Here is a 144179-nt window from a genome sequence, read left to right on the forward strand (position 1 = left end):
ACAAAGCACCGAGCTGATCTCCCTGTGCTATGCAGTTGCTTTCCACTAGCTGCCTATTTTACATTTGGTAGTGACTACAGATTTTTTAATCTCCAAATCTCTCTCTCTGTAGCTCTTACCTCCCTCCTAAATTCCAGATTCATATAAACAACAGCCTACATGATGTCTCCATTTGGATGGAGTTTCAAATATTTCAAAGTTAATGTTGAAAACAGAAGCCTTCTCCCATCTCACTATGTAGCCCCACCAAAAAAGGACAGCTAAGTTTACTGAATACCTGTTACAGGTAGTAACCTAAGTGCTTAACATGTAACAGCTGCTTTAGTCCTCACATCACCACCACCAAGAGACAGTTACTATTATTGTCCCCATTTTACAGAAGAGTAATTGAGAGAGAGGGCATAAGTAACTTGCCCACAATCATACATCTCCTAAGTATCACACCGAGGATTTGAAGTTAGGTAATTTGAGTCCAGAATGTTCCTGTTATACCCTTCAATTTCATCCAACCCAGAGCTCAAAGAAATCTAAAAGTCATCATTTATTTCACCATCACCCACTCCTAATCCCGTGCATTACATTTTCAAACACTATCTGGAATTCATGTATTTCTATCTCCATGGCCACCCACTCTTTTCCAAGCCATCATTTTGCTCGTGCATTCATTAATCTCCTAACTGGTCTCCCTCCTTCCACTCTACCTGGTATTCTCTCATAGCAGTAAGTTTTTTATAGAAAGAATCTGTTGTCAGTGCCTTGTTTAAACCCTTTCATGGGCTGCCATATGCTTGACCTGAGCCCTGCCTTCTCCAGCCTATGCCTGACTTGAGCCTCAGGGGCTCTTGTTCCTCAAACATACCAAGTGCATGTCCCAGCCCACTCCCAGGGTCTTTGCTCTTGCTGTTCTGTTGGATCAAATTCATCTTCCTTTCTCCCAGCTCCCCCTCATTCGGCAGGTCTCAATTCTCATGTCACCTCTTTTCAACAACTCTTTATAAAACAGTCACTCTATTATAGCCCCATTTCCTTCATTGCACTTAACACATCTGAATCTGAGAAAAAAATATAAGTAAATCTAAAGCCGTGGAGAATGTACTAGTCTACCTAGGTTCAAATTCTGGCTTTACCCTGTAACCTCCCTGTGGTCTCTCTCCTCATCTATTAAAAAGGAGTATAATAAGAGTGCTGTGATGAGTAACATCAATGCCTGGCATATACTAAGTACTATTTAAGCATTTGCTGTAATGATTAGGTACACTTGAAGGCAAGGACCTTGCTCCTGATTGTCTCTATATTCCTAGCACTTAGAACACCCAGTTTACCAAAGTTTGTCAAACGAATGACTGTTGTTCCTCTTCATTGTTCCATTCATATTAGTGATAGGATCTACCATTTTCCCAATGTTTTAGTGATGTTTTTCCCTGGGATCACCAATTAATGTGTCTTCATGGTCTATTTTACATGCATTTATTTTATTCTATTCACAGCGACAATTGTCATACCACCTACAAAAAGTACAAAAGCCTAAACCATTTTCCAATACCAGGTCAGAGCCAAGGTGCAAAAGAGGAACTATACAGTAAATTACAAGAAGAGTTCAGGTGTCCCATACGAAGCATGCTGCCTGTCACATGATGCATTTAAAGCTGTAAATATTGCCACAGGAGAATCTCTTGTCTTTGCAGCGGCCACACAGCTCCTGCCGATGAGGCCTCCTTAGATCGATGTGTCTTTTCTTTTGAAGACAGGAACAACGAGACTTTGAACAGGTCTTTTGAAAAGAAGCAACAGTTTGGGGACTAAATGATCAAATTAGTTCTTCAAATGTAGTCTTTAAATGAAAATACTTCTCCCCACCACCCCTATCCCCGATATCTTTCTCCTCCTTTGAATACTATGAGAAGTCCAAGACCAAGCTGTACAAAACCACTCACAGCTCACTAAATGCCATGCATTTTTCAAAATGAATGATCAAAGACGATATTTAAGAGAACATTGATGAGCCAGTCCAGAAGATACAACAGAAAAGGTTTAAAAGTTAGAGTTTTGTAGAGTCTCTTCATTATGCAGGTTTCTACATTTGTAGCCAGGTGGGAGTGAGCAGTGGGTATTAAGTGATTTGATTACCTAGACTGGAACATTTAAAAAATACTAGAGCAGTGATTCTCAACCAGTAGTATTTTACCTACCAGCAGACATTTGGCAATATCTGGAGAGATTTTTGGCTGTCACAACTGGAGGGAGGGGTGTTCTAGAGGAAGCTTAATGTTTTCCTTCCAGTCATGCCTAATCTCTGCTGGAATTTGAAGTATTTTTAACCACTATCCTATTCTGTCTTCTGATAAATAAAAAACACACCCCATGGAGACTGGTATACTACCCTGGTCCACCTTCCCAACCCTGCTAATCTTTGAAAATTTATAATCACTGCTCTATTTTCTGCATATGTCCATAGCCAAAAAGAATAAGTCAAGCTTTACCTTTTATATTGTGAAAATAGGCATTTTTATTTTCCAAATGAGTGTCTCAGATATGATTTATCAAATGTTGTACTGCACTTACATCTTCCACTCTCCCGTTGATGAGTATGCATCCTTAAGAAAATTCTAATAGCAATACTCACATGTTGTTTACTCTAGGTACTGCTCCAAGCACTTTACATAAATTCACTTAATCCTCATATCACCTTTATAAGGAAGAAAAGGCTTAATTCAAAACAAATTTTTTTAGTTAAAAAAAAATCAGGATTTAGTCTAAAGGTAGGTTTCTGGTTTTAGTAATGGTGGATTAGGTGATTTTTTTTTTTTTTTTTTTTTTTTTTTTTTGTGGTACGCGGGCCTCTCACTGTTGTGGCCTCTCCCGTCGCGGAGCACAGGCTCCGGATGCACAGGCTCAGCAGCCATGGCTCACAGGCCCAGCCGCTCTGCGGCATGTGGGATCCTCCCGGACCGGGGCACAAACCCGTGTCCCCTGCATTGGCAGGCGGACTCTCAACCACTGTGCCACCAGGGAAGCCCTGGATTAGGTGGTTTTAACGAAATCTCCTACTTAGGACAACAAGAAAAGCTGAGCAGAAAAGATAATAATTAAAAACAAGAACTACTTGAAGGCACTGGAGAGTTACCAAAGTATCAGAGGAGGAAGCCCAGAAATAGAGATGAGCCTGACATTTGGGACTATTTTCTCTCTAAAGGCAATTCTGTAAGAGGTGAAAGACAACAGGAAGCTGAAAATGAGTTTAACAAGTTGATGAGGCTGAGGGATAATCTTAAATATGTCAAAATAGGAGAGACCTGGTAAACAATGCAGGTTTTGTGCTGGGACCCTGAAGGGCCCTGAAAGGCTACACCCTAAGAATAAGAATAAACCAAAAATTGACCAGCCTTCAACTGCTGAAGCCCAGTTTCAAAACAGCTCAACCCTGATTGGAAAATAGTAATCTGAAATTGCTAGTGTCCCCATCTGCCCAACAGAAGCAAACAAGTCTTCTGTGAAAAACAATACTATCCTAGGCCTCAAATTATTACTATAGGGGCTTCCCTGGTGGCGCAGTGGTTGAGAGTCTGCCTGCCAATGCAGGGGACACGGGTTCGTGCCCCAGTCTGGGAAGATCCCACATGCCGCAGAGCGGCTGGGCCTGTGAGCCATGGCTGCTGAGCCTGCGTGTCTGGAGCCTGTGCCCCGCAATGGGAGAGGCCACAGCAGTGAGAGGCCCGCGTACCGCCAAAAAAAAAAATTATTACTATAATTTTTCATATACAATATATAGCACTCAAAAGTAACCAGGTATATAAGGAGACAGAATGACATACTCGAAAACCAAGGAACGTGAAGAGGATAGCAACAGAACCATAGAGGATTAAATTAATGGAGTTTTATGGTACAGATTTTAAGAAAATGATGCTGAATATGTTCAGAGATGAGACTGATATTTCCAACAGAGAACTGGACGTCACTTAAAAACACATAAAAATTCTAGTACTGAAAAACACAGTAACTGAAATCTATAACTGAATAGGTAGGTTTGACGGCAGATTGGAAAGAGCAGAAGGAAAAATTAGAGAAATGGAAGATAGTTTAGTAGGTGCTATCCAAACTGAAGCAAAGAGAGACAAAAGCATAGGAAATACAGAAAAGAGCATAAAAGAGATAAGGGATATGGTGAAAGGTCTAATATGAGTAATTAGAAGAAAGAGAGAATGGAGGTAGAAGTAATATTTTAAAGATAATGGCTGATAATTTTCCAAGAGTGATAAAAGTCTTCAAGCTACAGATTCAAGAAACACTATGAATTATAAACAGGATAAATACAAAGAAACTACTATTGGCCGTAAATTGTAAAACTGTTGAAAACCAAATCAGAGAGAAATATCTTAAAAGCAAACAGACTTAAGAAGGTGAGAAAAAGTGAGATATATTACTTCAAAGGAGCTGCAATAAGACCAATAGCCAACTTTACAGAAACGATGAAAGTCAGATCCTTAAGGGGCAGAAAGAAACTACTGCCAACCTAAAAATTTTATACTCAGCAAAAATATCCTTTAAAAAAGCTATCTAGACAAAATAAAAGGTGTCACCTTCAGACCTGCATTACAGGAAATATTAAAATGTGTTCTTCAGGTAAAAGGAAAGTGGTCTCAGAAACAAAAAGGACCCGAGAGCAGCAGAAAGGTTAAGTATGTAGCTAAAGCTAAATTAATTATGACTATAACAAATAATGTCTTTTAAAGTTTAAAATTAACATACAACAATAGCAGCAAAGAAGTTTGGATGAAGTGATAAGGAATTAGTGTGACCTAAGGTCACTGCATTGTCAAGAAGAGGTGAGATTGACTTATCAACGTCTACATAAGTTGCTAAAGAATCATGCTGTAAGATGAACATTAAAGAAGAACATTAAAGAATGAATAACTGCCAAGATAATGGGGGGGGGGTTAAAAAAATCAATTCAAGTGAACACAAGAAAAAGGAGTATAATAGTAAGAAAATATATTTAAATCCAAAGTAATTAGAGTAAACAGACTAAATGAGAATGTCAGACTAGAAAATCTAAAGATAAATCATTTATAAACGATTAGACTCGTTTTTTAAGTTATTTATTTCTTAGTAGTAGAAAAAGGGTTTTAAGTAAGTGAAGGATTTAGGTTAAAAAAAATTCTTGATTATGAAAATCAACTATGTCACACTTTTCTGAAAAGCTTCAAAAGATGTCTCCTGCAAGCTGTTTTAGGTAAGAGCTCATCGAATTCTGTGACATCCTAGACCTTGGGGACACCATGGAATCTGATCACAACTCTAATACTATCTGTCCAACCTTGGGCAAGTTATTTCCTTATTGAACTTTAGCTTTCTGGTCTGTATCATGGGAATAACATCTACCTCAAAGGTTAGATTACAGGAGATAATGAAAAGCACTTGGCCTCAAGTTTGGCACATAGTAAAAGCTTAATAAAGGTTACCTGTTAAATTATTACATGCAAACTATACACAGGGTGTTTGAGGAAAAACACACCACATACATAAACACACCACATAAGGCAACTTAAGAGTAAATCTTCCCCTTCCCCCCCCACAAAAAACCTAGAATTAATGCTTTTTCTAAAATATTATAAAAATTCAAACATACAGAAAACCTAACACTCCTGTACAGATATCTAAGCCTATCAAATCCTAACATTTTGCCACAGAAGCTTCATGCTTAAGAATGAAAACATTATAGATACGATGGAAATATTCTATTTGCTTACCTGGCATTGGATTGCTTCTACTCGATAAGGGTTAAAACTCTTTTGGCATTTGCAACAGAGTTGTTTGAAATAAACCTAAAGAGAAATTTGTCTTTTACACAAGTTTATATGTACTCTAGGCTCCCAGATCTTAATTTAAGTAATCCATTCCTTCACCTTGCAGCTTGCTTTTGCCCAACCTCTATGCTGAAGTCTTAAGCTCTTGTAGTGCTATCAGTCACTTTTTCTTATTCTTTGAACCTCATTTTCCTTACCTGTAAAATTGAGACAATACAACTTCCTTTTTCTATAATTCTGACAACTACCCAATAATGTACACAAAGTACCACAGTAAAAGTCTTCAGTGAGAAGTAGCTATTATAACTTTATTCATCGTGCAGGCAGAACCCTTGAACAGCTCCTTTTGTCCTGGTCTATTTGCCCCTACTTTTTCATTTTTTTTCAGTATTTCTCAATTTGAAATTTAAATTACTTATAGTTACCCACCAACACACGTGGTTTCCAGGCTTTGTGCATTTTCTTGTGCACTTTCTCTCCCTTCCTCACTTGATGAACTCCTATTTATAAACCTTTAAAATCCTGCTTGGACATCAAGATGCCTTCCCTCCGACAAGGTTAATTTTCCCCCTCCTGTATCATTTGTGTACCACTTCCATGCCACGGGTGCCAATGCATATATCACCAAATCTGATTTTGTCTGCGTCACTCCTATCAATAAATTTCTCCAGGATGAGTTCTATGTCTTATTCTTTGTTTCCTAGTGTCACCAGTGTTTGAATTAAACCCACTGTTTCTTTTCTGGCAAGAGAAGGAAAGTAATTTTAGTTTAGTTTAAAAATCTATTCGCCTCCAGGGTCTAGTAAATGGCTAGGGTTATTAAAAAAAAAAAAAAAAAAACCCAAGTTTTCATTCAGGTCGTAGCATGCCTCCTTACCCTCTCCCTCTACAGTCCTTAAGCAGGAAAAGCAGTATCTAAAATGCAACAGCACAGTGGCCTCAAACTCAAATGCTTGTAGAGGTGAATGAGAGACACCAGATGTAGACTGTTGTGAAATAAAGGCTACATGCCCAGTGAAAGGAGACAGAAGCTGCTCAAGTCCAGCCTACTGCTCTCAAACTCAGAGTGTTTAATGACCAGTCTGATGGTTCAGGAAAATCTGGAAATGCAAAATGTGGAATCTTTCCCAGCCTAAATATGTTGACAACTAATTCAAATTAAGGCGTGGAGCCTAAATAAGCAAGTCTCTCAAGGTTAACCTTCACAATAAATTATTTCTCTCATTGCCCCACCTTGTGGACAGACAGTGGAAATTTTCTAGAGCTCAGGCCCAAACCTGTTACAATATACCAACTAAAAAATGATTATAGGGCTTCCCTGGTGGCGCAGATCCCACATGCCGCAGAGCGAGCGGCTGGGCCCGCGAGCCATGGCCGCTGAGCCTTGGCGTCCAGAGCCTGTGCTCCGCAACGGGAGAGGCCACAGCAGTGAGAGGCCCGCGTACCAAAAAAAAAAAAAAAATGATTATAGCAAGTCCCAATGTATACAAGAGCAAGAGTTCATTTAAATAACCTGACATTTCGTCCAGTGCAACTACCAAACCAAATATAACACCAGGGTATGGTTCAGGAGCTCAAGCGCTCTTGTAGACAGCCCAATTCAGTTCAATTCAAACATTTACTGAACACCTGTTATGTGCCTGGCATGGAGGCTGCCAAGATGACCAGGACAGCATTCTAGTCATGCTCCGTTAGGAAACATGCTCTTCCTCCATGTAGCACCTGTGCCCGCCCATGCTCTCCCTTGTCCCACTCACTTTTACTTACCTTATTAGTTCCAGAAATGCACCACACATAAGCACTCTCCCATCTCGTCTTACAATCTTTACAGTGAAAATAGCCATATTTTGGTTCTAAAAACTGCAAATAAGGAGGAAAAGTCCTTTACTATCTTGGGGTGGCAGGGAGGGGGTGTGTGGATAAAAAGCCAAATCCTTTTATCCTTGTGGCTTTGTATAAGAAACAACAAGAAGCCTCCTTAATCTCATTCAGAGCTATTCTCAAGGTCACTACGTGAACTCGGCTCTCAAGGATTGATTACTCTGGGACGCTTCTAGCTGCTCTCACGCTTTTCCAATCTATTTCCCCCAAGGCCATTAGCACCACCTGCACAGAACGAAGATCTGATCACAGATTTCACAAACCTGAAACCCTTCTTTGTCTCCTCATTTCCAATAGCTATGGTTCCCAAACTTTGGGTTTTCATAGGCTTAAAGTTGGCACCCCATTTTACCAAAAAATTACACAACACACATACACATAGGACATGTAAAATACATGTTTGCGAGAGAAGATTCTGCTCTCGTTGCGCCAGAAATGGAAAAAAGGAAAGAGAGGGCTGAGGCGAGGGAAGAGAAAGCTCACCTGGAAGTTGGGCTTCCGGAGCGGCTCGCTGGCGTCTCCCTGAGCTTGCTTGCTCTTCCTTTCCCGAGGACTTGAGGCATCTTCCTCCCCCAACTTTTCCTGTTCCCGGAGTTCCTCCCGCTGGTCCTCTTCCGACCTTGGTGTTGGTGGCGGCAGCGGCGGCGGCTGGCTGGCCTCGGGAGGACTCGAAAGCGCCTTCCTCTCCTCGTCTTCCCCATCCTTCTGCAGCCGCACCAGGCCCCTGCGGCCCATCACTGGCGAATAGACTCCCCAGGCTGACAGGGGTGCCTTGTGCCCCGTGCTGCCCCAGGGGGAGCGGCTGTGCAAGGTGCGAGGCCCCAGTGAGCATTGCACGGACTTGTCCACCCGGGGGCTCACCTGCACGCCTACCTCCTTGGTGTCGGCCTTGCACAGACGCAGGCTCACGCTGGGGTTCATCTGGGAGAGAATGGCCTTAAGCTGGGCCCTCTTGTAAGGGTCCACGCAGTAGTCGGAGGCGTTGGAGGGCACCAGCAGCCCCGGCCTGGCCAGGAAAGCGGGGGGACCGTTGTTGTGCCTCCAGTCGGGCTGTTTGTGCTCAGAGAGTCCAGGCTGGCCCAAAGGCAGCGTGTTCCCGTAGCCCGGGTACAAGCTGTAGGGAACACGGACCAAGCGCTCCATCCGGCCGCCGTGCGCCCAGGCGCAGCGCAATATCCTGGGGCAGTGTGTTTGTGTCCTTGTTTTGCCTTCCACCTTCATCCGCCCCCTCTTTCTCCAGATCAAGTTGGTTCAGGTTCTTCCCGAGCTTCTCCATTTATTTCTGATTCTGATGGGTGCTGCTTCCTATTACCCTAATTGGAGGAGGGAAGGCGATCTCCCTACCTACGGAGGTCTAATTGCTACCTCATCCCTAATTGCTTTTTTCTGTCTCTTCAATTCACTGCTCCTGAATCTTTTTTCAAAGCTGTTTTTCATTTACCTTCTTATTCACACACGTTTTAATTAGTAATTCATTATTCCCACAGTGACTTACCATTTTAGAGATCCTGTTTTAAAAGATACTGTACATCCAATACAAGCAGTAAATTATTTGAGCTGCCGCACTACAAGAGTGAGTATTAGGAAGAAAGTATATTACGGCAGAGCTAATGAATGTAAAAAACCTGGTACTAGCAAGGAGCATAAAGTTATGGGCAGAGTGCGGGGGCGGGGGAGGGGGGAGAAAGTGTATATAGTGAAAAAATATATTTCACAGGGTTGTATGACATACCAACAGTTCTCATTAGTCCACTCTAGTGGACCCGCCCCCCCCAAAAAGGTGAAAAGCAGCAAATTGTTCAGATTTAGAGGTTAAATGCAGACAATCACAGGATAGTTAAGTATCTGAAGTTACACAGACTTAACTGAAAACTGGGCCTTATTTATCATGCAACTTACTTAACTAGATGACTCAGATTCCCCATCTGACAATACTAACCAATTTATAGGATTATTGTAAGATTAAACGTGATATTCTTTATAAAGCACAAAGCAGAATAACTCATAGATGTTCATTAAGTGTTAGCTGTTATTGGATAAGGATCTCAGGCCCGTGTTTCTTTGCTATTTAGACCTAGATGATCGTAAGCTTTGGTATCTATCTGTATTGGTAAGGCTTCCTACTACAGCAAAGGATTATGATCAAGCTAAAATGACACCTCAGGTACCAAGTAGAGGCCACTCTTTTTCAAATCCACGGTTGCTTCCACTGTTTACTGCTCAAGAGCCCTCGGAAAGCAGCAAGGCCCATGAGCCCCTCTCACCTCCAGAATCCAGCTGAAGGCTTCCTAGGAACTACAATAAACCTGAATTAAGCCTTGTGCTAGGCATATCACAGACCCTGTGAATAATGAGACTGCTGTCTTCCAGGGCAGTTTGGAGGGGAAGTCAGGCACAAAACAGGTGTTTGGTACCCTAGGAATGCCAGGGATACTACGGAAGCCTGCAGAGGAAAGCGCCTAACACTGCAGGAGGCCTGAGGTGGGTTTCACAATTTTTCAAGCAGGGAAACAGGCTCAGAGGTTTTGAAATCCTGCTGCCTAAGAGCAACACGCGGACTAGAACCGATGTCCTCTGGCTTCAAATCTCAGCCTCTTCCACTCTTTAGGGAGCACTCAGCCGGGAAGGCAGTTATCCACAGCCACGGATCACTCTGGGGTTTTCTAACGTCTGCCCACTTTGGGGGACGCCCGCTCTTAGGACAAAACAGAGACTTTTCACAGACCCCAGGCCGCATTCGAGGGCGACCACCCAAACGTGACAGGGAGCGGAGAGAAGGGGGAGGAGGCGGCAAGTATACATAAGGCGTGGTGCCTCCAAGCAGCGCGGCCTAGTAGTCTGAAGGCTCAGGAGAAGAGAACGTGCACCTCAGCTCCCTCTTTAGCGGCTCGGAACTGACTGTCAGGCAGCCGAACAAGTATTCGCTTTGGCCACAGCTGGAGGAGGCGGCAACCCGGCCCGAGTCTGACTTCCGGGTGGCGCGCGCGCGCTGCGTGCAGCGCCATGGCGTCATCGCGTGACGTATCCCGTGAGCGGGCTTTTGGAGCGGGAGTCTGAAATCCGCTGGGCGGAGGTGGAGCTGTTACGGCTCCGCGTAGTGGGTTCTGTCTGGGGCGGTGGGTCGCGGCGAAACGGAGCCTGCGGGGTCAGATTTCTGATCTGAGTGCCGGCGCACGTTTTGTCAGCCTACTCTGGACAAAAACAGCTGCACCTCTGAAGGCGGTTAGTGTTGGCAGGGGTGGAGACGGGCGGCGGGGAGCGCCTCCGGTGCCCGGGTGGGAGCCGGGCCTCGGGCCCTCACTGGCCCCTACCCGCCCCGCACCGACGGGGAGAAGGGACCCGCTCCACGGGGCTGGAGGGTCGAGCCCCACCCCTTCCCGGGGACTCCATTGCCCAGCTTTGGGCGCCGCTTGTCCTAGACGTCTCAAGCTGAAGTTTCCTTAATTGGAATCACGATGAAGTTACTTTCACGAAATATTGCTATTTTGGAAAATGTCTTAGAGTCTGTGGCCCACTGTATCTGCCTCACTTAGTCCCCGGGTAACTGCTGTGTTAACGAAGATTTACTGATTGGGAATTGTCAAACGGTGTTGATCTAATAGCCCTCGCTAACTGCGCAGCCACTAGCCACACGTGACTAGTTAATTTAATAAAGAGTAAATAATATTAAAAATTCTGTTCTTGAGTCAGACTTGCTACATTTCAAGTGCTGAATGTGGCCAGTGGCTGCTCTATTGGACGGCACAAATATACAATTCTCTCTTCATCGCTGTAAGTTCGATTCTTTTCCCGAGTGGGACCGAGGTAAATAAGCATTGTAACTTTAGGCAGGTTTACCCGCTTCCGCTTTTACCTCAGAGTCACTTAAAAAGGACTGCATCCCTGTGAAGTGTATTTTGGTGTTCTCTTTTGCAGACTCCGTTACCAAACGTTGGAATAATATTGTAGATAAAAATGCCGATTGGATGCAAAGAGAGGCCAACGTTTTTTGAAATTTTTGAGACGCGATGCAACAAAGCAGGTATTGACAGATTTTATATAAATTGATCGTTTACATTGAGAATAATGTTTTCAGAAAAATGTGTAATTATGCATGCTTGCTGAAAAGAATTCAGTACTTCATGTTTTTGTTTACACTATAAACTGTGCTTTATGGAGTCATAAATCAGTTAGGAAAATAATCATTTACAGTTAAACAAATGATAAGTATAGAACCTGTAGTGGATAAAGAGGAGCCTGACCCCGTGATTAGCAGAATTGTTTTTAAAGCAGAGAACTTCTAGCAAATCAGAAGCATTGGTAACGTTATAGCAGAAGTTGTCAAACTTTTTGGTCTCAGTTCTCCTTACACTCCTAAAATGATTGAGGACCAAGAGCCTTTGTTTATGTAGGTTACCACATTAGAAATTAAAACTAAGAATTTAGAAATATTATTTATTTTTTTAAAAAATATTTTTATTTATGTATTTATTTGGCTGTGCCGGGTCTTAGTTGTGGCATGCTAACTCTTAGTTGCAGCATGTGGGATCTAGTTCCCTGACCAGGGATTGAACCCAGGCCCCCTGCATTGGGAGCGTGGAGTCTTAGCCACTGGACCACAAGGGAAGTCCCTAAAAATATTATTAATTTAATTAATAAAAATAAACGCATTGCATATTTTTTAATTTATTTGGCCATACCGCACGGCTTACAGGATCTTAGTTGCCTGATCAGGGATTGAACCCGCTCCCTTGGCAGTGCAAGTGCAGAGTCCTAACCACTGGACCACCAGCAAGTTCCCAAACGCATTGCATATTAACGTGAATAACATGTTTATGAAAAATAACTATTTTACAAGAAAAATGTGAGAAGAGTGACATTATTTTAAAATTTTGCAGTTCTCTTTACTCTCTGGCTCAATAGAAGATAGCTGGATTCTCATACTCATTTCTGCATTTAATCTGTTACAATATGTTGTTTTGGTAGAAGTACATGAAGAAAACCCAACCTCACACAGCAATGTAATTAGAAAAAGAAGTATTTTAATAGTCTTCACTTAACTGTGGGTATTTTTCTTTGGTACTACTCCAAAACTCAAGACAAGTGGTAGTTTCTTAAAAGTTGCAATGTGGAATCCGAAACCATGTAATGAATTTTTCATACTCTTCTTACATTAAATTCAATTAGTCTTTCTTGTACCTTGAATAAATCTTTTATCCATGTTGTAACATCATGCGTGGATTATTGGAAAAATATTAATGATATTCCATATATTGACACCTTGCATTAGACATTAAAAAATCACATTGGGGGGCTTCCCTGGTGATGCAGTGGTTAAGAATCCGCCTGGCAATGCAGGGGACACGGGTTTGAGCCCTGGTCCTGGAAGATCCCACATGCCGCAGAGTAACTAAGCTCGTGTGTCACACTACTGAGCCAGTGAGTCTCAACTACTGAAGCCCATGCACCTAGAGCCCGGACTCCGCAACAAGAGAAGCCCTTGCAACGCAACGAAGAGTAGCCCCCGCTCGCCGCAACTAGAGAAAGCCCACGCGCAGCAACGAAGACCCAACGCAGCCAAAAGATAAATTAATTAAATAAAGTAAATAAAAATCACATTGGTTACCTCACTGATTTCATCAGAAAAGTCTTTTAAGATTGGGAAGACATCAAGCTCACAGAGGCTCATAGAGTTTTTAACAAAATTCTAATTCTCATTTGAAAGCTCACATGTTATCATTGGCAACAAACTATTGTTTTCCCTGCAGTAACAGTCTCACTTCATTCATTTTCGAGAAAATGTCTACCAAATCACCCAACTAAGAATAACTTAGTCGTTCTTTCTTGTGAAAATGGCTTTCCACGAAAAGTGCTAATTCAGCTCACAGTTCATCACGAGTGCTTTTTCTAAACAACTCTTGTGCTTAAATATGCAGAAATGCTTGAATGCTTCCATTTTTGTCACAGAATATTAAAAAGATGTGCTCAAGGGTTAGGCTTTAATAAAACTAACTTTTGCTGCCTAGTTAAGGACACTTTAAGTTAAACTTGCTTTTTTTTTTTTTTGGCCGCACCGCGCGGCATGTGGGATCTTAGTTCCCCGACCAGGGATGGAACCCGTGCCCCCGCATTGGGAGCATGGAGTTTTAACCACTGGACCGCCAGGGAAGTCCCACTTTTTTGTTTTTGTTTTTGTTTTTTTACAAGTGCATGGTGACAAAGAATACAGTGACTCCTAGTACAGTTTGTGGCCACTGCCTTTACTCAGGCAAAGCTGTTATCAGTTTTACCCACCAGTGGTGTAAATGTCAATGTTGGGAAAAAGGCAAATGATGGCTAATATTATTATGAAAATAGTTTTGACCTTATGGACCTCTTGAAATGGTCTTAGTGACCTTCGCCTCAAGTGGTCCACAGACCACACTTTGAGAACCACTACTTTAAGGATAGATCACAGGAGAAATTTTGTCTTTCTCTTTAACAGAGAATCTATTCCATTTGATTTGTGAGTCTGCATGTCTCTTGTACCTATAGATTTATCACAGCCACTTATGTAGTAATGATAATTACTTGAATTGTATCTGTGGAATGCATTCGTACTATGGATGATTTTTGTTTCTGAGTCGTGAATATGAAAGAAAACTTTAGAAGAGCTAAAATAGCTAATAATCTCCTTGTAACTTTTGTAAACTGTTATACCTTACTACAGATTCATAAGAGAACAGATGAATGATCCTGTTTAATTAGTATTCCTTAAAAGTAATGAACAGTCAAAATCTCAAGCAATTATAATCTTTACTGGCTCGTGGATTTTATTGTGTCACTGATTAAAACCCAGATGGGATTTTAATTTTTCTTACAGATTTAGGACCAATAAGCCTTAACTGGTTTGAAGAACTTTCTTCAGAAGCTCCACCCTATAATTCTGAACCTTCGGAAGAATCAGAATATAAAATCAGCAGTTATGAAACAAACCCATTTAAAACACCACAGAGGAAACCTTATCATCAGTTGGCTTCAACGCCAATAATATTCAAAGAGCGAGGTCTAACTCTGCCACGGTACCAATCTCCTTTAAAAGAATTAGATAAATTCAGATGCGATTCCGGTAAGTAATGTGATGTGGTTGACTAGAAAAAACATGAACTAGTAATTCAGACAAACCTGTGTTAAAAATCACAGCGGCTCGGGCCTCCCTGGTGGCGCAGTGGTTGGGAGTCCGCCTGCCGATGCAGGGGATACGGGTTCGTGCCCCGGTCTGGGAGGGTCCCACATGCCACGGAGCGGCTGGGCCCGTGAGCCATGGCCGCTGAGCCTGCGCGTCCGGAGCCTGCGCGTCCGGAGCCTGTGCTCCGCAACAGGGGAGGCCACAACAGTGAGAGGCCCGCGTACCGCAAAAAAAACAAACAAACAAACAAAAAAATCACAGCGGTTCTGTTGTTACCTGTGTCACGTTGGTCAGCTCAACCTCTCTGGCCACACTTCCCCCACCTGAAAAGTGGAAATGTGACAATAATACCTAGGTTTGGATTAAATAAAATAAGGTAGGTCCTTGATAAATGTTTCTTTTCCTCCTTCCTTTGATTAATATACCCTGCCCACTGAGATTTGCTAAATTATGTCATTCCTATACAAAAAAACCTAGGGCTTGTTTGGATGTTAAACTAAACTGTATTTCTGCAGGCCATCACAGAGGACAGAGATTCTTTTTAACAATTGCTATAAATGTCTTTTGATTCGGTAGCACTTTCTCGGGCCTGTGTGCCAGATGTTTGCAGCTTGTCATGTAATAACATTATATATTCATTTAAATATTTATCACCTGCTTGATTTAAGTAACATACTCTTCCTTTCTTTGGAGTATTACTCTCTAGTAAGAGGAATTAACAATACACAGATTAAGGACAGTTTAGGGTTGAATGTGGTACATGCCAAAAGAAAAATACAAAAAGTATAATGAGAGTTAAGAAGAAAGAAAGCATAAATGATATTGAGAGCAATTAGGGAATATTCAATTGAATTAAACCTTGAAGAATAGAAGAGATTCAGAAATTTGAAGATGGAATAGAGTGAGCGTGTTCTAGGCAGAGGGAAAAACATGAGGAAGAATATGTAGTTTGTGAAGTTAATAGCAAGTAATTCAGACTGTTTGGAGTCTTGCGTGTTTAAAAGGGACCAATAAACAGCCTAAGGCTAAAAAAAGCAGATTAGAGGCAGGCATTGAATGCCAGGCTAAAGAAATTGAATTTATTTGATAGGTTGTTGAGCAGAGAAGTCACATGCAAATTTAATCATGCTACTTCCTGCTTCAAACCTTTGATTACCTCCCTTTGCCCTCATGATAAAATCCAGACTCCTTAATATGATTTACAAGGTCCTTTATAATCTGTTCTCTCATTAACTCTTGCCTCATCTTGCCATAATTCCCCTCCCACCCACACTCAATTTACCATTCATTTGTACTGAATTTCTTTCTGAAACCACCATGCTCTGTGGCTCTTTACACACTGTTACCTCTGCCCAGTACTTACTTACTTCTTGTGATTTGTCTAGCTAATTGACACTCATCTTTCAGATCTTGACTTATCTCTCTGCTTCTGGGAAGTATTCCCTCTTACACTCATTTAGCTTCCAGTGAAGGAGACTTACATAAGCAATTGTCCTCTGATTAGTGCTATGAAATAGGAAACTCATTAGAAAATGCACATATAAAAGGGGATGTAGGTAATGAGCAAAGATTTTCTTAAACGTTATTGGATACCTAATGGCATACGTAGTGAGTATTCAGTAAGTATTTGTAGAATAAATGAATATTTATTTTGCTTAGAAAGCCTAAAAATCTGGCAGCAGTCTTTGGAGATGTGTTTTTCAAAACGTGAGGCATGGACCATTAGACTGTCCTGAAGTGCTGATTGAAAAGGAAGATTCCCGGCACTTTTCTCAATCTATTAAATTAGAATCTCTGGGAATGGTGGTCATGAATGTACATTTTAAACTAATTGGGTGATTCTTATAGGAAGAGAAGACTGCAGGCAGGGAGATCAGTTAGGAGACATAGTGGTCCAGGTGATGGGATCAGGTGCCTGAATTAGAGTAATGGTAGTGAAAGTGGATATAGAAGATAGAAACTACAGGACCCTGCAATAGCCTAGATATGGAAAATTCAAAAGAAAGGATCAAATCACAGGTGTAGGGCACGATTAAGAATGGAGTGGTGATATTCGTAGAAATTGTAAGCACTGGGGGAAAAGCAGGTTTGAGAGGGAAAAGGTTTGAAAGGATGAAAAAAAAGTAGATTGAGGTTTGGATTGCAGTTTGAGAAAGTATTGGGATGTGAAGGTGGAGATGTCCTGAGAGATTTGGGGAATACAAGACTGAAACTAAAGAAAGAACACAGGTGGGAGAGAAAGCTATAGGAATCAACTATCTGTTTGGAAAGTGAGGAAGTCATCAGATATGGTGAGAAAATTGATTATGATGAGGCCTAGGACAGAACCTTAAGGAATATGTAACAAATGAAACGTAGAGGAGAACACAGAAAAGGGAATCATCCATTCAACAAATATTCCATGCTTGCTTTTTGCCTGGCAGCTTGCTTGGCATTAAGGATACAAACATGAATAAGATGGCTTTTGACCTCTGGAACTCAGTCATGTAGGGGAGAAAATATATAAATATACTGGTTGGTATATGTTATAATAGGAGCATGTACAAAGTATGATGTTATAGATATAGTCAAGGTAACAGCCATCTGTCTTAGTTGGTCAGGAAAAGCTCTGTAAACCAGTTTATACTGAATCTACTGAATCTTGAAAGACATACCTAGAGTTGGTGGTTTATTGTCTAATTGTAACCTGCTGGGATTGGTCTTTCTATAACCAAGGAAGGATAGGAATGAATTAATAAGGTCACTGTGGACTCACGTCAGAGGAGTTAACTTTTTTAAGGTTGCATAAATAATTCTGTTGACTGTAGTATCTTGAGACCTTTTGCTTTTAAGTTTACTTTAAATTGAGTATTGAAATATAAGGGTAGGACTTAAACTGTTTTTAAACATACTTAGTTCAGTTCTAACATCTAATATATTATTTTTAAATTATCCATTAAATTCCATGAGGCAGTGTGCTATTTCTTCTCAGCAGTCTTTCCTCTTGCATAAGATTCCACGAGTTTATCTTAACCATCATTCGTCTTATTTATGAGATCCTCAAGTTATTTGGAAAATATTTATTGGGGTATGAACTTCATTTTGCCTGGTTCATTTATTTATTTACTTTTCATTTCTTACAGTTTCTGTTCTTTTGCACTTCTTTTTATTGCTGAGCCAATATCAATACTTTATTATTAAAGTCCTGTGTTTACACTAGGGTTCATTCTTTGTACAGTTCTGTGGCTTTTGGCAAACGTGTAATGTCATGTACCCACCATTACAGCATCATACAGAATAGTTTCACTGCCCTGAAAATCCCCTGTGCTCCACCTATTCACCCTTCCTTCCTTCCCCCTAAACCCCTGGCAACCACTGATCTTTTTACTGTCTATAGTTTTGTCTTTTCCAGAATGTCATATAGTTACTGCCTTCACTTAGCAATGTAAGGTTCCTCCATGTCTTTTCATGGCTTGATAGCTCATTTCTTTTTATCACTGAATAATGCTCTTTTATATGGATGTACCAGTTTGTTTATCCATTTACCTATTGAAGGACACCTTGGTTGCTTCCAAGTTTCAGCAATTATGAATAAAGCTGCTATAAACATTCATGTGCAGGATTTTGTGTGGACCTGAGTTTTCAATTCATTTGAGTAAACAACTAGGAGTACAATTGCTGGATCTCATCCTAGAAGTATGTTTAGTTTTGTAAGAAACTGCAAACTGTCTTCCAGAGTGGCCTTACCATTTTGCATTCCCATCCACAGTGAATGAGAGCTTCTCTTGCTCCACATCCTCATCAGCATTTGGTGTTGTCTGTGTTTTAGATTTTAATCTAAATACACCATTCTAACGGGTGTGTAGTGGTATCTCATTGTTTGCCTTCTTTTTTAAGTCCATGTTTTTGTTTGTTCTGATTAGGATCTTTGTTTTAAGAAAGATCCTTAATCTTTCTTAAAATGAAGAAAAGGGAAAAGGTGAAATTTCAAAATAGGTTTAGTTACTTTTCAGTATCTTTAACTAAAAGTCTCTTAGAGAAGGAGATTGGATATCTTGTTGAAGAAGGGTTTGCAATTTACACGTACATTTGGCTTATGTGTATTGCCTGTTTCTTGAGAAAGGAGAATATAACACAATGTTTGAGTAGGCTGCTACAAATAGTTTTCAGCTTGGTCTTTGCTTTGTTTCACTAACACTAATGCAGCTTATTTTCCCCAAAGCTTCTCTAAGTTAGAGATTATAGGAACAATTAAAGCAATTATTTTTATTTTTTTATTATTAATTTTTATTGAGTATAGTTGCTTTACAATGTGTTAGTTTCTTGCTATAAAGCAATTACTTTTAAAAGAATTTTTTAAGAGTAATAATAAGCGCCTCAAGTGCCAAATTTGTGATACAGAAAATAGGAATGTTGAAAAACTATAAATTGGATTTGATAGAGCCACATATAGCTTTAGAAACATTATTGTCTCAGAAAGTAGATGTGTTCAATAAGAACAGACACAAGTATGTGTCACTGTCTACACCCCACTTTTCTTATCATTGCTAATTCATTCAGCCAGTATTTGTGGAGTGTCTACAATGTATCAGGCATTATTGTAGTTTCTAAGGATACAGTGATAAATAAAACAAGTTCTCTACTTCAAGGAGCACACAGTCTAATAGGGGAAACAGGAACAGTGTATGATAAACTACTCTGTGGGGAACACATCAGAGGGGCAGTCAGTCTCACCTTAGGGACCAGTAAAGATTTCTGGAGGAGGAACTTTCAAAATGGAAACCTGGAAGAGAATCTAGGTCAAGAGAAATAAAAAGAGGTAGAAAGAAACAGTTTGTACAAAGGCCTAGAGTGAAAGAGAACATCCTTGCAGAATATGCACGTGGATGGACATGGCTAAAATTAGGTTGTGAAAGAATGTCATCGTAAAAATTAAATCAGATTGTGAAAGGCCTTGTTACTAGGGAGTTTTGTTATGGAGTTTGAACTCAATCTTGAAAACAAGATCTTGAGAGGTTTTCAGCAGAAGAGTTTTGTACTTTGGTAGGTTTTCAGTAAATGTCTTTTCCTTTACTCTCACCTGTCAAGATACCATAGTACTGTGTGTAACTTAATGACAAGTCATGCCACATTTATTTTGTATTCCACTTGTGTACATTTCAAACAGTTTTCCCTACTATACTGTGAACTCCTTGTGGTTAAAGCTCTGTCTTGAATTGTATTACTCAAACTGTCTTGGGCTTGTTGTATGCGTCACATAGTTGTTGAATGGGGACGGACATCCTTTGAGACATCCCTTTTTGAGAGGAGTGAGCAAACTGAGAAACCAGTTCAGACTGAATTCCCCATATATTCTCCTTCCCAATATAGATGAGGCTTTTTGTTTTTAAATACTTCCAGAGAATAAAAATTCACAATCTAGAACATACACATCCTCACTAAATTATTGCACTGTTTCAGGAAAGGACATTGCCAGTGGTAAACATAAAAGTTGTTGCACAATGAAGGCGAAAATGAATCAAGTAAATGATGTTACCAGCCCACCTCCAAATTCTTCTCTTAGTGAAAGGTATGATGAAGTCATTATATTAAAATATTTAAATGAAACGTTTTCCTACATGTAATGTTTGTTATATACAGATGCATCTAATTTTCATGGTAATATTTTGCTGTAGAGCCTGGTAGAGGATCTTCTATTTTAAAATAATTTCCTTTTAGATTGAGTCCTTTAATACAATAATTTTTACATTAGAAACATTTACTTTGTTTTTCTTATAACATTGAATTCACTATTTTCCTGTGTATCCATGGAATTTTTAAGTAACAAAAATATTATTGATGAAAAGCAATGCCTTTGAAATATCCTGTTTAAAATAATTTGTGTACTTTGAATCTTTGGAGAGAATATGATGCTATTATAGAGTCACTTTATATAATTTTTAAATTCAAAATATACAATTCCTAACATCTAAAATTTGTGAGTACTTTATACATTACTTTCAATGGGGATTTTAAACATAAGTTAGTGGTTACTTAATTCTTCATGAGATATTTACTTTTTAAAAAGTAATCTAAAAATATTACAAACTAGTATAATTCTAATAATTGATATGACTGAGAGTCCTTTTTTAAGTAAGATTAGTATTTTGTTTCTTTTTGCTATTTTTGTTCTCTTTTGAAATAATCTGAGGGATTTGTTTGGTTTTGTTTTAGTCCTGTTGTTCTACGATGTACATATGTAACACCACAAAGAGAAAAGTCAGGTATGATTAAAAACAAGGCTCTTTATTTTTCAAATACTCTAAATTTTAATAAAAATAAAGTTTAGTAATTTTGTCCCTTGTTTTATCCCCAGTGATATGTGGAAGTTTATTTCATACACCAAAGCTCATGAAGGTAAATATTCTGCCTAGTTTATTTTTACTATGTAGTAATTGAGAATTTGACAGCAGTGTCATAAGTTTGCCCTGAGATTTACAGGTCTGTACTTGAGATTGATTCACATAGGCATTCAGTAAATGAAAAATTAAAAAAATAAGTGAATGAAAAAATATTCTTTTTTTTTTTTTTTTTTTTTTCTTTTTGCGGTATGTGGGCCTCTCACTGTTGTGGCCTCTCCCGTTGCGGAGCACAGGCTCCGGACGCGCAGGCTCAGCGGCCATGGCTCACGGGCCCAGCCGCTCCGCGGCATATGGGATCCTCCCAGACCGGGGCACGAACCCGTATCCCCTGCATCGGCAGGCGGACTCTTAACCACTGCGCCACCAGGGAGGCCCAAAAAAATATTCTTAATCATCAGTGTATTTCTGTGAAATAAACTATTTTCTTTATTTTCAGGGTCAGACACCAAAACGTATTTCCGAAAGTTTAGGAGCCGAGGTGGATCCTGATATGTCTTGGTCAAGTTCTTTGGCCACACCACCAACACTTAGTTCTACTGTGCTCATAGGTAATACTAGCAAATATGTATTATATAAGATGATGTTGATAAATTATCATCTGTAATGCTTCTGTCCAAAAACAAATATGAAAAGATGATTAGATAGTAATCAGATTAGATAATACTGTTTTTGATAGGTGTGTTGGTAGTTCAGAATAATTTTATTCTGTTTAGTGTAGATTGAAATAAATCTCAAGTGCATTAAATGGTATTTTAGAGGAATCAAATTAATTTGTACACAGACCAGGATTTTTTTTTATTCTAGGAAAAATACATTCCATGTTGATTCCTCTTTAGATGGGCATTTAATTTTCTTCTTTTCTTGCTGAGATGAAATAATATAGGTAAAAGCATGTTGAAAAGTAAGAAATGTTTAACGTATGATATGCCTTTCAACTATATTGTTATCTAAAAAAATACTAAAGTCAGTTCGGGGCTGCGGGCGTCCTCGCTTCCTCCCTCCCGGAGGCGGGCCCGACCCCGCCCCCGCGCCCCGGGTGGCTCCCCGCGGTCCCTCCTACCTCCTACCCTCAGCCTCCCCGGCGCGGCGCACTCCCCGCCGGCCGCAGCTTGACACGCCGCGCGGCCCCCCAGTCTCCCCGGCCGCCTCCCCCAGGCATGGCCCAGGGCTTCGCCTCACTATGGCAGCAGCACGGCACAGCACCCTTGACTTCATGCTCGGCGCCAAAGCTGATGGTGAGACCATTCTGAAAGGCCTCCAGTCCATTTTCCAGGAGCAGGGGATGATGGAGTCGGTGCACACCTGGCAGGAACATGGCTATTTAGCGACCTACATAAACAAAAACGGCAGCTTTGCCAATTTGAGAATTTACCCGCATGGATTGGTGTTGCTGGACCTTCAGAGTTACGACGGTGATGCGCAAGGCAAAGAAGTTGACAGTCTTTTGAACAAAGTAGAAGAAAGAATGAAAGAAATGAGTCAGGACAGTACTGAGCGGGTGAAGCGATTACCACCCATAGTTCGAGGAGGGGCCATTGACAGATACTGGCCCACTGCAGATGGCCGCTTGGTTGAGTACGACATAGATGAAGTGGTGTATGATGAAGACTCACCTTACCAGAACATTAAAATTTTACACTCAAAACAATTTGGAAATATTCTCATCCTCAGTGGGGATGTTAATTTGGCGGAAAGTGATCTGGCGTATACCCGGGCCATCATGGGCAGCGGCAAAGAAGATTACACTGGCAAAGATGTACTGATTCTAGGAGGTGGAGATGGGGGCATATTATGTGAAATAGTCAAACTGAAACCAAAGATGGTCACTATGGTAGAGATTGACCAAATGGTGATTGACGGATGTAAGAAATACATGCGGAAAACATGTGGTGATGTCCTAGACAATCTTAAAGGAGACTGCTATCAGGTTCTAATAGAAGACTGTATTCCTGTACTGAAGAGGTACGCCAAAGAAGGGAGAGAGTTTGATTATGTGATTAATGATTTGACAGCTGTTCCAATCTCCACATCTCCGGAAGAAGATTCCACATGGGAGTTTCTCAGACTGATTCTTGACCTCTCAATGAAAGTATTGAAACAGGATGGGAAATATTTTACACAGGGGAACTGTGTCAATTTGACGGAAGCCCTGTCACTCTATGAAGAACAGCTGGGGCGCCTGTATTGTCCTGTGGAATTCTCGAAGGAGATCGTCTGTGTCCCTTCATACTTGGAATTGTGGGTATTTTACACTGTTTGGAAGAAAGCTAAACCTTGAAAATCAATTTCCCCTAATCATGTGTGCTGCAAATAGCCTTCCTGACCTTCGTATGCTGTACATGACATCGAAAGGAGTCAGGCAATTGATTGTGAATTCCTTCAAGTTTCCTTTTTTTAATTATTTTTTAATTTAAAAATCAAATGGAAAATGTATATTTTGATGAACTGGGGTGTTATTTTTTTGAAAGTCAGCTGAAGGATGATGAGACAGTACAGTGAAGGCTGCTAAATGCACTGAACCTCGAGAATGTGATTTTTGTTTTTGTTTTTGTTTTTCTGTGTGGGCTTTCTTTGTTTCTGTTTTGGTAGTCTTCGAATTTGATTGTTTGGAGGAATGAACATCATTGTTTTCTTCTGGAGGGGAGCTCTTGACGGGAGTTTCATTTCCCCCCAAATTGACCTAGGTATTAAAATTTGGTGCTTATAAGGAAAGACTTTAAAAAATGAATAGCAATGCTTCGATTAAAATTACAAATGAGAAAAAAAAAAAAAAAAAAAAAAAAAAAAAAAATACTAAAGTCTACAAGCTTTTGCTTTTATGTCATGACCTCACAGCTTCATCTGATTTTCCAAGCCTTTGTGGACAGTATTACCTTCAAGTATTACCTTGTGGACACTATTACCTTCAAGTCAGGATCAGCAAACCATAGTTTCTTACCACTTTATCAGTGGTACTAAGGAATTGTGAGCACAGCTTATCCACTGTGTTGATTGACCTTTCTAATTACTATACTTCGATCAATTAATTTTGGTTCAAATGTGTCATTTAATCCAATAGTGCATGTTTCTTTTGATGTCTGACCAAAAAATACATGTTTTACATGAACTTTAATGTATGACATATGATACAGTATAGGTAAATTGAACTTTTTTTTTTACAGTCAGAGATGAAGAAGCATCTGCAACTGTATTTCCTAATGATAGTACTGCTGTAAGTAAATATGACAAATTGATTATGCTGTTTTAATTGCATATAATTTCAGAATGCCTTGAAAAATTATTTATCTTGCATTTTTCATTCTCTAATTTATGATTTATCTAAGCCTTTGAGGAAGTCTCTAAACCTGTTTCCATATGTGATTTTCTTTGACTTACTATGAAACTTTGCTGTCTCTCTGTTTAAGAATAAGTTGAATATACTATATGCATACTGAGAGTTTTTATACTAGTGATTTTAAAACATAACTTTTGCAGATTTCGAAAAGCTATTCTTCTAACCATGATGAAAGTCTGAAGAAAAATATTACGTTTATCCCTTCTGGGCCAGACAGTGAAAACAAAACTCAAACAGAAGCTAAAACTCATGGTAAGTCCTTTTGTTTAATTGAACTACTGTTTTCAACTGACATCATTGAAATATTGCGCCTCTTTTCTTGAAGAGAAAACACATTGCTTCTCCTTTCATGATTACTGAAGGTATTGAGGATAGAAACTAACTTGATTTAGATGAAAATGTTTAAACATCATACTAGGACAATACTATTCAAAGATGCTGTTGTGACACAAAAACAAAAGAAAACCCATAACTCAAAACTCACAGAGATGCAGATTAAGACTTAATGATTAATTAAATGTGAAACCTTATTTTCTAATTAGAAAGTAAGTATGGTTGCAGATATATCTAAAGTTACCTAATCAGGTCATTAGAATATTGCATATTCTTAGTATTTGTGTATATCTGTATAAATGTGTAGGATTGGATATCTGGGTGTGTGTGTATGTATGTATAAAATCAGATTTTATTGCTGGTTGTAGGGCCACAAAATTTGGAACTTCTAGTTTGATAAATCTTAGAATATTAAGTTGTGTATATATAGTAAACTTGAGTTTCAGTTGTGTAGAGCTGGCAAAGAAAGGTTATTAGGGATTGAGTATGAATAAAAGGCTTTGAGTACACTGGAATCAGTCTTGACCAGAAGAACAGGGCAAGGTTGGTGCCTCCCTACCCAAAAAATATCTAGCACTCAGGATAACCCTTTAAATGCTAAATTATGTGTTATTCAGTGTATACTATTTCTATGAAAAAGGTTTGAGAATAGTATAAATTATATGGCTGTGTTATAAAACATTATTAATAATGCTTCTGCTTTATATTTTAACAGGATTGGAGAAAATGTTAGAGGATTCATTTGGTAAAGTAAATAGCTGCAAAGACCATTTTGAAAAGTCAATGCCAAATGTCCTAGAAGATGAAGTATGTGAAACAGTTACAGATATCTCTGAAGATGATAGTTTCCCAGTATGTGTTTCTAAATATAAAACAAGAAATCTACAAAACATAAAAACTGGCAAGACTAGGAAAAATATTTTCAATGAAACAAAAACTGATGAATATGAAGGAGCTAAAATACAAATGACAGAAAATAAACATTCATTTGTACCTGAAATGGAGCCAAATGACAGTGATCCATTAGATTCAAATGTAATAAATCAGAAGCCCCCTGGGAATGGAACTGACAAAATCTCCAGAGAAACTGTACCATCTTCAGCCTCTGAATGGTCTCAGCTAACCCTCGTGGGTCTAAATGGAACCCAGATGGAGAAAACATCCCTACTGCATATTTCTTCTTGTGACCAAAATAATTCAGAAGAAGATGTCATAGGTACAGAGAAAGAACCTACCAACTTCATTACTTCAGAAAATTCTTTGCTGCATATTTCAAGCATATCAAAAACAGTGAAGATATTAAATGAGGAACCAGTGGTAAAAAAGAGAGATGAAGGGCAGTGTCTTGAGTCTCGTGAAGATTCCACTGTTGTGGGAAAGCAAGCACTATCTGATTCTTCTCTAATAGCTGCTCCACGTCAGGGTATCAAGAAGTCTGTATTCAGGATAAGTGAATCACCTGAAAAGACTTTCAGAGCAGATTTCTCAAGTAATATGACTGATGCAAACTTTGAAAAAGAACCAGAAGCCTCTAAAAGTGGATCGGAAGTACAAACTGTTTGCTCACAGAAAGAGGATTCTTTACATACAAGTTCAGTTGATAATGGCAGCTGGCCAGCCACTACCAAACATACTTCTATAGCTTTGAAGAACGCAGGTTTAATATCCAGTTTGAAAAAGAAAACAAAAAAGTTCATTTATGCTATATGTGATGAAACATCTTATCAAGGACTGAAAATGCAGAAAGACCAAGAATCAGAACTAACTAACTCTTCAGTCCAATTTGAAGCAAAGCCTTTGGAAGCACCACATACATTTGCAAACGTTGATTCAGGTACCTCTGTGTGTGTGTGTGTGTGTGTGTGTGTGTGTATAGTGTGTCTAGTTTATGGATGGTGACAAGTTTCTTATTTGAATATGTGAATCTCTTTCTTCAACCTTTTTAAAAAACATACTTCCTACTTTCATTATGTAGTTTTTTCTTCTGTAGTGTTTTGGGTTTATTTTAAATCTGTATTTTATATTCAGTATCAGGCATTGTTGTTTAGGCCTTTGATTACCAATGTTCAGAATCATTTCATTCAAACTTGTTGGATTAATTTGCATAGTATATATATAATCATAACTCTTGAGACAGAGCATGTGATTCATAAACATCAAGAGCTTGGCTACTTAATTCCTGCTTTAATTTTCAGTATTTATTATATGCAAGTTGGACAATTCTGTAAATATGTTGTGCTATTTAATATGTATTTTCTTTAAAGCATGTAAAAAATAGAAAAAAGCTAACTGCCAGCTAAGTTTAATGTAAGGCAGTCATAAAATAGTGACTTTTTTGTTGTTATTACACAGTTTTCTTCAATATTTAGAGATTGCTTAGAGTTATCACTATATCTCTGGGTGTCAGGAGTGTGCACAATGAAACTCATTTTTTATTTGAGCAACAGTTTATTTACCAGTAACTATACTGTATGTTAAAAAGGTGATTTTATCTCCCTGTGTGAAGATTTGAGTGGGTGGTAGTATCTCAGTGAACAATAGGTTTGGTGGAACTGGAGTAGAGAACAGTTTGAGATTTAGGTTAATTTCCAGAGAAAAATGTTTGATATTGTATATATCAGAGATAAAACCAATGAAACAGCTAATATGTAGTAGTGGTTAGTGATTAAATGAAATGAGATTAATAATTTTGACTTGTTAGTAGGAAATTCAGAGGGTCAATAAAATTAACGAAACAGCAGTTTAACCCATTTGCCTGACATTAGGTAATCTTTCAGGACTTTCATGTGAAGAACCTTTTTTCAAAAGTTCATTTTGGGTTTTTTTTTTTTTTTTCAATGTGAAAGACTGAATTAACCAAAGGAAATGGTCAGTTTTCTAATTCCTTTTAGTTGCCTTGCTTTTCTAATTCCTATTACATCAATATTAGCAAAGAATTTTTTCTAATTTTATTTTCCAATAAAATTACTTTGAATTTTACTTATGGCAGCTAGCTGCTTTCTTGAACTACATACTAATTTTAATTGAGTTGATAAATACTATTAAAAAAACCTAGGTCCTATATATCTTTAGTTGGGAAATGTAATAAATTCAAAATAGAGAATATTTAGAATTCTTTTAAACCTGACATTCACTTCTTGCTTTTCATGTAATTCTTGTTTTAGACACTACCTTTTTAACTTAGTGGAAAATATTTAGTGAATGTGATTGATGGAACTGCAATTTCATCTTGTCACTTTGTGTCTTTATGCTTAGGTTTATTGCATTCTTCTGTTAAAAAAAACTGTTTACAGAATGATTCTGAAGAACCAGCTTTGTCTGTAACCAGCTCTTTTGGGACAATTATGAGAAAATGTTCTAATAATGAAAGCAGTTCTAATAATATTAAAACAATATCTCAGGATCTTGATTATAAAAAAGCAAAAATTAATAAGGAAAAACTGCAGTCATTTGTAACCACAGAAACTGGTTATGTGTCATGCTTGCAGGAAAAGCACTGTGAAGATGACCCAAAAAGCCAGAGAGTTTCAGATATAAAGGAAAAAGTATTGCCTGCAGTATTTCACCCTGCATTGCCACATTCAGAGGAATGTAATGATATTCTCTTCCAATCCCAGGAAAGCTTTTTACATGGCCATGATAATACCACCATTTTAACTTCTAGCTCCAAGGATCTTCTGTCAAATCCAGTTGTGATTTCTAGAGGAAAAGAATCATATAATATGTCTGAGAATTGTGAAGCTGGTTTTGAATTAACCAAAAGTATTTCCATGGAAAAGAATCAAGAAACATGTGTTATAAATGAAAATTATAAAAAAGCTGAGCTGTTGTCACCTGAAAAATACATAACAGAAGCATCACATTCTATGAAGGTACAATTCAACCAAAATACAAATCTCACAGTAATCCAAAAAGACCAAGAAGAAACTACTTTAATTTCAAAAATAAATGTCACTCCAAACTCTGAAGAACTTTTCCCAGACAAAGAGAATAATTTTGTCTTTCAAACAACTACTGAAAGGAATATTCCTGTTTTAGGAAACATTAAGGAACTTCATGAGGCAGACCTCAGTTGTTTAAGAGAACCTGTTCCCAAGAACTCTGCCATAGTAGCATGTACAGACATAGATGACGGACAAGCAGCCGAAGTGTCGATTACAAAAGATTTTGGTTCATCAGATGTAGTCCGTGATCTTGCAGAGAAGAATAGAAATAGTGTAAAGCAACCACCAAAAATGACTCTAGGTCAAGATTCAAAGTCAGATGTCTCATTGGATATAGATACGAAATCAAACAGAAATAATGATTGCATGGACAAATGGGCAGGACTCTCAGATTCGATTTCAAGTCACAATTTTGGAAGTGGCTTCAGAACAGCTTCTAATAAAGAAATAAAGCTCTCTGAACACAACATTAAGAAAAGTAAAATGCTCTTCAAAGATATTGAAGAACATTATCCTACTAGCTTAGCCTGTGTTGAAATTGTAAATACCGTATCATTAGAAAATCAAAAGAAAGGAAGCAGACCTCATGAACTTGATTCACAGTCAGTTAATACTGTATCTGGATATGTGCAGAGTAGTGCAATTGTTTCTGATAGTGGAAATAGTCACACAACTCCTCCCGTTTTATCTTTAAAGCAAGACTTTAACTCAAACCATAATTTAACACCTAGCCAAAAGGCAGAAATTACAGAACTTTCTACTATATTGGAAGAATCGGGAAGTCAGTTTGAATTCACGCAGTTTAGAAAACCAAGCCACATGTTACAGAGTAATCCATTTGAAATGCCTGAAAACCAGATAACTGTCTTGAATACCACTTCTGAGGAATGGAAAGATGTTGATCCTCATCTCACAATTAATGCCCCATCTCTCAGTCAGGTAGGTAGCAGCAAGAAATGTAAAGGTATAGTTGGAGGTAAGCAAAAGTTGGCTTGCTTGTCAACAACAAACTGTAACAAAAGTGCTTCTGGTTATTTAACAGATAAAAATGAAGTGGAGTTTAGGGGCTTTTATTCTGCTCGTGGCACAAAACTGAATGTTTCTAGTGAATCATTGCAGAAAGCCATGAAACTGTTCGGTGACATTGAGAATGTTAGTGAGGAAACTCCTGCAGAAGTAGATCCAGGAAGTTTCTCTTCAAGTCAGTGTAACGATTCTGATGTTTCGATGTTTAAGGTAGAAAATTACAGCAATGATAAAAATTTAAGTGAGAAAAATAATGAATGCCAACTAATGCTACAAAATAACATTGAAATGACTACTGGCATTTTTTTCGAAGAATATACTGAAGACTACAGGAGAAATACTGAAAATGAAGATAACAAATGTACTGGTTTTGTTTCTAACTTAGAATCTGATGGCAATGCTTCAAGTAAAAATGATACAGTTTATATTCATAAAGTTGAAAATGGCTTGCCATGTATTGATCAACAAAACATACATCTAAAATTATCTAGCCAGTTTATGAAGGAGGGAAACATTCAAATTAAAGGTTTGTCAGATTTAACTTGTTTGGAAGTTGTGAAAGCTGAAGAAACATTTAATGTTAATATGTCAAATAAAAAAGAGTCAACCACTAACAAGATGAGGCAAAATATAAAAGATTTTGATGTTTTTGATTTGTCCTTTCAGACTGCAAGTGGGAAAAACATCAGAGTCTCTAAAGAGTCTTTAAATAAAGTTGTAAATTTCTTTGATGAAAAATCTGCAGAACTGAATAACTTTTCAGACTCCTCAAATTCTGAATTACTTTCTGGCGTAAATATCAACAAAATAGACATTTCAAGTCATGAGGAAACAGATATGGTCAAAAATAAAATATTGAAAGGAGGCGACCCAGTTGGTATTAAAAATCAAGTACTGACTCTCCAGCAGAGACCTGAATGTGAAATCAAAAAGATCATAGAACCAACCATGTTGGGTTTTCATACAGCTAGTGGGAAAAAAGTAAAAATTGCGAAGGAATCTTTGGACAAAGTGAAAAATCTTTTTGATGAAAAACAAGATAGTAGTGAAATCACTAATTTCAGCCATCAAGGGGCAAAGACGCTAAAGGACAGAGAGTTATGTAAAGAAGGGCTTGAATTAGCATGTGAGACAGTTGAAATAACTGCCCCAAAGCATGAAGAAATGCAGTATTCTCTAGAGGAGAAAAAACTTGTTTCTAAGGAGACATGCATGCCACCCAGGCTTTTAAGTGATCATTTATACAGACAAACTGAAAATCTCAAGATATCAAATAGTATCTCTCTGAAAGTTAAAGTACATGAAAATATAGAAGAAACAAGAAAAAGTCCTATAACTTGTTATACAGATCAGTCCACTTGTTCAGCCGTTGAAAATTCAGCTTTAGCCTTTTACACAGGACATGGTAGAAAAATTTCTGTGAGTCAGGCTTCACTATTTGAAGCCAAAAAATGGATTAGAGAAGGAGAATTGAATAATCAACTAGAAAAAATAAATTCTGCCAAGGTTATATGTTTGAAGGAATATCCTGGAGATTGTGTAGGAAATCCTTCATGTGGAAATAGTTCAAACAGTATCATAACTGAAAATGACAAAAATCTCTCTGAAAAACAAGATTCAACTTCCTTAAGTAACAGCATGTCTAACAGCTATTCATATCATTCTGATTTTTCTCATTCCAATGAGTTATTTAATAAGTCAGAGTATCTCTCAAAAAATAAAGGTCATAATTCTGATATTGAGTCAGTAGTGAGGAATGTCAAAGATAGGAAAAACACTAGTTTTTCTGAAGTAATATCCACTGTAAGAGAAGCAAACATAAACCCACAAGCTGTAGACAAAGATAGTGTTCAGAAACTTGTGACTGACTCTTCACCATGCAAAAATAAAAACACAGCTGCTGAAGTGGCCATATCTGATGCAAATAATTTTGAGACAGAGCAACCTGCACTCAGTAGAGCAAGTGATAAAATAGCCTTTGTTTCTCATGAAACAAGAGTGAGAGAGAGGTTTACAGACAGCTGCAGCAAGGTAACTAAGCAAAACACTGTGAGTGAATCAGGCACTGGCCGAACAAAAACTGTGACAGGTTCTCATAAGGCATTGGGTGATTCAGAGGATATTATTTTTCCTAACTCTCCAGATAGTGAAGAACATAGTATGCATTCACACGAGGTTTTTCCTAACATTCAAAGTGAACACATTTTACAACATGACCAAAGTATATCTGGATTGGAGACAGTTTCTAAAACACCACTTTGTCATATTAATTTGAAAACTTCTGATAAATGTAAATTTAACATGGGAAAATGTCACAAGTCAGTCTCTTCTATAAATGTTTGTGGGATTTTTAGCACAGCAAGTGGAAAATCTGTACAAGTATCAGATGCTGCATTACAAAAGGCAAGACAGGTATTTTCTCAGACAGAAGATAGTGCTAAGCAACTCTTTCCCAAAGTATCATTTAAAAGTAATGAAGAACATTCAAACAAGTTTGCAGTAGAAGAAAATACTGTGATACATACCCCCCCAAATTTACTATCATCTGCTTTCTCTGGATTTAGTACAGCAAGTGGAAAACAGGTTCCAGTTTCTGAGAGTGCCTTTTGCAAAGTTACAGGAATGTTCGAGGAATTTGATTTAATTGGAACTGAATGTAGTCTTCATCATTCACCTCCATCTAGACAAGATGTATCAAAGATACTTCCTCTTTCTTGTATTGATAAGAGAACCTCAGAACACTCTGTAAACTCCAAAATGGGAAAAGCCTATAATAAAGAATTTAAATTATCAAACAACTATAACATTGAAAATGGTTCTTCAGAAAATAATCATGCTATTAAAGCTACTCCATATCTCTCTCAGTTTAAGCAAGACAAACAACAGTTGATGTCAGGAACCAATGTATCACACGTTGAGGACATTCGTCTTTTGGGTAAAGAACAAGCTTTACCTAAAAATATAAAAATAGAAATTGGGAAAACTGAAACTTTTCCTGATCTTCCTATGAAAACAAATACAGACGTTTGTTCTCCTAACTCCAAAGATCCAGAAAACTATTTTGAAACAGAAGCAGTAGAAATTGCCAAAGCCTTTATGGAAGATGATAAGCTGACAGATTCTGAACTTCTAAGCCATGGCAAACACACTCTTTTTACATGCCAAAATACTGAGGAAACGGTTTTGATAAATTCAGGAATTGGAAAAAGAAGAGGAGATGCACTTGTCACAGTTGGTAAGTGTCTGTTATTTCCTGTTGGTTTCCCAATCACTTTTTAAATTAAGTCCTTAATAATTCTGATGTGCTAGGTTGTAGCAATTAGGATATTATACACTGAATATATTTTTTCAGACTTATGTGTAGTTTGGGAGAATGCGATTTCACTTGTGATATCACTGAGTCTGTGTACCAAGAAGTCATTGGCTGAGTCCTGTTTACGTACATATACATAGAGAGGGAGAGAAAGCACAGAGGTTCAGACTCTGGGTCTTAAGAACTTTAAAAGTTAGTTTCTAATTATAGGTGTTGCTTAGCTTGTTTTTTTTTTTTTTTTTTTTTTTCATCCAGGAAGTGTTCTAAAATCAGTTGTTACCATTAGCAAATAGTATTCTGGTCTTAATGCCATTTGGAGTATGTTCTAATTTCTCTTTTAAATGTAGTATGTTTAACAACTTAGTTCAATTATTAGGTTAATTGGATGTTTGGTTTTTTTTTTCTGTTAGTATCTCTGTCTAGGAGTAATCTTAAATAATTGAATCTGTTAATTAGTTACAATTAAATAAAAACTAACTCTCCAACTTTTAAGTGGATGATCTTAAATACCTAGCTCCTGTTTAAAAACTCTAGACTGGTAGAGTAGTTGAGTTATCACAACTTTTCTTGTCCAGTCTTTCACATTACAGAGAAAGACACTGAAGCCAGTCAGTTCATTCTTCCACTTGGTGCATTTTGCCCTTAAGTCATCCTGGTGGATACAGACTTGCTTAATCCAGTCTTATGCAGGTCACATTCTTTACCAAGTTTATGTTATGGGCAAAGTAGTAAGTTTATAATACTTACCTTAAACTGTTGCTGTTCTATAGTGCAAAATTCTGAGGTGCAGATGCTTAAAGATATTCATAATTCTTTCATGGAAAATAATGACTTTATTTATAGGACCCCGTTTTGTTCATGTGTGTACTAAAGTGGGTTGGCCTTATGCCTAGGAATAAAAACAACTCAGACTTCTACTAAATGCTCTCAACAGCATCACTGTTTCATTTCCCTCACTTCTGTTAGGTATCAATATATATAGCTTAATCAGCTTCTGGTTACTTGAATAGTACAGGTTCTTGTCAAGCAATTAAGTCACTTTATAATCTAACACTTGATAAAGCCTTGCATGGACATTTTTATTTATTTAATCCTTCAAGTTCACTTTCTCTAATAAAAGGCAATTCCTAATAACCTGTGGCTTTGTGGTTTATCTCCACCTTGACTCTGTAGGCAACTCAGGTTTCCAATAAAACTTGATTTATACTTTTAAAAAAGCATCAAAGAGCAAAGTATCTGTTAACACATATTATCTCAGGATGACATGGAAATGCATAACAAATTATGGTTTAAGTTTACTCTTAGCCTTTGTAGAGTTTTTAAATAAGAAGTACATATTACTTTTGGTAATACTTGAATGTAATTTTGGTAATTTAAAATCTTTTTTCCTACTCACTGACTCTAATTCAAGGACCTATATAATAAATTCCTTCTTGAGTGTAATGCCAAAAAAAAGTTTATTTGAAGAAATTTTGTTTGTCCTTATTGCCAGTAAACCTAGAGTTACTAAGTGGCAGTTTATTAAAAAAATAGCTTATCTGTGATATCTGGTAACACCTGTTTATCCCTGGACCCTATTAAATAGTGGTATTTAAATGGTCAAAAAATAATAGAAATTAAATTGATGTTGAAAAATTAATTTTCTCTTTCAAAATGGAATTTTCACTAAATTATAATTATTTATTTTTTAGTTAACATATTGTAAGAGTCAGTACTTTAGTTTTAAAAAAATGGACTATAGGCTTTTTTTAAAAAATTGATATTATTTGTTTCAAAAACATGTATGGAAATTTCCTTTTAGGAGAACCCCCAATCAAAAGAAACTTGTTGAATGAATTTGACAGGATAATAGAAAATCAAGAAAAATACTTAAAGGCTTCAAAAAGCACTCCAGATGGTAAAATTTGCTTTTTATCCATATCTTTTTCCCCTCTATAGTTACTATACTTAGTATTCTTTAAGTTATTTTTCTTTGGGTATGTAGGTAATTGGGCACACCTTTACAGTGTGGTTTGTTAAAGCTTATATCTTGCCTTGTTTTGTTATGTGAGCTTTTCCTTCATAATACCTAGTATAATGTGGAGGTTCTCCATAATTGAGAAATGCGAAATGATAACAAAATAATGACTTAAAATAAAAAGCTGTAAGAATTTAGTAAGAACTTAGTAAAATACTTTAAGCTCAGGTTCTAGAATCTAGTTGATTTCATAATATTTACGTGAATCAGTTATGTAATTGAAAAACAGTGACTTTCAAATTATGTTACTTCTTATACATTTATTAGATGGGATTCTTCAGCAAGGAAGAGCTTTCCCTTAACAACTGGGGATGAACTCTATAGTTCCTCCTAAAAAGGCAGGGTAAATATTGAATTCTTTCCCTTTACTTACCAATTTCCAGAGTAAAGAGTAGTTGGTGTAGTAATCACTACTAATGGTAGTAAAGGAATTTTTTTCTTAGTTGAGTAAAACTGATTTCTTAGATTTTTATTTATAATGTATATATAAAGTTTAAAAGAACACATTATAAGTAATGTATTTCTTTACAAAAGAAAACATTCTTTTTGATGCTCAAATCATTTCAAATTTGAAAGTGGAAACCTCTTCAAGTATTTCCTAAGAGTTTTTTTTAATATGCTTTAATTAACTTTTGAACACTTTCTTGCTTTTTATTATCACAAAAAGATTTCCTAGGGAGTCGTAATTCCCTGCCCCAGTTCTAGAATCCTTAGAATCTACAAAGATCCTTCCAGTGGTTAATATTTTTTAAAAAACAAAATTTGAATGCTAACTATGCTCATAGCTGCTGGTGTATTTTTTATTAATGCTGCATTCTTGGTTTCTAATAACATTAACATATTTACTTATTTGCTTTATCTTCCAACCATGGTTCTCAAACTTTTTGATCTCAAGATCTCTTTATACTCTTAAAAATTATTGAGGATCCCAAAGAGCATTTGGTTGTGTGGATTATATCTATTTATATTTACCATATTCAACATTAAAACTGAGAAATTTTAATATTTGTAAATATTAAATATTGTGCATTGGTCATTTTGAAAATATTAGTTCAGAGTTATGCAGCTCTTCCAAACGTTGACACATTTTATTATACAATCTTAAACAATTACTTTTGTTAATGTCACCACTGATCTAATCTGAAAATTTAGTATTGGGAAATTGTCAAGCTAACAGCCAGATACAAGTGTTCCAAAATTGTCATTTTGTTTAAAAGCTTGAATTTTACAATTCAGTTTGTTTGGCAGCAAATACTCTCACTTGTTTTTTTGTAGTGATAAGCTCATTTCATTCATTTTTGAAGAAATATCTGCTGAATACCCAAGTCTGAAAGATTGTGGTTTGTTGGTTATTCTTTCAAGTAAAAATGGAATTCTTTGGGACAAAAATGATTAGTGCAGTTCACATAAAGTACATTTCCTCAAGACAATTATTGCACTAAAGTATGCAGCAGGACATACCAGCAGTGCTAATGTCAACACAATGAGAAAGATACATATAACTTCTCCTCCTCCTTCTTTTCCTTTTTCAACTTCTTCTTCTCCTTCTTCTTATTATTATTATATGATTATTATTATGATAGTTTGACAGCTTGGATCCCCTTTAAGGGTTGTGGGTTCCTCCCACCCAGGGTTCCATGGATCACTCTGAGAATCACTGTCTTACAGTATATGTATAATAGCTTCAAGTTTATAATACCAGTGTTAATAAATACCAGTAATAAAACTACTAAGGGAAATTTAAGAATTCTTTGCAGTTTTTGTCCTAAGAATATATATCATTAAGAATGTGTAGTCAAAGTTCTGTGTTCAAATGCCACTCAAAATAATTATTTTGTTTGTGGTTAACAATTTAATAATTAGGTTAGATTCATTTGTTTCAGTTAGTTTTCAATTTTAGGATTGGCTTTTTCTTTTTTAATTTTATATTTGAATAAATAGAATGTTTTCATAGTTCGTTCATCAAAACTACAGAAAAGTTTACTTGGAGAACCCTTATTTCCATTGCCATCTCCTCTACACTGTTCACCACCTTCCTCACTTCTTGCTCACTATATTGGTAACTATTTTAAATGGTTTTTGGTCTGTCCTTTTAGGGTTTCTTTTTGTGAAAATAAGTAAATATGTGTATATATGTTCTCATTACCTTTCTTTCTTACTCAAAAGGTATCAGTATGCATATGGTTTTGTACCTTCTTTGTTTATTGTTTACTTTAGAATTTATCTGGAGATCATGCCTTAGTGAGTATCAAGAGATCTTCCTCGTTCTTTCTTGTGGTTGTATAGTACTTGATCATGTGGCTGTATCAGTGTATTCTGGTTTATTCAACCAATCCCGTCCCTACTAATGGACTAGTTTTGAAGATTTAAGAAGTACAAGTTACCTGCTGAGAATGAATAATATCTACAGTTTAGCTAGTCAACCTTCATAAAACTAAATTTTATATTTGCATTGGCAATTCACTAACACATTTGAGTTATGATTAACATCAGCTGACTAAATTTATACTGATTTCTTATATATGTTTGCACTGTGAGTTATTTGGTATTCATCATTATCAATTTGTGAATCAAATTTTTGGTGGGTATTAACTAAGCATTCATTATATGCATTGAAAATTTTTAAATGTATAATTTTCTCACATTTTTGTGTAAATATTTACAATAATGTGTTATGAACAGACATAGGAAATAAAATCTCCCATTAGATTTTCATTAATGCATAATATAAAAGATTTCATTAATACATAATGTAAAATAATATTTTTCTAGGCACAATGAAAGATAGAAGATTGTTTATGCATCACGTTTCTTTACAGCCAGTTACCTGTGGACCCTCTTGGTAAGACATTTAATTTTTTTTTTTTTAATTCTACTAATATAGTATAGGAAAAATCTGGGTTTTTTTTTTTTTTTTTTTTTTTTCTTTTTGCGGTATGCGGGCCTCTCACTGTTGTGGCCTCTCCCGTTGCGGAGCACAGGCTCCGGACGCGCAGGCCCAGCGGCCATGGCTCACGGGCCCAGCCGCTCCGCGGCATGTGGGATCCTCCCAGACCGGGGCACGAACCCGTATCCCCTGCATCGGCAGGCGGACTCTTAACCACTGCGCCACCAGGGAGGCCCTGGGTTTTTTAAATAAATATTTCTAGAAATGCTGGCTCTAACATACAGTACAGACATTAACACTTCCCCTTTTTCAAAGCCTGCATCAGGATTAAATAATTCTGTACTTTGGTAGTACTTTATAATGCTGTGCATATTATCTCATTTTTAATAACTTTGTAAAGTAGAAAAACAGATTTTATTGCAATTTTGTGGATAAGGTACTGAGGTTGAGAGAGATTAAGGAAATTACTCAAAACCAATTAATAAAGGTGGCATATATTATATCTCAATTATATTAGTGGAACTGAAAGAAAAATTAAAGGTGGAATATGTTGAAAATATGCTTTTATCTCTCCTCCCTCTCAAAACCCTATTAGTTACTAAGAATTTTTTTTAATGTATAAATCTGTAAGTACAGTGTTGTTTCAGAAGAAACAACAAAATTTTAGAAGCTAAAAATCATGAATGATTTAGAAAGACATAGAAAGCTAAAACCTGACATTAGAGCAAGCAGAGAAGCTACTCAGTTTCCCCTAAAGAACCTGAGAAAGACTCAAATTGGCAGCAACATGTACTTCTGAAGGTGAGGTAGAAAATAGGAAGATTAGTTGAAAATCTGTTTAAGAGACATCTACATCCCCTCCCCCACTGCAGGCAGGCAATTATCCCTCTTCTGTCAAAAGACCAGAAGGTCATTCTCTGGAGAAGATGAATTGGAGGGGTTCTGCATTGGGGATGGGGTTGGGGGAAGATTCTGAAAAGAGAGAGAAAGTAAAAATCTGGATGTCGAGTAGCGAGACTCCCTAGCCTCCTTTCCACACTTGGCTCCCAAATGCTGACAGCCAGGCCTCTAGGCGGAAGACTAGACGATTGTTTCTGTGGGTAACAGGAATAGAAAAGACTGAAAATACTGACAGTTGTGGTTACTTAAGTTAAACTGCATACCAGATCACCGGACAGTGAAGCCAACAACTGACAAGCCCACCAGCACACAGCTTCCAGTCAGCTCTTCAGTGCTTCACACTTAAATGAGAATAGATAATCAAGGATCACTAGACATTGGAAGAAAGCCTCTGGGAAAGATAGTATCCAAAGTACAAAAACCAAAGGACAGAAAAGGAACTTAGAGGAAATAGACCATGTAACAAGAAGAAAACTTCAAAAAAATACTAATATTTTCAGGAAAGAGAACATATTGCATCCGTAAAATAAAAACAAGTTGCTATAAGAGGAGCTCTTGGAAATTAAAAATATGATGGCACAAATAAATTAACTCAGTAGAATAGAAGATAAAAGTTATGAAAACTCCCAGAATATAGTGCAAAAAAGAAGAGGAGATGAAAAAGGAATGAAAGATAATTTTAAGAGTCAGTCCTGTGGCTCTAATATCTGAAGATTTGGACTTTGAGAAAGAAGTAACAGAGGAGAAATACAAGTTTTCAAAGAAATAATTTAAGATATTTTATCAGTACTGAAGGACATGAGTTTCCTTGACTAAAAGGACCCTCTGAGGGGCCTCCCTGGTGGCGCAAGTGGTTGAGAGTCCGCCTGCCGATGCAGGGGATACGGGTTCGTGCCCCGGTCTGGGAGGATCCCATATGCCGCGGAGCGGCTGGGCCCGTGAGCCATGGCCGCTGAGCCTGCGCGTCCGGAGCCTGCGCGTCCGGAGCCTGTGCTCCGCAACGGGGGAGGCCACAACAGTGAGAGGCCCGCATACCGCAAAAAAAAAAAAAAAAAGGACCCTCTGAGCAAGCACATGAGTAAAAATGACCTGTACTAAAGTATATCCTTGTGAAATTTTAGAAAATCAGGTTTCAAATGAAGTTTCCAGAGTCCTAATGATATGAGTCCTCTCATCATTAACAGTGGAAGCTAGAAGGTTATAGATTACAGAGCAATGCCTTTAAAATTCTGAAAGAAAATGATTTGCAACCTAGAATTCTACCACTGACCAAAATATCAAATAAGTGTGAGGATAAACATTTTTCAGATGTGAAGTATCAAAAGGTTTGTCTCCCACACACTTTTCTCAGGGAGCTAACTGAAGTCCATAAATCAGAAGGAGGAAGATATAGGATTTAAGAAACAGGAATTCAACATAGGAGAAAGGTAAAGGGAATCATCAGGATTATACAGAAGGGGGAGATCCTGGAATTACAGCTGTGTGGCTAAACCTAGACAGGTACCCAGACCATTTTGGTAGAATAAAGCCCTGGGAGAGTTTGCCTACCAGAAAAAGATTAAAGCAGGACCTGAAGTATTTTAATGTATTAAGAAACTTCTTGGTAAAGATGGTGAATTGAGCATACTCACCTAGTTTAATTGCCTCTCAAATTTTTACCAAAACAACCGTGAAGGAATTCTCACACACACACACACACACACACACACACACACACACACACACACACACGTACGTCCCCTCGCCAAAGACAGGGAGAATGGGAGAGGAGAGACCACAGTGACTACATTGTTCAAAGCATACATACAGGAGAAAACTGATTTGAAAGTGGTAGTGGGGAGAGGAGAGAACCAACCATTTTACACTAAAGAAGCCTCAGAAGCTCAGGAACTGGTGAATCTTCAGAATTGGGTGGTGAGCGACTTCCCTGGTGGCACAGTGGTTAAGAACCCGCCTGCCAGTGCAGGGGACATGGGTTTGAGCCCTGGTCTGGGAAGATCCCACATGGCGTGGAACAGCTATGCCCATGTGCCACAACTACCGAGCCTGCACTCTAGAGCCCGCAAGCCACAACTACTGAAGCCTGTGCGCCTAGAGCCCATGCTCCGCAACAATAGAAGTCACTACAATGAGAAGCCTGTGCACCACAATGAAGAGTAGCCCCTGCTCGCCACAACTAGAGAAAGCCCTCTCACAGCAACGAAGACCCAACACAGCCAAAAATAAATAAAGAAAAAAAAGAAAGAAAAAAGAATTGGGTGGTGAAGAAGGACCCAAGATAAGGGTATATAGGTTGAAAATCTATTTAAGATGCAGTCAAATCCCCTCCTTCACTCCATGAAGCTGGGCACTACCTCTTATGCACTCTAACAAAAGACTAGAGGTTAACCGTCCAGGGAGGGTACAATACAGGGTTTCTTTACTGAACACACTAGGCACAGTGGAAGGCAGGAGTAATATACTGAAGGCAAGGGGATCAGGTTAATGTGTGCACACTGAATGTTGGGGGGCTCTCCTCCCCAGGTCTTCTTCCCCCACTCAGCTTCCAGAATGCTGGTAGCTAAGTTTTCACTATTGGAAGCTTCCAGTTAATCTACAGTGTTGCTTACAATCAGTAATGGTGTACCAAAGGCTTCCAAACAGCTCTGTGATCCCTGATGCTTAAATATGAACAGACAACCAAAGATTACTGAACATCACAAAAACCAAAAATGAAATAACCAAAAATCAAACTAAGGAAAATAACTTAGAAGAAACACTATTCAAGGAGCAGAATGAAAAGAGAATTATATGTATAAAGCTGAGAGTTTGGGGCTTCCCTGCTGGCGCAGTGGTTGAGAATCAGCCTGCCAGTACAGGGGACACGGGTTTGAGCCTTGGTCTGGGGGGATCCCACATGCCGCGGAGCAACTGGGTCCGTGAGCCACAACTACTGAGGCTGCGCGTCTGGAGCCTGTGCTCCACAATGGGAGGGGCCGTGATAGTGAGAGGCCCGCGTGCCGCGATGAGGAGTGGCCTCTGCTCGCTGCAACTGGAGAAAGCCCTCACACAGAAACAAGACCCAACACAGCCAAAAATAAATAAATTAATTTAAAAAAAAAACAAAACAGAGTTTGGGTGTGAATGAATGATAGGTACATAGAAAAGTAGCAGAGTTTAAAAAAATAATAACCCAATGGAAAGCAAAAGTTGTAAAGATAGGAAGTACAATGAGAATGTACTACATATTAATACCACATATACTTTTTACTAATATAACACATTCAGCTGTAAAAAGTATTTAGTCATAATATAAATGTGAAATATTAACAGAATCGAATACATAACTTGGGAAGATGAGGAAAGGAGAGAGAGTGTTTGGTAAAGTGGAAGTGGTCTTGTGGGAGCTAAATCTTCATTCTCCATGTTGGCTTTTCAATAGAAAAAAGCCCAGAAGAAGCAGTTACTGAGGTGTCACTTATAGATAATGGATGTGAATATCACAGAAGCATCTCAAATTGTAGACAGCAGTTGTAAAATCTTTTCTAATGGTAAATTTTTAAGCCCAAAGATATGGTTTAAATTGCATTAATGTTATCTTTTCAAAAATAACTACTTGTGGCATTGTTGAAAAAGTCATCGAACTGTATTCTGGAATATATTTTTCAATAGGCTACTAATATACATGTTTTGAATGTAGAAATCCAGGTAATTTTTTAAATTTTCATTTTCAAAAACAGGTTGTAATATTAAAAATAAAGGAAATGCTTACTTACCTACATATTACCTTAATTTTCTCATATGATGGGAAAATAGTTTTATGCATTTAACAAACAGGTATTAAGCACCTTTTCGAAGTATCTAGTTTATACTGTGTTGATAGATGAAAAGGTATGTAAGTCCAAGTCAGATTGCTTGTCTTGGAGCCAGGCATGAAAAGAATTATTGTGCTATAAATACTAAAATGAATATAATAAAGTGATGTGAGAGCATAGAAAAATTGGCAGCTTTATTATGTGACAAAAGCTTAATAGGAAAAGTACTTTAGATGGAATGTAAAGAATGCTGGTTAAAGAGGGCATTCCAAATCTGGAAACAGTAAGAAGTTGTGTGACTTTCATCATGGGATTTGGCAGGCTGGGGGTGGGGTGAGGACTGGGAGGAAACACAAAGAAATGGAGAGAGTGGGACCAAAAAGGAAGCCTCCTGTATGTCATTACTTTTTTTTTTTTTTTTTTTTTTTTTGCGGTACGCGGGCCTCTCACTGTTGTGGCCTCACCCGTTGCGGAGCACAGGCTCCGGACGCGCAGGCTCAGCGGCCATGGCTCTCGGGCCCAGCCGCTCCGCGGCATGTGGGATCTTCCCAGACCAGGGCACGAACCCCTGTCCCCTGCATCGGCAGGCGGACTCTCAACTGCTGCGCCACCAGGGAAGCCCCTGTATGTCATTTCTGACAAGTCGAAACCTGGATAGGTGATAGTTTGTCTTTGGAAGTTTGAGACGCGATGTAACCAGATTTGTGTTTTAGAAACAGACTAGAGAGAAAATGTTGCAAGGAGATTAGTAAGGAAGTAAAGGCCTTAGTTTAGTTAGTACATGTGGTAGAGAGCAGAGAGTGAGTGGAAGACAAATTCAAGATTTGGCCAAAGAGTCATTAACTGAGAGTGGCAAAATATCTCCATGTGGATTCAAATAGAAGTCTTGATCATAACTTGCAAAGCAAACGCCTCATTTTTACAATATTCTTCATATTTAAAAACATTGGAGTGAAAAATCAGTGAAAATAAGTTTTGGAGTACACAGGTTTATTCATTCCTGTGCACTTGATCTCATCTAGGTCTATTCAAGGAAACCAGTCCAGCCATTTTTAGGTGGTAAAGTCAAAGGCTGGGAGTCAGTGTGTGAGAGATAGTTACAGACTTGGAGAGTGTGGTATTGTTTTGGAGGGCAACCATGATGAAATGCAGAATGGTTACGAGAATAGGATTGCCATGTAGCAATTGAGGGTCTACGAAAAAAAATACATATTCCAAAACATTTATATATATGTACATTTACTGGTAAATAATCAAGCTTAAATATTTTCTCCCCATTGTAGCACAAGTACGGAAAGGCGAGAAATGCAGAATCCAAATTTCACTGCATCTGGTCAAGAATTTCTATCTAAATCTCATTTTTCTGAACACCTGACTTTGGAAAAGTCTTCAAGCAGTTTATCAGTTTCAGGGCAGCCACTTTGTAAGGTTCCTGCCCCAAGAAATGAAAAAAGGAGACACTCGATAACTACAGGCAAACCAATGAAAATCTTTGTCCCACCTTTTAAAACTAAATCGCATGTTCACGGAGATGAACAGTGTGTTAACAGGAATACTAATTTCGAGGAAAACAAACAAAAACAAAAAAACATAGACGAACATGGCTCTGGTGATCGTGAAAATAATGTTAATGACAGTGAAATTCATCAAACAACAACTATGCTTTTCACAAAGGGTGAAGAAGAACCTTTAGGTATTGTGTGAAAATTTGTGTTGACGTATTTTTGCCTTTCAGATATATATTTCTTATATTAAATAACACCTTGAGGATTTTTCCCCCTTTTATGATGATTACTAATTTCAAAACCTTTTGTATTGCTTTAGATTTTTCTGTCCAAAGATTAAGTTTAAATTACTCTAATGTTTTCTTTCAAAGGTAGCTAATTGTAGACATTCTTCTTATAAAAAAAAAGCTATTAGACATGCAGTCTAGGACAGCTATTATTGGATTATGATTTTTATCAGGCTACTAATTTTCTTCCAAATTCGAAATAAAAATAATCTATTTCTGTTCTTTTAGAAACGTTTATCAAGTAGAAACTTTTTTTCATTCCTTAAGATTTAAAGTTAGAGCAAATTGATATATATCATTTTATAAAACAAGGGTTGTGCTTTTAAATTTTATATTCAATTTTACTTTTTGTTAATTATTTATTCTTTAATAGATTTAATTACAAATCTTCAGACTGCCAGATATATACAGGATATGCGAATTAAAAAGAAACAAAGGCAACGTATTTTTCCACAGCCAGGCAGTCTGTATCTTGCAAAAACATCCACTATGCCTAGAATCTCTCTGAAAGTAGCAGTAGAAGGCCGAGTCCCCACTGCATGTTCTCATAAACAGGTATGCTTTTGTCTATAATGCTAATTAATAGCTTTTATAGCAATGTGTAACTTTATTTCATTAACTGGCATCTTCAAATTGTTTAAAGAAAACAAATTGATGCAGAAATGCATGAGTAAAATCATCTTGCTTCCTAATCAGCCTGCAGTGGCAGCCTCCTTCTCCTCTGCTGCCTTATCCTACTAAAGTGATCAGTGCTTCAAAATTACAATTTCTCTTTCGCCTTCAAAATGTATTCATTTTATTACTATAAGTTCTATCAGCTGGGTGTTAAAGTAGTCTCATTGAATTTAAAGTGTGAATGACTCATAACCCTGAACCTGCTAAGATCCATTTACATTTTTAAAAGGATTCTTATTAAGCCAGTAGTACTATCTAGTTGGAATTTGGGGCAATGGAGAGGTGAGAGTCTGGGCCTCTTCAAGAGTTTTTTAACTTAAGAGGTTTTCTTAAACATTAAATTACTTTTTTATCCCCACAATGACTTCCTATGGCAGATGTAGCAGGAGGCATGTACACAAGGGGAATGGGAAAGGTGCAGCAGACTCTTGAATGTATAGGTCATTAATATTATGTAAAAATTTTTTAGCTTCTAGTAAGTAAGTTACATATTTTTATAGTGAATATTTTCATATTTAAATGAAAAACTTTGGGTAGATTCAGTTTGGGTGTGTTATAATTTTTTTTTCTGTGAAACATTCTTTTGTTTGATGTTTCTTACTCATTATCAATTTTTTCTATCATTTATTTTGTGCAGCTATATAGGTACGGTGTTTCTAAACATTGTGTAAAAATTAACAGCAAAAATGCAGAGTCTTTTCAGTTTCACACTCAGGATTATTTTGGTAAGGAAAGTTTATGGGCTGGAAAGGGAATACAGTTGGCTGATGGTGGATGGCTCATACCCTCCAATGATGGAAAGGCTGGAAAAGAAGAATTTTATAGGTACTCTCTGCAAAAAGAAATTTTGTATTAACTAACTTTTATATGTTCCATCATCTCTCTCTTCCTCACAAGTCCCTTTTTATCTTTCCTTATCTCTCCTGAACTTAAAAATTTGGCTAGAAATCAAAAGTTTATACATTGAATCATTTTAAGTACATGTGGTTCACTTGATATTCTGTTGAAATCTTTTGAAAAGTGAATTTTGGTTTGTCTTAGGATTTAGTGAATTGGTTTTTCTTAAATTAGGACATTATTCTTATAGCTTTTACAAAATAAAGACTGATAAGAAAAGTTAAGTGTGAGTTGGCCTTATCATAAACCCACACACATGTGTGTATACTTGTGTGGATATTCTCTTTCACTGTGTATTTCAGTAAATATAAAATATAAAAAATAAACAGAAACACTTAAAATATCAGTAACACCAAGTGACTAGAAAACTCCAGTGCCCTAAAAAATCAACAGTTTAGGAACTATATATCCTCTTAGGATTCTAGTGTTTATAAAAACATAATTTTAAATGTTTGCTTTCAGGGAAGTATTACCTCATGCCAATGACAAGAGATAGGAAACCTTTCTCCTGTGCCCTTATTTTTGAGATCTCGGTATATCTTTCTAAAGTTTATAGTTTTGAGAAAAGTGGTAAAATATTTTTTCCTTAAATTTTTGTTATGTTTTTGGAGTATTTTTGAATGTTATTTACATCTTGGTACTTGTCCCACATAACAAATATCAGCTGTTGATTCTAGTTGGAAAAGTAACAGCTGTATCACTTAATTGTATAAGGTAGACTGCATAGTGTAGAGGTTGAGTGATTACTCTGTAATCAGGTGGGCATGGTTCAAACTGCGTGTTGAGGCTCAAGCTGTGTTTTTGATCATTCAACAAATATTTATTGAGCACCTACTATGTGTCCGATACTATCTTGGGTACTAGGGATAGCAAAACAAAAAAATATCTGCCCTAATAAATCATATATTCTAGTTTGGGACAGGGAAAGAAAATTTTAAAAGGGAATAAGTAAATGGTATAGTATATTAAAAAGTGATAAATACTTTGAAGATAAAGCTGGAAAAAGGGGTTAAAAGAGAGTTAGGTGAGGAGAGGTACAATTTTTAAAATAGAGTAAGAAGGCAATGTGTAAGGGTACTGATGCTGGTGGTTGGTAGATGGGAGGGTGGAAGTTTGTGGAAGTTCTCTTTTAATTACTTCTGTTTATGTAGTGCTGAGAGTGAGAATAGGAAAGGAGGAGGAGTTGTAGATTTGAGCAGAAAGGGCTCAAGTTGTAGATTTGAGCAGATATCAAGAAGAGAACCAGAACTAGAGAAGGAAGTTCTTAGGTGATTTCTAAAAACAATCTCTTTAATAAGAAATAAATAATCTAAAATATAATTATTTTACAGTAAGGATCTCATTTTCCAGTTGAAATAATTGTATTGACTAACATGTTAAGTGAAATTTTTATTAGCATATTTTGATACGTGTCATTTTCTAAAATTATAATATTTATTATGTTAACTCATAAAAACTTATTAAATGATCTTGTACAATTTAGTTTTTGTGCAAAGAATAGTCGGGGTTATTGACTTCAATATCATCTTACCTGGTTTTTATTATTTCTTCTACCTTTATTTGTTCAGAGCTCTGTGTGACACCCCAGGTGTGGATCCAAAACTTATTTCTAGAGTTTGGGTCTATAATCATTATAGATGGATTATATGGAAACTGGCAGCTATGGAATTTGCCTTTCCTAAAGAATTTGCTAATAGATGCCTAAGCCCAGAAAGGGTACTTCTTCAACTCAAATACAGGCAAGTTTAAAGCGCTATATTATGTAATCATATATTGTATGGGTCAGACTTCTGTGCTGTCTGTGACTTGCACATCAGAGCCAGTTGTTGGTGACAGCTGCCATCCCACACTGCTGTTCAGTTGTATAGCGCAGTTCTCGTCACCCTCCAGCCCCCACTTAAGAGCAATCACACATTCATACACCCTATGCTTCCCTCTTCTCCCACCCTCTCCTTAACCTCTTGGCACATGAGAAGAATATGAATTACTAATTTGATCCGCTCTTCAGGGATTGCTAGTAAAGCATTTTTGCATTTTGGGGGTTTTAATATTTAATTCGTATTTTAGCAGTATAAAACTTAATATATTACCAGCTACCAAATTTTAAATTCTCTTCAGTCTCAGTATTCAATAAAGGTATTTAATTTTTATTCTCAATTATTTGGTGACTTTTTTTACAATGAAGTTCTAGACCCACAATTTCTAAAATAATTCTTTTTTTTTTCCTTTTAGGTATGATATGGAAATTGATAGAAGCAGAAGATCAGCTATAAAGAAGATAATGGAAAGGGATGACACAGCTGCAAAAACGCTTGTTCTCTGTGTTTCTGAAATAATTTCATTAAGCACAAATATATCTGAAACTTCTAGCAGTAAAACTAATAGTATGGATACCACCAAAGTGGCCGTTGTCGAACTTACAGATGGATGGTATGCTATTAAGGCCCAGGTGGATCCTCCCCTCTTGGCTCTCTTAAAGAACAGTAGACTAACTGTGGGTCAGAAGATCATAATTCACGGAGCAGAGCTGGTGGGCTCCCCTGATGCCTGTGCGCCTCTTGAAGCCCCAGAATCTCTTATGTTAAAGGTAAATTAAAAATCAGTCACTGATTCAGTTAAATTCTAGAGAGAGTTTACATTTAAATTTTTAAATTTACTTATGCCTATTAAGGATGCTTCGTTTCTTGAAAATGTACTGATACTGTTATTAGTTTAAGTGGCATATTTCTCAGATAGTTAAATATTTGTGTTTTTGGAAAGCCAGAGATATTTACTGAGCTAAAATAATGCAGTTGCAGTTAAAGAGCAGGAGTAAATTTGCACCGGATGTTTCATTTTGGTACCTATAGCCCTCACGTTGTTCTCATAGTATTGCTCTGCTTCCACGGTGATTACTTGGCCAAATCTCTGTCCCAGTATGATTAGAACATTAGACTTCAGTGATTCTTGGATATAGAAGACTAAAGTACACCTTTCATCTGTATGTAGATTTAAACCTAGATAACAGGACTTTGTCATGTTGAATAGTCTGTAATATTGCTATCAGAAATGACTGCTAATGTTGCACATTCAGATTCACTTTTGGGGTAACCTTGTAAAGAATTTACTTCTGTTGTATTCTGGATCACTGTGATTCAGGAAAGCATTTTAATAAATCAATCATTTTTAAGTTAAAGAGATAATTTGTCATTAACTTGGGTTGCTTTTAGTCAAGCTGAAACAGGCTTTTGTTTTATGTTGCTTGGAATATCAAAGTTGCACTGGCTTTCAATTTTTGTTTTGTTTTTATCAAATCAGTATATGTGCATAATTTCAAAACTCAAGTAAAATAAGGTATATAGCACCCCCTCCACAAAAGCAGTCACTGATGCAACCCTGCCTAACCCCCCTTCATGCTCCCCAAAGGCAGCCACTTCCAATCCCTTTGGCTGTTTCTTTTGCTGATACTGTTAGGTCTTCTTTTCACCTTCAGTTTAGACATTAACTGTTAGCTTCCTGCTATGAAAGATGAGGAGTGAAGTCAGTATTCAATGTTTATATTATAATGACTATGAAAAATATTTTTTGCAACTCAGCATACAGTGCACCATGATTACATTTCCTTTCTTTACAACTTACTGCTTTCCCTGGAGTTATTAACTGTCTTGTCTTTTTTGTTTTTCTTAATTTTCTTTATCCTTATTACCAACTCATTCCCACACAGGAGCCATATAAAAATTGTCTAGGTTAAAATACCTTTATCAGTTCCATTTCTTTTTCTTGGAGATTCCTTGGATCTCTCCATGTTCCTGCTCAGTTCTGAAGTGGTTATCTTCTATGTATGCTGCACAGTTATTCTTGAAATTATTTTCACCTCTTTCTATGTTAGAAGCCCTATACTCTGGATTCCATACCTTTCTAGATGTATTCCCTAGCTTTAAGGGCACACAACCACCAGAGGCTTCTTGAGAAAGGAAACATGCTGTTTTTTTCTTATATTTTTACAAGGTTGGCTGAATATAGAATTTGAGGTTGAAATATTATAATTCCTTCAGAATTTTGAAGACATTTCCTCTATTACCTTCTTGCTTCTGGTATAGTTTCTGTTAAGTTCAGTGCTGGTCTTATTCCCAGTCCTTTACTATGTGATCTGTTCTTAAGACGTTTTTAAGATTGTCTCCCTCATTCTGAAATTTCACAATGAGGTGATTTGGTGTCAGCCGTAAAAGAAGGAAAATTATTATAAAATCTGAAATAGAATTGAATATAGGTATATATTTAACTTATAAATCGATTTATTAATTTGTCCAGATTTCTGCTAACAGCACTCGGCCTGCTTGCTGGTATGCCAAACTCGGATTCTTTTCCAATCCTAGACCTTTTCCTCTTCCCTTGTCATCACTTTTCAGCGATGGAGGAAATGTTGGTTGTATTGATATAATTATTCAAAGAGCATACCCTATACAGGTATGATGTATTCTTGAAACTTACTCTGTATTTCTTTCTTTAGAGACAATTAATTTGAATGATTGCTCCCTACCCTGTATTTCTGTTTGACACATTATTACAGTGGATGGAGAAGACATCATCTGGATTATACATATTTCGCAATGAAAGAGAAGAAGAAAAGGAAGCAACAAAATATGCAGAAGCCCAACAAAAGAAACTGGAAGTCCTATTCACTAAAATTCAAGCAGAATTTGAAGAGCATGAAGGTAAAATGAGTTGTACTTACAAGATCTTTTTTTCAGAGTTTTAGAGGCTTCTAACTGGGTGAATTGTCTTTATATTGAGTAATAGATTTTTTTTTCTAATTCTGAATTTGAATTTTTTCTGATTTGAAAAAATAGATATTACATAGGTAAAAAGATAAGCATTGAATTGGCCCCAAAACATCTTTATTCAACATAGTGAGCTTTTTTAGATCCTCACAAATTGTCTTAGGCAATTAAACATTACATACCTACAGCACTTTTCAGAAGTCTTAATTAAACTGGCCCATAAGCTTTAGTACTAAAGTATTTGTAGCATCGATTTTTGGTATTAGAGGAAAAAAAGCAACAAGGGAAAGAGCTATCAAATTATTCTCCTCAAGCCGTTTGTCATTCTCTTTCCTCTGTGTCCTTATCTACATTATAGAACTTGCATCTTTGCTGTTGTAGTTGTTGATCTTTATGTTTTTATACCTGGAACTAGAGCTTATTTTCCCTGTGGCATCAATTTGAATAATAAAAATCATAAGTGTTTTATGCTTAAAGGACCTGAAATTTTACTTTTTTTATCTACCTTTTTTTATTGCAGAAAATTTTATGTTCTGCATTTCTTCATGATTTTTTTTAATTTAATTTTATTTTTTATACAGCAGGTCCTTATTAGTCATCAGTTTTATACACATCAGTGTATACATGTCAATCCCAATCTCCCGATTCATCACACCACCACCACCACCCCATCGCTTTCCCCCCTTGGTGTCCATACGTTTGTTCTCTACATCTGTGTCTCAATTTCTACCCTGCAAACCGGTTCATCTGTACCATTTTTCTAGGTTCCACATATATGCGTTAATATACGATATTTGTTTTTCTCTTTCTGACTTGCTTCACTCTGTATGAAAGTCTCTAGATCCATCCACGTCTCTACAAATGACCCAATTTCGTTCCTTTTTATGGCTGAGTAATATTCCATTGTATATATGTGCCACATCTTCTTTATCCATTCATCTGTCGATGGGCATTTAGGTTGCTTCCATGACCTGGCTATTGTAAATAGTACTGCAGTGAACATTGGGGTGCATGTGTCTTTTTGAATTATGGTTTTCTCTGGGTATATGCCCAGTAATGGGATTGCTGGGTTGCATGGTAGTTCTATTTTTAGTTTTTTAAGGAACCTCCATACTGTTCTCCATAGTGGCTATATGAGTTTACATTCCCACCAACAGTGCAAGAGGGTTCCCTTTTCTCCACACCCTCTCCAGCATTTGTTGTTTGTAGATATTCTGATGATGCCCATTCTAACTGGTGTGAGGTGATACCTCATTGTGGTTTTTGATCTGCATTTCTCTAATAATTAGTGATGTTGAGCAGCTTTTCATGTGCTTCTTGGCCATCTGTATGTCTTCTTTGGAGAAATGTCTATTTAGGTCTTCTGCCCAGTTTTTGATTGGGTTGTTTATTTTTTTAATATTGAGCTGCATGAGCTGTTTATATATTTTGGAGATTAATCCTTTGTCCATTGATTTGTTTGCAAATATTTTCTCCCATTCTGAGGGTTGTCTTTTCGTCTTGATTGTAGTTTCCTTTGTTTTGCAAAAGGTTTTAAGTTTCATTAGGTCCCATTTGTTTCTATTTCCATTACTCTAGGAGGTGGATCTCATGATTTTCTTTATTGTTTAACTTCATGTTCTAAATAAATCTGCAGGAAAATGGGACTCAATATTTGATTTGCTTAAAATTATCACTAGCTCTTAATTAAGTGAATCATGAAATCATTTACTTACATGAAATCACTTTCATGTAAATCATGTAAATTTCATGTAAATTATGAAATTTACAAATTGCTCTAATGAAGTAAACTCGTTGTATGAGAACTTATTAAACCATGAATACACTAGTTTCAAATTTTCCTGGAGAACTTTTAGCAGATAAGGGGTTTATTTTTAACCTTCCTTCTTTGGGTGTTTTTTTTGTTGAGTTCTCTAGTTTTCAGTGTTCTTAAATTTATAGTTTAGCTAATTAGTGTTGCTTTTTTCCTAGAAAATATAACAGAACGATGTATACCATCACGTGCACTAACAAGACAGCAAGTCCGTGCTCTGCAAGATGGTGCAGAACTTTATGAAGCTGTGAAGGATTCACCAGACCCAAGTTACCTTGAGGTGAGAGAGTAAGCTGGCCTACAGTGAGGCTAATCTTCATCCTTCAAGGTGGAAAGCTATAGTCACTCATCTGGCCATTACAGGAAGCACTGTGTTGAAATGCTGTGTTTCTTCAAGGGATGTGTACCTCAGTGATGGGGTCCTCAGTGATGTACCAAACCAGGGTGCTACATTTCTACTTCTGTACCAAATAGAGGAGGAGAGGGTTAAATAATTTATATATTAAATATGGTTTAAAATGCAGGCAAAACTTGCTTATTTTTAAGGTAAAACAAGTACCTTCAGAGCACTGTCTCAGTTTCCATGTTCTCAGCTCTTTCTCAGATCCTACCTAGAGTTTATTTCATAATCCTCTACCTTAAGGATACTTAGGTGGAAAACTTCCAGAAGCACGAAATTGTGTTACAAATAGCATAGGCTTTAGATCATGGCTCAACCATTGATTAGCTAAGCAAACTGGATATAAAAGAGCTATCAAATGGGCACAAAAGATGTTGTTTTAGGATCAAATTGGATAATGTATGTAAAGTGTACTGTTACAAAATTCTGTGTAAATGTTACTATTAGAATATCATTTCTTACATTAAGGTAGGCTACTCCCTAAATTTTTAGACACCTGGGTATCTAATTAATGCAAATTCTAGGATTAGTTTGCTAAATAGGGAGGAGAGGGGAAATTTTAGGAAAACAGTTTATTGATTAATCTCATTTATTTAATGACAATAAATGTTGTATATAACCTTAACTTTCTTAAATAATGGGACCTCAAAATAAACAATACTCTACTCGGAGAGTGAGCAGTGCTATTCTGAACAGAATTCCCTTATATTCCCAAATGTTACAACTCACATTCTCCCTGTGGGACGTGAGTCTGATTTTCAAGCCTGTGAGTATACTTGCTACAGTCTGTAAGGCTTTATTATGCTCTCCTGAGAAATTATTTGCCTCTATGTCTTTATGTTTGTTGAAGCTTATGAAGATAGTTTAAATTTCATCCATAAAATTTAACAAAATATTATTCTGGTTTCCTTCTATAAAATTTACTTATAAGGAGAAAGGGGGCAGAATGAGAGTTGGAGGACTAAGTTCCAGACCTGGCTCTGCCCCTGTGTAGCTGGACAGGTGATTTCTCTCTCAGACCTCCTCTCTGCCGTCTGCCAGGGGAAAGCCTGAGAGTAGCTTATCTCTAAGGTTCTAAGTTTATGTGATTCTATGAGAGTCACTGAAAGGTATCATTATCATTCTCAGAGGGAAAAATTGCCATCAATTTCTAAAATACCCTGTTAAGAGGACTTGTTTTCAGTGACAATGTTTAGTATTGTGGGACTTCTGAAATCACATATTGTTTTTTTAATTCATGTTTAACCTAAACACTGCCTTTTTAGGAAGACCTTTGTAGGGCACAGGGATTTCATAATCTCCCTTCTCAGTATAGATTAGGGTATTAACATGGGTAAGTCAGCAGCAGTCTAGTAGGTTATATGTCAGGATTTCTATTTCTTTTATTTTTGGTTGATTTTTTTTTTTTTTAATACTGGGTGAGGTTCCCAGGAGGTTCAAACACCAATTTGCTAAATGATTGGGAGAGAAATGTAGAGGCAGAGATAAGTGCTTGTAGTACATATTTGTTTAAAATTGGATCTACTCTTCCAGAGAGTTAATGAAATTATACTACAGGGGGATAAGAATGAATCCCCTTGAGCCAACCCCTGCCTATATGCCTCTGTAAATTATTTATTCTGTCTGTACCTCAGTTTCATCATCTACCACATGGAAACAGGAATAGTACCTACCTCATAGGATTATTGTAGTGATTAAATGAATTAATACATTACCCACACAGATGTATTTCTCAAATATAATAGGCATTCAGATGTTAACCATTTATAATGTCAGTGTTGATGATTATGATTATTAGAGTATAAGTAAGGGTTGTTTCGGCCCTAGGTAAATTTTTCTTATTTATTTATTCATTCATTCATTCATTCATTTATGGCTGCGTTGGGTTTTCGTTGCGGTGCGTGGGCTTCTTATTGCGGAGCGTGGGCTCTAGGCATGAGGGCTTCAGGAATTGTGGCACACAGGCTCAGTAGTTGTGGCTCATGGGTTCTAGAGCACAGGCTCAGTAGTTGTGGTGCACGGGCTTAGCTGCTCTGCGGCATGTGGGATCTTCCCGGACCAGGGATCAAACCCGTGTCCCCTGCCTTGGCAGGCTGATTCTTAACCACTGTGCCACCAGGGAAGCCCCGCCCTAGGTAAACTTGTCACAAAGATTAGTAAACTGTTTGTCACTTGAAAATATTTGTTATGTGATAAGCTGAGTACATTAATCTCAATTTTTATATTGTCACATCCTTAAAGTGAACTAAATTCTGTTGTATTTTGACCCCCATTTAAAGAGATTCATTTGCAATAGATGAGGTGGTTTGTTTCTGTTTTGTTTGCTTTTTATTCCAAAATCATCTGCCTCAATGTACTAAATGGCCACAGGGCTATTTTAGTGAAGAGCAGTTAAGAGCCTTGAATAATCACAGACAGACGTTAAATGATAAGAAGCAAGCCCAGATCCATGTGGAACTCAGGAAGGCTATGGAGTCTGCTGAGCAAGGGGAACAGATTTTACCAAGAGACGTTACACCTGTGTGGAAGCTGCGTATCATGAGCTGTAAGAGAAAGGAAAAAGATTCAGGTCAGTATGTAAAGTTTTTGTTTTTATCAATTTTAAGTTTAAAAAATTATTATTAATAAAACTATTTCAAATGGTAGGTAAAATGTTAAGAGGAGCAAAAATGGGCTACCAGTACCCACAAAAGATAATATAACCCTTAGATCTTTATTGTCCTCAGTATTTATTTTTAAACAAGACTCAATGATTATAATTTCTTATATTGTGTCTTTTTCCTCTTTCTCTAGTTGTGTTGAGTATCTGGCGTCCATCATCAGATTTATATTCTCTCTTAACAGAGGGAAAGAGATACAGAATCTATCATCTTGCAGCATCAAAATCTAAAAGTAAATCCGAAAGAGCTAACATACAGTTAACAGCAACAAAAAAAACGCAGTATCAACAACTACCGGTATAAACTTTTCATCATGATTTTTCAATTTTGATAGATGTATATTTGTTTATTGAATCTACATATACTGATTTTTTTTTTCTTGTAGGCTTCAGATGAACTACTATTACAAGTTTATCAGCCAAGGGAGCCGCTTCACTTCAACAAATTATTGGATCCAGACTTCCAGCCACCTTGTTCTGAGGTGGACCTAATAGGATTTGTAGTTTCTGTTGTGAAAAAAATAGGTAATACACAGTGTATTTAATGGTAGCTTTTTATTGATGCTTTTGAAAAACATTATATTTTAAAATTTGTCTTCCTTATGACTCATTGGAGCTACTAATAGGCAAGTTTGGTAACTAGTGATTTGAAAGTAGGCTTTTTAAACCTCGATTCTTAATGAAAAGCAAATCTACAATATTACAAGGAAACAACTTACATCCCATTCTGTGCTACTTAATTTTAAAGAAATTGCTAGAAAATGTTTTTCATATTAGTGATTACTAGACAAATAATCATAATCTTCTGCAGTTCACTGAGCTATCAAGCCTTCACCTCCTACTTCAGTCTTTACCACTCTCCAACATCTTAGCCAAGTTCATTTATATTTTATTCCTTCAGTATGACATTGCTCATTCCTCCTTCCATACCTTGTTCCATAGATTTTATCTGAAAGCAAGTGTAAAGGCCCAACTATGTCTCAACTTAAGCACAAAAGCCTTCCATGTATTGATTATTTTGTGCCAGGCCCCCTCAGCACTTGATTTCACCACTCTCACCTCCCAGAACGCTGTCCCTCATCCCCCTTCAGCTGTGTTGACACCTTCCTAGATATTCTTTTTTTTTTTTTGGGGGGCTGTGTTGGGTTTTCGTTGCTGTGCACGGGCTTTCTCTAGTTGCGGTGAGTGGGGGCCACTCTTCGTTGCGGTGCACCGGCTTGTTATTGCGGTGGCTTCTCTTGTTGCAGAGCACGGGCTCTAGGCATGCTGGCTTCAGTAGTTGTGGCTCACGGGCTCTAGAGCACAGGCTCAGTAGTTGTGGCACACAGGCTTAGTTGCTCCACGGCATGTGGGATCTTCCCGGACCAGGGCTCGAACCCGTGTCCCCTGCATTGGCATACGAATTCTTAACCACTGCACTTCCTTGCTATTCTTGAGCCCACTTTCATCACAGAGCCTTTCCACTCACTGCTGCCTCTCCCAGAAACCCTTTTCCCCAGGCGGCCACATAGCTGGCCCCCTTGGCTCCTTAAAGTCTCTGGTCAAATGCAACCTCGTAAGCAGCCTTTCCCTGAGCACCCTTTGTAAAAGAGATGTACTTTCTCTGCTCCCAGCCTAGCACTTTTACCCCTTTACTCTGCTTTATTTTTCTCCATAGCACCCACTAGCACTAACAATACATATTTATGGGTTTTTTTGTCTCCCTCTTCTGGAATGTTAGCTCTCTAAGGGCAGACACTTTGCTACTGCTGTATCCTCAGCTCTTAAAACAGTGTCTGGTTCAGGGTAGGGTCTCAGGTCAGTGGATTTCTTATTTATCAACTGCCCTGTCACAGTTTCTCCCTTCCTCAGTTCTTTGGCTAAGGTTTATTGTCAATGTTTTCTTCAAGAAGGTTTAAAATGTGCCATATTCCATGAGTTCCTTATATGTTTGAAATGTGAACCTGTTGCTCTAATTCTGAGACTGTATTTTGGCAGGCATAATAATATGGGTTCTTGCTTCTTTCTTCCCTCAGAACTTTGTAGAAATTGCTCTTTTGACATTGAACAGTCTGGGACTGGCCTAATTTTTCCCCCATTTAGGTGATTGTCTTTATGTCTAGATGTCTGAAGAATAAGTTTTTAAGTCCAAAAGTTAAGCTGTATCTTAGTATAAGCAGTCTGTATACAGTTCTCCTGGAACACAGATGCCCTTTTAATCAGCAGATTCAGTGCTTTCTTTGTATCAGAGAAATTCTGTTAACATCTTTGAATAAATCTGCTATTTCATTTATTGGGATTTCTACTTCAAGGACAGCAGTTAGTCTTATGTTGGATTATGCTTCATTCACCATGATTATATCCAGCCTTTATGTCAGTAATTTTACTTTCTGCAATATATTGATATGTTTTATTCCTTGCTATTTGTAATGCATGCATTTGTCCCATTATGATAGTATACTGGTGTCCTCAGTTTATTTCTCTGGTCTTGCAGTCTCCTTTTTATCTTGCTGGGCTATTTTTCATCCCATATTCATACGCAAGCTTTTATTTTATTGAGTATATGTTCCTATTAAGTTCAACAGCATGAATCAATTTTGAGGACTTCAGAAATTTTCTTCTGTTCTTCTAGTTTTTACTTTATGGGATGTGCTCTTTGTCTTTTGCTATGCTCTTTTCCTCTTTTTCTTTAACTTGTTTTTGTTTAGTTGTGTTTTAGTGCTTTGTGGGGTGTTCTTTGACTGTAGTATGTTAATATGCTACATGGTTTTTGTAGCATTTTATTTCATCTTGGTCATGCTTGGGTGACTCCACTTGTTATATTATTGTTATAGAGGGTGGGTAACTTTTATTCAAATCATCAGTATTTATTGAACGCCTTATGTGCCAGGCACTGTTCTAAATGTTAGGTACATAGCAATGAACAAAACAGACAAGTATCCCTGCCCTCACGGAGCTTACATTATGGTCGAGGAGGGAGATCACAAACAAAATAAGTAACACATATAGTTTTCTTAGTATGGCTAAGGAAAAAAACTAAGTCGGGAGTGACAGGTAGGATCGGGGGAAGGGGAGAAGAGTGTAGCTTTAGATAGGGAAGTGAGGAAAGACCTCACTGCAAAGTTGACATGTGAATGAGAATTGAAGGACTAGAGGAGAGAGGCATGTGGACATCTGGGGGAGGAACATTCCAGGCAGGAGGAATGGCAATTACAAAGCTCATGTTACAGGAGGATCCTCCCTGGTTCCTTTAAGTATTGGTAGAGGCCAGGGAGTGAGCAGTAACAGCTGGGAGGAGGGAGTGAAGGACCAGGTAATGGCGTGGTCCTTGCATGTACTCTAACTTTTTCTCTGAAGGTTTTCAAGTAGAGGCGTTGACAACCCCTGACGAGGTTTTCACAGGATCACTCAGGCTGCTATACTGAGAATAGACTGTAGGGGGCGTGAGACTCCAAACAGGGAAATCAGCTGGAGGCTATTGTAGAAATATAGGCAATTGAGAATAGTTTGGAGCAAACAAAAGCAATGGAAGTGTCCAGAAATTGTCAGACTGTGGTTGTATTTTGAAGGTAGAGGGACAGTGTGGATGAAGAGAGGACTCAAGGAGTGAGGGCCGAGGTTTTGGTCTGGACAGATGGAGTTGCCATTTCCTGAGGGGGGTGACCATGAGAAAAATAGGTGTGCAGGGAAGGTCAGGAGCTCAGTTTTGGACAGTTAAGTTTTAGTTGCTTAATCTACTTAGAGATTTCTACTTGACAGCTGGATATAGTTCTAAGGGAATGGACTGGGCTGAAGATATAAGTTGGGAAGTCATCAACATACAGGTGATGATTAAAGTCATGAGACTGGATGAGGTGGCTGTGTGTGGGAGTAGATAGAGAAGAGAGCCAGGGCCTGAGTCAGGCCCGTCAGAAGGTATTTGATAGCAAAGAGAGTGAGGTGAGGCTAAGAAGGGAGGGGTCGGAGATGGTGTCCAAAGAGGCAATGTGCAAAGCTCTCTGGAGACTGAGACCAGGGAGTGCAGGATGAACTCGGAGCCTGGGCTTCTTGTGGAGACAGACATGCGATTAGTTCTCATGGTCCCACAGCAGACTGTGGTGTTGAGATGAGGTGTATGGGAGAAAGAAACTTGCCAGCATCACATTGCAGCTCTTGACTTTTTTTCTCTGCTGTACTCAAGACCAATTTTCCCCTTAGTTACTGTATGAGGGCTGCGTATTTCAGTTCCTATCCGCTATATATTCCATATCCCTGGAAGATATTATCTCTGTTCTAGATCATTTTCCCTAGCTCAGTGAGTAACCTCACCTATTAATTTGCTGAACCATAAACTGGGTGGCTTAAACAACATACTGTCTCACAGTTCTGAAGGCTTGAAGTCCAAGATATTGGCAGGTTTGGTTCATTCTGAAGGCTGTGAGAGAGAATCTGTCCAATGCCTCACTTATAGCTTCTGATGGTTTGCTGGCAGTCTTTGGCCTTCCTCGGCTTGTAGATGAATCACCCCAGTCTCTGCCTTCATCTTCACATGGCACTCTCCCTGTGTGCATGTCTGTGTCCAAATTTCCCCTTTTTATAAGGATATTGGATTAGGATGTACTGAAATGACCTCAGCTTGATTTTTGTCAGCAAATACTATGTTTGCAAATAAGGTCACATTCTCAGGTTAGAACTTCAACATCTTTTACAGGACACAATTCAACCCGTAACACAACTGTTATCCTGTCAGTCAATCCTGATCACCTGTTTTACACCATAGCCATTTTCATTATTTCTGATCAGAAGGGGAAAAAGTAAGGATACCCATTCTATTTGCTTTTCTTCAGATTTAAGGATAACAGAATTCTTAAAATGTGTGTCATTTCACCAAGATGGGGAAGGAGGCTAGAAGCTGAGCCCTCCTGTGCTTGGTTCTATCCACAATCTTGTTTCTTTCCTTCATCACCAACTTTAAAATTTTATATCAGGATATTCCTTATTTGTATGTTTTTTGGTGGACATTTTCTTTTTTTATTTATTTTGATGTCAAGTATGAGAGAAAGAAATTTCTATCAGAAAGTTTCAAAGTGCCACCTTAAGCCTGAAATACCAGTTCTCCAATACCCAAATCTAATCATGCTGTTTCCTAGCTTAAAATCTTTGGTGGCTCCCTGGCCCTTAGAAAATGAAACCAAAACTCCTTCAGATGCCTGAAAAAACCTTCAACCTCCTGCCTTAAACCACCACCCACATACCTCAGTTAAACTGTACAGTTTCACATTCTTGACCCACTAAAGCATTTAACATTCCTACCTTTAAAAATTAATTCACTTTGTTTAGAATGGCCTTTTCCTTCCCATCTTGATGAATTTCCCCTATTCATTATTCAGCTTAAATGTAGCCTGCTTCCCCACGGCCTCTGTAACAGAATGTGTTGTCATATTGCATTGAAATTTTAGCACCATAAGCAACAGGTGGTTTTGGAAATCCTGAGCTTTCTCTAAATTTAGTTATTTTGATTTGTTTTTACCATTAGCATACCAAAATTAATGGCCATATTTTTAGAGGTTCCTTGTATTTTTAAATTTATCTAACACATATATAAATGAAGTTCGATTTTTTGTTTTCTACTTTTTGGATTTTGTTTTTCCCATTTTAGGTCTTGCTCCTTTGGTCTATTTGTCAGATGAATGCCATAATTTATTGGCAATAAAGTTTTGGATAGATCTTAATGAAGACATTATTAAACCTCACATGTTAATTGCTGCAAGCAACCTCCAGTGGCGACCAGAGTCCAAATCAGGAATTCCTACTTTATTTGCTGGAGATTTTTCCATGTTTTCTGCCAGTCCAAAGGAGGGCCATTTTCGAGAAACGTTCCACAAAATGAAAAATACTATTGAGGTAAAATTAGCTTTGAGCATTATCATGCATGTTGGCATTTTCCTATTTCAAGTCAAATGTCAAGGAAGTGGAAGCTTTTATGAAAATTGGATAGTTGACGTATAATGTAAGTTGAGATTTCATCATACGTCTATTGTTCATGAACCTGAGGAGATGCCGAGTGACAGCTATCAGGGAGAAAAGAATGATTTGAAAAGAACTGAATTAGGAAGAGGTGCAGGTTCAATCCCTGGTCGGGGAACTTAAGGTCCTGCATGCCGCGTGGCATGGCCAGAAAAAAAATTTTGTTTAATCTACATTTTAAACTCTATATCTAATATTTTATACAGGTTATACCTGTTTTTGATTTGAAGTAATACCAAATAGGAGAACAAAGTTTATTGAGTGCTTACTGTGTGTCTGGCCTTGTTCTAAGCCTGTCTCATTTAATTCTCCCACCAACGCTATGAAGTAGGGCAGTGGTCCCCAACGTTTTTGGCACCAAGGACCGGTTTCGTGGAAGATAATGTTTCCACGGACGGGGGCGGGGGAGGAGGGGGCGGGGCGCCCGTGTGTGGTTCAGGTGGTAATGCGAGCGATGGGGAGCAGCAGATCGCTGGCTCACCTGCCACTCACCACCTGCTGTGTGGCCCGGTCCCTAACAGGCCGCAGACCAATACCAGTCCGTGGCGGGGCGGGGGGGGGGGGGGGTTGGGGACCCCTGAAGTAGGGAACTGTTTTCCCATTTCATTGATGAGAAACAGAAGTTAAGTCACACAGCCAAACTGGTAGAACCAGGATTCATACTTAAGCCATCTGAATGCAGAGCCCAAACTATTAACTACTATGCAATGCTGCCTCCCAGTAAAATTTTGTATTTTATAAATTGCTTTTAAAAAATCTACAGAAGATAAGCCTCTTCTTTCTGTAGTTTAATATTTGAAACGTGTATCAGTCAAAATTCATATAAATAAAATTATATTTTAGAAGCATTAGAGTAGCTAGCTACATAAAGAAAGTTTGTATGTTTTATCTAGACTTGATGCACATCGTGAAGAATAACACCCTGATTTATCTGGTTTCTAAACTGGGGGTTACATTCATCATTTAGCCCCCATGCAGAGTACCTATTGCTTACATCCCAGATTTTCTCTGACACCATTCAAGGGCAGTTCAGAGATGACTGAGTGTCATTTATGTATCATTTTAAAGTTTAACAAAATACTCTTAGAAATTAGGTTAAACCATAACCAAATTGCTGGTATTTGACCATTTGTGGCTTCTGAAACAACAGTTTCATGTGGTATAACCAAATGTTATTTTAGTTAATTCTTGGAACAGACATGAAGCGGTTCTCATTTTACTCCTAACCTAAGTACTCTGTGAGATGTTAGATGATTTACGGCTGTTAGGTAGTAAATAAAACTGAGACTTGAGTCCCAAATCCAGTATCATACGATAACTTGCTGATTAAACCAGATGGTTGGGAAGCTCTCTTACATTTCTTTATTTCCCTGACACACACACACACCCCTCTCCTTCTCTCCCTCTAACAACTGACAGTTGCTATCAAATTTGGGTTGTCTCATCCTTTTTTTCTGGTCTGCATTTTTTACTTCTGATTTTAAAGGTAACCATTTACCTTTTCTGAAAACATGAATGTATAGGGTTGCATTTTACAAAACAGCTCTTCCAATTTGTTTTCTTAGAATATCGATATATTTTGCAATGATGCAGAAAACAAGCTTATTCGTATACTTAATACAAATAATCCCAAGTGGTCCACCCCGACTAAAGACTATACTTCAGCACCACACACTGCTCAAACAGTCCTTGGTACAGGAAATAAGTTTCTGGTAAGTTAATCTAAATTTAAGGAATTTTATAAATATTATATAGAGAGGCAACAACATATTCTGATGTATACCTAGTAAACATGATAAAATGTAATTAAACTTAATTAGAAAGTGTCATTAATTGTTAAGTGCCTCCTGTAGGTATAGGTTATCTGGAAATTTTATCTTGTTTATTGAAGCCAGAGTGTAACACTCTTTGGGGCAAATTTTATAAACAGGTGCTTTGATTTTTAGCATTCCAAGTACATTTGATTGAAGAAACTTTTTTTGCCTGTGTCTTTTTGCTTGGAGGACTATTCTATATAATTAGGGTTGTTTCTAAGTTCAATTTGATTTAACTCTTTAAATCACAATAAAAGCAAATCAAGCTAAAGTCTGTAATACTGGCTAAGGACTAATTCTTTAGCTAACACTTGCTAAGTTATGTATATTAACTCATTTAATCCTCACAACAACCCTCTGAGATAAAAATTATCTCCATTTTACGGATGAGGAAACTATGACATGCGGGAGAGGTTAAGCATGTGCCTCCAGTCACAAAACTAGAAAAGTAGGAACACAGGCAGTCTGTATTCTTAAAATGGTTTTTAAATGCTTATCTTTGTTTAACTTGTTAACAACAAAAAGGAAAAGATTAAAGCATAAGTTATGTCCCCTACCTCCTGTTTTGCTTTTAATATTCATCTTTCTTTTCATGTCATTTTTATATCCTCTTATGCAAAAATATTTCCTTCTGGAATAATAATAATATGAATGCCTCTTGAAATCGTAGCCACTAGGAGAATGAAAGTGTGTGGCATTTGTGTTTAAATATTTTTTAATGAAAAGCTAATTTGATTTTGTTTTATATATTGGGACATAATTATATAGGCTACTTAATTTTTTTTATTAGATGTCTTCTCCCAGTAGTGAGATGAATTATCAAAGTCCGTCATCACTTTGTAAGCTAAAAGGGAAGTCTGTCTCCACACCTGCAGCAGCCCAAATGACTTCAAAGTCTTGTTGCAAAGGGGAGAAAGAGACTGATGACCCAAAAAACTGCAAAAAGAGAAGAGCATTGGATTTCTTGAGCAGATTGCCTGTACCTCCACCTGTTAGTCCCATTTGTACATTTGTTTCTCCAGCTGCACAGAAGGCGTTTCAGCCACCACGGAGTTGTGGCACCAAATATGAAACACCTATGAAGAAAAAAGAATTGAATTCTCCTCAGATGACTCCACTTAAAAAATTTAATGACATCTCTGTTTTGGAAGGTGATTCAATAGCTGATGAAGAACTTGCCCTGATAAATACCCAAGCCCTTTTGTCTGGTTCAGCAGGAGAAAATCAACTTACATCTATCAGTGAGTCCACTAGGACTGCTCCCACTAGTCCAAAAGATTATCTCAGACTGAAAAGGCCTTACACTGCATCTGTGATCAAAGAACAAGGGAATTCCCCAGCCGGGACTGAAGAACAGAAGACTAATATGCAGGACACAAGTACAATGAAAAATATATCCAAGAGACTGCAAAGGCGACAAAAACCAAAATGATGATAAATTAGGTATTGATAGAACCTTTCCAGTTTGTAAAACATATACAATTTCGAACTCTACATCAGAATTTGCACAATGAGAAAAAGGAAAAAGTTCAAAGTTTATTTCTGTGCTTGTATATCACAGCAATGCTCTTTGCCTGCTTCTATACTGGTATACTGTTATTTCAATTATATATCTTAAAACTGTGACTGTATATTAACTAATCAAGAAAAATATCTCCTTTAAATCTTTATGACTAGATTTGGTCACTATAAGTATTATTTTACAAACGAAGTAAACATACCTGTTTCTTTTAGATTGTGTCCTTATAATTAGAAGAAACTAGGTTTCTAAAGTGCAGTTCTTTTGACTCATATAATTCCTCTTAGTTTAGTTCCTATTTTAGGTTTGTTTTTAAGAGGTAACCCACTATGAACCAGTTTTCCTTAATGCACATGTTGGTTCTAATACAGTTTTATCCTGATCAAAAAAGTCGGGATGAGTAAGATATTATAGTGGTGTTTTCTTTTGACCAATTCTTTATCCTTAAGTCAGCGTAACTACAAGAAAAATAGAACCCTCAACGTACTTCCCTTTTATGATTCCAATGTGATCTGTAAAATTAAATTATTTATTAAAAGTTCAAATACTTTAAATCAGAAGCAGATTTCATAGTGTTAATTTGTTTTTGTTTCTGTTTTTTAACAAAATGATCGTCTGGACTGCAGCTTAAGAGAAAATCTTTTAAATTGGCACTGATTCTCCTTGCTTTATTTTTAGCCCTATTACAGAATTCAGCAGGTAGTCCCTTTTAAACCTAGTTTTCTCTAACCACCAGAGCAGAAGAGAACCGTTCAATTCATTTGTTCCTTCAAGTTTCATACAGAAAAAAGAGAAAGCAGTTCCAACTAGAAGCTAATAGCATGGAGAATCAGGTCTTTTAATATGTCTTAAGTTTATATACAATATGTTTTTAAATCTTATAATAAACACATTTTAAAGCCAAGAATAAATCCTTTTAAAAAGCCATTTCCTGGGCCTCCCTGGTGGCGCAAGTGGTTGAGAGTCCGCCTGCCGATGCAGGGGATACGGGTTCGTGCCCCGGTCTGGGAGGATCCCATATGCCGCGGAGCGGCTGGGCCCGTGAGCCATGGCCGCTGAGCCTGCGCGTCCGGAGCCTGCGCGTCCGGAGCCTGCGCGTCCGGAGCCTGTGCTCCGCAACGGGGGAGGCCACAACAGTGAGAGGCCCGCATACCGCAAAAAAAAAAAAAAAAAAAAAAAAAGCCATTTCCTTTCTTCTGTAACTGTGACCGATGATTTTTCTCACTTCTGAAAATCATTAACATAATAATCTATTCTACTATTCTTTCTAACTTAAGTGTTCTTCCAGTCTTATTAATGTGATTTTCGTTCATAAAACAGTTTGATCTTCACATCCTAATCATTTTCCCAGTGATCCATTCTAGAACAGGGAATAAAACTTGAGTCTCAGGTGAAAAGAAAGAATTAAGGAATTTAGCCTTTTTTCTTTTTTTTTTTTTTTTTTTTGATTCTTGGAAAAATTTAAGCTATAACCTCCTTCATTCTTCATTACCATTTTAGACTACCCATTATGGAGACATCTAATGCATACACTCCTTTTCATAAATTGTAAATAATATAGCCAAGCTATATAAGCAAAATGTGAAGCTTGAGTATATGTGGATATTATCCCCCCAAAAGTGACAATTTAATGATTACAAAGTCAACAATGTATACTGCGTGATAAGGGGTAAGTGGTGAAAGCAACTTGTGTTGCTTATTCAACAATCAATGAATCACTTAATGAGAGCCTGTTGTGTATATATAGCACTATGCCAGCTCTCTGAGTGATGCAAATGTTAATACACAAAACAAGTCAGTGTTGAATGTTCAAAAAAGTATATAAATCAGAAGCCATGGGCGTTGAAAGAAAAAAATAGATCACTTCTGGGTGGGATAAATACAGTTGGCGGCATTTAATCAATGATTTTTATGTTTGAATCAGGCAAATATACCAGGAAACTATTCTTCTGAGCTCTTTAAAAGCTCTGGATCTATAACCTGGGACGACTACTCCAAAGCAGCCCAGCTCAGGTGAACCAGAAACCCTAAGCAGAGAGAAGTAAAACAGGAGGGCTTGAAATCTGATCCTTTAGACTGCTCCTACGGAATCAAGGAAAGGAATTCCCATCTGGGCTCTCTGACACTTCTCGCCTCTGCTTTCCTAAATGAGTCAAGCCATCCAGATTGACCTAGTTCTGCAGCGACCACATTGACTAGGATACCCAGGACCACCTGGGCCTGGAAAACAGGGGTATTGTTATGTGGATTATCATTATTATCAGAAGATTATTATGTGTTGATCTTGGATACACAGAATTTAGCCAAAACTATACCTTAGATCCATTCAGATTTACTAAATTTTAGTTTTGTTGACCAAACTTTGCTACTCAAAGGAGACACCAATTTTTAAAATGTTAATGAAGAAAAGATTAGTCACATTGCTGATAGTCATCAACATGTTCACTAGATTTCAATGTACTAGAAATGGAATATGAAAGTAATATAGTCTTTCTAATGTGTAGAGATCAAATAATAATAAGTAAAATATAAGGTTGCTTTTGTCTTTACCTTTATGTCTCCTATTCATTAAAGACTGGTAAATAAGGTTATAATATAGAAAAATTCGTTCTCAATATGGTAAAATTCTGTGGAATTTCTGTAATTAAGTTTTTTATATTCTTAAACCAAAAAAAATTAGATTCAACAACAAATCCATATAAAGCAATACCATATATAATTTTTAATAACTGTAAAAGCACCATTATATAGAACACTTAATACTTCACAAAACATTAGAAAGAAGCTGTTGGCCAACAAGAAATAAAGGATACATCCTACATGGTCTTATCTGTGGTCTCACACCAAATTAATCTGATTCCAACCTTTTAAGATTTAATTTGGATTCATAAATTCACTATAAGAGTTGTGGTAGAACTTCATCTTAATACCACATAAAACACTGAGATTGCTCCTCTTAAGGCGAGCATGACTTTTCTGTAACTCCATATAATCTACAGCCTAGGATGCTTCATTCCTTGTACTCCCAAAACTTTGGAGCTGCCAACCGATTAGACATGTTTATAGGCATAATTTTAAAAACTGCTTAATTATTCCTTTTAAAAATGAGTGTTTTATAAAGGCAGGCTTGTTTTATTTACACTGTTAGCTCAACAGCCAAAAGTTATTCAGGTTTAACCCTGTTCAATAAAGTGGTAGTTAAAACACAAGATATGACTTTAAATAATGATACTGATTTTCCTAAGCAGCTTGTATAGCTATTAAGAAAGATTTTAACAGACACTTCTAACAATGATACATTGCTAAAATAAAGGAATAATTTCCCAAGGTGTCTGCTTTGAAGGACAATATTCCCTTAGGTGTGTACTTTCTGGCATATTCATTTTAAAGGAAAATCAATATCATCATTATAGCCACACATCTCACATTTTTGGATACATGGATGATCAAAGTAGCAATGGCACTGAAATTCTTCCTGCCTCCTACTTCTCCCTCACCTTTCCAACTTTCCTGATGGAGATGAATTTCCTGAAAAAATAGATTACTTCAGAGAAAGTGGTTCTGAAGCTTTATATTATAAACACTTTAGTTCATTAATGAGCCTATGTGGCTGATTATGTTCTTGAGTATGTTCTCAGGTTTCAGTTTTAAAGTAATTCTTTAGAGAAAGGGACTTTGTTTAATCAAATCAGCAGAATTCTCAGCATCAGACCATGCATATAGGATCACTTTAACAAATGCTTGTTGAAGAGGAATGTAATGACTTCTGCTCAAAAACTTTCAGGTTTGACTATTTACACTGGAATTAGAGCTCTGACTACAACTGAACGAAGAATAAATACCAAAAATTGAAGTAAAAACTGATTTAGGAAAATTTTGAATGCCTGTAAGAGAGACCTCTAATACCCATGGTGACAACCACCCCTTCTGTTAAAGGAGTTCTCATTAGTGAAGCCGCCATGAGCCCTCCGGTTTGGGAACTCTGCGTAGGTGTTCCAGTACCCTGCACCGTCGGAAGGAGATGCATTGTTCCTGTCCTGGTTTCTGTTCGCTCTGCTTGGTTTTTCGGCATGCAGCACACTGTAAAAGGTAACATCATGTTCATACCGTTCTTTCATTCGGTGTATTTTCTCTCTTGGGACTCCATGAATGTTTCTTCTGCGTGGAGGAAAAAAAAAATGCAACTGGTTAGTTAAGGCAGCATATCAAAATGATAAAAATTCTTGTATTTTCCAAGTCCTATATTATTACATAGATAAGCACTCCCTATTCTCAGGATGGAACTCTGACAAAAGCAGAACATCGTGTTAAGCAGTTATCTTTCAGGCTCAACTCCTGTTTTTCATGCTGCCCTGCACATTCCCAAACTACCCTGAGGCTAGCAAAGAGCTAAAGCTTCAAAAATGCTTTGTTTCTGGAAATCTCAATTCTGTGCTTCAAAACATAAAAAAGCACCGTGAGATCTTTTTATTATGTATTTGCCAATTTGTCATGCATATATCTATAATCAATTAAGTCAGTCCTAGATACTTCTAGATCCTTATAAAAACAATATTCTTCCATTCTAGTGGGCATGAGAATCAATTGGGGATGTAGTTTGAAATGTAACTACCAGAGATTCCATCTATGGAATGGGGTCCATGAACTAGGACTTTAACAACCGCTCAGGTAATTCTGATGGGGGTGGTCCACAGATCCCTTTGGAAACACTATCTGCTTATAACCATAAGATGAACTAGACTTATTCCTAAAAAGTAAATTCTGATCTCACTGGTTACTTTAAATCATTGACGTTATCAAGTAGCACAGATAGTGAATATCAGAACCCATGCATTCAGTCAACAAGTTAGTATTATTTGGACATTTACTGCTTTACAAACTAGAAGCAGCATCTAGACCATAAATGAACCACAGACTGTTCAACATCTAAAGATCTTTGTTTAGCCTAAATGCAAAAACATCACTCACAAGTGCAATCCCATGCAGAGGAAAGTGCTTTTAAATGTTCATTAATGAAGCATTTTAGCAGAATGTTAAATGTGTCCTTTTCAAGGACCAAGTCCAAGCCAAGATTTAGCATTTAGCATTATATTAGAAAACTGACCCCAAACTAAAGTCTTTCACATTAATAATTCCAAAGTTATCAATTTCCAAGAATTACCATTTCTGGCCTGAAAACTACCATGTCCATTTCCAGCCTGAAAAGATTCTTTTGTTCGGTCTGAAATACCTGAAAATAGCAGGATACACAATGAGGAACTAGAAAAACAAAGAAGTACCTTGCTAACTCTTGAACGTTGAATTTCCAGCGAGTGTCAGGTTCTCGGAATATAACTTCATAGTTATTTTCAAGTGCCTGATTTTTCAAAAGTACATAAAACATTGAAGACATGGTATGTATGTTGGGGAATGTTTATGCTGCCATTTAACAGTTACTACAAATCTTTTCTAAAATTCCTTTTGTTTAACCAGTAATCCAATGCCTTAGTTTATGTTAACAAATACAGTTGGTATATTTCCATACTTAGCCACTCTCATATTACTCTCGTAATATAATCATATTACAGTTCCCAATGATAAATTGTGAATAATTCTATTTACCATGATGGAAAATTACAAAGGTTCTTTGTTTTGAACATTTAAAAAATAGATAGCTGAACTAGTTTTAAATGCCCTGTCCACAGGAATGAGGAATGAACTCCAATGGCTTCTCAAAGTCCCTTATGTGACTATCATAGACTCACTGCTGTCAAATGCCTTGGCCTATTCCTCATACCTTGGTTTAGAAAGTGAGAGTGCCACAGGCACAGAGCTTGGGAAACAAAAGTGGTTTCCACATCCTTTACATATTCTTCCCTCCAAAAGTAGCTCTCCTTGCTATGCAATATAGTTTGGCTCAATTCACTGTGCCCCATTTCCTTGAGCTTAGAAAATTATTACCATTTCCATTAGATACATCAAACATTGTTTACATTCATAAATTGACCACTACTTTTTTTTTATCTCAAACTGAACTTTCTATTATCATTATTTTTTTATTGTGTTATAAAATACAAAATGAAAAGAACTGGGCTTCCCTGGTGGCGCAGTGGTTGAGAGTCCGCCTGCCGATGCAGGGGACACGGGTTCGTGCCCCGATCCCGGAAGATCCCACATGCCGCGGAGCGGCTGGGCCCACGAGCCATGGCCGCGGAGCCTGTGTGTCCGGAGCCTGTGCTCCGCAACGGGAGAGGCCACAGCAGTGAGAGGCCCGCGTACAGAAAAAAAAAAAAAAAAAAAAAAAAAAAAAGAAAAGAACTAAGTAAGCAGCTTTTCTCTGCATTCTTTAGATGGACACTTCTAATTTGGGAAGGATATCAGATATCATAGGCAGAAAATATTTAATTTCTGGGTCTTACTAATAGCTGTGCATGTCTGGAAAAGATTATGCATGTCTAGAAATTAGAAAATAAAAAGTAAAATGACTTCCCTTAAGCCACTCTCAGTTAACCCGACTCTTGGTTCTGAGTTGTGCCTTAATTAACGTGACTCTTCATGTCCCTATTCATTTCTCTCCCAAGTGGATGCTCGATCCGTGAACTGAAGTAACCACAAAGTTGATGCTAATTTTTCCTACATTCACCAAAGTCCCACAGTCTGGGCCTAAATAAAACTGATGAAAGTACAGTTAGAGAAAAGCATACCTGTATGTAAGCTACTTTGCCCGAAATGTAAAAAGAGGCTTAGGGCCTCCCTGGTGGCGCAAGTGGTTGAGAGTCCGCCTGCCGATGCAGGGGATACGGGTTCGTGCCCCGGTCTGGGAGGATCCCATATGCCGCGGAGCGGCTGGGCCCGTGAGCCATGGCCGCTGAGCCTGCGCGTCCGGAGCCTGCGCGTCCGGAGCCTGTGCTCCGCAACGGGGGAGGCCACAACAGTGAGAGGCCCGCATACCGCAAAAAAAAAAAAAAAAAAAAAAAAAGGAGGCTTAAAGATAGACTGCCATGAGTTATAGAGATATTCACTCTACAATTAGCCAAGTAGGGAGAATACTCAGCTGTCTTCATCCTCCCCCTGTATGTTTCTGGATCTTTTCTGTTTTCTACACTCAGTAAGGAATGAAAACTTATTAGCACAAAAGATGAAATATGTCTTAAAACAGATCAGACATATTTCAAAAATAAAGAAAAATGTGCATATTGCTTTATTCATCCGTTGTTCTGACAGTAGACAGCTGAGTTGTTACCTTTATATGTGTATTTATATTTGTAGTCTAATATCTTAATAGGGTTACAGTGTTAATCTGTTTTTAAACATTGCCCTAGAACTTCCATGCAGTAGCACCACATAGTACTGAAGTCCCCAGTGTGGCGAAGACAGAAGTGTGCTATGAACATCATCTACAACTCCGCTGGTGGCATCATCTAGTCCAACATTTCTTGGCAGGTTTCAGCGGATGCTCCTATGTATGCCTTCCCTTAGGAAAACAATCAAGACAGAAATGCTGTCAAGAATTCAGACCAAGGACTATTTTAAAAATGTACCCTGAGGTGGTATTAGCATCTCAGTAAATTTCAGCCATTGAACAGCAGAGAAACACTAAAACCTCTTTACCTGCTCCCTGAGAGAACAACTATTAATGAATATGAGATCGTGGAAGATCAGAAAAAGAAGAAAGAACAAATGTTTCAACTTTCTCACAAAATGTCCATAACTGAAAATTCACAATGATACTTCTTCCTACCATGACTGCATAGGGCTTCATTTCCCAGGCGTGGAGGTTGGTATTATCAATAATAATGGGGGATATGCCATTCCTCATTGCTTTTCTTGCTGCAACACAATGTTATATAACAGTGAACAACAAGCAACAATCAGAGAAGGGTGAGTGTACTCCATATTTTGTTATTTTTATTACAGGATGTGCTCCTTATACAACTTTAATACCACCTATTTCAGAACCCACTATCAATAATTTTCTTTTTCCTGGAATCTAGGGAGGTTACACTCTGGCATTCTGTTTGGGGGAAAAAATGGCAGAACTTTAGATTAAGCTCCTTCCATAAAACTTTTTCATTTTGCAGTAACTACAATTTATGTGCACAATAGGATTTACCAGGGGTGTGAAAAGGAATTTGTCACCTCTTTTCTGGTTCCATTCATGAGCTTCCTCCAGGAAGTCAGGATTGAATTCATAGGCACCATCTTCCCTGAAGAAAAAATCATCCGTGCTGAAAATCAGGGCCCTGGGAAAGTCGTGTTGCAATTGTCTGGAAAGTGGGGAAATAAGAGATTATTTTATGACCATGCATTTTCATAATATAAATCATTTCCTTCCATCTCCAACATTTAGCAGTTTATGAGACCACCAGGTTTGAGTTGTTGAATCTCAAAAACATGAGATGCTTATTCTCTCTAGAAGGTATCATCACTCTTTCGCAGGGGGAAGGAGAAGGCTGATGGGACTGTGGGTGGTGCCCAGCTCCTGAAGTGCTAGGAAGTGCTGGTCACCACCACTGACTTTTGCAGCAACCAGGAGTGACTCCAGATGAACCTCTGGAGGCTATGCTGCGGGTGTGACAAGAGTCATTCCTTGTGGGCACAGCCCTTACTGCCATTCCTCTATGATGCACCACTGCCCACACCCTCATGCTGCAGCCCCTTCCTGCATCCCCTCAACTGTCCTGGGTCCCCTCGCCTTGGAGATCTGTTCTCCATAAGGACCCACCTGAGATATTGGTTCTTGCTGAGGTATGAAATGTAGATTGAAGTGATGTGATGTGTGTGCTACCTCTATTAGGGAACATTTTAGCAGTCACCTAAACCGACTTTTAAAGCCACAGCAGGAGAAGAGGCAGATTCCAACATGCCCCATGCCTTCCTAAACCTCTGTCACTCTCTCTAAACATGAAAATATCGCAGAAAAAAGAAAAACCATCATGGAGTTTCCCCTTTAAAGCAAAACAAAAACAAAAAAAACATATTAAGTTCTGCACAAAAAAAAACTTCACAGAGAAGATGTTCCCACTTGAAATCCTTATTCAGACTTTTCTGGGGAGAAGATGGCTATTATGCTAGATAGGTAACTGGGTAAATCTCTGAGCCTCTTTTCCTCATCTGTAAAAACTGTGGATAACGTCACCTATCTCGCTAAATGAGGATGATGGCTTAATAACTTGGGGAAGCTCCTCGCGCAGCACCTGACACAATTAACGTATGTTTATTTCTCTTCTCCCTGCAGCACTCACCAGCATAATTCTAACATCAAACAAATTCACCAGGCAAATAGAGTACATAACAAAATGGCCATGCTCAGAATAAAAAGATATTTAAAAGTTGGAGGAAAAAAATGTTGGAGGGTGACAAGGGCAGGAAATGTAAAGAGAAAACAACTATTCAACTGTTTGTTCGTCTCCATCAAGAATTCTCTTTAATCAGGAAAGAACGCAAGGCACTGAAACCACAGATAACGAAGCACTTAGGTTGAAAACTTGGGTTCAATTCTTGACTCTTCCACTACTCAGTCATGTGATCTCTCTCTCTAAGCTTCTGTTTTCCTGACTGAAAACTTGTATAATAATCACTACCTATTAAACAGAGCTTCTAGTAAGGCTCAAATGAGATTAGGTATGGGAAAACATTTTCCAAGAGGTAAGGCACTTTACAAATGTAAGGTATGTTATTTTATTAATAATAAAAACAAATGAAGTCAAATTTTCCAACTAAGACTGTTTACATGCCATCATAGTAAAGTACATTGGAGTGTGTACATAATGGGAGAGGTGGTGAAGAAAATGTGGCCATTTTAAATCTACCACAGATACAGAAACTGACATGAAAGAAAAGTATAAATATCTGATGAAACAAATTCGCATAGTTTCCTTGTAAATGTCTTTTTGATTTTAAAGACACTCAAACTGAAAAGCCCAAATCATAGATCCAAACTTTAACCTCCAATGAGAACAATTATTATAAAGACACCTTAGAAGAAAATCTAAGGGCAACACTAACTGCATTTTCAGGTATGTGTATTTTATATTTGTAAATGCTTTACAGTTTTTAAATTATTTTCATCAATATTATCTAGTCTAAATCATGAAAGCTTCATTCAGAGTTTAAATAATATTGCATAACTTATTTTCCTTATCTTTTGTGTACTACGTTAAGCAACTCTGGATATTAGTTCCAGGACTTTTTTTTTGATATCCCTTCTAAATGTGGTTTGTTCTCCTACTAAGTCTGCCACTTATAGGTTTTGTTTTGCCATTTTCAGAGTTGAGTTTTTCTTTTCATAGACATAGCCTTATCTACTCATGTTTTCCACTGTAGCCTACATGGTCCTCCTAACAAACAGGAAGGCAAAAATATGAGTATTTTTCACCTTTACAACTCTGATGGGATGTGTGGGCAGGGGAGGAAGAAAAAGCGGTCTTTGTGATCTTACTGATCATTCCTTCGAAAACTTGCTTTATCTTCACCTGAATGTTAAATTAGCACTGGCAGTCATGGTACATCTCGAATATGCAAGACAATAAAAGCTCTCCTAGCTAAATGAAAAACTGATTAAATAGACAAGCTTGAGAGTCTCAAACTTAAGTGGAAGCAATAAATACCATTCCATCAGCTTCAGAAGTGATGAGGATAATGCCCCAGCTCTAGCTTGCTTTATGGTGGTCAGGAGCCTCATGCATTAGGGAAATTGAGAGAATGAAAATAAAAGGGAAAAAAATAGAAAGACAATTACATCCACATAGTTTTCACCTCCACAGCTCCCCCCAAATTCACTTGAAAGCACTACTATGAGAGAAACTCAAGGCTGTAATCTTGATTTCACAACTTACATCATTCTTTTATTTAATAATAGAGAACCATGGGAATATATTTAGATATCTATTAGTTACTCCCCACTTGCTGACAGAAGTCCAACATTAGTATTTAATTTTGAGTTGTACCCCTAACTTTTTATTATGAAAGTTTTCCAACATGCAAAAGTAGGCAGAATAATATAATCATTCCCCACGTACCCATCGTCCAGCTTTAACAATTATCATCATATGGCCAGTTTTGTTCCATCTGCTTCATACTTCATTTCAGCAAATACCGCATCAGCGTTCAGATTTCCCTGATTTTCTCATAAACATATTACCATAATTGGTTTGTGTGAATCAAGAGCTAAACAAGATCCATACACTGTACTGGGCTGCCATGTCCCTTGTCTCACTTATTCCATACTTGCCCTCTCCTTTTTATTGCCACCTGAACTTCCCCCCCCAACCTTTTATATGTAGAAAAGGTTCAAACCTATAGAAATGAGTTGAAGGAATAATACTATGAACACTCCTTACCCTTCACCTACAGTTATTAACATTTTGCCTCATTTATTTTACATCTGTCGCATATGTATTTTTGATGTACCATTTGAAAGTAAGTTGCAGACATCATGATACTTTGTTCCTAAATGCTTTGTCAAGTATCTTCTATGAGTAAGAACATTCTCCTACATAATTATATCACATCTTAAAAATAACATTAATTTACATTATTATAATTATAAATTATAACGAATATTATATATACAATAAATAAATTATAAGTGTATTAATTTACATTGTAATTTTATATTATAGCTATTTATAATAGCTAATGTTAATAGATTTTTTTAATTTAAAATTTCCTTCATGGTGCCAATAATATCTTTCATAGGTTCAAGTACTGCATTTGGTTATTATATCTCTTTGGTGTCTTTTAATCTAAACTGTCCTCATGCCTTCTTTGGTTTTCCCTTTTTGAAGAGTCTAGTCGGTTGGCTTGAGACTGCCCCACATTCTGGGTTTGCATGATTGTTTCCTCATAATTAGATCCAGGTTAAACATTTTTAGAAGGAACGTACAGAGGTGATGTTTGTGTACTTCTGATTGCACATAATGACCGTTTGTACCATCGTGCTAAGTTTGACCACTTGGCTAAAAGGTGCTGTCAGCTAGATCTCTCCACTGTAAAGGTGCATTGCTTCCCTTGTAATACTATGTAATGCTGGTGGGCGGGGGGTGTGAAACACGAGACTCCACGTAACATCCTGTTCCCCAACAACCTTTCCCTCAACGATCTTTACATTCATTGCCGATCACTGCCAAATCAGTTATTACACTGGGAATTGCAAATACTGATTATCCCATGTAATTTCTTCTGTATTTACTAGGTGGCATTGTCTAGTAAGGAAGAGCTCTCTTTCCCTGTCCCCTTTTAATAATGCTTACCATCATTATTCTTTATGATGAGCAAATGGCCCCAAATCTGACCAGCAGGTGCCCCTTCAAGCTGGCTCCTGAGTCTTCGTCTACACCAACCTTAAAAATACTAGTTTTCCTTTCTTATTAGCAAAGTAACACATATTCAAGGCAAAATATTTTGAAAGAGAAAACTGCAGAATAGGAGAGGTTCCTATATTCCCCCACTTAAAAATAATTATTAATATTTTGATCCTTTCTCCGGGGACAGAATTTTTTTCTTTTTCTCTCATCTGATATTTTGTTACATAAAAACAGAAACATAATGTAGAGAATACCAACTTACTTTCACCAAACTTATTTCCACAGCAATTATTTCCTACCTCATGAAATATGACTCTGTGCCATTATTTTTAATGATTATGACATAGTTATTCATATGGATGTACCATAATTTACTTAACCAATGCTCTGTGGGGTTAGGTATTTAGTTTGGCCCCAATTTCTTTGATTACCAGCAAGTTTAAATACTTTTTCTTATGCATGCTGGTCATTTAGAGATATTCTTTTGTGAACTGCATTTTCATGTCCTAATAAAACCTCCTTACTGGGAGGTTTATGGCTTTCTTTTTGAATATGTAAAATTCTTAAGTACATCAATTTCTTTTTAATTTTGTTTATAATGAACTCTAACATACAAGTCTCAGTTATTAGAAGTTTTCTTAGTCACATGTATCCATCTTTTATTTTCTACTTTCTGTCTTTGATAATACATTTACAAGTCTTTCCCAACCCAAGACTATGTGAATATTCATCCATTCTATTATTCTATTCTATTTTATTATATTCTATTATAATACTTTTCTATTATATTTTACTCCCCAGTCCATCTAAAATTTTAGTTTAGTATGTGGCAGTGGTTAAGACAGAATGGAAATGGACCCCTATCTTAAACCACTCACAAAAACTTGAAATGGAGTAAAGACTTAAACATAAGACCTGAACCATAAAACTCCTAGAAGAAAGCATAGGGGAAAATCTCCTTGACATTGGTCTTGGCAATGATTTTTTGGATATTACACCAAAAAGCAAAAGCAATAAAAGCAAAAATTAATAAGACTACATCAAACTGAAAAGCTTCTACACAGCAAAAGAAACAATCAACAAAATAAAAAGGCAATCTACCAAACGGAAGAAAATATTTCCAAATCATATCTGATAAGGGATTAATATCCAAAATATATAAATAACTCATATAACTCATTAGCAAAAACCAAAGAATCCAATTAAAAAATGGGCAGAGGATCTGAATAGACATTTTTCCAAAGAAGACATACAAATGGCAAACAGGTACATAAAAAGGTGCTCAACATCATTAACCATCAGGGAAATGCAAATCAAAACCACAATGAGATACCAGCTCACACCTGTTAGAATGGCTATCGTCAGGAAGACAAGAGATTAAAAGTGTTGATGAGGACGTGGAGAAAAGGAACACCTTGTGCACAGCTGGAAGGAATGTAAATTAGTGCAGCCACTGTGGAAAACAGAATGGAGGTTTCTCAAAAAATTAAAAATAGAACTACCATAAAATCCAGTAATCCCACTTTTAGTTATATACCCAAAGGAAATGAAAACAGGATCTTGAAGTTATCTGCACTCCCATGTTCACTGAACCATTATTCACAATAGCCAAGATATGAAAGCAACCTAAGTGTCTGTCAATGGACAAATGGATAAATGTGGTAAGTATATACAATGGTATATTCTGCCAGAGAAAGAAGGAAATCCTGCCATTTGTGACAACATGGATGAACCTTAACGGCATCATGTTGTGAAATAAATCAGAGAAAGACAAATACTGTATGATCTCACTTATATGTGGAATCTAAAAAAGTTGAACTCATAGAAAGAGTATAGTGGTGGTTACCAGGGGCTGAAGGTGTGGGAAATGGGGAAATGTTGGTCAAAGAGTACAAACTTCCAATTATCAGATGAATAAATTTTGGGGATCTAATGCACAGCATGGTGGTTATAGTTAATACTGTTATTATACACTTGAAAGTAGCTAAGAGAGTAGATCTTAAATATTCTCATCACAAAGGAATGGTAATTATGTGGCACAATGGAGGCATTGGCTAACAACAGTGGTAACCATTTTTTAAATTAATTTATTCATTTATTTTTGGCTGTGTTGGGTCTTCGTTGCTGTGCACAGGCTTTCTCTAGTTGCTGCGAACAGGAGCTACTCTTCATTGCAGTGCACAGGCTTCTCACTGCGGTGGCTTCTCTTGTTGCGGAGCACTGGCTCTAGGTGCGCGGGCTTCCGTAGTTGTCCCTCGCGGGCTCTAGAGTGCAGGCTCAGTAGTTGCGGTGCACGGGCTTAGTTGCTCTGCGGCACGTGGGATCTTCCCAGACCAGGGCCGAACCCGTGTCCCCTGTATTGGCAGGCGGATTCTTAACCACTGCGCCACCAGGTAAGTCCAGTGGTAACCATTTTTCAATATAGAAATGTATCAAATCAACATATTGTACACCTTAAACTTACACAATGTGTTAATTACACCTCAATAAAGCTGGCGGAAAAAAAAAAGACCAGTGAGTGGTACAGCTGGATTAAAACCCAGGCTTCTGGCCTCAGAGCTATACACTAAACCACTGTGATCGAGTGCTATAAAATAAACAAACCACATTTATCCTTTTCTCTAGTGACACTGAGGTTGTTTGCAATTTCCTCTATCATGAACAACTTTTCGTGAACATCACTGTGCCAATCTCCTTGTGCATATGTAGAATGTCTCCTGAGGGTATATACTCCAAGTGGGATAGCTTTGGAATCCTTTTTGTTTGTTTTTTGAAAGAACAGAGCAGAGCAGATGTTATTTAAAATTTCCTTCTTTCCTTCAGAAAAAAAATTTTCTCTCTGATAGAATATATGTTCCATGAAGGCAGGGATTTTTGTTTCTTTTGTTCACTGCTCTATTCGAAGCATCTAGAAGAATGTCAGGTACATGAGAGATAATAAATATTTGGTGGGCTTCCCTGGTGGCACAGTGGTTGAGAGTCTGCCTGCCGATGCAAGGGAAACGGGTTCCTGCCCTGCTCCAGGAAGATCCCACATGCCGCGGAGCGGCTGGGCCCGTGAGCCGTGGCCGCTGAGCCTGTGCATCCGGAGCCTGTGCTCTGCGATGGGAGAGGCCACAGCAGTGAGAGGCCCGCGTACCGCAATCAATCAATCCATCAATCCATCAATCAATCAATAAATACTTGGTAGCTGTATGAATGGTTCTTGAATGTTAGGCTCTGTTGTCTTCATTATGTAAACTTTGTATAGGGTCCCAAACTGTGTGAGGAGAACTTCTATTTACTCATCTTTACATGTTGAGAATTTTACCCAAACCTCAGATTTACCCCCAAAGAGGACTGGGAGAGAGAATTCTTAGATTCCAGTACTTCCTCTAGATGTTACTGGAATTCTCCTCAAGAACTTTAAGCTGGGAGGCAGGAAACAGATTCAGTGACCCAACAACCTGAGGAGAATGGGGAGGAAGACATGGCTGTAAACATGTCGGGCCAGTCTCCCCCGAAGCCCGGTGTAGCCTGCCCTTCTCGGTGCTGCCAACCACCATGCCAAGGCTGAGCCCCGCCCTTGGAGAGATGGAGCTCAACCATCACCAGCACCATGGATACCGCCAAGCCACAGTGGCTAAGGGGACTCCAGTGAAGAGTTCCCAGGCTGTCCTACTGCTCACTCTTGCCCTCACTCCTCACACCTCCAAAGTAGGGCATGTTTATGAGATCCAAAACCAGACTAACAGCCCTCATGTGCCAGTGTGGCTCCACTGCAGTTTCTAGGAGAAATTCCTTTCAGTATCTTGAATGTGAACAACACCCTTCCAGAGAATCCAGAAATGCCACAGGCTATGTTTTATGTTTTCAACTCAGCCATGCTCTGAAGAGGAGAAGGAATCAGAAGCACACCCACCTCAGCACTAACTTGTTTTTAGCTGTGTTTTCCCAGAATGTCATAAAGCAGATACAGACAACAGAACAGTGGCCAGACAGGAAAACTGTCACTTTGGGTTCTTTTTTGACTGCTGTTTAAATGGGAAAACAGCTGTATCTTTGATACTTTTTTTTTTTTTTTTTTTTTTGCGGTATGCGGGCCTCTCACTGTTGTGGCCTCCCCCGTTGCGGAGCACAGGCTCCGGACGCGCAGGCTCCGGACGCGCAGGCTCAGCGGCCATGGCTCACGGGCCCAGCCGCTCCGCGGCATATGGGATCCTCCCAGACCGGGGCACGAACCCGTATCCCCTGCATCGGCAGGCGGACTCTCAACCACTTGCGCCACCAGGGAGGCCCCTTTGATACTTATTTTTAAATCCCTCTTTAGGATAACTATTGGGTGAAGGAGATGGCACATGAAACATTTTCACATGTAAAACATAAGAATGGGTTTCTTATGAACGGAATTAAAGGGAAGTTTTTTTTTCTTTTTCTTTATTTTCCCCCCTCTTGTCTATTCTCAACAGCTCATGCATTCTTTTACATTTCTCTTTATGTGAATCATCTCCTTTTTGGTTTTGTTGTTTACTCAAGACCCATGCTGATTCTGAGCTACCAACTCTTAGGAAGTTTCTGGCATTAACACATCCATCAAATATTTAGGCCTACTATGTGCCAGGCCTTCTTTTAGGGACTGAACAGAATAAAGCTCCTGATCTCATGGAGCTTGCATCACATGAAGCTTACCTTCTCATAAAAGAAATAGATAATAAACAAGTATGTATATGCCAAGTGGTGCTAAGTTCAAGAAAGAAAAGAAAGTCAAAGTAAGGGGCAAAGAAGGTTGGAGAGGTGCTACTATCCAGAGGGCCTTTCTGGATGGCAGAGAAGGCCCCTTTCAGACCCTTTTCTTCATCATAACCTTAAAAAGTATGGGTAAAGAACACTGAAATATCCTAGTTACACAATACTTCAACAGGACTCCTTAATCGCCAAAAGTGGATATAGGTGTTTTTGTCCATGAACATTGCTGGTAAGGTAAGACCACTTTGTGCATTATGAAATCCTGAATCTCAGAATCAAATGCATGATTCTCTGATCCTAACGTCCTCATCTGTAACATAAAAACACTCCATGTTAGGATTATTGTAAAGATTCAGTAAGCTAGCATATATAGTGCCTGCACAGCCAATACTCAGTAAATGTGGGCTTTCTTTTCTGTCTCCATTACTGCCGTACCCTTTCCCAGGCTCTTACCTTGATCAAAACAGATAGCCTTCTCCCCAAGCCATGCCTGCAATGCGACGGAGAGCGTTATGAAGGAACAATCAGATGTGAGACTAGTTTTCCTGTTATCGTACTATTTCCTCCATCTCATAGAGCCTAGCTATCTTTAGGTAACTTGGAATGATAATAATTTCATATTGGGTTCCTCTAGAGTCCGAATGGGCCTAGAACGGTTGCCATTATATAGAGAAGAGTTCGTCAAAATGCCAAGAAGGAACCAGGGCACTAAGTTGGGTTATGTTATAAATATCCTGTCATGTGAGCGAATGAGGAAGAAACAAGAGATAACCCTGGGAGGTCAGTGTTGGCTATCTCTCCCCAACACATCATAGTCAGGATAAATATGAATACTTATTTAGAAATCCAAATCTCATCTCTTCCCATGGCCCTCAATGGTACCACATTAATAAAGAAAATTGGGGCTTCCCTGGTGGCGCACTGGTTGAGAATCCACCTGCTAATGCAGGGGACACGGGTTTGAGCCCTGGTCCAGGAAGATCCCACATGCCGCAGAGCAACTAAGCCCATGCGCCACAACTACTGAGCCTGCGCTCTAGAGCCTGCCAGCCACAACTACTGAGCCTGTGTGCCACAACTACTGAAGCCCCTGTGTCTAGAGCCCGTGCTCCGCAACAACAGAAGCCACCGCAATGAGAAACCCACGCACTGCAATGAAGAGTAGCCCCAGCTCACCCCAACTAGAGAAAGCCCACGTGCAGCAACGGAGACTCAAAACACAGCCGAAAATAAATAAATAAATAAATAAAATTAATTCCTTGGTAATTTTTTTTTTATATTAGAAGAAACATATCACCAATACTGACAAATAATAACATGTGGCTTCCTTACCCAGACAGTTGAAATCCAGGTAAACAAAGCCCACTTAATAGGGCCTTTACCTGTTTTATTCATGAACAGTAGATCGAAACCAACCTCATTATACTTTTACCACCTTACTCCCACTAGCCTCTTCCTTTGGTGCAGAAGAAAAAGCTCTGATTAGAAATAAGGAGAATTCATTGCTATGAACTTGATCAACATATACAACTTCTTGAACTAATGTCATTTGCAGCAATATGGATACAACTAGAGATTATCATACTAAGCAAAGTAAGTCAGAAAGAGAAAGACCAATACCAAGTGATACCACTTATATGTGGAATCTAAAATTCGATACAAATCAACATATCTACAAAACAAAACCAGACTCACAGATATAGAGAACAGACTTGTGGTTGCCAAGGGGGAGGCAAAAGGTAGGGGAGGGAAGGAATGGGAGTTTAGGATTAGCAGAGGCAAACTATTAGATATAGGATGGATAAACAAAAAGGTCATACTGTATAGCACAGGCAACCATATTCAATATTCTGTGACAAACCATAATGGAAAAGAATATGAAAAAAATATATATATGTGTGTGTATATATATGTATAACTGAGTCACTTTGCTGCACAGAAATTACACATTGTAAATCAACTATACTTCAATAAAATTTTTTAAAAGTATATAACTTCTCAGAGTTTAGTGTCTTGAGATTGGACTAGATGAACTCTGTGGGAACTTCCTGTTCATTTCCTGAGATTTTCCTATGAAAACATTCTTCCCCTTTCATTTCTTCCTCTATTCCTACTGCTTCTCTAATCATAACCACATCTGCGACACTATATTGCCCAATTCAGCAGGGTCTTCTTCCACTACCCCGACCGCTCCAGGACTATGGTGGTGGGGATTCTCCTGTGTTACCTTTCTAGTAAGTGATTGTGCACACATACTGCAGAGTGTGTTCTTACTCTCTGTGAACATAGGAAGCACATATAGTACTCATTCATCCCAGCCTCCAAAGAGAGGCACTGCAAGGATTCTCAGCGATGGGGAGAAGAGATTCAGGACCCACCTTAGGAAAATTACTAAAAATATAAAAAGTAGCTTCTCTAAGTAGACCTAAGTGGTTAAAACTCTGAGATGTCACCTGCCTGATACTCTATTTTCATACACACAGACTTGGAATACTGCCAACTTCCTGTTTTGACCTTGCTTTTTTTTTTTTTTTTTTTTGCGGTACGCAGGCCTCTCACTGTTGTGCCCTCTTCCGTTGCGGAGCACAGGCTCCAGACGCGCAGGCCCAGTGGCCATGGCCCACAGGCCCAGCCGCTCCGCGGTATGTGGGATCCTCCCGGACCGGGGCACGAACCCATGTCCCCTGCATCGGCAGGCGGACTCTCAACCACTGAGCCACCAGGGAAGCCCCTTGACCTTGCTTTTATTTATGAGATCCCTAGCCTCATAATTAAAAACACCATGGTCCAGGCCTGCTGGCTTAGAGCACTGTGGAGTGAGTACACTTTGGGGTCTAATTACTCACTACTTAGTTAACTAATCCCCTATTCTCACTGTTTCCCGTATTTTTTTTATAATTGTGTTTGTTTGTAAAGTATACATTTGTCCCCATCTCTGTCCCATCATTGCATCACATCAGGAAAGCATCCTTTCACCTCCTTGGAAAGCTCTAATGCCAAGAAATAATGAAAAGGTATTTCTTTTGATGGAAAATTCCATGTCGTCCAGAGATAAGGATGAGGAGAAAAGACAGCTGTCAGTGAACATCCTTTGAACCTACGGAATCCATGTTACAAACCATTTTTGATGGTGCCAAAACAAACTAGCACACTGCAAAGGACATATGTCCTAGAGTGTGATTCCCAGACTTTGCTTTGATTGATACGTAAAGATTCAAAAAAATTCCGGGGACTGACTTAAGGTTGACAACTTTTAATTTTTCAAATAACGTCATTAAGAAAAAGAAAAGACTATACTATTGCCGTTTCATTTCATTTCATTTCAAAAGGACAATTTAGTGGTATATGCATGCAAGGGAATGCTATTCAGCCACGAAGTAATGAGGTTCTGACATATGCTACAACATGGATGAAGCCTGAAAACATTAAGCTAAGTGAAATAAGCCAGACACGAAAGGACAAATACTGTATGATTCCACTTACATGAGGTATCTAGAGTAGGCAAATACATGGTGACAGAAAGTAGATCAGAGGTTACCAGGGGCTGAGGGGAGGGCGGGAGGATGAGGAGTTATTGCTTAATGGGTACAGAGTTTCTGTTTGTGGTGATAAAATTTTTTTTAAAAAGATAGTGGTGGGCTTCCCTGGTGGCGCAGTGGTTGAGGGTCCGCCTGCCGGTGCAGGGGACATGGGTTCGTGCCCCGGTCTGGGAGGATCCCACATGCCGCAGAGCAGCTGGGTCCATACCGCAAAAAAAAAAAAAAAGATAGTGGTGATGGTTGCACATCATGTAATTAATACCAATTAACTGGACACTTAAAAGCAGTTAAAATGTCCACACATGCACAGAAGAAAGCACAGAGGTAAAGAGACGTCCACAGATGTTTTCACTGAAGTCGGAGGATAGAACAAGTGCAGATCCAAGTGAGTTTATCAGTTCAGCTGTGGAAAAAGAAACAGTTCTGGATCACGTGCTGAGAGTGAAAGGGTTTTAGGATTGGAATCCTGTTTCTTCTCTCAACCCTGTACTCCTTTATCCAGATTTTAACATTCTCCATGACCTGGCCCTGGGTTTACCTAACCAACACACTCACTAATATAAACAACCCACTGCAGTAAAACCACGCTCCTCATGAGCCTAGAACATCCAGCTCTTTCCCATGTCCATCTCCTTATTCATGATGGTAATCCTCTTCCTTTGTTCAGTCACATCCTCCTGGTCTTCAAGGCCAGGTCAAGAACCATCTCCACAGGGAGGAGACTAGCTCTTCCCTAATTATCCCATCTTCCTAACCATGCTCAGTGACTCCCCTGGCCTTGAACACCACCAGCAAAGAGCAGGCTATTCCCCATGAGACTTTACTTACCCACAGCAGTGTACTGGTTATTGTCCTCCATTTGTTGGTCTTGTGTAGGCTCCTCTTAATATTATTTTGTATATACCTTACTAAGCAAGTGCTAACAGTCTTATAAGTACTCAGTAAATACTACTATTGTTGACTAGTGAAAAATTAACAGTAGTTGGTATTTATATGGCCCACACATTCGTCGGTGCTTTCACATTCATAATCATATCCTTGTTGACCACAGTACCTTAAATCCTCACAATAAACTTACTAATGGAATATTAGCTTCATTTTAATGAAGAAGAACCTGAAGTGTTCAAATTAAATGACCTATGCTAATTAATAAAAATTAATAAAATATTAAATAATTAATTAATAGCACCAAATAATTAAAATCAGTCTCCTTACAGATTAAAAAAGCTTCCTAGTACATCCAATCGAGAATAAACCTAGGAAAGCCTTTTTATATAGAAAATGACATATTTACTTGGTTATTTAATAAATGCTTCATCACACAACCTAGGTCTATCGAGCCAAGTTACTGAATAAAACTATTTGCAGCTAAGTTAAAAAGTTATTTTCACCTTTAAAAAGTTAACAAGTAATATGTATTTGTTGTGGAAAAAAATAAGAAAATAACTCAGGGGCAAACGTCTATATTCCATCCCACTGCCTAAAAATCAACAACTATTGTAACCTAGCAGGACCCCATGGGGGCATTCTCTGGACAGGCCTTCCCCCATATCCTCTGCTTTGGCTTCTCTCTGAAGTATCTAGATAACAGTATTTGACTCACATTTCCTGAGTTGTCTTGCAGATGTAAAAAAATCCCCTCTCAGACAAATGGAAGACGTTAACTACTTGATGACCATAAACACACAGCTCCAGGTGGAGCCTAAGGACTGATAATGTTAATCCCTGTGATACCACCCTGCTACCTCACCATCAGCCAATCAGAGAACCGTGCACAAGCTGGTCACATACCCTGAGACCCGCCCCCTCCACCTGGCTTTTGAAAATGCAAAGGGCTTCCCTGGTGGCGCAGTGGTTGGGAGTCTGCCTGCCGATGCAGCGGACGCGGGTTCATGCCCCGGTCCGGGAGGATCCCACATGCCGCGGAGCGGCTGGGCCCGTGAGCCATGGCCTCTGGGCCTGCGCGTCCGGAGCCTGTGCTCCGCAACGGGAGAGGCCACAACAATGAGAGGGCCACACACTGAAAAAAAAAAAAAAAAAAGTGCATTGCCCAAGCCCTTCTGGAAGCTCAGGACTTCTTAGGGCATGAGCCACCTCTTCTCCTTGCATGGCCTTCCAATAAACCTTCCTCTGTTCCAAACTCCGACGTTTCAGTTTGTTTGGCCTCACTGTGCGTCCAGCACACTAACTTGCGTTAACACTATGAACAATATCTTTTTACACATTTCTTTGAAGAGAAAATGGGATTTTTGTGCATTTATTTGCAGTCAAATGTACATCTATGTTCTCACTAATGACTCATGACTTATAAGCCAATCCTCTATTTTTGTACACTTAAGTTGGCTCACATTTTTTTCTTTTTCATATTTTTTTCTATCACATCAAAAACTCTGCTGAACATCCCTCTATCCTCATGCACTTGTCCAGTTATTGTCTTAGGATGAATTCCTGGAAGCAGGACTTACAGGTCAATGGTAAGAACCTATTTTTGAAATGCTTTTTAAATGAAATAGAGGTGATGAAACACATATAAGGGCCAGGCTAAATTTTTAGTACTCTGATGTACTTAAAAATTTTAAACCAGATACAACTCCAGCTGCTGTTTTTAAACCTGTCCAAAGAATTTAAATAGATGGTTTCCACATTCCAGTCCCTGCAAACTATGAAAACATATAGGTGAAAAGCATAGAAATCTAACATTGATTTGGAAGACCAGACATATCCTAATTTCAAAAACATTTTTAATTCTTTAATCAAATGAGAAACAAAAGTTAAGCAGGAAAAAGCTGAACCCGCATTTGTAAAAACGCTCTCCAAGTTTTAAAGAAAAAAGTTTTATTTTTCTGATCCAAGAAATACATGTCCATTATAGAAAATTTGGAAAATACATAGAATAATGAAAATATGAATTTCCCAGAATCCAACAATACATAAGATAGACTTACAGTTTTACTATTTTCTTACACATGTATTTTTTAACAATTTGCCATTCTCCTTCTCTCCCCAAACTGACCCCCCAACAAAAAAGTGGGGCAGGCAGGTCCTTGAGGGACATGGCCTGTCACATCCACTACCCTTGCATCCTCCCTGCAGACCTCTCTCCTCGCTGAGCTGTGGACTGTATCCTTGCCTACTTTCCTGACTTCCATGTAAATGCACAACACACCACAGAGCAGGGCCAAAGTCCTGTGCTCTCAGAACTGCCAATGCCCAGCCTATCAAGAGAACTCACAATGTCGACTCCCAGCTGCCTCCTTCACTTCAGAGCCAGACTTCTCCCTAAGAACACCTTGAAGATGATCTCTGCTGATCAACATCTTCGGCAGTAACTAATGTCTCTTAAAATTTATACAGCACTTTAAAGTTTAACAAGTTCTCTCATACACATTTAATCCCCACAAGAGTCCTCTGAAGTAGACAGAGCAGATAGCCCTATTTAAAAGGGAAGGAAGCTGAGGTGCAGAGGAGTTGAGGTCATAGCTAGTCAGTGGCAGAGCCTGGACCTTCCTGGCAGTCCAGTGGTTAAGACTCCGCACTTCCAGTGCAGGGGGTGCGGGTTCAATCCCTGGTCGGGGAACTAAGATCCCACAAGCCGTGGGGCACAGGCAAAGAAAAAAAAAAAAAAAAAAAGGAAGTCATAAACTGACTCAAAGGTCAGAGCTCCTTACCTAGCCATTATTAACAAAACATTTTTAAGTCTGACAACTAGAAATTAAGAGCTAGAAAGATCTTCAGTAAATCATCTAATTCCTTCTCAGTATTCACATGTAAAGGAAAGTAAAAAGAAAAGGCAGGTGATTGCCCAAAGTCACCAACTATTTTGTGAAGAAGAGGATCTAAAGGCACAATCTTCAGACTCCCAGGGCAGTGCTCATGCCAGTCGTCCCTAGAGAGATGTTCTTTAATAAGTTGGTCTCTCATCCGATGTCTTCCGCTTAGCCAAATGTCAACCAGGAATTAAAATCCTAAAAGTGTAAGAATGTTAGAGCCAGAAGGGACCTTAAAGACTACCCAGGCCAATCCACTCGCTTTAGAGATGAGGAAAGTGAGGTCCAAAGCTCACGGCTTCTGCTGTTCAATTCTGTGCACCTTCCACTCACCCTATTACTTCCCTTCTTTAGTTATAAACAAAATCTGGCCAAAGATGTTTACTGCCTTCTCGGACAGTGTGTGATAGGCCACAGATCAGCAAAGCCACAGTAAAACTGATCGGGATTTGATTTCAGAAGATACCTTGTTGGTAACAGATGTACCCACCATGACTGTATCATAAAATAACCAAGTTCTGCTGGGTTCTAGGCAGGCTCCCTCATTCTCTACCCAGCCAGAGAGAAGGCCTATTGAAATGTTCGTGTTTCTTAGAAAAGGGTACCAATGGCCCTTTGGAAGTCGCCCATCTCTTGAATCTGTGAAAATGTAGCAATATTGTTTTGCTAAAGGCTTCTACTCCACAAATCAACCAGGAATCCTAACTAAAACTGGCAGCACAACACCAGGGCTGGCACAGTTCCCTGACCCTAAAGGACCCAGACCCTCCTCCCAAGGTCTTTGTGTACCATTCAAATCCGCTTCTCAATGTGTGCTACGACCTTGATTCTTCTTCATTGGTTCCACAGTTCTATGGCCAGTCCCATGGTTCTACAGCTAGCCTTACCTCTCTGGTGAGATGGAAAGCTCTTTGAGGGCAAGGGACCACTTCCAATGAACACATACTACTACTAGACACTGTGCTTTGCAGGGTAAGATACGGCCCCTACCTTCAAGAAACTTACAGAAGGATAAACAAAACCATGTGCAAAACCAAGCGCAGCCACAGAGGTGTAAACAGGAAGCGGTGGAGCCCAGAGGGCGAGAACTAATAAGCCTGAGTCGTAAAGGGCTGGTGGAATCAGTAGGGGAGAGGGCGGTAGAGGGCAAGCCGAGCAGGCAAACCAGGCACGCGGGGCAGCGCCAGCAAAGGCAAGGAGAGAAACAGTTCAGCGCTGCAGGAACATCAGGCGCAGGACAGAGTGGAGGGAGCTGAGGCTGGAGCAGAGGGCCTAGCAACGTGGCCCCAGCAACGAGGCCGTGCAATTCGCTCTGACCCGGTACGGGGGCCGCTGGCGCACCTAGCGAGTAAACCAATTTGGGCTCCCGTTGCGAAGCTGTGTCAATGACGGCCTCCAGCGGCCGCGCAACCCCCTCCCCGCACCTGTGCGCCTTCGCAGCCGCCAAAGCACACGCAGGGCTGCCTCCCTCCGCCAGATTTTCTACGCGGCCGCGCGCCCGGGTCCCAGCCCCTGCCCCTGGGCCCCTGCCCCTGGGCCCCCGCTTCTCCGCTCAGGTTTAAAACGCCTGTTGCCGCACCGTGGCGGGTGCCTGCGTGCCAGCGGGAGGCCCGGCGATTTCCTCTGCAGTCGCCATCGGGCTTTCCTGAAGAAGACTGTCCGCGGGCCCCCGACCCCGCGCTGCGAGGCTGGGGGCGAAGGCTACCCGCCCGGCTGGCGCAGGGGCCGCGCGGGGGCCGGTGCCATCTGGGGCTCGCGCCAGGCGCAGTGCCGACAGCCGTCCTCCTGCGAGGGTACAGCATGGAAACCAACGGGACGGGGCACCCGCGTCTCGAGCCTGCGGCCCGGCTTCCCCCCGGCAGGCTCGGGCCGGGGCCGGGCAGGGGGCTCGCTCGGCCGGGTCCGCGCGCGGCGCCCGGACGCGTCATTACCTTGCCAGCGTAGTTTTCCCCGAGCCCGGGAGGCCTCGCAGGAGGTAGAGGTGTTTCCGAAAGCTGTGGCGGCGCGGAGGTGTCCCACGCGTGGGCGGCGGGGCGGGCGGCCGAGGTGGCTGCTGCTGCTGCCGGAGGCTCAGCCTCCCAAAGGATTCAAGAAAACTCTCCTCCATGGGGTGGGGGCTGGCTGCGAGAACACTGCTTTCCCCTTCCTGAAGTCACGGTCTTGGCCAAAGCTGTTGTTTTTGTGGCTCTCCGGCCATGTGATAGATGGAGGGGCGGGCGCTCGGAGCCCAGCCCCTCCTTCCCACACGCCCGAACTGCGCTGCGTGGGAGGGGTCGTCCCTACCTGGAAAGCTGGGGACGCTGGGAGACTGACAGCCGGGAAAACCTGGGCAACGCGACCCCCGCCCCCCTCCCCCACTGCCTCCCCGTCCCCCCCCCCCACTTCCCGGTGCCCTTCACCCTGGGGGGAGAGGCCCACCGGGTGGGACACTGGACACTTCCCCGGGCCGCCCGCGTGGAAGGCAGGCCTTCTGCAAAAGCCCTCCCTCACCCCACCGCCCACTGGCCTAGACCTTGAAAGTGAAATAATTTTAGTTGACGATAAGAGACCGTGAACAGCATTTTGAACAGTAACAGTAAAGACCATTGTCTCCCCCAACTTGTGAGCACCAATATCTGGCTGGTGTCCCAACGGCTAACACCACTCTCCCAGAGCCTGTATCTTTTCCTTTTTTTTAATCCTTCTTTATCAGCCTGCCAAAAATATTCTTAGAAAGCTTTGTTGCCTCTACATAACTTTAGAAATCTCTTCTTCTTCAAAAAAAAAGCACCTCTTAAAACTCAGATTGATTTATGAACAGTAGTATAAACTAGGCCTCCTGAGAAGGACGGGCTACTGCCCAGGTTCATGCCCTGTTGCCACAGGAAACGGATGGCCTCTCTAGGAGGAGGAGCAGGGAAAGGAGCAGTCTACTGAAACAACAGAAAAGCATCCAGAATTAAGTTCTAAGTTCCAGGAACTGGTGAGCGCCAGTTGGTTGATCACCACAGTACTCTCCATGTTTCACACTCAGGAGTGTGAAAGAGAGATCCTATTTTCTGAACTAAAATTCAAGATGCATGGACTGAAAGAGACAATATTAAAAATTAACACCATCCTGGAACAATCCGGGATATATGGTGGCTTTGGCTGTAATAACCATTGTAAAGTAAATACATTTTGTTTCTGGCAGCTAAGGTATGAAAATTTTGAAAAGGAATTGTGAAGAAAAGCAATTTCCTCCTAAAACAAAACCCAGAGATTGCACAATAAGCTTCGGTGGAAGGAACTATCCAAGTGGGGGGGGGGGGCTCTGACAATTTCACCTTCCTCTTGGGGTTCTGTGGAGTGGGGAGGGGAGGGAGATGAGCTACTCTCTTGAAAAACACCTTCCCAGCATTGGAGGAAGGATTCTTAGCACTTCTGAGAAACAGAAATTTCAAAAGCTTCTCTAAATATTAGGGGAAAACCATAAGGAATGGAGAATATACATGAATCATAAAAATAGTGATGCTTATAATGTATGTATCCTATCATACTTCCATGTATCTACAATACTTCTTACAAGACCGTTTTTACCCAACCTCAAAACTACCTTTTTCATTCTAGACTTGCACTCTCTAACATAGGAGCCAATAACCACATGTGGCTATTGAGCACTTGAAATACTGGTCCAAACAACAGCCGGTCCAAACTGAGATTAAAATACACTGAATTTCAAAGCTTCAGTATGAAAAAAAGAATGTAAAATATCTCAATAATTTTTATATTGATTATGTGTTGAAGTGATAACATGCTGTGTATTGGGCTAATATATTATTAAAACTAATTTCATATTTCTTTTTGCTTTTTTAACTTGGCTAGTAGAGAAGTCTAAATTACATATGTGGCTGACATATTTCTGTTGGACAGTGCTGCATGAGATTTCTGTCCATTTCTATTTCCTTCTATAGAGGGTGTCCCAGGCAGCATGGGAGAGGGCAGCAGGAAGACACAAAGCTTTGGGGCTAGAAGTTTTGGCACACTGAGTCTGCAGGGCCTGTGGCAGCTGAAGCAACGAAGTAGATGCTGGAAAATGTGAATGTGCTATTAGAAGAGAGGTCTGAGCTGGAGACAGAGCTTTGGAAATCCTTCCCCTGTGAGAAGAAGATAGAGAAAAGAGCAGACGGCTGAAGAGGGGGCTCGGGGACAGCATTTAAGGACAGTCTTTGAAGTGGATCTATTGAAGGAGAGTACGAGAGACAGAACTGTAAGACAGTGTGTGGAGCCCCAGGGAGAGTTCAAGGAGGAGAAAATGGTTGGCAGTATCTGAAGGTGACCCCAGACACTTCTCCTTCCTCTTAGCTCCCAGATTTAACTAGTCAACAAGCTCTGTTTTCCCCAATTTATTCCTCAGAACCACACTGTTTAAAGCTATCTGTTTGTGTATCTGTTTCCTCCCACTAGACTGTAAGTTCAAAGGCAAGGACAGTGTTGCCCTTGTCACCCCAAGAGCTAACACAGCGTCTGACATTCAGAGATGCTCAATAGTTGTATATGGACTCGAACTGCTTTCTCAGTAGATGAGTCTGAGCTTGGGATTTACTAAAGATTAAGACTGAAAAAAGATAGTGATAACGTCAGCTAAGGACTAATGTAAACAGTCAGTGACCTTATTGGCAGATCTGAGAACCACCCTGCTCCCAGATAGTATCTACGTTCAGATCCTTACTGGCCCTATCTAGGTGGCAGCCTCCAGAGAGGAAGGCTACCCCCGAGTCAGAGGATCCCTGTGACAACACTCCTTCATGCCCTCAGTTCACCCAACCAGCTTTTCAGCTCCAAGGTTCTGTTCCATTTCTCTAGAAGGTAATGACCAGCACAATCTCACGTTGCTGCACTACAAACCATTACCATGATAGACATAAAGAAATAATCTTAGGAGTAATTTCTGGCAAATGAAGAAACATTCAAATGTTTCTCTAATTATTACTATTTAACAAGATGTGGAAAAATAAGAGGGTGCACAGGAAGAGCCAATGAAAACTAGGAATTTAACTCTCGAACCTACAGTTCCAAATACCCCACGATTTGGAATGCTTAATTGTAAGTCAGCCCTGGGTTCCTCCCCTGCAGATGCCAAGATGGCAGAAGTCTGAAACCAAGATGAAGTTTCCAAAGCAGCCTAACCAAAGACCCTGTAACATAGTAGAACCATTTAAAATATATAGGTAGTAGCTTCCCAATTTTCTCTAATCCTATGTCCTTTCTTCGCCTACCAAAAGCTTTTATCTGATTTTTTACTCAAAAAAAATGCCTTATGATACATACTTATTCACCTTGTTACATAACTGACATGAATTGAAAGGACAGGAAAGCATCCCTCTGTGCCTGCTTAGCTGTTTCTATGGTGGACCCCTCATTGCTACAGCACCTCCAGCTCTCACCTTCCACCACAGTCTGCACTATTTGGCCATTCAGAGGTAGTGCCTCTCTACTTAAAACTGCTCCCTCCTGGCTCTTCCCTTATCCTTCCCCTAGAAGCTCAATGGAGGATGCAGGAAGCTGGAAGAGGTTAGGGGAAGGGGGACAAGGGGAGAGCAGTCGTGCAGAGTATGTCTGCTTGGCTGAATTGACAGGGGAAATGCTCAGGACTCTGGTGGCCTAGGATAAGTCTGCTAATGCAGAAATGTCCTCTGGATAAGACTGATTTTGCTCATTCTAACCTCACACTGCCTCTGCCTCCTATATTCCTTCCCTCTCTCTATTTGGCATCACACTCCTCCCCAAAGGCAATGACCATAATTCTATTTCCACAGCACCTAGTATTTGCCACTGTGTACAGGGACACTTGAGGAGTATAAGTTTTGAAGAGGAAGGATGAGAGGTGGGGAAAGTAGCCCCAACCCATTTTTCTAAAGCTCCATTCTGGAAATTAGGGCAAGGTAATAAAGGCAGGAGCTGGAGAAAGCTGGGGGCATCCTGGAACCTAAGTAGAAGCTTAGGTGGGTAGTTAGCTGGTATGCATCAATACAGTACAAAGGAGTCTCAGAACTGGTCACCACCCCTGCCATGCTCATTGTTAAATATTTATGATATTACCCTTACTTACAGCCATGGTGGTGTGGACTCTAATGTATTCATTAGAAATCCATAATTGTTGCTGTCGAAGTCTCCTAAGAAAGCAAACATTTGCCAGATGCTAGAGTCTCCTCTGCTTCAACCCTAATCCTGATCAGCTCTTCCCTGAAATCATCCCATCCCAGGCCAAAGGTAAGTCCAGTTTCACAACGGCTCTAGGAGCCTGCACAGAGAGCAAGACCTTAGGGAGTTCAACCAAACACTGAAGACCTTGGTCTGTCTGGAAGAGACTGACAGTCTAGTAGAAAGATAAACTGAAACTGTACAAAATGAACATAGGAAAAACATTGAGCTAAAATTAAATAAAGTGCTCAGTTCCTGATTAAGCAGACAGAACTCAAATACTTAACTTCCACTCCCTCACTGAAACCCCACGAAAATGTAAAGGTTTTTTGGCGGGGTGGGTAATCATTATTATTTTCTAGTATAAACTTAAAAAAAAGAGAGAAGATCACAGCAACAAAATTTCAAAAACTGGAAAGCAAAAGGCCCAGTGTTAATTAATTTGGAAAAAAATTAAAAAATAAAATTTGAATTACAGAAAGCCAAGAAACAATACCATTTACTCTGCATAACCCCTAAAAATTCAGGAATTGGAAGATTTAGGGCTGGACGTGGGGCTCTAAACAGGAAGGTCAGTTGAAAGTCTGTTTAAGAAACAAATGTCCACACAGTCAGGCAGCTGCCCACCCCCTACAGAAGCCTGGAGGTTTATTCTTTGGAGAAGATAAAACAGGATGAGGAGGAGTAAGAGGCAAGATACGGCAGGCAACACTCCCTTTCTGAAAACAGAGAGATTACATAAATGCCTACATGTTGAATAATGAGAAATCACCCCTTAATTTATATTTTTCAAATACGAATTTTTGTATTTGAAGTTTGTTAAGTACAATTAAACTAAAATAATAGTAATAATAAAAATAATTATTATTGTAGTATAGTGCAAGTCCCACAATCCCTAACCAAAATCCTTGAGGTCAGATATGTTTCAGAATTTAGGAAGTTCTAAGTGGGGTCTAGGGCACCGCTGGTAATTTAACACATTAATATTTCTGCAGTAAAATGTCTGAAGAGTCACACTAAGTGGGATAAATAAGGAGTAAAATTAACCTGTCTGTTTGGGTCAAGTCTTGCTGCCAACTTAGTTTTCATGCCAAACATTTAAGAAACAAAACAAAATAAAAACAACTTTTGGTTTTCAGAGGTTTTTGGATTTCAGAATTCTAGAAATGGAATCATGGACCCATACTTGGATATAGGGCCTATCCTTCTATTCTGATGCAATTTTAAAAATAAGCTACTCAAGTTTTCTGTGCCTTATTTTCTTCATGAAATGAAGTAGGGCAAATATCTTCAAAATTAGATAATAAAAAGTTCAAGTTGTTACCTCTTTCGTTGAGTTTTTTATTAGTAATCAGGAAACTGATTAAGAATAGTTGAACAGATTATTCAAACCAATTTCGGTAGCCACTGAGTGTATCACTCTAAATTATCCTTCAGTTTGCCACTTAGCACTCTTTCTTGATGATGAGGATCTTCAACAGTACCAGGAAGATGGAGACTTCAACTACAAACAAACACAAGCCCAGACAAGTCCAGACAAAATGGTGACATGAATGGAGTTTGCTGTCAGTTTCCCAAACTCTTGACCTATTTATGCCACCCCCTCACATCGAGAACTTCACATTGTCCCCACAGCCCCGCACCCTGCCTAGTCCTGCCTCATTCAAAAGCCTGTCCTCCTGATTATGCCCAACTTCCTGTCTCTAAATCAAAATCTAGTCTATGTCCCATTCCCTGATGACACAGCTATTTACATTATAAAGTTAATAATAAATACACTTAATTCATGCAAATGTGTTAACAAGTTTATTGAGTTGATATGTTGCTCTCCTAGATCAGTGGTCCCCAAACCAGGGACCAGTTTCGTGGAAGACAATTTTTACACGGATGGTGGTGGGGTGGGGGGCGATATATGATGGTTCAGGTGGTAATGTGAGTGATGGGGAGTGCAGAAGAAGCTTCACTCACTCGTCCGCCACTCACCTCCTGCTGTGTGGCCCAGTTTCTAACAGGCCTCGGACCTGAACCGGTCCAAGGCCCAGGGGTTGGGGACCCCTGTCCTAGATAACACAATTTCTATTCTGCCAGGGGCATTTCAAAGACAAAGGTGTAACCAACTAAGGTACTTAGGGGAAGGGAATTAACCCTAACTAAGAGCCTATTATTTTTCAGGCACTATGCTAAGAACTTTGCACAAGTTATTCCATTTAATCCTCATTTATTATCCCCATGACAGGTTGGTATTATAAATGTAATTTTTTTACAGGTGAAGAAATTGAGGCTCTGAGAGGGTAATTTGTTTAAGGTCACATAGCCAGTCAGCAGTAGCTTCAAGATGCGAACCCATCCTCTTTCCAGCACTCTGCCCTATGTCCTTAAAGAAGTGAGGCAATATAAACACCCTGGCCACCAGCAGGAAGAGGATTGTGAAATAGGCAGGGACTTGAGGCCCCCCAGAGCCAACCACATTCTCCTGCTATTTCCTTCTTTCTAAATTTCTGGTTACCCCTTGATGCCCACTGATCATTATGCCAGACACAAATCTAAGAGGCCCATTCTCATGACAATTATAAAAAACCTGTACATGGCTACAGCACTCATAAAATTCCCCAACGAGAGGACAAATAATTAGGGATGACTGCTCTGTGAGGTTCACAGAGGGCAGTTCGTTTAGCATGAATGTAGAAGATGAACATAAAAATCAAAAAAGTATGGTCCTGGGCCTCCCTGGTGGCGCAGTGGTTGAGAGTCCGCCTGACGATGCAGGGGATACAGGTTCGTGCCCCGGTCTGGGAGGATCCCATATGCCGCGGAGCGGCTGGGCCCGTGAGCCATGGCCGCTGGGCCTGCGCATCCTGAGCCTGTGCTCCGCAACGGGAGAGACCACAACAGTGAGAGGCCCGCATACCGCAAAAAGAAAAAAAAAAAAAAAAAAAAGTATGGTCCATAAAGTGTCCTTGACACAAAATTAGCAGATAGAAAACACTCTGGACTTAGCTACTGCCAAATATACCCATGCTTGTTGCATGCTGCTTATACTGGTGTCACACTGAGGGGAAGCCTCACATAAACTCCATGAGGCCAGGAATGTTTTCACTGCTATATCCTCAGTGTGTAGAACAATGTCTGAACTGAGGCAACTCAATAAACATTTGTTGAACAAATGAATGAATTTCTTCACCTCCTTTCTCTGGAATTCCTCATAGCCTCTTATCTCTTCCCCTCCTATATTTATCCCACATTTTCCAAATCTCTAAACTCTTCTCCCAGATCTTTAGTCCTTCCCCTTCTTCTTTCAGCAGAACCATGTTTAAAACAAACAAAAACATTTTTACTGGGTATATGTGTATTTCTAGTTAGCTGAGAAATGGAAACAATGAAAAGAGAAAACATATGGTAAATGCAGAGTACCTTCAATTCTTATCAAGTGCAGACAGATACATACTGAAATTGTAGCAGCTGTGTTTATTTCATAATTTAGGCATTTGAAAAAAAGTGCCATGTGTTTATTTTAATGTCACTTGATGTCAAGTTTAAAACATGAGTTTGTCTACATGTTTTACCTCTTTTCCTAGAGAATCTTTTAATATTTAAATATAACCTATATCCCTAATCCCCAGCCATCATCACATATCAATCTGGGTGGAGGTGAGGGGTGAGGGGGTGGAAATCCCTCATAAACTGTGTGTTGACAGAATGCTCTAAAATATATTCTAACTAATAAAGTTGGAAAATAAATTTGGCAGCAACAATCTAAGCTTTGTTGTATTTCATAAAAAGATCTACATTTAAAGGAAATAAAAACATCACATGTGCAGTAGCACACAGAGTTGCTATGGTAACAGACTACATTTTTTATATTTACTCTTCAACTGTAGTACATATGAGCTATTACAACCAAATAATGTCAACATCCATTTCCTCCTGATCATATAGAGGTCTCTGGAATAAGTTGTACTTACAGTTCAAGGAATCCTCATTTTTTTAACCAATCTTCTTCTGCCTTTTCTAGAAATCATAATTAAAATACATATAATAATGATTAATATTTGCCATTGGGATTAGGTTTGCACCATCATTTAACTCACACAGGGACACTCCCCAAATGAGAAAAAACATAATAAACATAAATGTCAGTTTAAACATTTAAAGTGTTGCTCTGTGTGTGTGTGTGTGTGTGTGTGTGTGTGTGTGTGTGTGTGTGTGTGTGTTTAGGTAGGGAAAACGTCTCCATGGGAATGAGGAGAAATATGTAGAAAAATGTATTTGGTTTTACTACCTGAGCACACAAACAAATCTACTTTTCCCACAGCTGTGTTTATATGAACAGTTAAGAAATACCTACTATCCTGAACTATATAATTCTATGTTTCACTAAACCTTGATTTTACTATTTATTTCAAAATGTACCTCTGGCATTGCCTTTAGGCACATTTAAGTCACTGTCAACTAATGTAAACAGAATACCAGCCACCCTCTCCTCATTACATTACACAGAGTACTGGCTTTTCCAGAGTTTCTGTTACCTTTCTAACCTTCCCAACCAGTCCTCCTCCAGCTACCTGGAAAATTAACAGCCTGTCAGAACCATCATGGACCACCAGAACATACCAATAATGAGGTGCTTCCAAGTCAAGTAAATATGAATCTAATTTGTAGCTGTTACTTTATTATAACAAGATAAGATTGAGGGCTGGACAGGAGAAAAAGATGTAAAGAAGAATAAATGACTCTCCTAAAACGGGGACCTCAGTCACCCACAGTTGGCCCTTATACCAGCCTACACTACAACAAAGGGAATTAAATGCAACTTTCTCTTTGGGACTAACTGAAAGAAACATGCATAGATTATCCACCCATCCACATACATTCTTTCTCTAATTTAATACAATGGATGTAGCTCTTCATGTTACATTTGATGGAACAGGTTTTCTTTTGTTTTTTTTAAGAAACTAGTTAGAGGGCATTATGCTAAGTGAAATAAGTCAGACAGAGAAAGACAAACATTATATGATATTGCATATGTGAAATCTAAAAAATGTAACAAACTAGTGAATAAAACAAAAAAGAAGCAGACTCAGATATAGGGAACAAACTAGTGATTATGGGAGGTGGGGGCAATATAGGGGTGGGTAAGTGGAAGGTACAAACTATTGGGTATAAGCCAGGCTTAAGAATGTATTGTACAACACAGGGAATATAGCCAATATTTTGTAATAACTGTAAATGGAAAGTAACCTTTAAAAATTGTATTAAAAATTTAAAAATCAGTAAAAAAAAGAAACCAGTTAGAGAAGGTGCTTTGAAAGCCATAAAAATATACCTCTACTGACGTCTTCCACTGCAAACAGATCATCTTCAGTGTCTTCCTGTCAAGAGGAACCACACAGTCGTCGGGCAACAAAGATTCTGTGGAAAAAAAAAAAAAGAACAAATTTCATCTCTAATGTCACACATATTTTTACCCTAAATATGAAGATATGCAAACATGATATCTAAACCACCATTATGAAAAAAGCCTGGTTTTGAAGATATTTCAGTGATAGCTAAAGCAGGACTTAGTCTGTCTCAGATCTCTATTAGTAAACACTATCCAGACTCAATAAAAATGCTTATGTATATATGTAAAGTGATATGTATCATAGTTCATATTCTCATGTAAGTACAAATATATACACATCAGTAGCTTCAAGTGGTACTGTCACAGGGCATAAAATTTAGGTAGACATCCTTTCCTGTGACATGTATAAAACACTGCAAGTACAGCAAGTTTAGTTTTCTTGCAAATTGCTCCTTCCACATAAGAGTGTCTGGGGGAAAAAATCCTTACAATTATGATGCTCATAAGAAAGTCCAAACATTGATTTATACCTATCAGCCATACCAAACCATAGAAAATATTTTTCCTATACTCGCATATCCCTAGTAACGTGGGTAGTTTGGTTTCTTCAGGCCTATGTATGACTCTACTATATAATCCCACTGTGTCTGCAGAGCTCCTAATACTAGAATTCATTTGAGTTCCCTATTTTATTTACAAGGTCATAGATACACCAGAGCTTTGCATGTCCAACCTAGGTAAACGAATTAGTTTACAGCCTCCACTTCCAGTTTTCTCCTTTCCTTTCTTTAAGCATACACCATTTCCAAATGTAAAATTCTTTCCCTCTGTTTTTAAGTCCTATTTGTATAAGCACTGCTTATAATTCACTTCCATTTGGAGCCATCCCAGACAAAACCATAACCCCATATTCTCTTCAACAATCCCTTTAGCACAGCTAACCTCACTCATAAAATATTCATAAGCTTCTCATTTATATTTTCTATGTGCAATAATTTTGTTTTGTGTTAGTCTTGTCGCCCCATTTAGAAGGTAAGCTACTTGATGAATGAGGTCTATTTCCTCTAAAAAGCTTTCCAAAGCTTAATTAATGGATGCTGGATCATTATTGTTGATTACGATAGTATTGTACATTCAAGGGAGGAGGTTTAGAATCTTTTCCCACTAGTGCCTTCATGCTTTCTGGTGCCAATCTAAGGCAGTGATTGTTAATATTTTGGGGTCATGGACGTCCCTGAGAAGCTGCTAAAATCTATGGACTTTCTCCCAGAAAAATGGCACAAAATGCCACAAAGAATTTTGCATATGACTTCAGAATATGGACTTTGGACTAATATTCCCGACTTAAAATGACTTCCATTATCTTTTTAAATTCTCCAAAGCAAGTGCAGTTTAATTTTTAAAATTGGTATGTTTCTTTGGTGCATCTAGGAGGATAGAAAATTGCAGCAAACAGTTACGATGTGATTATTCACAAAGTTGGGAAAAATGATAAACATGATGCCAGAACAGGTTGATAGTTGTGACTCCTCTGACTCTGAGACTTAGCTAATCTTGGCTGTGAGCTGAGTGGACCAAATTTGTCCAGAACAGCAGAAGTTTAGGAGCAAAGTAAAAAACATTGGAAATCAAGCTGTTAGAGAACCCTAGGCTCCCTGGTAAGTACAGAAGAAAAAGAATAACAGGAAGATACAGGATGCAGGGATTGGAGCTTTACTTCTTGGCTCTTACAGCTTCTGTCCCCAAGGAAGGGGACACATGCAATTGTATGAAATCATTAACATGTGCAATTGACTTACAGATAAGGAAAAGTTGGGATATGTGCCTCATTTCCTCTTTAAGATATTTAGCATCTTGCATAGGCATACTATTTAGCAGAAATTTACTTAGAATTTTACTTGCAATATTAAAAAATCATATTTTCACTTTTTTTAATTCACAGGTAGATTTTTCACTTCCAAAAACAACAACCTTAAGAGCCCAAAGAACTTTTCAAGTCAACCAGTCAGACTCCTTCCTAACCTTCTTTTCAGTACCCTTCTCAGACAGTTCTTAAAAATTAAATTCAACTGATTTCAGATATTTTTTTCATCACTTAATCTTCATTGTCCCCCTTTTACTATTCTCATATCTATGAGCTATAATGTGAATGAGAAAGGAAAGGGCCATGCGCCAAACAAGGGAAATGTAGAAAGCAGAAAGATTTTTCTTAAAGAAAGAAGTCCATCTCTATTTGTTACATAATCACTGTTTGCCTGTCTCATTCTTCATTCTTCCCACTGTCTGTTGAAACTAAGAGTCCAAGTATTCAACATGCTCAAAGACATTTCAGACGACTGGCTGTGGAGGTGGGGTGGGGGTGGGGCATGACTCCACTGAGCACCATTTGCTACGTGTCCTCCACTTCCACCGCTGAAAAGTATCGCAACATCAATTAACTGCATGAAATCAATAACATGAAGTAGAAACAGCGCAAAAATTACTCACATATATTAAATTGGACTTTTTATTTGTAGCAAATAAACTCAATTTACCCACTGGAACTCCAGGAGATCCAAAAAGCTTTACTAGTTGAAAGGCAAACTCTTGTGATAATGGTAGCTCAAGGGAATCAAAGTAGTCAGTGCTTGTTAAATCTTGGTTATCCTCTGTTTGTGAGAACTGTAATGGTTTAGGTTCTTCCCATGTCTCTAGCTTTTCACCAAAACTTTCATTTAAAAAGTGAAGATCAGAATTGACCCTAAAAGAGTACAAAGTATCAGGTGGGCTGCTTAAAATTTCTGAAGAAGTGAACCTTACATCATTTAGTTTACCATCTACTCTCCTCTGAGAGTTGAAAGTCAAAAATGGTTTCTTGCTTGTAAAAGATATCTTCCAAAAGCTAGATGTATATTGTAGCATAAGAGAAGGAATGGGGCTTTTGTAAAAATACACAGAGTGCCTTAGTCTATTAAATAGCAGGTAATGAGAATAAAATTGTCCACCAACATTTAGAAGAGAATCTTTGACAATGTCAAAGTAAAACCATGATGGATGATGATTGAAGGTCATAATGTTTTGCTTATCCTCTTCTTCATTATTTATTTCTGAAATTACATCTTTTTTTTCTTCCAAAATAATTTTTATTCCATGGCTTTCTGTTAACAATTCACATTTCCCAATTTCTTTTACATTGATAAGACTCTGTCCCAGTAAGTTAAAGTTTGGTGCCAAACTGAAAATCCTTTTCTGCCTCCTTTTTTTATTCTTTGTTGAGTGTAAGGCATTCTTTAGGCTATCCAGCTTAAGGAAGTGGCTTCCAAAGATATTTGTCTCTGTTTCTATGATAGAATCTATATTCTCAGTTGGAGGTGACAAATCATCATTTTCTATCGATAGCTTCTCTTCTATCAATGTTTCAGGACTGTTTCCTGGTCCTGATGCTCCTTCAGAAGGAGAGATCAATTTAATCAATTGTCCCCTGTTGTCAGGATGAGCCAGTTTTTGCCATCTATCTCTCTTTGGTCTCTGTTCACATATAAACTTATTAGGTCCCTCAGGCCAGCTACCAAAATAGGGTTGTCTATCAGAGCCCAACTGTAATTCTTCATCAGAGAAATCATTTGAGAAAAAAGCCCAATAACTGTTTTTAGATGTATTTACTCCTTGTTCCTTTCTTAAAACTTTATCTGAAGTTCTGGATCCATATTGATGGTACAGACTTGTTTCATTCAGGAGACTCTTATCTACCATCTCTTTCTTCTGCATAAATGAGCACGGGGTTTCAACAAATCGGTCTTGGATGTGAAATGCCATGACGTCCCTACTTTCAATATGCTTTTCTACCTTTGTGCCAGGGCAGTCATCACTTGCTACATAGGGGAGATTTTGAGTCACTGTTGAATAAGAAACAGAGCTTTCATTTGGCATCAATGACAAATTTAGAAACAAGTCATCATCTTCCTTGGGGAGGAAATTCTTTGGTGTATTGTCCAAGTCAACTACCGACATAACATGTGGCAAACTGTTTTCAGAATTTATGTTTTCCTGTCTCTCATCTTTATGGACATTCACAAAATCTCCTACTTCATTTCTCAGACCACCAGTTAAGGAACACTCTGATCCTCTTTTGGTCTCTTCTAAGTCTTCCTCTTCACTCTGAGATGGGTCCTGATCTTCTGGTGTAAGATAACTTAAGGTTTCAAATGAGTTTTCCTCCATAATTTTATTATGACTGTTCTGCTTTTTTTTCCTTTTTCTGTTTCTCTTCTTGGCTTTGCTGAACCTGTGCCCAGTTTTCTTCAAATCTCCTTCTCTGAAATATAAAAGAATTAAGAAATTCATAATTTAATTACCTATATAACATTATAAACTAAAACATTATACTCAACGTGCAGATATACAAATCATTAGTACAAGAGATTCTAAAGTGTGTGCCCACTTTGTACTATATTTTAAAAATCACCTGTGAAAGAGATATACTTTAATCCTCTAAATGATTGGGTTGACCAAAAAGTTTGTTTTCAGGTTTTCCATAACATAGAAAAACCCAAACAAACTTTTTGGCCAACCCAATAAAATAGCTAGATTTTCTCTAGAAAAATAATTACGTCTAGATTTTCTCTAGACGTAAAAACTTTGGCAATTAAGTTGCTCCATCACACTGTAAAGAACAGTTGATAATGAGCAGCCAAGTTCAGTATTGGGATGATATGCTTCCAACTGCCTAGTGAGCAGTGGTTCTAAACCAGAGGCTCCACCACTACTTTGTGGGGTGTGTGGAAATGTGTGAAGGCATTTCTGGTGGTCTCAATGACTGGAAATGTGTTACTGGCACTTGGTACTGAGGCCAGGGGTGTTAACCATCCTGCAATGCCAGGGACAATTCCACAGTGAAAAGTTATCCCACCCAAACGAGCAATAATGCTCTCATCAAGCACACTAAAAGTTCACGGTGCCCCCTTAATTGAAGGCAATCTTTGATCCTGAGAGAAAAAGGAGGATTTAGGAAATTTTCTAATTTAGGATATAAAGGTTTAGTTATCTTCTCTTCCACAATGTACAGATGGAAACATAGTAAAATGTAGTAGAGGAAGGACAATAGATACAGCTGAGGAAAAAAATCCAGGGTAGAGGAATAGAAAAATAAACACTTAAACAAACAAACAAACACCGAAGCAGAAAGAGATAACGAGGAAAAGAGAAGTTGGTCAATTGGCTGGGTGTTGGACAAAAGAACTTATTAAAAACTGCCCCAGCCTCTGGCCTGGTTTATTCCATCCCATGCTGCTGGGCAATTTTCAATAGTCAGGACCCCTGAATACCTTGTTCTTTGTCAACTAATTGCTGCTGCCCTTGTTTATATATTCCTGGATGTTGGTTTAGAAAGAACATTAAGGTTGTAAATCAACTACACTTCAATTAAAAATTAAATTAAAAAAAATTTTTAAAAAGAAGTGTTTATAGCTCCTTATGCCACCAGGAATTATAAGGTTCACAATGCTACTTTGAATATTGGCTTTAAAAAAAAACTATTTAGTGCACACTCACTATATGTTAAGATTATTTAATTGCTTTACATGTACTAACTTACCTAATCTTCACAATAACCATATGTGGTAAGGCAAATGCTAGTTTTACCCCCAACTCAAAAAGGCAACTGAAACAAAGAGAAGCTGAAGAATCTTCCCAACTACAGCCACAATATAAAGCAGCATGGAGGTTCTTCAAAAAATTAAAAATAGAACCACCATATGACCTCGCAATTGCACTTCTGGGGATATATGCAAAGGAAATAAAAACACTAACTCAAAAAGGTATCTGTACCCCATGTTCACAGAAGCATTATTTGCAATAGCCAAAACGTGGAAACAAGTGCCCATCAATGGATGAATGGATAAAGAAGTTGTGGTATATATATACAATGGACTATTATTCAGCCATATAAAATGAGGAAATTCTACCATTTGTGAAAACATGGATGAAACTTTAAGGCATTATGGTAAGTGAAATCAGTCAGACAGAGAAAGCCAAATACTGTATGATCTCACTTATATTTGGCATCTAGAACAAAATGAACAAAAAAACTCATAGAAAAAGAGATTATATTTGTGGTTACCAGAGGCAGGGGTCAGGGTAAGGGGGAATTGGAAGAATGTGGTCAAAAAGTACAAACTTACAGTTATTAGATAAATAAGTATTAGGGATTTAATGAATAACACAATGACTATAGTTAACACTGCTGTATGATATTTAGGAAAGTTGTTAAGAGAGTAGATCCTAGGAGTTCTTACCACTGGAGAAAATTTTTTTTCTTTTATTTTTATTGTATCTCTATGAATTGATGGATGTTAACTAAACCTATTGTGGTAATCATTTCACAATGTATGTAAATGAAACCACCATAGTGTATAGCTTAAATTTACACAGTGATATATGTCGATTATTTCTCAATAAAACTGGAAAAAAAAAAAAAGAAGAATTTGCCCAGGGTCACATGGCTACTGGCAGGATTCAGACCAAGGCTGACTGGCTTTAGATTCTATACTCTTTTAACCATTATACAAAATTGACTCTCAACTAAAAAGGAGAATTTTACACTTCCCTTCTTTTCCTCCTCTCATCTTCAAATTCTCACATGTGCACAAACACAGAGATGTTTATGCTGGCAAGAGTTGAGTCCTTTTGAGGGAAGCAGCTCTTGGGCCCTGACTCCTACTATCACTACCCTAATAGTGTCTTGAGACTTTTTTCTTTTTCTCTCTCTCTCTCTCTGTACGAAAGCAAACAAGGAACACCACCAGAAAGTGCGAGAAGGTAGTGTGGAGCAGGACTCATCTCCCTAATTGAACTTTACATCAAGGTTTTATAAGAGCAATGGGAAGACCAGGGTAGATAGCCTATTAACTTAGGCCGATGGACACAAGGGGCTGGCTCCTCCTGGAGTTAACTCATTTGTCAAGGGGTAGAGGTAGTGAAGAGTGATCACATTCTGGATATATTTTGAAGGAAAGACAAGCAGGAATTGAAAACAAATGGGTTAGAGTATGAGAAAAAGATAATAATCAAGCATGAGTGCAAAGATTTTGGCCTGAACAATCGGAGGGATGAAGTAGCCATTTGCTGATACACAGAAGCCTGTACAAGGTAGGGGTTTGGAGAGAGCGCTGCTAAATCAATTGCCTCAAAGTTCAGCTCAGAGTCTTAACCAGTAAATTAATCTGTCCCTATAGCAGAATTTAGAAAGTAGAAAAGATGACGGCTTCTCTAATACTCCTCAAGGGTTCCTATGTTTTTTAAATGGATTAAAATCTGATAGCTACTTTGAGAAAGGACCTGACAATGATGAAAACTCATGATGCCTGCAGAGAATTTCACATGGATCATGAAAGAATGAGGTGGCTTAAAAAATAAACTATTAGAATCTAGGAGATCACGCAATTTATTAAGGCAGTTTGCTAAAAGAGTTAATCAAAGAAGTCTTAAGGCTTGGAATTTCAATTAAAAATACAATACAATGCCAAGAAGTATGAAAATCCAAAGACTAACTTTATAAGGAAGTGTGTCAGAGACTTTTTCTAGTTCTGCACCATGGAAGCTCTATATAGTGACCACACTTGTTCTAGTACTTGGAACAGGACTTCTGGAAAGAAAAAACAAAGCAATAACAGGGACTTGTGAAGCACCTGGGAGATAAGAGAAGTGATGGTGGTGATAACTTCTGTGAGAATGTATACATTGGATGTGCCTAATCAGTAGATGTGTTTATGTATTTATAAAGTGTGAAAGGCTCATCAAACCTATGTCTCACTCATGCTGATTCACTTAGGGATGAATGGCACCACTGAAAGAGAAGAAGCATCACTAAATATGTTAGTCATGGAGAAGAAATCAGAAGAGATGGACGCATGGGCTGTAGCTTTAGAAAAGAAAGGAAGAAATAAGGAAAGAACGAATGGTAACATATCTCTGATTAATAAGATTTTGCTTTTTAGATAATGATTTAGAATCCAAGCTCCTGGGTTCAGATGGAGTGTACTTTTTAAGAATTAGAAAGATAGTGTTTGCTAAGAGAGAAGCTAACCTGACCAAGTGAATTGTGACCTGAAGACAAAGGTGAGAGAACATCCAGATAAAGCCAAAATTGACTGCTATGGAGAAAAAAAAAATATATATATATATATATATATATATATATATATATATAGTTATTGCTTAATGTTCTTCATCAGGAAAATAATTAAGGGAGCCAGAAACGTTATTTCTTACTGCAGAGGCCTATACACTAATTCATGAAGCATGGGCAATACATGAAGTAAAACTCAATTAAAATACACAGATTATAAAAGAGAGGTCTCACAGCTTTACGGAATGACTGTGGTTGAAATAATCCAGGCCTAGGTCCTCTTGGTTCAGTAATAAGCTAGTAGTGGGATCTTGGGCAAATCAGGTCTCCCTTCTGAAATGGAGATAACGTTACCTTCGTGCAGAGTTGTAAAGATTAATATAGATGCCCTTAAATGACCTCTACCTAACCGATGACAAGTTCTTTCCATTGCCTCTGTAGAACAGAATAACTAATGCCAATGACAAATACTTGCAGCTAGATGGCTGTTCTCTAGTACAACCACACTTTCTGCTCCCATTATTTAGGGCTGCATATTTACAAGCAGTCAGGTGACTTTACTCCCAAGTCTGTTTATACTTATCATAATGGTACTATAATTATATAGTTTCATTAAACATTATGTCAATCAGTAGAATATGAGTACAAGAAAGAAAGTTTCTATAAAAATTAAATTGAAGTAAGTGACTCAATAAAGATAAAGTACTAAAAGATTGTTATCAAATTAGGTTTAGTCAGGATAACCATAAGGTTTACTTAAAAGTCATAAAAACCTATAAGAATTCTTTGGGTTCTCCCTCCAATTTTCATCAACAGAAACTAGAAATTCCTTAAACCTACACAGTATGGTCAATTAATCTACGACAGAAGAGGCAAGGATATACAATGGAGAAAAACAACAGTCTCTTCTATAAGTGGTGCTGGGAAAACTAGACAGCCACATGTAGAAGAATGAAATTAGAACACTCTCTAACACCACATACAAAAATAAATTGCAAATGGATTAAAGACCGAAATGTAAGACTGGAAACCATAAAATTCCTAAAGGAAAACATAGGCAGAACACTCTTTGACATAAATTGTAGCAATATGTTTTTGGATCTGTCTCCTAAAGCAAAAAGAAACAAATGGGACCTAATTAAACTTAAAAGCTTTTGCTCAGCAAAGGAAACTGTCGACAAAGCCAAAAGATAACCTACTGAATAGGAGAAAATATTTGCAAATGATATGACTGATAAGGGGTTAATATCCAACTTATATAAGCAGCTCGTACAACTCAATATCAAGAAAAAAAAAAAAAACCCAAACAACTCGATTTAAAAATGGGCAGAAGGGCTTCCCTGATGGCACAGTGGTTGACAGTCTGCCTGCAAAGGCAGGGGACACGGGTTTGAGCCCTGGTCTGGGGGGACCCCATATGCCATGGAGCGACTGGGCCCGTGAGCCACAACTAATGAGCCTGCGCATCTGGAGCCTGTGCTCCGCAACAAGAGGGGCCGCGATGGTGGGGGCCCGCGCACCGCGATGAGGGGTGGCCCCCGCTTGCCGCAACTAGAGAAAGCCCTCGCACAGAAATGAAGACCCAACACAGCAAAAATAAATAAATTAATTAATAAACTCCTACCCCCAACATCTAAAAAATAAAAAATAAAAAATAAAAATAAAAATGGGCAGAAGAGGGCTTCCTTGGTGGCGCAGTGGTTGAGAGTTCGCCTGCCGATGCAGGGGACGCGGGTTCGTGCCCCGGTCTGGGAGGATCCCACATGCCGCGGAGCGGCTGGGCCCGTGAGCCATGGCCGCTGAGCCTGTGCGTCTGGAGCCTGTGCTCCGCAACGGGAGAGGCCACAACAGTGCGAGGCCCGCGTACCACAAAAACAAACAAACAAAAAAATTGGGCAGAAGAACTGAATAGACATTTTTTCAAAGAGAACATGCAGATGGCCAGCAGGCACCTGAAAAGATGCTCAACATTGCTAATCATCAGGGAAATACAAATCAAAACCACAATGATGTATCACCTCATACCTGTCAGAATGGCTACCATCAAAAAGAACACAAATAACCAACGTTGGAAAGGATGTGGAAAAAAGGGAACTCCGGTACACTGTTGGTGGGAATGCAAATCGGTGCAGCCACCATGGAAAACAGCATGGAGGCTTCTCAAAAAACTAAAACTAGAACTACCACATTATCCAGCAATTCCACTCCTGGGTATATATCCAAAAAAAATAAAAACTCTAATTTGAAAAGATATATGCACCCCAATGTTTGTGGCAGCATTATTTACAATTGCCAAGATATGGAAGCAATCTAAATGTCCATCAACAGATGAATGGATAAAAAAAATGTGCCAGATACACACACACACACAATGGAATACCACTCAGCCATAAAAAAATGAAATTTTGCCATTTATAGCAACATGGATGGATTTGGAGGGTATTATGCTAAGTGAAATAAGTCAGACAGAGGAAGACAAACACTGTATGATATCACTTATATGTGGAATCTAAAAAATAAAACAAACTAGTGAATATAACAAAAAGAAGCAGACTCAAGATATAGAGAGCCAACTAAAGGTTACCAGTAGGGAGAGGGAAGGGAGAGTGGCAATATAGGAGTAGGGGATTAAGAGGTACAAACTATTGTGTACAAGATAAGCTACAAGCATATATTGTAAAAAAAGAAAAAGAAACTAGAAATTCTTGAAAATGCATTACAGGTGTGATTTATACATGAAAAAGGATAAACTCTATGAAACAGAATCATACATAAAGATTGGTGAATGAATGTATATATAAGTGTGCATTTTAAGTATGTATAAAATGTTTAAAATATTTGTCATTTCTTAATGATTCCTCACTTTCATCAACTTTTTCCAATGAACTAACCTGCCGCCTGCCCCAATCATGTGATAAAAGTTTATTGTAACTAAAGCACCTAGCACAATGCCTGGTACATGGTGGATGTTTCATAAATGTAACTGTTATTTTTCCTACATGTTAACAACAAAAATAACCTCATATGTATATCACTGAGACTCCCAGGATGCAATTCAAGATTAGAATGTGGCAATGGCTAGTATGACTTATACAAAAAGAGCAGTTGAATAAAAGAGCTGGAAAATTCTCAAAACATGATTTACTTAATATAATTGCAAATGATTAGAAGTGGAGAAATACTTTCTTTTAAAATCGGTCATATAGAGACAAACTGACAAAGCCACCATCTTTATCAGAGATTAAAACACTTTTCTCAGTAATTGATAAAATGAGCTGATCCAAAAAAAGAAAAAGAAAAAAAGAACAAGGATAGCGATGTTATAAAGAGCACAATTAATAGATATAATGAACAAATATGGAATACTACACCCAAAAACTGGAGAAAATACATTCTTTTGAAGCCCATATGGAATATTTACAGAAATTAACTAGGTTATGAGGCTAGCCTCCACATATTTCCAAGAATTACTAATGTACACACCATATTCTCTGACCATATCTTAAAATAACACACACAACTTTTAGTTAACTAGGAACAGATGGGAACTTCTTTAATTAATACTAGTCACTATGAAGACAGAGAGCCAACAAGGACCTACTATATAGCACAGGGAACTCTACTCAATATTCTATGATAACCTATATGAGAAAAGACTCTAAAAAGGAATGAATATATGTATATGTATACCTAAATCACTTTACTGAAACTAACACAACATTGTAAATCAACTATACTCCAATAAAAATTAAAAATAAAATAAAATAGATAACTAGGGGCTTCCCTGGTGGCACAGTGGTTAAGAATCCACCTGCCAATGCAGAGGACACGGGTTCGAGCCCTAGTCCAGGAAGATCCCACATGCCGCGGAGTAACTAAGCCCGTGTGCCACAACTACTGAGCCTGTGCTCTAGAATCCGCAAGCCACAACTACTGAGCCCAAGTGCCACAACTACTGAAGCCCACACACCTAGAGCCCGTGCTCCACAATGAGAGAAGCTGCCGCAATGAGAAGCCTGCGTACCTCAGCAAAGAGTAGCTCCCGCTCTCCACAACTAGAGAAAAAAGCCCGTGTGCAGCAACAAAGACCCAACGCAGCCAAAAATTTAAAAATTTTAAAAAGAAAAACAGAAAAAGATAACTAACAAGGACCTACTGTATAGCACATGGAACTCTGCTCACTGTTCTGTAATAATCTAAATGGGAAAAGAATTTGGAAAAGAATAGATACATGTATATGTATAATTGAATCACTTCGCTGTACACCTGAAACTAACACAATACTGTTAATCAACTATGCTCCAATATAAAATAAAAATTAAAAATACTAGTCATTATGATCCTATTGCAAACATCATTTCTGATGGAGAAATACAAGGATGCCTATTATTACCATTTCCATTCAACATTATATGAGAGATCCTAGGCAAAATAGTTAAACAAGTAAAATAATGAAGAGATTTACGGATTTAAAGAAACAAAACTTTTATCCTTGGAGATGACATAATCGTCTACACATAATTGCATAAACAACTTTAAAAATCCATAGCTAGGGCTTTCCTGGTGGTGCAGTGGTTGAGAATCTGCCTGCCGGTCCAGGGGACATGGGTTCAAGCCCTGCGCCAGGAGGAGCCCACATGCCGTGGAGCAGCTGGGCCCGTGCGCCACAACTGCTGAGCCTGTGCTCTGGAGCCTGCGAGCCACGGCTGCTGAGGCCCGCAAGCCACAACTGCTGAAGCCAGCGTGCCTGGGGTCCGTGCTTCGCAATGGGAGAGGCCACCGCAGTGAGAGGTCTGCGCACCACAGCAGAGAGTGGCCCCCGCTTGCTACAGGTAGAGAGGGCCTGTGTGCAGCAACGAAGATCCAATGCAGCCGAAAACAAACAAATAAATAAATAAATAAATAAATCTATCCAACTGTTTAAAATAAATAAATAAATAAAAATCCATAGCTAAATTTATACCATTAATAAGAAATTTTTCAAGGTTGCAGGATACAAAATTAATATTAAAAAGTCAAATGCATGAGCGATGCCAGCAAAAATGATGGAGTAACAAATTCCAAGATCCTATCCTTCCACAAAAGCACTAAATAAACTGGCAAGGACTGTCAGAATCAAATTTATTGGAAATCTGGAAACTAATCAAGGATTTATAGCAATCAGGAAAAAGCTGAATCAAAGAAAAAAAGTAGCTGAGTCTCAGTAAGAGAGCTTTGTGTATGTTTTTTTATTTATTCTGGTCCCATCTACTGCCCTCCAGATCAGCAGAGATTCTGAAGACAACAGTTGGCATTCGCAACACAGGTCTCTAGTACCAGAAAAAGTAGAGCTGACCTTATTCTCAAAGAATTGTGGTTGTTTGTATTGACTTGTTTGGTGGCACCCTCAGCTCAAAGGACTTGCCTTTACTTTGGCTAACTCGGAACTCTCTTAGGAATGAGGTGGCTTCCCAGGAAGCAACTACTGAACACTGCTGAAGACAAATGCACTAGTTGCTGCCACCAGGGGCAAGGAATAACAGTTGGTATAAACAAGAGATAAGCCAAAAAGCTTGAGAGGAAAGTCTGGGAAGTGAGACACTTTAGGGAATAAGGGTTTTTAAAAGTTCTCAGAAATTCCTGGGAAATTGGAAGGTTATGTTCATGACCAGGGCTGGGTATATGCTCAGAAAAGACCTGAAAAGGCCCTAATCTCTCACCTCTGGCTGACCTCAGATTCTGTGAAAGCAGGAAGTGAAGACTAAGGCAGAGTTGTTAATGGTCTTAGTCTGGAAGGTGTGCCCAACATACACAGAGTCTATCAACAAAGATGGAGGGTTTTTCAACCTTGTTAAATCATCATCTGACCACTAAGCTTTCCCTGAAAGATATCAAGCCTTATTATAAAGTTTTAATTATTAAAACAGTATGAAAGTGAATCAGGAACAGAGAAATGGACAAAGAGAACAGAAAAGAGATTAAGATTGAGGTAACTCATGTTCCCAGATATAAGACTTTCACAGCAAAAGTCATTACAACAATGTGGTATTAGAAGATGGATAAATAAATTTAAAAAATGGAATGAAATAGTTTCCAGAAATAGACCCATGTATATATAGAAATTTGATTGATGAAGAGAAGAAAATGCAGATAAGTGGAGAAAAGACTAATAAATGGTGCTATTACAATAAGTTACCCATAAAAAATATTGAAATTGAGTTAATATATCACAGTATATGAAAATAAAACTCAAAAAGGATTAGAGAATTACACATTTAAAAAAAACCTATTGATAAAAATTTTAGAAGAAAACATTAAAAATATGTTTTATTCCCATCCTTAGGAAAGGATTTCTCAAATAAGGTTTTTTAAAGACATTAATGGAAAAGACCAGTACATTTTTTTACATTAAAATTAAGAACTTTTGTATATCAAAAGACACCAAAATAGGAGTGGATTCTGAGAAGCTGGCAGAGTAGGAAGCAACAGGAATCTGCCTCCCCACTAGATAACTACTGCACTGGCAGTATCAGTCTGATATAAATGAATATTTTGGAACTTTAGAGTCTACTGAAAGCTTGAAATTTCCAGGGTGAAACCTTGGAGAGTAAACTGTGATTAATTTCAGTCAATATCGGCTCTTAGTTCAGTACCAGCTGCCCACACGCACCTTCCCCAGCCCCATGGCAAGCAGCTGTGTATGTGTTCCAGAAGCAGCTTGCATACTATTTGCTGAAGCCAAGGTGAACAAAAAGGATCTTGTCCTCCAAATACAGGGGATTTGTGCCCTGATCACTAATTGTTGATTCTAAGCACAGAAGTGCAGACAAAGAAGAGGGTGGCCATTGTTGCTGCATGTGTCCCAATTGCTGCAAGCCACTTTCCCGCTGGCTGAAGTGACTTCCAGGAGAGTTAAAGGGCTGCCACCCTCTTTTCCCCCTCCCTCATTTTCTTTCTCTCCTTTTTTTTTTTTTTTTTTCTTTTTTGGGAGCCAGACATTAAAGACTAGCACATTCAAAAGCAACTGCATACAGGGAAATTAGAAAGTGACCACACATGTCCAGGGAAAAGTGAAGGCTCAGAAAAGACCTCAGAAGACCTTAAATTTACACCTTAGACTGATCTGAGACTAAAACAATAAAAAGTAAACACAAAAAGAAAGACAAAACAATAACAAAAACCAGCAAACCCTAGTGAAAGGGGAAAAAAATCTGATTTCCAGAGTTACCACATTATTAGATTCAAATGTACAGTTTTCAAAAAAAACTCAGAAGGCATACAAAGAAACAGGAAGGTATGGTCAATTCAAAGGAAAAGAAAAATGAACAGAAATCGTCCCTAAAAAAGAACTGATGGGGCTTCCCTGGTGGTGCAGTGGTTGAGAGTCTGCCTGCCGATGCAGGGGACACGGGTTCATGCCCCGGTCTGGGAAGATCCCACATGCCGCAGAGCGGCTGGGCCCATGAGCCGTGGCCGCTGAGCCTGCGCATCTGGAGCTTGTGCTCTGCAACGGGAGAGGCCACAGCAGTGAGAGGCCCGCGTACCGCGAAAAAAAAAAAAAAAAGAACTAATGGCAGATCTACTAGACAGTCTGAAAACAACTGTTTTAGAGATGCTCAAAGAATTAAAGTAAGATGTGGAAAATGCCAAGAAAATAATGTATGAACAAAGTGGAAATATCAATAAAGAGATAGAAAACCTAAAAGAAACAAAAAAATTACGAAGCTTAAAAGTAAGTTAACTGGAAGGAAAAATTCACTATAGGGATTCAAAGGTAGATTTCAGTAGGCAGATAAAAGCCAGCAAACATGAAGATAGGGCAGTATAAGTTATCAAGTCTGAAAACAGAAAGAAAAAAGACTGAAGAAAAGTAAGCAGAACCTAAGGGATTTGTGGGGAACCATCAACCAGATCAACATGCATATTGTGGGGTCCCATAAGAAGAGAAAGAAAGGGGCAGAGAGAATATTTGAATAATGGCAGAAAACTTCCCAAATTTGATGAAAGACATAAATATAAACATCTGAGAAGTTCAATGAACTCCAAGCAAGATGAACTCAAAGAGACCCACACAAAGACACATTACAGTCAAACTTTCAAAAGCCAAAAAAAACAAAGAAAGAATCCGGAAGCAATCTATTGTACGTGAAGCAACTTGTCATGTACAAGGAATCCTCAATAAGATAAGCAAATTTCTCATCAGAAATTTAACAGGCCAGAAGGCAGTGGGTTGATATATTCAAAGTGCTAAAAGAAAAAAAAAAAACTATCAACCAAGAATCCTATATTAGGTAAAACTATCCTTCAGACATTAGGGAGAAATTAAGACATTACCAGATAAACAAAAGCAGGGTATGTTACCACTATACCTTCCCTGTGAGAAATACTCAAGGGAGTACAGTGAGGTGAAATGAAAGGATACTGGACAATAACTTGAGGCTATACGAAGAAATAAGGATCTCAATAAAGGTACCAATAAATATGTGGGAGGGACTTCCCTGGTGGCACAGTGGTTAAGAATCCACCTGCCAGGGCTTCCCTGGTGGCGCAGTGGTTGAGAGTCTGCCTGCTGATGCAGGGGACGTGGGTTTGTGCCCCGGTCTGGGAAGATCCCACATGCCGCAGAGCGGCTGGGCCCATGAGCCACGGCCGCTAAGCCTGTGCATCCGGAGCCTGTGCTCCACAACAGGAGAGGCCACAACAGTGAGAGGCCCGCATACCGCAAAAAAAAAAAAAAAAAAAAGAATCCGCCTGCCAGTGCAGGGGACACAGGTTCGAACCCTGGTTCGGGAAGATCCCACATGCTGTGGAGCAACTAAGCCCATGTGCCACAACTACTGAGCCTGCGCTCTAGAGCCCGTGAGCCACAACTACTGAGCCCACGCATCACAACTACTGAAGCCCGTGCGCCTAGAGCCTGTGCTCCCCAACAAGAGAAGCCACCGCAAGGAGAAGTCCATGCACCACAACAAAGAGTAGCCCACACTCGCTGCAACTAGAGAAAGCCTGCGTGCAGCAACGAAGACCCAATGCAGCCAAAATTTAATTAATTAATTTTTAAAAATCTAAATAAATACGTGATTATAAAAGCTAGTACAACTGTAATAATAGTGTGTAACTTTTTGTTTTCTACATAATTTAAGAGAGAAATACATTAAAAAAACAATATTCGGGGCTTCCCTGGTGGCACAGTGGTTGAGAGTCCACCTGCCGACGCAGGGGACATCGGTTCGTGCCCCGGTCCGGGAAGATCCCACATGCCGCAGAGCGGCTGGGCCTGTGAGCCACGCAGCCGCTGAGCCTGCGCATCTGGGCTCAGCAGCCGCTGAGCCTGCGCGTCTGGAGCCTGTGCTCCGCAACGGGAGAGGCCACAACAGTGAGAGACCCGCATATCGCAAAAAAAAACAACCCAAAAAAACCATTATTTGTTTGCAAGCTAGTGTTACTGTAAATGTTGTTTGTAACTCTAAATTTTGTTTTCTACATAAGAAACTAATGCATTTAAAAGAATTATGTTTGCTTTCAGGAACACAATGTGTAAAGATATAATTCTGTGACACCAACATCCAGAAGGCGTGGGAACAGAGATATAAAGGAACAGAGTTCTTGTATGTTACTGAAGTTAAACTGGTGTAATTTCAAACTGAAGTGTTAAAACTTTTGAGGTGAAATGTAATCTACATGATAACCTCAAAGAAAATAGCTATAGAATATACACAAAAGGAAATGAGAAAGGAACTTAAACATTTCCCTACAAATAATCAACTAAACACAAAAGGAGACAGTAATACAGAAAATGAGAGACAAAAGCAATAAGGCATATAGAAAACAAATAGCAAACTACGGAAGTAAGTCCTTATCAATAATTACTTTAAATGCAGGGAATTCCCTAGTGGTCCAGTGGGTAAGGATCTGCACTCCCAATGCAGGAGGCCTGGGTTTGATCCCTGGTCAGGGAACTGTATCCTGCATGCATGCCGCAACAAAGAGTCCTCATGCCTCAACTAAGAGTTCACACGCTGCAACTAAGAAGCCCGCATGCCACAACTTAAGCCTGCATGTGCAACTAAGAAGTCTGCATGCCACAACGAAGATCCCACGTGCCACAACTAAGACCCAGTGCAGCCAAAGTAACTAAATATTTTTTTTAAAAATGACCCACATCAAAAAAAAATCTTAAAAAAAGAAAAAGTAAATGGATTAAACTCTTCAATCAAAAGACTGATATTGTCAGAATGGGAAAGACATATGACCTAACTATACTGTCTACAAGTGACTTTAGCTTCACTTTAGCTTCAAAGACAGAAATAGATTGAAAATGAAAAGACAGAACAAGATATTCCATGCACATAGTAACCAAAATAAAGTAGGGTTACCTATACTAATATCAGACAAAATAGATGTTAAATCAAAAAAAGTTACAAGAGAAAAAAGGACATTATATATTAATAAAAGGTTCAATGTAGCAGTAAGACATAACAATTATATAAACATGCACCTAATATCAGACCATCAAAGTATATGAAACAAAACCTGAATTGAAGAAATGAACAGAGAAATAGTTCTATAATTCTTGGAGACTTCATTACCCCACTCTCAGTAATTGATAGAATAACCTCACAGAGGATAAGTAAGGAAACAGGGGGCTTAAACAACACAGTAAGACAACCAGATCTAACAGACATATACAGAATATTGTTCCCAACAGTAAGAGCACACACCTTCTTCTCAAGCACATATGGGACACTTTCCACAACAGACTAGAAATTAAGACACAAATTAATACAAATTTGTGTTAGGCTACAAGCTAAGTATCAAAAGATTTAAGATGATAGATGTCAGGACTTCCCTGGTGATGCAGTGGTTAAGAATCCACCTGCCAATGCAGGAGACTTGGGTTCGAGCCCTGGTCCGGGAAGATCCCACATGCCAGAACTACTGAAGCCCATGTGCCTAGAGCCTGTGCTCCCAAACAAGAGAAGCCACCACAATGAGAAGCCTGCGCACCACAACAAAGAGTAGCCTCCCACTCACTGCAACTATAGAAAGCCCATGCACAGCAATGGAGACCCAACACAGCCCAAAATAAATAAGCAAATAAATACATTTATAAAATAAATAAATAAAAATTAACAAAAAATGATAGATATCATACAAAGTGTCTTCTTCCACCACACAGGAAGAAATTAGAAATCAATAAAAGAAGTAAAAATGGTAAATTCACATATTTGTGAAAATTAAATAACACACCCTTCAACAACTGATGGATCAAAAAAGAAATCACAAGGGAAATTAGAAAATACTTAAGATGAACAAAACCAAAAACACAACATACCAAAACGTATGGGACACAGTGAAAGTAGTACGAAGGGGAAAATTTAAAGCTATAAAAGCTTACGCTAAAAAAACAGAAAGATTTCAAATCAACAACTTAACTTTACAACTTTAGGAGTTATTAGAAAAAGGACAAACTAAACTCAAAGCTAGTAGGAAGAAGGAAATAATAAAGATTAGAGCAGAGATAAACTAGAGAATAGAAAAACAGAGAAAATTAATGAAATCAAAAGTTCTTTAAACAAGATTGATAAATGTGGACTAAGATTAAAAAGAGAGAAGACTCGGGCCTCCCTGGTGGCGCAAGTGGTTGAGAGTCCGCCTGCCGATGCAGGGGATACGGGTTCGTGCCCCGGTCTGGGAGGATCCCATATGCCGCGGAGCGGCTGGGCCCGAGAGCCATGGCCGCTGAGCCTGCGCGTCCGGAGCCTGTGCTCCGCAACGGGGGAGGCCACAACAGTGAGAGGCCCGCATACCGCAAAAAAAAAAAAAAAAAAAAAAAGAGAGAAGACTCAAATTACTAAAATCAGAAATGAAAATGGGGACATTACCACCAATTCTACAGAAATAAAAATGATTATAAGGGAGTACTAGAAAAAAAATGTATGCCAATAGATTGGATAACCTAGATGCAATGGAAAAATTCCTAGAAACACAAATCCTACCAAGACTGGATCACAAATAAATAGAAAATCTGAATAGACCTATAACTAAAACGGAGATTGAATCAGTAATGAAAAATCTCTTGACCAAGAAAAGCCCTACACCTAATGGCTTCACTGGTGAATTTTATCAAAAATTTAAACAAGAACTAATACCAATGCTTCTCAAAGTTTCCCAAAAAACTGAAGAGGAGGGAACACTTTGTAACTCATCTATGAAGCCAGCATTATGCTGACAACAAAGTCAGACAAAGACACAATAAAAGAAAATTGTTCTCTTATGAGCGTTGAAGCAAAAATCCTCAACCAAACTCAGTAACATATTAAGAGAATTATACAACATGAGTAAGTGGTATCTATTCCTGGAATGCAAAGATGGCTCAACATACAAAAATTGATCAATGTAATACATCATAATAACAAAATGAAGGGGAAAAATCCACATGATCATCTCAATTGATGCAGAAAAAGCACTTAACAAAACTTAACATTCCTTCATGATAAAAACACTCAACAAACTAGGACTAGAAGGAAACTACCTCAACATAATAAACAACATATATGAAAAACTCACTACGAATGTCAGACAATGTTGAAAGACTGAAAGTGTTTTCTCTAAGATCAGGAACAAGATAAGTATAATCACTTTCACCACTTCTATTTAATATAGTACTGGAAGTTCTGGCTGGAGCAATTAGGCAAGAAAAAAAAAATAAAAGCATCTAAACTGGAAAGGAAGTAAAATTATTTGTTTGCAGATGATATAATCTTATATGTAGATATCCTAAAGATTCCACAAAGAATTTCTAGAACTAATAAATGAATTCAAAGTAGCAGGATAAAAGTCAATACAGAAAAATCAGTTACATTTCTATACACTAACAATGAAATCTGAAAAGGAAATTAGAAAAACAATTCAATTTATTGATATAATAGCATTAAAAATAATAAAGTACGTAGGAATTAACCAAGGAAGTGAAAGACTTATACAATGAAAACTACAAGACATTGCTGGGGGACTTCCCTGGAGGTCCAGTGGTTAAGACTGTGCCTTCCAAAGCAGGGGCTGCGGGTGTGATCCCCCTTCAGAGAGCTAAGATCCCACATGCCTCGTGGCCAAAAAAACAAAGCATAAAACAGAAACAATACTGTAACAAATTCAATAAAGACTTTAAAAATGGTCCACATCAAAAAAAGAATTTTAAGAAACACAAAACTATAAGACATTGCTGAAAAAAATAAAGAAGACATAAATAAATGGAAATTCATCCAATGTTTTTGGATTGGAAGAATTAATATTGTTCAGATGTCAATACTACCCAAAGTGATCTTGTTTCACTATAATCCCTCTCTAAATCTCAATGACTTCTTTGAAGAAATAGAAAACTCCATCCAAAAATTCATATGGAATTTCTAGGGACCCTTAATAACCAAATAATTTTGAAAAAAGAACAAAGATGGAGGACCCACATTTCCTGATTTCAAAACTTATTACAAAACCACAGTACTCAAAACAGTGTCGCACTGGCATAAAGAGAGATATATAGACCAACAGAATAAAATAGAGAGCCCAGAAATAAACCTTCACATATATGGTCAAATGATTTTTGACAATGGTGTCAAGACGATTCATGGAGGAAGGAAAGTCTTTTCAACAAATAGTGCTGAGAACACTAGATATCCACGTGCAAAAGAATGAAGCTGGACCCTTACCGAAAACCATATACAAAAATTAACTCAACTAATTGACCTAATGTAACTCAATTAACCTAAGTGTAAGATCTAAAATTATAAAACTCTCAGAAGAAAACATAGGGCAAAAGCTTCACAACATTGGGATTGGCAATGATTTCTTGGATGTGACACCAAAAGCACAGGCAGCAACAAAAATAGACAAATTGGACTTCATGAAAATGAAAACATTTTTTGCATCAAAAGACAGTATTAACTTAGTAAAAAGGCAATTAACAGAACAGAAAATATTTGCAAATCATATAACTGATAAAAGATTAATATTCAGAATATATAGAGAATTCCTAAAGCTCAACAACAAAGAAACAAAAAAACAACTTGATTTAAAGAAAGAGCAAAGGCACTATTTAAAATATCCAAGACATGGAAGCAACCAAAATGTCCATCAACAGATGAATGAATAAAGAAGATGTGGTGTGTGTGTGTGTGTGTGTGTGTGTGTGTGTGTGTGTATACACACAATGGAATATTAGTCATAAAAGACAGTGAAATAATGCCATTTGGAGCAATATGGATGGACCTAGAGATTATCATTATTGAGTGAAGTCAGTCAGAGAAAGACATCATATGATATCACTTATAAGTGGAATCTAAAAATATCATACAAATGAACTTATTTACAAGACAGAAATTGACTCACAGACATAGAAAACAAACTTATGGTTACCAAACAGAAAGGGGGGGGGGATAAATTAGGAATTTGGGATTAACAGATACAACCACTGTATACAAAATAGATAAACAACAAGAACCTACTGTATAACACAGGGAACTATATTAAATATCTTTTAATACCCTATAATGGAAAAGAATCTGAAAAAGCGTACTTATATATGTATGTATGTATAGCTGAATCACTTTGCTGTACACCTGAAACTAACACAATTTTGTAAATCAACTATACTTCAATTTTTAAAACAATGAGCAAAGGACCTGAATAGACATTTCTCTGAAGAAGATATACAAATGGCCAATAACTACATGAAAAGATGCCCAATATCACTAATCATTAGGGAAATACAAATCAAAATTACAAGATACCACCTCACAACACATTGGGATGGTTATCAAAACAAACACAGAAAACAACAAGTGCTGGTGATCTGCTGAGGCTGTGGAAAAATTGGCCCCTTGTATACTGCTGGTGGGAATGTAAAATGGTACAATCTCTATGGAAGACAGTTACTCAAAAAAATAAAAACTGAGTTACCATATGATCCAGCTATTCCACTTTTGGGCATAGACCCAAAAGGATCGAAAGCAGGGACTTGAAGAAATATTTGTATATAAATATCTTTACAAGGAGTAGAACCCAACTGCTAATCAATATTTTAAATAGAATCCAAATACATGTAAAAGTAGAGGAAGCCATTCTGATTGAAGAGTGTGGCCAAAGTTCCACTTAGCCAGACTCCTACTACCTGCCTGAAGCAGCAAATACATTTTTCCTCCAGCCTTATTGAGGTATGATTGACAAACCCGAAAGCCTTATGTGGAATAATTTGAAGCCCACTGCTTGATGATGTCATCTCTCTCTCACTTTATAAAGAGGTCTCAGACTTATTCACATTCTGACCCAAATCACTTTCACTGACCCATTTTGCACTCTCTCTACACCCCAAACTTATGCCAATATTCATTTACAGGTATTCAAGACTTCAGAGGATCTGTAAACTCCCTCAAACTGAAATAAAGTGTGAATATGTACATGTAATTCTTATAGGAAGAGGGACTACTGGCTTTCATTGGATTCTGAAAGTGAACAATTACCCAAAAAGGGTTGAGCCCATTTCTGGCTCATCATACCCTGGCTTTAATTCATACCAAAAATCTTATACTCAGGGCCAATTTTACTGTTTTTTTCTTTTGCTTTCCTCCTTGACCATTATTCAAATTCTTCTGTAAATACCACACTCAGTCTAGCACAGTCTCTGGAACTTTATATCTCAATGCGGATGGTGTCCTATTACAGCCTTGGAAGCTAGACCCAAGTGTGGCCCATGCTGTCTTTGTTTTGTGTAATAAGCTTTAAAGTATACCACAGTTCAAAACTTAAATGTGTGTATGTGTATATATTTTACATCTTCATGGCTCTGTTGCCTGTATCTTTCAGGGAAAAGGGCATATGGGGGCCTTCAACTATATTTGGCTGGCCTGTGAATGAACACTGTTGGCTTACTCTTACCTTTTTGTATATCTTAAATATTCCTTTAAAATATCAATAAAAGTCACACAAAACTTAACCAAACAGTACCTTTCAATGTCCTAGAATATAGCCAATGCCTAATTCATGACGGGTGATCAGTAGTTATTTATTGAATAAGTAGAACCTTACTCATAGTGGGTTTAGCTGTTATATCAGGTTGTTGTTATAGTTAGACGACAAAAAATGCATTGATCTTCAGTATAGCTGAATGTATACAATCAGTTGTGTTATAGTGGGGCTTTACATACCTATTGTGATTAAAAGTAATTAAATATATTGCCTATTGTTAGACTCCTTACTTTAGTCATATTTCATATAGTTTTCCTATCAGTAGGTAGGAAAGAAAAAGATTGCTTCTACCCTGAATCCTAAAAACAAAAGTAGAAATGATAAAACTAAATATAGTTTATATAAGTTTTCATTTATTTAGTCTGTCATTATAAGAGTGGTTAATGTTTCATTTTGTTGTGGATACAAAATTTAAATTTCTTACACTAATTTCATGTTACAATATTATCTTTTGTGTCAAATTTTGGTATTTGGTCCTATATACTACTAGTTCATTTTTCAAACATTTCTTCAGACTTTCATGTTTGTATCAGTGTACTCTATATTCAATTACTTTTTCAACTTCCATAAATTTTCTTCTCATTATTTTACTAATGTGATAAACTTAAACATAGATGTCTGAAGCACTAGCCATTATCTGAGGTTAATTAGCTCACATATAGCCCAGCGCTAATGTTTAGTAGCAAGACCAAGTTTCAAGTTGTGAAACAGCCTCCTTACGCATGGCCAGAGACTATATTTCAGAACCCAGCATTTTCACAAATGTGTACACCTGAAGATAAGTCCTGTAAGAGAATATAATGGGCAAAGCAAATCCATCAAGGCTACCAGGCAGAGCAAATCCATCAAGTCAAGTTCACATGCTACTGATAGGGAGAAAGAAGTGTCAACTTGTTTTTGAAAGAACAAAGTCAGATGGCATTTGATGACTAGACTGTTTCTCTTCAGCTTACTTTAACCAGATAATCTATATTCTTTTTTTTTTTTTTTTTTTTTTTTTTTTTTTTTTTTTGCGGTATGCGGGCCTCTCACTGCTGTGGCCTCCCCCATTGCGGAGCACAGGCTCCGGACGCGCAGGCTCCGGACGCGCAGGCTCAGCGGCCATGGCTCACGGGCCCAGCCGCTCCGCGGCATATGGGATCCTCCCAGACCGGGGCACGAACCCGCATCCCCTGCATCGGCAGGCGGACTCTCAACCACTTGCGCCACCAGGGAGGCCCAATCTATATTCTTATTAAAATTTTACTAAAGCTTTGTTCCTTGCTGAGCACTACTTAGCAAGACTACTTAGTGCATAAAAATACAATTGATTCTTGTAGGCTGCCCATCACTAAATTTCAGACACATCTTGGCATCCAGGCTGACAACTTGGTGAAAGACAGGAACATGCCAGGTGGCCTTTACTTATACTTACCTATATGGGGCTGGAGCAGGAATAGGTAATGGTATTGCCTGAATACTTTTTAAAACTTAGTTTCTAAAATAATAATCTAGTAATTTTATGCCACAGTTTTTCTTATTAACATTTCTCATCATTTATATAATACATTTACAAGATAGGATTGTTACTACCAGGCGTTGTGTAAATTCTAGTCTAAGTAAAATCAGTCTGAAGTACTATAAATTGCATTTGATTTCATATATATTACTTAAAAACATCTAGATAAAGGCTTTTCATCCTTAGTAAAGCCATTTTCTCCTTAAAAATGTTTTTTTTGATGATTATGATCTAGGATAGTAATTATTAAAAAATAGCTAGAAAACCTAATATTACCTTATTCTTAAGTACATGAAATACTATTAGAGTATGTTGGATCATTTCTACTTAGATAACCTCGTAACTAAATTATTGCCATAATATAAGGACAGCCTTTAACTATAAAATTAAAAGCATAAGAAACAGAATATATAACAATTATAAAAAATACTTAAAATGCAGGGAATTTTCAAGTTACAAAATGACTGACTGTCTTCTAAATGGCTGTAAGATTTTTGACTTTAAAGCAAAATGACCTATTGATTCAATGCAATAAAATGACATTATTTTATTCACAGGTTAACCACTAAAACATTTAATTGAAAATATATGGCTTGGGACTTCCCTGGTGGGTCCAATGGTTAAGACTCCATGCTTCTACTATAGGGGGCGCAGGTTCGATCCCTGGTTGGGGAACTAAGATCCCACATCCAGCATGCCACAGTGCGGCCAAAAAAAAAATTAAATTATATTTTAAAAAGAAAATATATGGCTTGCTTTCTTTACTTTCTTTGTTCCTACTTTTATACTGTTTTTATTTTGCTTGTTTGCTTTTTTTTTTTTTTTTTTTTGCTGTACGCGGGCCTCTCACTGCTGTGGCCTCTCCCGTTGCGGAGCACAGGCTCCGGACACACAGGCTCCGCGGCCATGGCTCGCGGGCCCAGCCGCTCCGCGGCATGTGGGATCTTCCGGGATCGGGGCACGAACCCGTGTCCCCTGCATCGGCAGGCGGACTCTCAACCACTGCGCCACCAGGGAAGCCCTGCTTGTTTGCTTTTGAAAGTGGTAAACACAATTATTATTCTTGTCAAGTAAGATTAAGGTCATTTTTTTTTCATCCACAAAAGAAAAGATGAAGAAAAGTTCTCAAAGTAAAGGAACAACTGCTGGAAAGGAAAGCAAACTAGATTTTAAAAGATGTTCAGGGCCTCCCTGGTGGCGCAAGTGGTTGAGAGTCCGCCTGCCGATGCAGGGGATACGGGTTCGTGCCCCGGTCTGGGAGGATCCCATATGCCGCGGAGCGGCTGGGCCCGTGAGCCATGGCCGCTGAGCCTGCGCGTCCGGAGCCTGCGCGTCCGGAGCCTGTGCTCCGCAACGGGGGAGGCCACAACAGTGAGAGGCCCGCATACCGCAAAAAATAAATAAATAAATAAATAAAAGATGTTCAGAACTTCTCACAAAGAAAAGACCAGGCTCAAATGGCTTCAATGGGCTTCTTTAAATATTCTATCAACTACATAAGGAAGGAAAAACACCAATTCTTCACAAACTCTTCAAAAAAACAGAAGAAGAAAGAACACAACCCAACTCATTCTATAAGGCTGGCACCACTCTGATGCCGAAAGTAAATGAAGACTTCACAAGATAAGAAAACTACCGACCAATACCACTTATGGATATAGATGCAAAAAACTAAAAACAAAACAAAACATAAACAAACTGAATTCAGCAACATATAAAAAGGATTATACATCATGACCAAGTGGGATGTATCCCAGGAATGTAAGGTTTGTTTAACATCCAAAAATCAACTAGTGTAATACACCATATCAATAGAATAAAGTACAAAGACCACAGGATCATCTCAATTGATACAGATAAAGCATTAGACAAAATTCAACATTCTTTTATAACAGAAACACTTAACAAACAGGAACAGAAGGAAACATCCTGAACTTGATATTGGATATCTATGAAAAACCACAGCTAACACCATACTTACTGGTGAAAGACTGAATGTTTCACCCTAAAATCAGAAAAAAGACAGGATGTCTGTTCTCACCATACCTATTTAACATAGTACTAGAGGGCTTCCCTGGTGGCGCAGTGGTTGAGAGTCCGCCTGCCCATGCAGGGGACATGGGTTTGTACCCCGGTCCAGGAAGATCCCACATGCTGCGAAGCAGCTGGGCCTGTGAGCCATGGCCGCTGAGCTTGTGCGTCCGGAGCCTGTGCTCCACAACAGGAGAGGCCACAACAGTGAGAGGCCCGCGTACCACAAAACAAACAAACAAACAAACAAAAAACATAGTACTAGAAGCAAGAGCCAGCACAATCTGGCAAGAAAATGAAATAAAGAGGATACAGATCAGAAAGAAAGAAGTAAAACTATCTCTATTTGCAGATATGATTGTATATATAGAAAATCCTAAGGAATTTAAGGAAAATCCTAAAAAACTAATAAACTACCTCAGCAATGTTTCAAGGTACGAGGTCAATATACAAAAATCGATTTATTTCTATACATTAGCAGTGTACACTCTGAAAATTAACAAAATTCCACTTACAATATCATCAAAAAGAATTAAATATTTAGGAATAAATTTAACAAAAGCAGCACAAGACTTGTACTCTGAAGACTACAAAACACTATTGAAATAAATTAAAGAAGACTAAATAAATGGAAATACATCCTATGTTCATGGATCAGAAAATACAGTATTGTTAAGATGGCAATACTCCCCAAACTGATCTACAGATTCAGTGCAGTCCCTGTCAAAGTCTCACCGGCCTTTTTTGCAGAAATTGGAAAATTGATCCTAAAATTAATATAGAAATTCCAGGGACCCAGGATAGCCTTAACAATCTTGAAAAAGAACAAAACCGGAGGACTCATACGCCCTAATTTCAAAACCTGCTATAAAGCTATAGCAATCAAGGCTGTGTAGTGTTGGCATAAAGATAAACACAGAGGTCAATGGAACAGAATTGAGGGTTCAGAAATAAACCCTTATATCTATGGCCAATTTATTTTTGATAAGTAATTCAATGAGGAAAGAGGAGTCTTTTCAACAAATGGTGGACAATTGGATATCCATACGCAAAAGAATCAAGTTGCACCTTACCTCACACCATAAACAAAAATTAACTCAAAATAAATCAAAGACCTAAATATAAGAGCTAAAACCATAAAAATTCTATTAGAAAATATAGGTGTAAATCTTCATTATCTTGAACTAAGCAGTGAATTTTTAGAGAACACCAAAATCACAAGCAACCAAATAGAAAAATAGATAAACTGAACTTAATTAAAAAGTTTTGTGCTTCAAATGATATCAAGAAAGTGAAAAAAGACAATCCACAGAATGGGAGAAAATATTTGCAAATTATATATCTGATAAGAAATTTGTACCCAGAATACATAAATAACTCTTACAACTCAATAATATAAAGACAAATCTAAATTTTAAAACGGGCACAGGATCAGAATAGACCTTTCTCCAAAGAAGATATGAAAATGACCAATAAGCACATGAAAAGATGCTCAATCTCATTAGACATCAAGGAAATGCAAAATCAAAACCACAGTGAAATACCATTTTACCAGTAGGAGGCTTATAATACAAAAAAGGGACAATAACAGGTATGGGTAATAACGTGGAGAAATTGGAACTCAAGAAAATGTCTAAATTATGTACCCCATCTGCAGTGACAAAAATATGTTTTAAGGACTTCCCTGGTGGCGCAGTAGTTAAGCATCCACCTGCCAATGCAGGGGACACAGGTTCGAGCCCTGGTCTGGGAAGATCCCACATAACCACGGAGCAACTAACCCCATGTGCCACAACTACTGAAGCCTGTGCGCCTAGAGCCCATGCTCTGCAACAAAGAGAAGCTACCGCAGTGAGAAGCCCACGCACCACAACAAAGAGTAGCCTCCGCTCGCCGCAACTAGAGAAAGCCTGCGCGCAGCAACAAAGACCCAACGCAGCCAAAAATAAATAAATTTACTAAAAAAAATTTGAATATAAACCTTTTTTATATCCAATCAGTAATTATAGTTACAACTAAAGTTAATGTAAGTCATTATTTTAATTAAAAATTTTAAAGTAAAAGATAAAATATTCAGATAATAAATCTGAGTTAATACAGTAGGAAATGTCATTCAGGAAAATAAGATTGAGGTTTTAAAAATGCTCACAACATATTGAAGTGAAAAAACAAACAAACCTGAAACAGAAAACAGCAATAATGGCTCATATTTCCTATACACTTGCTATGGGGGCAGATATTTGTTAAGTCATATATATATAAAATCTCATTTAATCCTTCCTAAAAACAACTTATGATCTGTTAAATCGTCCCCATTTAACAGATAAAGAAACTGAGGCTTAGAAACTTGCCCAGTTCTCATAATTAAAAATATGTGAAGTTAGACTTAAACTCAAGTCTCTCGGATTCCAAAGCTTATGTTTTCAACCATTATGCTATACAGCTATCAAAATTATAAATCTCAGAATAATAGAGGTCTGATATATTTGTATATTTACATGTTTTAAAATATGCACATATATAGACTTAAACACACAGGAATATGCAAAATCTTAATGGTGGTGAACTATGGGGGTTGATTCCTTTGTGATTTTCTGTGTGTCCAGAATTTCCTACACTGAAGGCGTACTATTTTTGTAATAGAAAAATAAATAAAGGCTTTCTTCACTAAACAAATTAGGCAAAACAAAGAAAAAATACATATAAATGTGTTTTCTCAACATTTAAGCTTCACTCTAGAATAATAAATCCACTTATGGATTTATTGAACATTAGCTTTGATTAATGAACATAAACTTAACCCTCCCACACACACAAAAAAGCCTGTGTGCAAATTCAGTTCTAGCTAGTAAGACTCAGCAATTATTGTTAACACCCACTTACTAAAAAAAGCTTTTGTATTATTTGGTGACTTCTCTACATTTTCAACAGTCATGAACAAGAATAATTCCAATTCAAACTACAGTATAGCGTATTGCATTAATTTTCCTATTTCTATCATGTGAGCTCTCAAGATTGTACTTTGAGATAATAATGCTTTAAATTTATTACTGCCAATAATAACTGCAAGTTTTCAAAATTAAAATCTAGTTTATTCTTAAGCATATTGATTTCATTATGCCCACCCTTAGTCAAATTTTTAAAAAATGTATAAAGAGATAAAGCAGCATATATTTTAAGATATATTAGATAAAAATCACCCTTTTCCTGAAAGTTAACTTCCCCAAGGGAAGTAGTTCATTTCCAAATCTTCTAACACCTTTTCAAGTAAATTCTCATTACTGCAAAGAGATTGCTTCCAATACAGAAAAGCCTTTTTATTTTCCCTTGACAAGATCACACTGCTGCGTGCATAAAATCCATGATTAAAAAGGCAAATGAGTTCAATATTCTAACACATTAACTCCAATTCTACCAATTACATTTCTTCTATTACAAGTCTAATTTAATTGCCAAGATTTGGAAAATTCTAATTCTTTTTAAAAAATACTTGCAGTTCATTTTCACTGCTAAGAAACAATAATTTACACTAACATCATTACTTCACAAATACCCACTATTCACTAAGAAAAATATTTGGCTAAATATAATTTATTTTGTTATGTGGTCATATAATAAACACTAAAATACTTTGGCTTGGATTTTATGTTGTTACAAAATTTTCTTAATAGCTGTTTAAACCAAAATTAGGAAAACTAAGGCACTCGCTCAGATGGCACTTCTCAAGTAAGGCCTATCCTGCCCCATGTATTTAAAATTGCAACCATGGGGCTTCCCTGGTGGCGCGGTGGTCCGCCTGCCGATGCGGGAAACGCAGGTTCGTGCCCCGGTCCGGGAGGATCCCACATGCCGCGGAGCGGCTGGGCCCGTGGGCCATGGCTGCTGGGCCTGCGCGTCCAGAGCCTGTGCTCCGCAACGAGAGAGGCCACAGCAGTGAGGGGTCCGCGTACCGCAAAAAACAACAAACAAACAAAAATTGCAACCATGCCTCCCACTGCACCCCCAACACATGCACCCTTACCCTGGGCCAGGCACTATTTATTCTCTTTCTCTCCTTAGCACTTATCACCAGCTAACATACCATATGACTGACTTGTCTTTGACTTCTTGTGAAGTTTTGTCCATTTTGCTCCCAGCTGCTCCCCCAGTACCTAGAACAGTGCCTGTGACTTAGAGGTGCTGTTGAGTGAATAATTTTACCACTAGGTTAACGGTGGAAGCTGTTGCTTTTCTCTGAGTCACATATTGGTGACTTACACAATTTGTGGGAAATGCAATGTTTAGTTTTGTAACTAGAGTAAATCCTCATTTTTCACCCTGCTTAGAGCAGGAAAACACTTTCTCCAGTAGCCTCAACTGAGACATATTAATGCTTCCATGGTTGAAGAGAAGCCTATGTCCCTAAGACAGTAGCTCAGAACCTGAAAATACAAAACAAGCCCAGGAAGAGAGAATTCATAGGTCTGGAATTTTGCAGGGAAAAGGGTCAGGGTGCTGCTTTTTCTTTTTGATATTCTTTGAGTCTCAAATGACTCTTCTTACTCAGTTATTAATCATAAATCATATCAACATTCTACCTCATTGTGCTTACTATACCTGCTTTACATGTATTACCTTATTTAATCTTCATAACAACCCTATGAGACAGATACTATTAACCACCCCAATTTACAGATAGAGACACTGAGATTTAAGTATTTTCCCCAAACATCTGGTGGGTGGCAGAGGTCTCTGGCATTTAAAGTTTGCATTCTTAAACACTATGCAATACTGCTCCCCCCACTCATCATGACAAATTACATAGTCATGAATTACAAGAATTCATAGATCCCAACATCACTATTATTACCTGACTAATCCTGCTCATGTTATCCTAAGCACAGACCAAATACAAAAAGGGGAGACAATTTCTGTGGATATGGAATAAGTTCTAGTAATTTGAAATTATTAACAATTTCTCTTGATTGACTTGTCATGTCAAAGTAATTTCAGGCTACAAAGCAGCTAAGCCAATAATCAACAGGGAAAAAGTAAAACTAACAAACAAAATCCCCAGAAGTTAACAACAATGACGACAAAAAAAACTGCATAAAGTGTCATTAACCTACTAGAAGTTCTTCCTAATTGAAATGGTCATTCATTATGGAATTTGCATATATGGAAAAAAGAAATATTATTTTGTAAAAGAAGTCTTTTCACATATCCCCCCAAAAGGCCTACCTCTGACAGATTTGAAAAGCAATGAATTAAATACTAAAACAAAATGACTTTCTGAAAACTACAGGAGAAGAGAAATGTATTATGAAGCGAGTTTAATTTTACTTCTTGTCCTAAGCCTGAAATGAGATTTGTGATAGCAAGGCACAATCTCATATGTACATTACGCCTACTGCCTTAGGATTTAGCACTTTCAAAAGATGTTACTTTAAACTCCCAAAACACAAAGATAAACTTTCAAAAATTATTTTTCCTACATGTATTCTATAATTGTTTAAGCTCAACACGTCTGTTTTCTTATCAGAAATTAATATGATTAAAGTAAGAATTCATTAGTATACTATGCTCAAAAAGGAAGCTAACACCCTTTCAAATCACAAACTTAGGGGGCTTCCCTGGTGGTGCAGTGGTTAAGAATCTGCCTGCCAATGCAGGGGACACGGGTTCGAGCCCTGGTCCGGGAAGATCCCACATGCTGCGGAGCAACTAAGCCCACGTGCCACAACTACTGACCCTGTGCTCTAGAGCCCACGAGCCACAACTACTGAAGCCCATGCGCCTAGAGCTCGTGCTCTGCAACAAGAGAAGCCACCGCAATGAGAAGCCCGCAGGCACCGGAACGAACTGTAGCCCCTGCTTGCCGAAACTAGGGAAAGCCCTAGCACAGCACCGAAGACCCAATGCAGGCAAAAATAAATAAATAAAATTTTTTTAAAGAATCACAAACTTACACCTACTTAGTAAATCCCATTAGTAGCAGGCACTATTAAGAGAGCCCTGATCTGCTACAACTTTCCAAGTTAACATGCTTAACACATTTAAAAGTCACAGCTGATGGGAAAGTTTCCATCCTAACTGGGTACATTTCTTTATCATTTGGAATATGCACCACTTAGGTAATTAAAAACTAAATAAAAAATATTTTAAAGGAAAAAAAAAAGCTGAATAGGCTCTAGAGATCTGCTGTACAGCATCATGCCTATAGATAATACTGTATAGTACACTTGAAAATCTGTTAAGAGGGTAGATCTCCTGTTAAATGTTCTTACCACAATAAAATACTTTAAAAAATAAAAAAGACACAGCTGTTGTTTGAAAACGAATACAGTAACTACATTTAAAAATCTTTTCAAACATGAAATTAATAAAAAAGTATCATGCCCTCTAAGAATTAAAACCTTTCCAAAACTGGCTGGTCTCATAAGCACAAATTTAAAATTTCATACATTTAAAATTGTGGATTTATTTTTAAGTCCATCATTTATGCAAATAGAAAGCACTGACAGAAAGCAACAAAATGTGTGCATTTTCATAGCCCTAATTTTCTAGCAAAAACCATACACAACTTAGTCATTTGACAGACATCAATAATTCCATTCACTGGAAAATGGTTGATGCCCCTAGACGTTTTTAACAAACTTCTGCCTTCCACATGTTGTCACTGTAAATAAGTTACCATTACTATACTGATCTATAGTTACACCTTAAACGACTTCAAATGTGTAGGAGCAGGCTTCCCTCGTGGCGCAGTGGTTGAGAGTCCGCCTGCCAATGCAGGGGACACGGGTTCGTGCCCCGGTCCGGGAAGATCCCACATGCCGCGGAGCGGCTGGGCCCGTGAGCCATGGCCACTGAGCCTGCGTGTCCGGAGCCTGTGCTCCGCAACGGGAGGGGCCACAACAGTGAGAGGCCCGCATACCGCAAAAAAAAAAAAAAAAAAATGTGTGGGAGCTACTCTTTTGAAGTACCCCACGTAGTAAAGCTTTTCAAGTTCTTTTACCTCACTTTACAGTGTTTCTGTATCCTCAAATGTCTTCAGGCTATCAGATCTATATTACTCTCTCTAGGAATGCCCCAACTTTACTACCACCTGCTACTGCTAAAATATCTGTGGTAGGGAAACAATTAAAATAGTCTCATTTGGGTTTTGTACCCCCCCAAAAATGTAAATTGCCTCAGAAAGAGAACTTTTGAAAGGTACTGCATAAGGACTTGGTGTGTGTAGAGAGCATGTGACATCTACGTTAGCAAACCAGGAAACCCTTTCTTAAATCTTTTGAGATTTTAGCCATGTTCCAACGTTCATGAAGAAATGACTACTGAATGAGTGAACTGTTCCTGTATCCGTGTTTGGAGTGGAAAAGCATCTGGCACAAAATCTGGAACACAGTAGAGCCTCAATTAATGTAAGTATGTATCATGTATACGTACGTGTGCATGTGTGTGTTTCAGACACAAAAGGGGCCTGAAGGATGCGTACAAAGCTGTCTAAGTAGATTACAAAGGGCATTAGGAATAAAAAGGACTGTGCCTGTTGTTTCACCTCCTGTATGAATTTTTTTAGGTCAGGCTTGAATTATGTAATGTATAATTTATATCCAAGTTTGTATATCCAAAAAAACAGTGCAAGCACAACAGATCATTTCCACACTGTGTACTTTGGATGACTGTCCTCATTGCATACCTGTCAGTCACATGTGACTGAGTTCTATCTTACTGAACAGCTCAGAAGCAGCTCCTACCTGTGAAAGCTGTACAGCATACTAACCACTGCTTTTTCCTCCTTCATGTCAATAGCTCAGTAGCATGGTTTCAAATCATGCTTCAGAGTACACCAATAAATCTTTTACTTTCCTGCTTGCAGTTGTCCCTTTTGTTTCATGACATACTCTCTCTTAAGAAGACCCTGGCACATATGGTGCCAGTGGAGTTGCAGACTGTACAACCTTTGTGATTGGCTGGCTGCATTCCTGTACCTCACCAGTGACTTTATTTTTTCCATTTAGTATTATGTTCCAAAGGAGAAACTGTCTAAAAAGTTGAATCTGTAGTGGGTTCAAGTCTATGGCCATTAAGGTCAGACAATGCCACTCTTCTGTAGACTTCTGGATTTTTTTTAAAGAGATGATTGACTTCCAGGCAGCATACAGCTTGACTTCTTTGATTCAGTTTTCACTTCTCTATCCTGTGCATCACTGTGTTGCGCATGTAGAACTGGGTTAACTTTAGGGTGTGTAAAAGTGATGAAAATCTTACCTATGTACAGTACATTCATGTTTTAAATTGGTACATGACCTGGGTCTTACTTAGGCTTTTATTATCAGCCAATATCCCTACAATCATTCAACAAAGTAGTTTACAAAGAACTCAGATGCCAAGCATTGCTGAGTTGGGTAAGTGCCCCATCCCTCCCCCTAAATTACAGCCAAGTCTCTTGTCAAGGTTTCTTATTAAAATGTTAAATGTAGTCAAGCAAGTCCTAAAACTGAGCCTACCTTCAATGATGCTTTATGCCGTTTTTGATATATGAATTAAATAGGAAACCAACTTTCGTATAACTGCCTTAGAATCTCCGTGAAGTTTTCTGGGTAGCCAATGTGCATCTGCCCAGGATTCACTTACTGATCAACTACTGAAACATCACAAGCTAATATTAGTCACCATAAATACTTACTGGGATGATTTTTGGTAAAGGAAAGAAATGACTGAAAGCCAGGAGTGCTGGATGCTAGTTCTAGTTTTTCACTGAATTTAGGTGGTAAGTTATTTCACCTCCTAGGACCTTAATTTTCTCTTTCATAAAATGTGAGATTTGAGCTAGATGTCCTATAAATCCCTTTTAGCCCTAACAACCCACTTTTTAAAACATGTTAAATATTCTGCCAATAATATGTTATTTTTTGCAGAATCCACAGTATGCCATAAATAGCATCTCATTAATATTCACAGTATTCATGAGAAAACAAAAAGACATTTATCTTTATATGTAATATTTGAGTCATGAACTGGGGCAGCAACTTGTAAAGGGTCACAAAACTGTAGTATGAGGGACTTCCCTGGCAGTCCAGTGGTTAAGACTCTGCTTCCACTGGAGGGTGCGAGGGTTCAATCCTTGGTCGGGGAACTGAGATCCCACATGCCTTGGGGTTCAGCCAAAACAAAACTGTAGTATGAAAACAATTATTCTAATTTCTTGATAGTGACTGTAGAATTGTATTCACTACACTATCTTTATAGCTGTTTTGTTATACTTAGAAGCAATGTGTTTTAACCCTTCCCACACCCAATCAGCCATCTCTAATGTACTCAAACCTACCCTGCTCAATTTCTTACTGCTTGAAGTCTCCATAGCATTCTCCTTCTCCTTTAATCCTACCAGAATAATTATCAGTGATACCTTCTCATCTGTTTCCTACATACATATCTTAGATTTCCAGGTACAGTATTTGTCTCATTTTCTGCATAATTTCTATTAATTTTCTATATAAATGTCAACTACATACAGAAAGATGTGTCACACCATCTCTACATTCATCAATATAAAGGCTTGGAGCTTGTACCTTTATACGTATACATACCCAACACTTCAAAGTATCAAGTAGTTGAAAAGGATGCCAGAGATTCTATGTACTGTGTGCTATGATGGTTTTGGAATTTTCCTCTCTCTGTGGCTTTTCTCACATTCCCTTCTAGGACTCCCAAGCTCTTCAGCCTTGGAAACAATGAATGAAATTGGTCTTCCAAGTTCTCCAAAGACGTTGGCTTGAACACTCCTTCTGCATTTTTCCACTCCTGGCTTCCTTGAGAATATCCTGCCTTAGCTGTGGTCTGTCACTAACCTGTCTGACCAGAACCTCAACCAAATCTATTTGCTCTCACCTCCCCGCACAAATTTTCAGACTTGTCCCTAAAACGGGCAGCCACAGAGACACATCTACCACTAATTCAACGTGTACAAGTGAGAGGCCACACTCTACTCCTTGTATCCAGGTAAGTGGGGGTGCAAATTCTAGTATCCAACCAATGCCAGCAAATAGCAGAGGTGAGAAAAGTGCTACTGACCTAATACTTCGTACTCTTGTTTCACAGTCTGAGACTTTACCTATCCCCGAGAAGAATTAAAGGAAAACTGGAGAAACCGTACAATTTCCTTATACTTGTAAAAATTGCCATGAGTCTCAAACCTCAAAGGGCTAATCAGTCAGTGTGCTTCTGTGGCCACACACAGTTTGTTAAAATACTTAAATTCTTCTGCGTCATTTAGCATATAGTACCCTGAGCTCCCTCCTAATTCACAGTCCAACCCCTTCTCCAGACCCTCCCCGCCACCTCCCACTGACCATCCAGTAACAGGTTAAGGAATGGCACCCAAAAGGACCCATAGGTTTCCTCTCTAGCACAGTAACCAGTCTCAATTATGACTGGTTGGTGCATATGCAATTAACTCCCCCCAAATCGTGCCTTTTGAACACTGCCACTGGCTCTCTTCAGGGACTCCCAAGGGCTAGCCTGTGCTTTTCCTGCCTTTCCTACCCCTGGGAAACTCAAATGGGTCTTGACAAGGAACAGACCTGCCATTAGCCACCTCAGCAATCAGCCAGCCACCTCCTGTTCCTTCATGTCCCCTCTGCCAGAGCTGGCCTGGAACACAGTGGCAGATGAGCTATCAGTGGTGTGGGTGGCAATGACACCCCAGCAAGCAAACATCTGGTGGGGCCCTTCTGAGCCCTTGACCAAAAGGCTGCAACCACTCACCATCGATTCCCCAGAGTTGCCCTCATCTGGTTACTTGTGGGAACTGTAGCTTCCGCAGGGTTTTGACTGAGACAGCTAGGAAGACAGCAAATGTGCCAGCTAGCTGACTGGTCCACCACACCATTACATAATTTGCACATTACCCCTGCAAAAAGGCGTATGCAACCAGGCTACCTCTGCTTTTTGACCACCCTTCTGACATATCTGAGACTCAGCCCTCGTGAGGAAGACAAAGACACTTGTTGACTGTGCCAAGGGGTGGGTCTGACATGCCACTAAATTCCTCAAATTCTGACTGCACATTCAAGAGCCGTTCTGCAATGACCTCTCGCCTCAGAGTGTATTTCCAAGGACAACAACTCTTGAATTTATTAGCTACCTTAAGAATATGGGTTCTAACCTGATAGTGCCTTCTCACTCTTCTTGCCCAAGACTTGGACAGGCCAGCCCAACTTAAAGTAGGCAGGGTTAAGTAAGGGTGTGGTGAGGAGTCCATACAAATTGAAGTGGACTCGTGTTTATTACAGACAGACAAGCCCTTTTTTAATCAAGAAAAAAAAAAAGCTTGACTAAATAACATACTTGGTGACCTTACATCCCTGTCGGATGGATGTATTCACTTCCAGAATGCAGTTCAGGTCTTCCATAATACAGAAAGAAAAATGCAACATGAGTTTAGGAGAACCCCTATTTGTCCCTGATAAATGCTGGTGCTTTTAGTAGGGGAACAAAAAGAAAAACAGAAAAACAAGGAAAACTGGCTCTATCAGAACAAGGGTAGCTTCATGCACTAACGGTGCAGAAGGGCTAACCATTCCACTCATCTTTCATTTTAGTCAATTCAGAGAGGCTCCCTTGCTCCAAAGTTTTTAGTTTCTTACAACCTATATAACGGACAGCTAAAATGACCCAGCCGATTCTGTCACATGATCTGGAAAACCAGGCAATAACAAAGCTCACTCTACCCTGAGAGATGTTCCACCCAATCTTTGTAACCTTCTGGTCACCACTGAAACTAAAACAAATAATCAAATTCTATAAATCAAGAGATGGTTAAACATAAACTACACTTGACCAACACCAGGGTCACTCCAGAGTGACTCCCAAACAGCAGAACGCTGTGGGGAGACACGGAGGAGACTACACTAGGGTGGACAGGGGCGCTTACAGTAGAGTAAGCCCCACCAGTAAGCTTTATGCCTCTGCCTAGCTGTTGTCCAGTTAGGCAACCTTAGGTCACTATTCAACAAACACCACAAAATGTTTGATGGCCTTCCAACTAACTGATAAAAGATGTCCAAAGATGCTTCCTTCTTTCTATTACTACTCTCATTGTCAAGACTGTTCCATTCTAAACAATGCTACTCAAAAGTGTTATCCATACTGATTCCAGTCCATGAGTGGTTTGCAACCAGTCTGCAACAGAGTACAGAAACTAAGTAACTTTTATAGGAATCTGAGAATAATTTTTATATCTGTTGAATTTAATTATAAAATATTTGACTTACATTAAATTTTTTCTAGTAATTCACTTTTTTATTATATGTTACTAAAGTATCAGACTGCAGCGCACTGGAAAATTTTTAAAAACTCATCTTTCACCACAAACAGTTTGAAAAACACCTATTAAAACAAATGTAACTACGTCATACTTCTGCTAAAATCTCTTCGGGGATCCCCATTCTCTGCAAGATAAAGTCTTAGTTCATTAACATTGTGTTTTCAGAGTCTCCTGGGCCCTTCTCTACAGTAGGGCTTCCTAACTAGTGTGCTTGGCAAAGCCTCAAACAGGTGACAGATTAAGACTACGAAATGGAGCCTGTGGCAGGTGGAATTCCTGAGCTCCAGGACCAGAAGCCTTGGGAAGAGCAGCCTGGTCCATTTACTCCAGCAAATTCTACAGATTCTGTTTTCTGTGTGTGTCATAATGTGGACAAGACTGAGAAATGCTGGTGTCTGGAGTTATCTCCCATTACACTATACACCAAATTTTACGCTCCTCCAACAATGAAAAGCCTGCTTTCCCACCCACATCCAAATTTGTATTTCCATCCCAGACCTCTCCCATGAACTCTGAACACACTACATATTCTACATCTCCACTCAGATATCCAGAATGCACCTTTAACTTAACGTGTCCGAAACTAAACACCTGTTTTCCTTTCTAAATGTGCTCCTCCTACAATACATTGTATCTTAGTAAACTCATACTCTCTCTCATACTCATTAACTGATCTATTCAGCAAATCCTGCCAGCTCTAGCTTCAACCAATTCTCACTACCTCTACCTTTATCCCCTGGTTGAGGTCACAGTCACCTCTCACTTGTATTATTCCAAGAGCCATCTAATTAGTCCCTGCTTCCATTCTTGTCTCTCTAAAGTGATTCTCAAGACAGCAGTCAGAACTGACTTGTGCATCTTAAAACCCAAGTCAGATCATGTCATCCCTTACTCTAAACTCTCCAACAGCTTCCCATCTCAAGCAGAGTAAAGGCCTATATTCCTTCAATAATTTACAAGGCCCATATTATCTGGTTCCTTCTTTCTCTTTGACTCTCTCTGCTCTCTGCCCTTTGCTCACTTAGCTCCAGGCAAACGGACATCCTACTATTCCTTAACCACACCAAGCACAGGATCCTTGGTCTGGAATGCTCCATCCTCACTTCTCTCTTTGCTAATCCACTCTCTCACTTTCTTCAAGTCTCTGCTCAAATGCTATCTTATCAGTTAGACCTTTATTGATCACTTCAGGTAAAGTGGTACCCGTTCCACTAAGCCCCACCCTCCCTGTCCCATTTATGCTGCTTAAATTTGTCCATAGCACTTATCATCTGACCTACTAGATACCTGTTTATTGATTTAGTCTGCTTCCCTACCCTGACGCCAGGAGGGCAGAGGTTTTTTGTCTTACACACTGATCTATCTCTATCACCTAAAACAATGCCTGGCACATAGTAAGCACTCATGAAACACTGCTGAGTGAATATATATATGCATGAATAAATCCATTACTGTTTCCTGCCTCTGGGACTTTGACCATTCAGTTACTACTGCCTACAGGCCTTTTCCCCATACTATTTCTCCCCTACTAAAATCCCACTTTTCCCTGAACCTCGTCCTCCACATTTCACTTACTACCAATCTAGTAAATGAACAGTGGAAAAGTAACGCCACTGCTACACATTCATGCAGAAAACAGTTTACTGCCTCTTCTCACTACTGGTTCGTATTTCTCAACCACATTCCTCCAATCAGAAAACACCATTCCATTCCTAGTAACGACAGCTTACACCTGCTATTTTCTCACTGCACTGAGTACTTCTACTATGTATCTGTGTAGACTGTCCCAAGAGTCAAGATATATCTGATGTCCTTAGGAAGAACATAAATCATTCTGATATACACTAGGTAAGACAATTCAGAAAGAAAGCCCTATTTATTTTCCATGCTTTCCATGTTCTCATGACTGCCAAAGGCTAGAAGACTTCTTCATGGGCCTATTCAAATCAATACTATCAAGTCTCAATTCCAATTTATACCCATCAGGTATTTCACACTATTCTTGGCCTCCAAGAACTCCAGTCCTCTACTTTATACTTTGGCCAAGCCCTGACAACCTAAGATAAAGAGCCACAGTAAATTGTGGGAATTTTCCCAAGCCTACTCTCTCCCCTCCCAATCCCGACCTCCCACGCCTCCACTTCTACACCTTTCAAGAACAATCAAGATAAAACTTTTGTTCAAGGTAGGAAAGGCAAACAGGAAGCTTTTAGTACAATACTGTACCTTAAAATCAGTCCATCCCCCACCAAGAAATGATACAGTGTAACAACCAGTTAAGCAAGCCTCTAGTATTTTCATACCACTCATGGCAATGGCCTAGTATCATCCCTGTATGTACCCAACCTTATTTACTCAGTTCCATTTCAGATCCTGGCCCCTGTCTCCCAGTTTACTATGTTTTTCTTTTATATTTGTGGACTGAATATATTGTTTCCTCAGCAGAGTCTCTGGTGTTTTCTGAGACTTTTAGTTAAGACCTACTATGGCTCTTTTTAACCACCCTGGGCAAGATGCTCACCTGAATTTGTCCTGGAGACCTACTATGGGCTCTGTGCCTTCAGCAGGTCTAATGCAGCTCCTGTAAGGGGAGAATTCATATGACCAAACACCATTTCTTGAACCTTCCACATTACTTCCACACCACAGCAATTTATCAACACCTTACTTAGGAAGTCTCAACAGCCAATTATTTAACCAATTAAAACCTGATTGCTGCTTTTTCTCATTTCTTTCTCCATTGACTGCTATCTATACTGCCTCCAGAGAACCTCACTCTTCTATAGTTAAGTTGTTTCTAAATATAGTAATTTCTTCTATGTCACTGTAAGAGTCAAAAATAATCTAAGAAGTGATTCAAGAAGAATGTTGTTATTAAAAATTTAGAATACTATCACTTAAAATAATAAACAGGGCTTCCCTGGTGGAGCAGTGGTTATGAATCCGCCTGTCAATGCAGGCGACACGGGTTCGGGCCCTGGTCCGGGAAGACCCCACATGCTCCGGAGCAAATAAGCCCGTGCGCCACAACTACTGAGCCTGCGTTCTAGAGCCCACGAGCCACAACTACTGAAGCCCGCACACCTAGAGCCCATGCTCCGCAAAAAGAGAAGCCACCGCAATGAGAAGCCTGCGAACCACAACGAACAGTAGCCCCCACTCGCCACAACTAGAGAAAGCCTGCGCGCAGCAACGAAGACCCAACACAGCCAAAATTAAATAAAAATAAATTTATTAAAATAAAACAATAGGGCTTCCCTGGTGGTGCAGTGGTTGAGAGTCCGCCTGCCGATGCAGGGGACGCGGGTTCGTGCCCCAGTCCGGGAGGGTCCCACA

At 38.6% G+C, this 144179-nt stretch overlaps 5 protein-coding genes and 1 non-coding gene across 16 annotated transcripts in view; 2 read left to right on the forward strand and 4 right to left on the reverse strand.

The window, feature by feature from the left end:
* Nucleotides 1-1627: 1627 nt before the first annotated feature.
* On the reverse strand, nucleotides 1628-8906 carry ZAR1L (zygote arrest 1 like). Its single transcript, XM_060080187.1, has 4 exons — nucleotides 8169-8906; nucleotides 7572-7664; nucleotides 5748-5822; nucleotides 1628-1771 (listed from the first exon to the last, which is right to left on the reverse strand). The coding sequence occupies exons 1-4, from the start codon at nucleotides 8904-8906 to the stop codon at nucleotides 1628-1630; spliced, it is 1050 nt and encodes a 349-aa protein (XP_059936170.1).
* A 1836-nt stretch (nucleotides 8907-10742) lies between these two features.
* BRCA2 (BRCA2 DNA repair associated) lies at nucleotides 10743-65580 on the forward strand. Of its 5 annotated transcripts, XM_060080126.1 has the most exons (28): nucleotides 10743-10907; nucleotides 11601-11706; nucleotides 14527-14772; nucleotides 20272-20380; nucleotides 21025-21074; nucleotides 21167-21207; nucleotides 21649-21760; nucleotides 24374-24423; nucleotides 24687-24798; nucleotides 25595-26713; nucleotides 28135-29762; nucleotides 30516-33084; nucleotides 34964-35059; nucleotides 37952-38021; nucleotides 44044-44453; nucleotides 44926-45107; nucleotides 45865-46052; nucleotides 47693-47863; nucleotides 48357-48711; nucleotides 50415-50570; nucleotides 50674-50818; nucleotides 52856-52977; nucleotides 55468-55666; nucleotides 55891-56054; nucleotides 56143-56281; nucleotides 61374-61618; nucleotides 63307-63453; nucleotides 64346-65580. In XM_060080126.1, exons 2-28 carry the CDS (start codon nucleotides 11640-11642, stop codon nucleotides 64985-64987), a joined length of 9534 nt encoding a protein of 3177 aa, XP_059936109.1. In that variant the 5' UTR covers nucleotides 10743-10907; nucleotides 11601-11639; the 3' UTR covers nucleotides 64988-65580. The 5 variants fall into 5 exon arrangements, with proteins under 5 accessions (XP_059936109.1, XP_059936104.1, XP_059936106.1 ...); XM_060080121.1 differs by having other exon boundaries at nucleotides 28135-33084; XM_060080123.1 differs by having other exon boundaries at nucleotides 28135-33084; nucleotides 55942-56054.
* LOC132477527 (spermine synthase) lies at nucleotides 22245-23901 on the forward strand. The gene has a single exon (XM_060079921.1). It carries the CDS (start codon nucleotides 22393-22395, stop codon nucleotides 23488-23490), a length of 1098 nt encoding a protein of 365 aa, XP_059935904.1. The 5' UTR covers nucleotides 22245-22392; the 3' UTR covers nucleotides 23491-23901.
* A 3384-nt stretch (nucleotides 65581-68964) lies between the features above and the next one.
* N4BP2L1 (NEDD4 binding protein 2 like 1) lies at nucleotides 68965-91524 on the reverse strand. Of its 6 annotated transcripts, none has more exons than XM_060079982.1 (5): nucleotides 91324-91524; nucleotides 73193-73320; nucleotides 72795-72883; nucleotides 70354-70430; nucleotides 68965-69232 (listed from the first exon to the last, which is right to left on the reverse strand). In XM_060079982.1, exons 1-5 carry the CDS (start codon nucleotides 91497-91499, stop codon nucleotides 68974-68976), a joined length of 729 nt encoding a protein of 242 aa, XP_059935965.1. In that variant the 5' UTR covers nucleotides 91500-91524; the 3' UTR covers nucleotides 68965-68973. The 6 variants fall into 6 exon arrangements, with proteins under 6 accessions (XP_059935965.1, XP_059935966.1, XP_059935969.1 ...); XM_060079983.1 differs by lacking the exon at nucleotides 70354-70430 and adding an exon at nucleotides 70236-70304 and having other exon boundaries at nucleotides 69094-69232; XM_060079984.1 differs by lacking the exons at nucleotides 68965-69232; nucleotides 70354-70430 and adding exons at nucleotides 69739-69783; nucleotides 70236-70304.
* On the reverse strand, nucleotides 81283-81414 carry LOC132477836 (small nucleolar RNA SNORA16B/SNORA16A family). Its single transcript, XR_009530340.1, has one exon. It is a non-coding gene; the product is annotated as a small nucleolar RNA SNORA16B/SNORA16A family (small nucleolar RNA).
* A 5388-nt stretch (nucleotides 91525-96912) lies between the features above and the next one.
* The window catches only part of N4BP2L2 (NEDD4 binding protein 2 like 2), a 78728-nt gene continuing 31461 nt past the window's right edge, over nucleotides 96913-144179 (reverse strand). The window contains exons 8-11 of one of the 2 annotated variants that reach the window (XM_060080050.1): nucleotides 103430-105189; nucleotides 100878-100963; nucleotides 99517-99562; nucleotides 96913-97058 (exon numbers count right to left, since the gene is read on the reverse strand). In XM_060080050.1, coding sequence (XP_059936033.1) covers nucleotides 99539-99562; nucleotides 100878-100963; nucleotides 103430-105189 — 1870 coding nt within the window. In that variant the 3' untranslated portion in view covers nucleotides 96913-97058; nucleotides 99517-99538. The remainder of the gene's footprint in view (nucleotides 97059-99516; nucleotides 99563-100877; nucleotides 100964-103429; nucleotides 105190-144179) is intronic. The other variant, XM_060080051.1, reaches the window with a different exon arrangement.

This window comes from Mesoplodon densirostris, chromosome 17, assembly GCF_025265405.1.
Source record: "Mesoplodon densirostris isolate mMesDen1 chromosome 17, mMesDen1 primary haplotype, whole genome shotgun sequence".
NCBI lineage: Eukaryota > Metazoa > Chordata > Mammalia > Artiodactyla > Ziphiidae > Mesoplodon > Mesoplodon densirostris.

Bases quoted from the DNA above. Each gene is read 5' to 3' on its own strand.
- ZAR1L (XM_060080187.1), bottom strand. From the start codon at position 8,906: ATGAAGGTGGAAGGCAAAACAAGGACACAAACACACTGCCCCAGGATA. The intron at 5,823-7,571 runs GTAAGTAAAAGT...ATTTCTCTTTAG, and splicing joins GCATTTCTGGAACTAATAAG to GTTTATTTCAAACAACTCTG. The intron at 1,772-5,747 runs GTAAGCAAATAG...TCTTTTCAAAAG, and splicing joins TAGAAGCAATCCAATGCCAG to ACCTGTTCAAAGTCTCGTTG.
- BRCA2 (XM_060080121.1), top strand. From the start codon at position 11,640: ATGCCGATTGGATGCAAAGAGAGGCCAACGTTTTTTGAAATTTTTGAG. The intron at 56,055-56,142 runs GTATAAACTTTT...TTTTTCTTGTAG, and splicing joins CGCAGTATCAACAACTACCG to GCTTCAGATGAACTACTATT. The intron at 61,619-63,306 runs GTAAAATTAGCT...TTGTTTTCTTAG, and splicing joins AAATGAAAAATACTATTGAG to AATATCGATATATTTTGCAA.
- LOC132477527 (XM_060079921.1), top strand. From the start codon at position 22,393: ATGGCAGCAGCACGGCACAGCACCCTTGACTTCATGCTCGGCGCCAAA.
- N4BP2L1 (XM_060079982.1), bottom strand. From the start codon at position 91,499: ATGGAGGAGAGTTTTCTTGAATCCTTTGGGAGGCTGAGCCTCCGGCAG. The intron at 72,884-73,192 runs GTGACAAATTCC...ATTGTGTTGCAG, and splicing joins TGAATGGAACCAGAAAAGAG to CAAGAAAAGCAATGAGGAAT. The intron at 69,233-70,353 runs GTACTTCTTTGT...TCCTCCACGCAG, and splicing joins AACGTTCAAGAGTTAGCAAG to AAGAAACATTCATGGAGTCC.